Source organism: Sorghum bicolor, chromosome 7, assembly GCF_000003195.3.
Source record: "Sorghum bicolor cultivar BTx623 chromosome 7, Sorghum_bicolor_NCBIv3, whole genome shotgun sequence".
NCBI lineage: Eukaryota > Viridiplantae > Streptophyta > Magnoliopsida > Poales > Poaceae > Sorghum > Sorghum bicolor.
Genome location: NC_012876.2, coordinates 3,121,775 through 3,265,953, shown reverse-complemented (window position 1 = coordinate 3,265,953; position 144,179 = coordinate 3,121,775). Strand labels below are relative to the sequence as shown.

At 44.0% G+C, this 144,179-nt stretch overlaps 9 protein-coding genes, 3 long non-coding RNA genes and 1 pseudogene across 13 annotated transcripts; 8 read left to right on the top strand and 5 right to left on the bottom strand.

The window, feature by feature from the left end:
* LOC110436914 lies at positions 4,433–6,022 on the top strand. Its single transcript, XR_002454829.1, has 2 exons — positions 4,433–5,226; positions 5,359–6,022. It is a non-coding gene; the product is annotated as an uncharacterized LOC110436914 (long non-coding RNA).
* Positions 16,880–18,132, top strand: LOC110436748. Its single transcript, XM_021464192.1, has one exon. The coding sequence runs from the start codon at positions 17,452–17,454 to the stop codon at positions 17,986–17,988; it is 537 nt and encodes a 178-aa protein (XP_021319867.1). The 5' UTR covers positions 16,880–17,451; the 3' UTR covers positions 17,989–18,132.
* On the top strand, positions 19,907–20,487 carry LOC8076548. Its single transcript, XM_002444984.2, has one exon. It carries the CDS (start codon positions 19,933–19,935, stop codon positions 20,485–20,487), a length of 555 nt encoding a protein of 184 aa, XP_002445029.1. The 5' UTR covers positions 19,907–19,932.
* Positions 33,519–36,811, top strand: LOC8076547 (beta-sesquiphellandrene synthase-like). Its single transcript, XM_002444983.2, has 6 exons — positions 33,519–33,972; positions 34,810–35,182; positions 35,347–35,565; positions 35,690–35,828; positions 35,946–36,197; positions 36,326–36,811. Exons 1-6 carry the CDS (start codon positions 33,519–33,521, stop codon positions 36,608–36,610), a joined length of 1,722 nt encoding a protein of 573 aa, XP_002445028.1. The 3' UTR covers positions 36,611–36,811.
* Positions 43,325–48,951, top strand: LOC8067815 (external alternative NAD(P)H-ubiquinone oxidoreductase B2, mitochondrial). The gene is made up of 10 exons (XM_002444982.2): positions 43,325–43,737; positions 45,179–45,443; positions 46,077–46,283; positions 46,402–46,652; positions 46,829–47,045; positions 47,125–47,229; positions 47,666–47,938; positions 48,053–48,174; positions 48,328–48,447; positions 48,548–48,951. The coding sequence occupies exons 1-10, from the start codon at positions 43,640–43,642 to the stop codon at positions 48,633–48,635; spliced, it is 1,746 nt and encodes a 581-aa protein (XP_002445027.1). The 5' UTR covers positions 43,325–43,639; the 3' UTR covers positions 48,636–48,951.
* On the bottom strand, positions 50,118–52,633 carry LOC8067814 (vesicle-associated protein 4-1). The gene is made up of 7 exons (XM_002443792.2): positions 52,144–52,633; positions 51,611–51,681; positions 51,327–51,408; positions 51,122–51,237; positions 50,900–50,977; positions 50,670–50,789; positions 50,118–50,546 (listed from the first exon to the last, which is right to left on the bottom strand). The coding sequence occupies exons 1-7, from the start codon at positions 52,322–52,324 to the stop codon at positions 50,487–50,489; spliced, it is 708 nt and encodes a 235-aa protein (XP_002443837.1). The 5' UTR covers positions 52,325–52,633; the 3' UTR covers positions 50,118–50,486.
* Positions 63,568–68,531, bottom strand: LOC8076546 (probable gamma-aminobutyrate transaminase 4). Its single transcript, XM_021464920.1, is given in 9 exon segments — positions 63,568–63,642; positions 63,740–63,854; positions 64,507–64,586; positions 64,720–64,813; positions 66,040–66,118; positions 66,201–66,254; positions 66,257–66,284; positions 66,371–66,454; positions 68,412–68,531. Coding segments are annotated over 9 exon segments (729 nt in total).
* Positions 70,261–72,137, top strand: LOC8067813 (aromatic-L-amino-acid decarboxylase). Its single transcript, XM_002444981.2, has one exon. The coding sequence runs from the start codon at positions 70,465–70,467 to the stop codon at positions 72,022–72,024; it is 1,560 nt and encodes a 519-aa protein (XP_002445026.1). The 5' UTR covers positions 70,261–70,464; the 3' UTR covers positions 72,025–72,137.
* On the bottom strand, positions 84,654–85,886 carry LOC8076545 (annotated as a pseudogene).
* LOC8067812 (aromatic-L-amino-acid decarboxylase) lies at positions 90,641–92,206 on the top strand. The gene has a single exon (XM_002444980.1). The coding sequence runs from the start codon at positions 90,641–90,643 to the stop codon at positions 92,204–92,206; it is 1,566 nt and encodes a 521-aa protein (XP_002445025.1).
* Positions 95,283–98,330, top strand: LOC110436785. Its single transcript, XR_002454629.1, has 3 exons — positions 95,283–95,612; positions 96,036–96,177; positions 97,943–98,330. It is a non-coding gene; the product is annotated as an uncharacterized LOC110436785 (long non-coding RNA).
* LOC8067811 (cyclin-B1-1) lies at positions 99,188–100,011 on the bottom strand. Its single transcript, XM_021464293.1, has 3 exons — positions 99,754–100,011; positions 99,491–99,655; positions 99,188–99,383 (listed from the first exon to the last, which is right to left on the bottom strand). Exons 1-3 carry the CDS (start codon positions 99,946–99,948, stop codon positions 99,195–99,197), a joined length of 549 nt encoding a protein of 182 aa, XP_021319968.1. The 5' UTR covers positions 99,949–100,011; the 3' UTR covers positions 99,188–99,194.
* On the bottom strand, positions 104,114–106,616 carry LOC110437390. 2 transcript variants are annotated; one of them, XR_002455492.1, is made up of 3 exons: positions 106,465–106,616; positions 105,725–105,825; positions 104,114–104,343 (listed from the first exon to the last, which is right to left on the bottom strand). It is a non-coding gene; the product is annotated as an uncharacterized LOC110437390 (long non-coding RNA). The 2 variants fall into 2 exon arrangements; XR_002455491.1 differs by having other exon boundaries at positions 105,725–105,793; positions 106,465–106,610.

Sequence of the window (144,179 nt, the reverse complement as noted above, 5' to 3'; positions counted from 1 at the left end):
AGCCCTGCTAGATAGGTATGAAAACGAAATAGAGTTTCTGAGGGAAGACAATGTGAAAGGTCCCCTCGAAATGGATTCCCGAAGTGACTTCGCGTGACTGTTGGCCTCCAGAGCAGTTTCCAATAAACTGACCATAACTTTTTATTGGGAAGTCCAAATGATGAACCGTTTCTTGGGTGTGAAACTAGACTCAAAGGGCTTTCCAGTAATGTATGCCAACCAGCACGAAACTTTGTAGTTTGGTACAGTTTTACTTGGCAAATTGTACCAACATTCTGTCACGACAGACTGTTGACCTTCTGAGCAGTCTGTACTAATTCTGGTCTGCAGGCAATATGGAGTATCCAAACTGGTCGCCACTAGATTCATTGGAAAGTAGACTCGTCAAGCTTTCCAACAAATGCTCATGGACCTTCATAGCTTTTGTGAGCAAAAAGTTATGAAGATTCTTTGCACTGGTCCATTTTTGACTTCCACTGGTCCGTTTTTGACTTCTTCTGGAACTTGCACTGGTCCGTTCTTCATGGTCCGATTCTTTCTTCTCTTCTTCTATATACCTGAGTACAATCAAGGTACAACACTTAGGTAGTATATAATTATCATTAATGTTAAAATGAATCTCACAAAGTAGCGCGTGGACCTCTTGTTGTAGCTTCTTTGCACGACTACGTGTAATCGGTCCATCGATGACTTGAGCTGGTGTCGGTGTAGGTGAAACTTGAGTGGGTGTAGCTTGACTTAGAGCTTGTGACATCTTGCTTGGTGGCGTGGTCATATCATAGCAGACTCTCTAGTGTAGACAGCAACAGTGGCAGGTTTATGTTGCATTGCATTGCGGAACAATCTTGTGCTCATCAAAATAGATAATGAGTGGTTCATGATCGAATTTTGTCATTAATTCTCATGAGTTACAATATTATGTTATGTGAATATCGTTGCTCTTTTGTGAGGTATGAGTACGTATCTGTCGATCTGCTATATACCCATATCCATTTCTGTTTCTACCCGTACCTTTTTGTTTCTTTAGTTTCTGTAATAATATATGTTACGATATTACTACACCATCATCCAATTAACATGAACAAAGTAGAGTATAATGTGGATTTCTAGCTATTACAGCGAGCAATCGCTCAACACCGCCACCTCCGGCACAGCCGGCCTTCTCCTTCTACTCCGTTCTGCTTTTCCCCTTCGTCACGACACCGAGATAACATCTCTCAGTTGGTTGGCTTCGATGCGGGCCGCTTCTTCTGGGTCAATCATTCTGGGCCGTCATAGCGTATGTTGGGCTTCACCATCCTCTTGGGCCGAGTGCTCACACCTTCATCATCTTGCACATCTGGTGCCGTGACAATATACTCAAGGAATTCCCGTGCAAGAATGTTCTAAAAGTCCAATATTGTCGTGTGAGGGTTTAAGACTTGGCTGTGTATCTCAGAATTTAACCCTTGGGATTTGGTTTCGAGGATATGATTTTGTCCGGAGCAGAGATCAAACTCTCTCAGGACATTTCTCAGATTCATGATGCCTTCAGATGGTTGTGGAAAAGCTTTTCACCAGCATAAGCATTAAGTGTTCTTTTTGCTTCTTCTAAAAGATAGGCTAATTAAGTACAGTTAAGTAATATTCTAAGAAGAAAGGATATGCATCTTGAAAGTTACAACTGTGTTTTATGTCTTGATGATAATGAAGGGACGACACTACAACATATTTTTCTGGATTGTGATTTTGCTAAATTGTGTTTTGGACCGCTAAATTTGCAATACCCTAATAACTAGTGCAGTGTTTTAAAGGCTCTGGAAACAATAATCAAAGATCAATTTCAGTCCCTTTTCTTCATGAATGCAATAAACTTAATGGCCTGGTGTATGTGGACGGCAAGAAACAATTGGATCTTCAAAGACCTGCAACCAAACCTGGACAGTTGCCGCACTATTTTTATCCAAGAAATGGCTCTATTTTCTCATAGAGCAAAGAAGAAAAAACTCCATCTGTTTAACCTATGGAAATAATTTGTCATAGAACTTTTACTCTTCTTTTCTACCTCTCTCTTGTTTTCCTTAATTTGCCCGGCTTTTATGGCCTCCTTTGTAATTACTAGCGAATGTTTTTTACAGATAGTAGAGGGGTGCGTGCATGTCACACATGTTAAAAAAGTCTCATGTATTGTCTTTGATACGGTAAAAGAATTCTATGTTACATAGATTATATGGTAAGAAAAATGTATACACAATCACTTAATTGTAAATTTGAAACACTTTTGCAGAGGACTTTGGATTCATTCTTGTCAAACACCAGTCTCTTTTTGCTGCTTCCGCTCCATGTTCTATTCTCCGCTCTCATTCTCTATGGAGTGGAGTGGTCACAAACCTGCATAATTGAAAAATCTGATTAAAGAAAGGTTCATGAATAATCAATCCAAAGTTTAGAAGCAAAAAGCGTGAGAGTAAAGTCAATCAGTATTTTTTATGAAATTTAACATGATTAACTGGGAGGGTCCTCTGAACATATATTTTCTAATAAGTTACTGTGCTTTATATATAATCCACCCTCAATATTCGAAGGAGCTAACTGTGTGTTTGCTTTTCTAGACTAAAGTAAACCACACAATAATCAGCATGTGCATTCTTGATAAGAACTAGCTAGACAACCATTTACATTTAATTTGACAGTTATAATTTACATGCACTTATGAATTATGATTAGCTTCCGCATTAGGGGACAATATTCCATGATTTTGTAGAATGTTATTTATTGTAGGACAAATTTTGAACATCATTTACTATGGGACAGCGAGTACATATACAGGTTTCTAACATATAACCTCAGCAAAACTAAATCCAATGTTTGGTGGAGTACCCGTATAAATGTGGATGGTAAAAGATATACTTATAACGGCACTTATAATTAGGATCAAGCTAGGAAAGACATAAGCCCGGCCTAAAGGACGACATCATATTTGTTAATTGCAGAATTGGCACACAATGTTTACTTTCTTTAATAAATAGTACAAGGCAAGATAACTCTCCATATATATAGCTCCATTTTTTTGGAATCTTATCATGCATGCGAAATCACACCATGAGTAATTCGTTGCCTTCTAATCAAGAAGAGCCTGGAAGCAACACATATATTTATAGGTCCTACAGTGCTTAGTGTGTCAACACCAACCCAAAGCCTTGCAAAAGAAAAGATCGAATCGAAAGAAACAAGAAAGAGGAGCAGCCAAGAATAATCCAAGAATGGCCTACATCGCTGCAGCAGTGCTGGCAGTACTAGTGTCTCTCACCGCCTTGTTCGCCGGCGGCGAGGCCTGCAACAACGTCGCCTCCATGACATGGACGGCGGCGTGCCAGCAGACGGACAGGTGGGAGAAGCTGTGCCAGCAGACGCTCCAGGATACGGCGCCGGACACCGCCGAGGTGACCGTGTTCGCGCTCATCGCGACGAGGCTGGCCAAGCTCAGGTACGAGAACACCTTGTCGGAGGTGGACACGTTGCTGCGGCCCGGCAACGCCCCCGCCGAGTCGCGGGCGGCGCTTGACAACTGCAAGGTGAAGTACGGCTCGGCGCGGCGGCTCTTGGCCGGTGTCTCGGACCAGATGTTCGCCTGCGACTTCTCGCTCGCCAGGCAGGAGTACATCGACGCCGAGGTCGGCGTCCGTTCCTGCCAGGATGGACTGCTGCGGCTGCCGAACCAGTACCAGAGCTGGCCCTTGTTCCGCAAGGTCTCTGATGATCATGAGTTGACTGTAGTCGCGTATTTACTAGGCGCTATCTTTCTTGGCAGGTAGACTCTCTTGAGGAGACAGCAGCGGCATGGTTAATTAAGCTGCATTGTGCTGCGGACGATCTTTGTGCTTTTCAAAAAAGATAAATGAGTGGTTCATGATCCATTTCGTCATTGATTGTTGATGTGTCACTATATTATATGTGTTATGTGAACATTGTTGCTCTTCATAATTGGAGTATGCAAATCATAACATTTTCGGGATATATGAGTATCTGTTTATCAGCTATATACCCATATCCATTTCTGTTTCTACCCGTACATTTTCGTTTCCTTAGTTTCTATAATGTATGTAACAATCCACACAATATTATTTGGATAGTTTAAACTCACTATAACAGATTGTAGTAGCTAAGGTTTAAAACGATCGAATTCACGATAGATTCACTCAATTCTGTTACAAGCCAGGCGAGCGGAGAGCTCTCCTTGCTCCTATCTCCGGATGCAGCTGGCCTCCTCTCCATGGTTATACCATACCCCTACGAAACTCTTCCCTTCTCCTTTATCGCTTACTATGTAGCGTGCCCGTGCGTTGCTACGGAATAACTAACATTTTTTATTTAAAATTCACGGATCGCACAATAAGATAATAATATTATAATAAAACTTAAATACCAACTATAAACTTACATTTGACTTAAAGAAACAAAGTTCGTGAAATTAAACACGGTCATAGAGAGCACGACGTTATAGGCTCACAAATTCTACTTTATAGATCTTTCCGTGATACGGCTAAGATAATGTTTAATATCGACAGGAAGATATCTCCGATATCCATTTCTTTCGTGTGCTACTAAATTCACAAATAAATTCCGCCGCATCTCCGTACCATCCTGTCACACATTCAAGTATATATGTAAAAATTAGTATGTTGCATGGGTAATACTACATTTTGTTAAAAAAACTTTTACAAAAACTTAGACACGCAAGAATAAAAAGGAAAACTAATTGGTTTTTACACCACAAAAGAAAAAAAAACTTTTTCTTAGTCACGCGGGCCATCTGGGCCATAACCTGGTCCTGGGCTGGCCACTTCTCCCCCTCCGACGACGCTGAGGCCACTCGATGTCCTGGCCGTCGGTCGCATGGTCGGCCTTCAACGCACGGAGGAACACAAATCAGCACCGTGGCCATATCCCCAAAACCCTAGCCTTATTCTCACTTCTACCCCTGCTTTTGCGACACACACAGCAAGCAGCCGCCGCTGTTCTTGGAGTCAAAGCCTGTGTCGGACCTTGCGCCACGGAGAAGCTGGCGGCGCCGCTGCAATTTCCTCGCCGGTGTACACGCGCAGCGAGCACCCTTACGCGCGGAGCCGAGACGCACTAAGCAGATCACGCACGCAGGCGAGCGGACCTAGGGTGGCGCACTAAGCAGATCACGCACGCGGCGAGCAGACCCAGGGCGTTGGCGATCGTTACTTCTTCGGCAGTGAGGTATGCAACAAGCTTCTTAATTAATCTCGGCTGTTGGGGATCTAATGGGATTTGGGGATTTTTTTGACACGGTCTGCATTTGGGGAATTTCTTATGAAATGGTTTCGGATTTGGGATGTTCTTGAAAAACAGGAACTTAGAAATCGAAGCAGGGACGGAGTAGGGCGTCGGCGCAGAGGAGTCTGGGCTGCGGCGCCGTCGCAGAGTACCTTCTGTGGAGGCAGGAAATCAGCGGCTGGCTCGATTCGTGGAGGCTTGCGGCACTGGAATGGAGGAGGGTGGGTGGGTGGGTGGGAGCCGCTGATACGAATGCCGACGGAGAAGGCGGGTGACGCTGCTGCTGCTTGCTGCTCGGCCGGTTGAGGAGGAGGATGAAGTGGGGACGAGGTGGGCCGTGCTCGTCGCCGGCTCCTCCTCCTGCTGCTTGCTGCTCGGCCGGTTGAGGAGGAGGAGGATGAAGTGTACGAGAACTACCGGCACCAGGTGAGCCGAGCGGGGGTTTGAAGCTTTCCGGCTAGAGAAGGAACGCGGGCGGAGATTCGGCGAGCTAGAGAAGGAACGCTGGCGGACATTGAGTAACTTTCTATGTTTGCGAGATACACGGAGAAATTTTCTATCTTTGCGAGTTTGCGCGAGTGGAGGTGTTCTCTTACGCAAGTACCGGAGGCAGACGGAAGACTGAAAAAAAAATTTTCACCAAAAGTTGTCCACACTTTGGTCTTTTTAGTTGTAGGAGATTAGTGGTATACCATCTTTCTGACAATATACTCAGAGAATTTCCATATAATTTATACTGCATGCAAGTGTCACACCCATACTTTAAGAACAAAATAGGATGCATAAAAGACTCATATGTGCTCCAGGAATAGTCGCACACATAAGTAGACAAATTTCAAATGTACCATTGCAGTGTTTATTACATAGCGAAACATAATAAATCACATAGTCTCATACAAAAATGATAGCATAAAGTAAACCACGCTCTCGACGGAAGCTCCACACAGGGACACTGTTGACTGGTTGACTCCAAACCTAGTATTCATAACGATAATCCTTATTTCAGTCATCTTCATTATCATATCCTGAGGTGTTGGGAAATTGCAAGAGTGAGCACATATCGTACTCAACAAGTATAACCAGGGGTTCATGAGGCTCAAATAGCTGACACTGGTTTGACTGCATTTAGCTTTTAATGGTGGATAGCATATTCATAATTAATTAACAATTGTCAAGGTAGCATAAATAATCCATTAATCTCATGATCAAGTGTAAGGATAATTAATTCTTAGCATAAACGATAATCAAATGAACATAACAACTTAATAAGCTCATTGTCGGCGCAGCAAGAACCCCCAAGGCCGCTCATAACCGTGAGCACGGCTAGTATACTAGTTTTAACACTCTGCAGAGGTTGTACATCTTTACCCATGAGTCATGATTTACCCTTTCGCCCGAGGTAGCTAATCTCTTAACCCCCTTCCCAGGGAGGTCGGCACGGATCACTATGAAGCCTTTCACACTATACCCAAAACGGTTCAGCCCCTCCGCCCTTTCGGGTAAACCTCTAACCAGCTAGAAAAGGGCTTCATACTGAGCTAAAGCCAGAGCCATTATAGCCCTCATGGTTGCACTGTTGTCCCGGTGATCACTTACAGACAAGATCTCATATAGTTATTTGTCATCTTTTAACGTTCATTGCATAGCTATTAATCATCTTACAAGATCATGGATTATATCAAGCACTAGCACAACTACACCAAATGCATATCAAGTAGGTAGCAAGGAATCCAGGTAACAATCATCTATGATTTTGCTAAGGTCGACAAGGTGAAAGCATGCATATGATATATGTGTATTTATAAGTGAGTAGGTATCAAGGATGATCCCAAGTTATACTTGCCTTGATCAAAGCTCTCCTGAGCCCGCTGCTGGTCTTCAAAAGATTGACCTTGATCACCAACGTATCGCTCACCGTCTATAACCGATCATCAATCAACAACACGCAATCCAATGTAGACAATCATACACGAAGCAAACAAGATATAATTAGAACAATACACCAAACAGGGGTAAAACAAATATAAAAGTTTATCAAAATATTCTACGCAGCGCTACGATCACACAGACGTAAAGTTCACGAAAATCGGAATTAAAACGTGGAAGATATGAATTTTCTAAGATTTCCTATAGAGAAATAATTAACTAAATAATACTAGGAATTTAAAAGTTTCAAAATAGAGAATAAATAAATCTAACATGTAGAGCTCGGAAATACGAATCTAAGGAAATTTAGATGGACAAAAACGGAGTTATAATGAATATTTTATAAGCAATCTAAGTTCAGTGGCAATTCTGTAAATACTGGAAAAACGTATTTCCAACTTCAAAAACGGACAGTTTTATAAGGCGCCAAGGCTGCGGAGTAATTAATAAAAACATCCAGGGACTCTTAAAGAAAACGCGCAGCGAAGGGGTATCTTCTTTTGTACACCGTTGGATCGGGATCTGACGGTTCAGGATCGCTCCAAGGGAGTCCTTGGCGGTGACCGGTTCCCACCTCCGGTACGACGGCGCCATGGCCGGGACCGAAGCTCGCCGGCGTCGTCCGTCGACTTCTCGTTTCCGAGCACCGTTTCAAGAAATAAAAACTCCGGGATGACGAGCAGCTCACCGCGAAGTCGACTGCGTCCTCGGTTCGGTCCGAAAGCTAGCGTGGAGGTCGGGTCGCGGCGGCGGAACGCGTGCTGCTCCGACGAGATCTCCAACTCCAGGAGGGGACGGCTGGTGGGCTCAACTCGGGGACCTAGATGCGAAAGAGAGCTGCGGGGTGGAGGGGGAACGATTTATAGCGTTTGGTCACGTGGAAAAGGTAACCGAACGCAAATCCGGGATTCGATTCGGTGACGGAGAACTCGGTCGAGTCCACGCCGCTTACGGCGGGAGGAGGAAGACGGGCATCGCCAGGTGGGGTCCGCCTGTCAGCCAGAGGGAGAGAAGGGGCGCACCGCGGCCTGGCTGCGCGAGCTTGGCGGGCCGCAAATCGGCTTGCGCGGGAGAGGGGGAGAGGGAATGGGCCGAGGGGGAGTTGGGCTGGGCGCAGGGCTGGGGTTTTTTCCCTTTCTTTTTTTCAAATTCTTTTCTGTTTTCTTTTCAACACATTTTCTAAAAGAGCTTTTAAGCATAAAGTAAATAAAATAAAGATCAGCACAAAAGTTATTATGCTCCAGCATGAAATGCACAACCATGTTTTCTAAACTTATAATAAATTTTAATTTTGACCAAAACTATTTTATTCACGATTAAATGCTCACCAAAAAAATACTTGAATAAACCAAATTAAAACCTATTATTTAAAAATCAAATTTCGGGTGTTACAAACTCTACCCCCCTTAAAAGAATCTCGTCCTCGAGATTGCAAGGTGCATAAACAAACCACTGTGGATATGACATTCTCCAACCATTCTCTCTTTTTCAAGTTGCTTGTGTCTCTAAATACCAATTCCATTGTAATAGCAAATTCAATATCTCTAATCAAGTAACATACCTCGTAACTTATCTGAAAATTTATTCCCTACACGGTCCTGAAGATCAACACCATCATCCTCTAGATGATTCACTGTAGCCGTGGGTGGAGCTTGCACTGCTACATCCACACTGATTCTCTCTCCCTTGGGTGTTGTCACAACTACTACTTTCTCTTTGCACTTAATTTCCGTAGCATATTTCTTCATCCAATCCAAACCCAATATCACATCTATGCCTGAGGTTCTCATAACCATGGGACTAACCGGGAAATCTACCCCCCTTAAAGAAAGGCTTGCGGAGGGGCAACAATATGAAACTGGTATAGTCCCTCCCGGTGAGTTTACTAGCATATGGGTTTTCATGGCAACTAGTGGAATGCTATGAACTCTAACAAATGCTTGTGATATGAATGTATGCGAAGCTCCAGAATCAAATAAAACTGTAGCGCGAATATAGTTGATACTGAACGTACCCATCATGATTTCTAGTCCCTCCTGAACTGTTTCTGCAGCCACGTGGTTCACCTTTGCTCCATGAGAATTAGGCTTTTGATTTTTGTTCTGCGGGTTGAATCTCTCCGGGCAATCATATGACATATGACCTTCTTTCCCACAGCGAAAACACGTAGTAGGGGTATTGGGAGCACTTCTCTTCATAGAGGTGGCATTTGAATTTCCTGAGCGGTGAATCTGCTGACCACTCTGCTGTTGATTAGGATTACGCTGAGGTTGTTGGTTGCGATCCCATTGACCAACCGGTCCCTGGTACCTCTGTTGATCGCCCTGCCGAGAATTGAAACGTTGGCGGTTGTTGCCTCCAGAACCTTGGGCTAGCATCCTTCTCTTCTTGTCCTGACCTTTGCGCATGTTATCCAACACGATGGCACGGTTCACCAGAGCCTGGAAGGTAGGGTAGGTATTTCCAGCCAGTTGCAATCTAAGTTCATAGTAAAGACCTTTCATGAAGAGACGTTGTTTGTCAGCATCTTCTCTGACTTCGTTTAGAGCATAGCGAGCCAACTGCTCAAACATGTCATGATACTCAGCCACAGACATAGAACCCATCCTGAGAGATCTGAATTCCTCCTGCTTGAGCTCCATCATCCCTTCATTGATATGTCGTGCTTTAAAGTCTCTACAAAACTCCAACCAAGTAACCGAAGGAGCATTGTTGGGACGAGCAGCTTGATACGACTCCCACCATGTCTGAGCTGCACCTTGAAGTTGTCCAGAAGCATACAACACTTTCTCCATATCATTGCACTGGGCTATGTTCAGTTGTCTCTCTACAGCACGAAGCCAATCATCTGCCTCCATAGGATCGGCTGTGTGTGTAAACACCGGAGGTCTTCCCTTCATGAATTCCCCACGCTTATCTCTCACATGAACAGGTGGTGGGGGTGGTGGAGGTTGCTGTTGTAGGTGCTGCATGAAGACGTGCATCATCTCATTCTGAGTTTGCATAAGTTCCTCCCCAGTAATTGGGTCATTACCACCATTGCCACGGCCTCTGCCTCTGCCTCTTCCCCTTGCTGCCATCTGCATTCCAAGGTATATAAACACATCTTAGTAATGTCCAACATGACAATTACAAGAGTTAACGGAATCTGAAATTTTCTGGGTAACATCCAACATCAGCAGTTCAGAAAATCAGTCATATCTCGAGTTCCAGAATTCAAAAGGATACATGCTGTACACCGTTGGAAAGACAAAGAAATTTTCTACAACTTTTATTTAGATCATATTACCAGATTCCAACGTTAGGTTAATCAATAACTGGGTACAACCGAAACTGTTCCAGAATTCCAGACTGCACAGAGACCTCAACTTTGAACAGTCATATCTCCCAGCTCATAACCGATAATATTGTCATTCTTGAGGCATTGGAAAGATATGAGAGTCTACTTGTTCCCAGAAAAATTTGATGAACATTGCATGAACAGATTTTGAGATACACCAGAGTTATTGCAGACTGCTCCAGAAAACAGTAAGAGATAGAAACAGGATTTTAACCAAACCCAACTATTTAGTTCATTAATCCTTATGCCTTAGGCCTATAGACTAAATGAATTTGTAGAGAAAATCCACAAGATCATTACACTCATTACAAAGATCCAAATCAAGCATAGGCATAATAACAAACCAAACCAAGCATCAAAGGTTCACACTTCAAGCATTAACTCAACTTGCGGTACTAACGTTCTCTTCCTATTAAGGGTGAAGATCCTATAACTCCTATTTCAACGATGCCAGAAGGTGGTAAGAGAGGGTTCTAAAAGCATATTCAAAGCAAGGAGTGAGGATGAGAACAAGTCGTTAAAATAAGCAACAAGGTAAAGATGAATAGGATATAGTGTAGAAGAAAATATCAAGGTTTATAGAGCAAGGATTTTATAGCAATTTCAAAACCTTAAGACGGCCAATTTCTAACTAGGCTTGCGTCCGACAGTCAACAAAGCTTTGATACCAATTTGTCACACCCATACTTTAAGAACAAAATAGGATGCATAAAAGACTCATATGTGCCCCAGGAATAGTCGCACACATAAGTAGACAAATCTCAAATGTACCATTGCAGTGTTTATTACATAGCGAAACATAATAAATCACATAGTCTCATACAAAAATGATAGCATAAAGTAAACCACGCTCTCGACGGAAGCTCCACACAGGGACACTGTTGACTGGTTGACTCCAAACCTAGTATTCATAACGATAATCCTCATTCCAGTCATCTTCATTATCATATCCTGAGGTGTTGGGAAATTGCAAGAGTGAGCACATATCGTACTCAACAAGTATAACCAGGGGTTCATGAGGCTCAAATAGCTGACACTGGTTTGACTGCATTTAGCTTTTAATGGTGGATAGCATATTCATAATTAATTAACAATTGTCAAGGTAGCATAAATAATCCATTAATCCCATGATCAAGTGTAAGGATAATTAATTCTTAGCATAAACGATAATCAAATGAACATAACAACTTAATAAGCTCATTGTCGGCGCAGCAAGAACCCCCAAGGCCGCTCATAACCGTGAGCACGGCTAGTATACTAGTTTTAACACTCTGCAGAGGTTGTACATCTTTACCCATGAGTCATGATTTACCCTTTCGCCCGAGGTAGCTAATCTCTTAACCCCCTTCCTAGGGAGGTCGGCAGGGATCACTATGAAGCCTTTCAAAAGTTCGTCTAACAAGTTAGGGCCGCAAGGTTTCCTTTGCGCGCAGATATAGAGCCCCCCTTCCGATGGCACAATGACTCGCAGCCTATACTCATACAGACAGAGGCCACACTATACCCAAAACGGTTCAGCCCCTCCGCCTTTTCGGGTAACCTCTAACCAGCTAGAAAAGGGCTTCATACTGAGCTAAAGCCAGAGCCATTATAGCCCTCATGGTTGCACTGTTGTCCCGGTGATCACTTACAGACAAGATCTCATATAGTTATTTGTCATCTTTTAACGTTCATTGCATAGCTATTAATCATCTTACAAGATCATGGATTATATCAAGCACTAGCACAACTACACCAAATGCATATCAAGTAGGTAGCAAGGAATCCAGGTAACAATCATCTATGATTTTGCTAAGGTCGACAAGGTGAAAGCATGCATATGATATATGTGTATTTATAAGTGAGTAGGTATCAAGGATGATCCCAAGTTATACTTGCCTTGATCAAAGCTCTCCTGAGCCCGCTGCTGGTCTTCAAAAGATTGACCTTGATCACCAACGTATCGCTCACCGTCTATAACCGATCATCAATCAACAACACGCAATCCAATGTAGACAATCATACACGAAGCAAACAAGATATAATTAGAACAATACACCAAACAGGGGTAAAACAAATATAAAAGTTTATCAAAATATTCTACGCAGCGCTACGATCACACAGACATGAAGTTCACGAAAATCGGAATTAAAACGTGGAAGATATGAATTTTCTAAGATTTCCTATAGAGAAATAATTAACTAAATAATACTAGGAAATTAAAAGTTTCAAAACAGAGAATAAATAAATCTAACATGTAGATCTCGGAAATACGAATCTAAGGAAATTGGGATGGACAAAAACGGAGTTATAATGAATATTTTATAAGCAATCTAAGTTCAGTGGCAATTCTGTAAATACTGGAAAAACGTATTTGGAAGCTACCGACAGGAATACGCTTTCCAACTTGGAAAACGGACAGTTTCATAAGGCGCCAAGGACTGCGGAGTAATTAATAAAAATATCCAGGGACTCTTAAAGAAAACGCGCAACGAAGGGGTATCTTCTTTTGTAGACTGTTGGATCGGGATCTGACGGTTTCAGAATCGCTCCAAGGGAGTCCTTGACGGTGACCGGCTGGTTCCCAGCTCCGGTACGACGGCGCCATGGCCGGGACCGAAGCTCGCCGGCGTCGTCCGTCGACTTCTCGTTTCCGAGCACCGTTTCAAGAAAGAAAAACTCCGGGATGACGAGCAGCTCACCGCGAAGTCGACTGCGTCCTCGGTTCGGTCCGAAAGCTAGCGTGGAGGTCGGGTCGCGGCGGCGGAACGCGTGCTGCTCCGGCGAGATCTCCAACTCCAGGAGGGGACGGCTGGTGGGCTCAACTCGGGGACCTAGATGCGAAAGAGAGCTGCGGGGTGGAGGGGGAACAATTTATAGCGTTTGGTCACGTGGAAAAGGTAACCGAACGCAAATCCGGGATTCGATTCGGTGACGGAGAACTCGGTCGAGTCCACGCCGCTTACGGCGGGAGGAGGAAGACGGGCACCGCCAGGTGGGGTCCGCCTGTCAGCCAGAGGGAGAGAAGGGGCGCACCGCGGCTTGGCTGCGTGCGCTTGGCGGGCCGCAGATCGGCCTGCGCGGGAGAGGGGGAGAGGGAATGGGCCGAGGGGGAGTTGGGCTGGGCGCAGGGCTGGGGTTTTTTCCCTTTCTTTTTTTCAAATTCTTTTCTGTTTTCTTTTCAACACATTTTCTAAAAGAGCTTTTAAGCATAAAGTAAATAAAATAAAGATCAGCACAAAAATTATTATGCTCCAGCATGAAATGCACAACCATGTTTTCTAAACTTATAATAAATTTTAATTTTGACCAAAACTATTTTATTCACGATTAAATGCTTACCAAAAAAATTACTTGAATAAACCAAATTAAATCCTATTATTTAAAAATCAAATTTCGGGTGTTACAGCAAGGAGTTCCATAAGTTCATTATTGTTGAGTGAGGGTTAAGATTTGTTTGAGTAGCTCAGAATTTAGCTTGGGATTTGGTTTCAAGGATTTGGTCAGGAGCAAACTTATATTATTAGAGGGAGGCCTGGACTAGCAATGTGTGGAGTCTCTCTCAGGACATTGTTAGATTCATCATGCCTTCATATGGTTGTGGAAAAGCTTTCACCGGCCTAAGCATTAATTGTTCTTTTTGCTTCTTCTCAAAGATAGGCTAAGTACAAATACAAGTAATATTCTAAGAAGAAAGGATATGCATCTAGAAAGGGACAACAGTGTTTATGTCTCATAGATAATGAAGAGACTCAAGAAAACGTCTTTCAAGACTCCAGAACAACTGTGTTGCAGAAAAACTCAAAATCAATTCAAAATGAGCTCCAAAAGTTTTGAAACTTTCCACAAACCTTGACTAGGATGCAGGGATGAAATCGGTACGGATATTTTCTGACCGTATTCGAGATCGAATTTGTTTAAAGGGGAGATCTATCCATAACCGAATATTTAAATGTTATATTTATGATGTTGACATCCAAACGTATCTTATCCGATATGGTTGAAATTCTCCGTATTCAAATACGAATCCGACCAGAAATATGAAAACAAATATGATATTGATGATATCCGTCTAAATATTAGATGGCAGATTGAAAAACAAGCTCACTTTGGGGTTTTTGCGATATTACAGAGGACATGATGGTGCTTGTGGAAAATATGGTTAAGGCAAAGCCTTGACATATTCCCAAGACCTTATAGCGCCTACGAGTCACAACAAATCAATCTAAAAAGTGCAGCTTAAAAATCGCTAGCTAGCCGAAGGAAATAAACTAGGGATGGAAGAGATTGTATAGCCACTAGGGTGAAATGTTTCAATTTGGTTTCCAAGAATTGGATGGTTGTGGGCCCTTCATAAAGTCGTTTCGCCTCGAAGCAAGCCCTCCAATAATGCCACATGCCACCCCAAGATCGTCCCCCAGGTTTTGAGGCCCAAACTAGGCAAACCTACTGCCTGTGGTTTTGAGGACCAAACCTCTAAACCCACATGGAATCGGGTAGCCGATACATCTTCTCCATGATGTCAACATGTGTATGCTTGTATCGAGTGTACGATCCCAAATGCTTGGGCGCCCAACTTGACTTGGTCTGATGGTTGTCTTGACTTCAGTCAACACCACTCCATCACCATCCTCGCATATATGTGCTTGCTTTTCTATAGTCCATCCTTTGGCCTTTGGTCCCTCGGTCCAAGCCCTCGCGTCTACCCTTTACTACTCCCTGTCCATCCCGCGCTGACTCCTCGCTAGACCTTCTCCATTGCCATCGACCGTCTCATCCTCAACCCTGCACATCACAAAACCATGACAGATGTTGCGCACACAATTGATGGCAATGTTTGACTCATGCACACTTAACCAAAGCTCTAATCACCTCTTGACAATCACTAATCACTCAAACATGAGCATATATCAATCAAATCCTCCCTTGATGATGTTGTCAACATCGACACAAAGATATGAATCAAAAGCAAAAGAAAATTGTGAACTCATCCAATGACCAAATAAAAGCCAGTGAAAAGCAATGAACAAGGTCCCTTGAAATGAGAAAATTGGGTCCACAATGAAATGGTCAACGACTGACACAACCAAGAAGAAGCAAAGCTTGGTTCCCAAAATACATGGGCAAAGGCTCAACACAACCAAACAAGAGAGCCAGTCCTCAAGAAGAGGCTGAAAGGGCTCAACACCTATAGCATCAAGTCTTGTCCGTTATTTGCTAATAATTTTCTTCTAAAGCGTGCTCTTTTCCTTTGTTTGATAATCATCATTTATGTTGAAAAAAACTTGTAAGAGTTGGCTGTGTACCTTTGTTAAGGCTGGAATTATTCCTTTTTTCTAAAAGAAGGTCTTGTCCAATCATAGGTTTCTTAAGTAATCATAAGACATAACACTTTTTTTATTCTACGGGAACAAGACTTTATAAAACAAATTTTGTACAAAAATAATTAGCGCCGGCACAACATCAACGCTTCAATTTAATGAAAATTTTTTGTTTTCTTATAGCCAGATTAAACTGTGATGATGTCATTTCTTCTTTGATATATAGTTAGGGTCACTTGTGCAGAAGTTAAATCTCTAGCGCCTTTCACACTTTGTAGTTTGTACTATCACATATATAGTATCAACTAAAATATGAACGGAGATAGTATGACCCAATTCGAGGTTGATCATATGCCAATAGAAACTGTAGAACATCTGATGGGCAACAAGAATCGTGGGTTGTACTTGTATGTAATGTAGGCAATGCACCGGTTACATCGGTGGGAGCACAAAGGAAGAAAATGAAATGGTGTGTATGCTTCCCATTTCATGTATATCAGTTAATTCAATAAAACGATCTATTGCTTTGTCTGACACTTGTGCATTTTGATGTCATCTTGCTTAAAAGACAGTGCAAGAAACTTGGCCACCAAAAGCTGGTAAACTTCGAGATTATAGGTATATCTGACTACCAGCTTCTGAGCCGGCAGTAGCAAGCGCATCAACATTGTCAGTTGAGGCAAAGAGCCAGTAGTGCTCAAGGGTATATCATTGAACCGGCAGTGTTGCTCAAATCAACATTGACTGCTGGTGTAAAGAACAGATAGTGTTGCTCAAATTAACATTGTCGGTTTGTGGTGCAAATCAATAGTGAAGTTTGTTATTGCTGTCAGTTTTTCGAAACTGACGGCCGGTGATAGGAAAGGCACATTACTGCTGTTTTTCTTCCGCCGGTTTGAATTGTGGCAGTGATAGTGGGGTTTGAACCGGGAGTGAACGAAGGCTTACGTACTAGGCAGTGTAGTACAACATATAGCACCATTTATGGGCTAGCTAGAAAATACATTTTATTTTCATGATCACATTGCACATTATATATATATGAAATAATCATACATAATAAGTACTAACGAAGACATGCATGACTCCACTTGGAGGATGAATCTTATTTATATAGTAGGGGCATAGAGGGCCGTTGATGACTGACGAAATGGGATGGACGACGTACAGAGCCATAGACTCTTGTTTTGAGCACATATTGTTTTGAGTACATATACAATTACCTCTGAAAAACTAAATCCAATGTTTGGTCGAGTGCAATGATCATGTTTTTATTCTCTGTATGTAAATGTGGGTAGTAAAATATATACTTCTATAACGGTACATATAAATATATAATTAGGATCAAGCTAGGAAAGACATCATAATAAATCGTAGTACAAAGGCAAGATAATGTTTCCTTTCAAAATAAATTGTACTATAAGGCTAACTCTCCATATATACAGCAACATTTTCGGAATCATATCATGCATGCGAAATCACACAGTGAGCAGCACATATATTTATAGGTCCCTCAGTGCTTATTAGTTTCAACATCAAACTCAAAGCCTTGAGCAAATCAACAAAGATCAAAAGAAAGAGATCGATCGAAAAGCAGCCAAGATGGCCTACGTCGCTGCAGCAGTGTTGGCAGCAGTGTCTCTCACCGCCTTGTTGTTCGCCGGCGGCGAGGCCTGCGCCAATGTCCCGTCCATGACATCGACCGAGGCGTGCCAGCAGACGAACAAGTGGGAGCAGCTGTGCCAGCAGACGCTCCAGACGGCGCCGGACACCGCCGAGGTCACCGTGTTCGCGCTCGTCGCGACGAGGCTGGCCAAGAGCGCGTACGAGGACACCTTGTCGGCGCTGGACCAGATGCTCGGCCCCGGCAACCTCCCCGGCGCTGAGCGGTTGGCCATCGACAACTGCAAGGAGACGTACAGCACGGCGCTGAGCAAGATGGCCGGCGTCGTGGACCACATGTCCGCCTGCGACTTCTCGCTCGCCAGCAAGGAGTACATCGACGCCGAGGCCGGCGTCCGTTCATGCCTGGAAGGGCTGCAGCCGTACCAGTTCTTGCCGCTGTTCGGCAAGGTCTCTGCAGACCATGATTTGACCTTGGTCGCGTATTTGCTAGGCGCTATCATTGTTGGCAGGTAGACTCTCTCTAGAGTAGACAGCAGCAGCGGCAGGTTTAATTAGTTTGCGTTGCATTGCAGACGATCTTGTGCTTTTCAATAAAAAAGATAATGAGTGGTTCATGATCGACTTTTGTCATTAATTCTGATGAGTTAAATTTTGTTATGTGAACGTCGTTGCTTATAAAGTATGCGAATCATAACATTTTTGTGATACAGTATAAGTATCTGTCTATCTGCTACGTACCCATATCCAGTTCTGTTCTACTCGTACCTTTTTGTTTCTTTAGTTTCTAATAATATATATACTCAAGGAATTCCACGTAATTTTTACTCACCGTTAGAGAACAGACCTTCGGTTCAAAGTCCTGGATCCAAGTTTCTTTGGTACGGTGTCGGAGACCTTTGGTCCCAATTGGATAATACCAACCCAAACTAAAGGGTCTACATTACTGCCCATATGTACTCCAACTGATTAGTTCAAAAGAAAAGCAATTATGATTAAGGGCGGCAAAGGAAACATGAAGAGTCCTGTAAGTGAGATAAGTATATACATTTGTATGTATCAATAACTTTTTTAATGGTTTTTACATAATATGTCCGTATTCATAATGAAGAATCACAATATTATGATAAACAAAAATGGGTGAATTCATGCCTTTTTGTTGATTTTGGATCTTCTTTCTTATTGGCACTCTATATATAGGTACACTGACTTGAGTGTCAAGTAAGATACACCACACAGAAATCACCATTGATGACCTATAAAAATACAGATAATTTTGAGATCCTGGAAATCACAAACCACAATATTCATTGCTCTCTAGAGAGCTATTATAATACTCATACATATGACTAGAGGAGAGAGATGGGTGGGGAATTGACACTTTTGTCCTCCACTTCTCATTTCTTGAGTCAGAAATCCTCTTTCTTTCACATATAATTGATCCTATAATTATTGGAAGTGCTTATATTTAGTAAAGGATGTAATGACATCTTGGTTTACTTTTTTTAGAAAATGGAATAAGCATCCGGATTCTTGCATATCAACCAAGAAATCTTCTTTTTTTTTTTTGAATTCAAATTACTGGCCACAGGCAACGCCAAACTTTCCTATATTAATCAATCCCGTTAAAATTATATGTCATTTTAACTTTATCTCGGGTGAAGCTTGTCTAACTTGACCATTTTATAGAAAATACATTAATACCTGCAATATCAAATAAACATGCTATCAAAAAGAAAATCCATGTGTGTACCTAATAAAAAGTCTAGTTTGATGTTGTAGTTGTTTATATGCGCATTTTCCTATAAACTTTGACAAAACTAGAGGAGTTTGAATTAATTAGGGTAAAGCTAAACTTATGACCTAAAATTGCAATGGAGGGAATAAATTTTTTAATCGTAATACGGACACTATAAAACCCTCGTTAATAGTGCACAATAAAAAATGAGCAAATAAAGTGAAAGACATAAAGCACAGCTACTGTGATAATAAAACCAAATTTAGTTTAGTTTTGATCTTATTTCTTATTCGCACTCTATATATAGTTACACTACTGACATGCATGCATGGGTGTCAAGAATGATATAAACCACGGAGAAAGCACCCATGATGACCTACAAAAATACAAACATTTCTGAGATCCTGGAAATAATCACAAACTACTAATTGGCCTCTTTTTGTTGTATCCTGCAAGCAATAAACTTTTTTTTAGGTTATTGGAAGAAATAAATTTATTAATGCTTAGATCCACATTTTAATTGTCTATACTAATTGAAAATGTTGTCGCCCTATATATAGTGTAGTAGTGTCCTCGTATAACACAACCTAAGCTTCTTCACCGCGTCAGAAAATTCACCACTTGGTATATATTATATACCAAAGTAAAAAAAAAACAAGAAACAAAAGAAGAAATTCACCCACCAGTCCACGCGACCACACCAACTCACCAAGAGGAGAAACATGAAGACAACAGCCACCATCTTGGTCCTCACCGTCACCGCCTTCTTGTTCGTCGCCGGCGACGCCTGCGGCAACGTGCCCCAGATGCGATGGACGGACGCGTGCGTGAAGACGGGCGAGACGGCGGAGCTGTACCACGTCTGCCAGGAGACGCTGCAGCACGGGCCGGACGCGGCGGAGCTGACGGCGTACGTGATCCTGGCGGCGAGGCTGGCCAAGGGGTCGTACGACGACACGGTGGGCAGGGCGGCGCAGCTGATCGCCGACGGGTCGCTCCCGGGCGAGCAGCGGGCGTCGTACCAGCAGTGCATCGACAGCTACGCCACGGCGCGCGTCCAGATGGTGCGCGTGATGGGCGAGCTCACCCAGTGCGACTTCACGCACGCCGGGCAGGAGCTCCAGGCCGCCGTGGCCGCCATGGCCGCCTGCGGCAAAGGGCTGGCCGCCGGCACGCCGCTGGAAGCCCTGAACGCGGCGGACAAGGACCGGACCACGGTCGTGTATGATTTGGGCACCTTGATCTTTGGCAGAGCTCCTGGCTCCATGAACCCCTAGCTGCTACTGCTGAGCTAGCTGTTGGCCGTTTCGTTGAAGTTGCTACGCATGCATGCATGTTCAGTGGTAGTTATTGTTGTCTTTGTCTTATACAATTCTTGTTCTGACTGGATATGAAATGAAAACCTTTATAATATGAATGTGAACATGTGATTGAACAAATATTCCTGTCAGATTAGATCGGTTAGATGCTTAAAGGGGCCGGGGTGACGTGATATGATAAAATCTGAATAAAAAGGGTGCTGAAGGTCCGAGTGTTGGCTCTTTGTCCTATGATGAGAGATTTTTCTTTTTTTTCTGCGTCACAAAACAGAGGGCATACTTTCCGAACTTCACAATTTTCTAAGTAAATCATCGTCAAAGGGAGTTTGAATTAGATCAATTCAGAAACCCTTATATATTTTTAGGAACAAGAGATTTTCAGCTAGCATGAGTAGTGTGTGTACTGTTTTTTTTTTTTAATCTAACCATTCATTTTCAGCATGATTTCATCATTGCCACAAGCTTATTTGAGATCGAATTGATAACAATATTGTTCAGGTACAAGTGAATTTTCTATTTTCCCTGTAGGTTTAAGCTTTTCTATTAAGGTCCATCTACGCAGCCAAATATGAGGGTCAGAGGTCTTGAATTCAAATTCTGTCTTAGTCAAATAAAATAATTAGTACTTGCTCCTTTTTCATGTACGAGTCCATGACCATGAGTGAGCGTCGTTCCATGCATGCGACAAAGAGAGTATTAAAATATATGCACAATAAAATAAAATAAATTATCGTAACGAAATACTAATTTCATGTCTGCGAAGGGAAGTGATGACGGATGAATAAAGCAATGGAAAAGTTAGGATTTAGGAACAACACTCTCACAAGAGTGACTACTACCTCATCAGAGCAAAGCAAACCAAACAAGAGAGTGAAGAAGCTAAAGGTGCTGGGAATTCAGAGTCTAAGATAGGTCGAGGATGGGGCCAATACCACGTGAGCCTGAAGACCCAATCCTCGAATTACTGGGCCTGAACGGCGTTAAGCTGGGCCTTACCAAGCCGTGTAATTTTCTGTTTAAGAGAGTTGTGAGGATGAGATTTCTTTTTCGACTTATATAAATTAAAGAGTTAAATGTATTAGAAGTCCATTAACTTGTTGTGAGGAGATTTCATAGTTAGGTCCATCAACTACAAAAGTGGATTTTGGGGTCTATAAACTTTGTATGACATACCACTTAACTAGGTTCATATCCTTTCACATGGGCTTCTCACGCTGACGTGGCTTGTTGACTTGTCCGTCTGAAATACCGGCAATGCATTTCGTTATTGCCCATGTTTCTTTTCTGGTTGATGAGAATCAGTACACTATTGGCCTTGGAGATCTACATTTCCAATCTTTTTTGACACAAAAAAACTATGGCGGAGATCCCCACAATGTTAAGAACTTTTCATTAATTTAAAATAAAAGAAACAGGGGTTTATACAAACAGAATTAACTGAGCCATCCAGCCAAACACAAAAAGATGACCGCAAGTCATCTTTGAACCTAACTGATTGGAGAAGATATTGACTCTTAAAGTTTGATAACCAGAGCGTTCGGCTTGGATCACGCCTTTGAAAGACCTTGATATCATTTCACAGTTTCCATAACTCCTAGGCTGCTATGAGCGCTGCTTCAGTGAAGAACGGCACAATGTGTGTTGAGCGTGCTTGAGTTATCTGTCTAGAAGCTGTAGAGATTCATCCCAAGTGATGCCTTCGACTAGCATTCTTGTGCAAATGGGCAGTGCATGCATTTCCAATCTTTTGCTCCTTCTATCCTCTTCTTGATCCAGTTCTTGCTGGATAGCCCGAGAATTCTTACATTGTCTCCTGTGTATCATTGTGCCCTAAAATAAATCTGGACCAATTGTTTCTAGAACTTATGTAAAAAGAGGAAAACAAATCAAAAGTCGAAGAAGATGGTAAACATCATATCACATAACATGTGTTTTAGAACAGAATTTGAACCTTTGGATGTCAAGTTTCTTAGACGAAGATAGTCAAGAAAAAAATGACTTGATGGGGTTCAAAACATATGCCTGAATATTTTCCAACCACACGAAGTCGTGAAGGACTAGTTGGCATATATATGGATTATTCAAAGAAGAGTGTTTTTCCACGCTCCAACTTGGCCATTCCCAATAACAAGGACATGTCAAGGATCTGCAGGCGCCAAGAATCTCCTCCACACTAAGACATGTTTTGGACTTTGATCAGAAATAATCATGAGTTGAGCTCAGTCCGAAAAATTTGATGAGTGGTGACTAGGGTTTTCCAGCCACGTGAATGACTAGTTTAGTGCTGGAGAGAGTATTTTTCTAAGTCAATAAGACTGTTCACCAACGGTCAAAAGAACATCTGATTTCTTCGAAACTTTCGATCAACACTACAGATTCTCGGGCTTTGCCGAGCGCCCGAGCACTCGATAAAGGACCCTACCGCACACTCGGTAAAGTCTTTGCCGAACGCCCACTCAGCAAAGGCAGCTCGGCAAAGATTTAATCGGCAAAGGCGTTCTTTGCCGAGCGTCACGCGTCAGGCACTCGGCAAAGCCGTTGCCGAGCGCCACGTCAGCGCTCGGCAAAGGCTGATGGCCGGCCGACGGGGGACATCAACTGCCTATGCTTGCCACCTTTGCCGAGTGCAAAGCTGGGATTTTTTTTTCATTTTTGCTGTTTTTTACTCAATTCACCCTAGACAAATACGACAACATACATAACATGTATAACAGAAACCCGCATAACATATATAGTCACAAATCCATACATTCATCCATCCATAGTCACAAATCTACATACACAATAGTTCACATTCATCTAATCACAAATCCGCATACACAATAGTTTACAAATCCACATAACATGTCCACAACATCCATAACATGTCCATAACACAATAGTTCACTGGTCCGGCTGCGACCCGGCGTCCCCGTGTCCCTGAGAGTGTGAAGAGCCCTCACTTTGCCACCCCTGTTGCGCATAGTGCGGCGGTCAACCTGCAGGGTGCTGAGGCGCGCCACCTGACCACAGCGACCACCCGTGCATCTGAGGCGGAGGAGGAGTGCTAGCTGACCACGAAGACCACCCGTGCGTCTGAGGCGGAGGAGGAGCGCCACCTAGACACGTCTGCTGTGGACTCTACCCAACCGGCCACCCATGGCCTGGAGAAGCGCCGTCTCGAGGAGTGGGTTTGACCCGTGCGACTGTGCCTGCACAAAGTAGGAGCGATGTCATTAGTACCTGTATGATGTTCGTAGAAGACAAAGCAATGGGCAAACATAGATACTCAGTGGAGAAGGCACTACAGGGCCTAAAGGGCCAGGAAGAGGGAGTGGAGCGAATGACGAGGTAGGCAGCGGAGGCGCGACCACACTAGGGATATGAAGGGAGTGAAAGTAGTTAGCGAAGTCCTACATCTGACGTTGCTGGTGCTCCCGAAACGCCTTGAACTAGCGCGCTATCTCTTGCCAATGGGCCTCTTCCGCAGACTCCTGCCTGGCCCGCAACTCGGCCAGTTGGGACTACAATATCACACCCGCGATGGTTCAACAATGCAAAAGGTACATATGTAAAGTCCATGAACGACGCATATAAAACTATAGTTACCTGGACCGCCATCAGAGTCGGCTGTCGAGCTCATATGGGGACGTCGGAGGAGGTCCTCGCCTGTCGCATTGGCGAAGCGTGGGCACGGTGGTCGGGTCGATGGCGTTGTGGGCCATATAGTACCAGTCGTGCTGCTTCCCTCCTCCCGCCCTCATTAGGATCTCTGTGTCGAGGGGCTCAGTGGCGGGGTCGAAGTCATCCCCATGGCGCGCGCGAGCCGCCGTGGCGTAGTCGGCCATCTTCTCGTAGGCGTTCGGGTTGGTGTACGCCTCGGCCTCATCCGCGGTGCTGTAGACGTTGTTCGGATCATCCACTCGGCCCTTCTGTGCAAGGGCGTAACCCCATGTACTCGTTGATGACCAGGCCACCATGCAACTGGGACTGCAAGGAAAACACAAGGATGATTACACATAATGAGAATGAATAAATGAATGAATGAACAAATGAAATCAACAGAAGCGTACCCAGGTGTCCATGTACCCTGGGAGGGAGTGCCTCCCTTGGTGGTGGACCGGCCAAGGGGAAATGGTTAAATATAGCAAAAAAGGCAAAATGGTCCCAAACTTTAAAATATAGTTTCAAATAGTGTCACAAAGCATCACAAAAAACACAGTTTAAAAAATAAAAAAAATTCTTTGCCGAGTGCCATGCCAGACACTCGGGAAAGAACCTGCATTTGCCGAGTGCCAAACGGTGAGCGCTCGGCAAAGGGGACGGCGACCATCGGCGTTAGCTGGACTAGAACTTTGCCAAGCACGCGCCTTTGCCGAGTGCGCGGCGCTCGGCAAAGAGCCTCATTGCTGATTGACCGGGCTTGGCCCTCGGCAAAGAGATCTTTGCTGAGCGTCTGACGTGGCGCTCGGCAAAGGGCAGTCTTTACCGAGTGCCTTTTGCACGGCGCTCGGCAAAGACGTCGGCACTCGACAAAGTCTGAGTCTCCTGTAGTGCAACGAGCAGGGAAGACTAGCAATATTACTTCCTCCCATTTTTTGATGAAATTAAAAAAAGACTTCATAAGTTTAGTAAAAGTTGAACATAAATTCCACTATTCATATATAGATAAAACATCAACCTAAACTAAATTACATCACAAATTAAATTGTAAATGATAAATATCGATATCTGTAAAATTGATCAAGTTTTACACTTTTCAAGATGAAGATCGAGAGCACGTGAAATGGACTTCCTTTTTGACGTTTGCTGCTTTTTCCACAGAAGAAGCAAGCTTTAGGCCTCGTTTCAATCTACATGTGTTTCAAGTGGATTGAAGTCAAACTAAACTAAATTCTATTTCAATCCAACACATGTGGATTGTAATGAATATACATACATGCAAACAAAACAAGGACTAGTTGGTTTAGGCGACTAAGTCTCGGCTAAACACATTTTGTAAGACTTGCTGGAACTCCTCTTTATGATACACAAATAAAGTAATGAAATTCGGGGCTGTCTGTGTTCCAAGAAAAGAACCAAACAAGTTGAGCGACTTAGATGTCACCATATGTTTTTAGCTTATAAACAGATTTCTTCTCTCCCTCTACGACTTCCTTAAAGAGCAACTCCAACAGCTTGATTTTTTTTTGTGGAGGCTATTTTAGATTTTATAACCAGTAGATGTGTTATCTGAGTTTATAAAATAAAAAGTTAATTATCTTTTTATTTTTGGTGGTCGTATATAGCCAACTACGAGCACTCGTGACTTTGTAAAATAGCAAGGCTATTGGGAATCTCTTTTTTTAGGAGTTTTTTATTTTACAAAATAGCTAAACAATGGAGTGTAAAATAGCAAGGCTATTGGGAATCTCTTTTTTTAGGAGTTTTTTATTTTACAAAATAGCTAAACAATAGAATTTAGCTAATAATTTTACCCAACCTTTTAGAGTTGCTTTAAGGCGGCTTCTGGACACTGGATTATATGCTCCAAATTTTACCTAGCCAATTGGCAATTTAATTTCCATTATTTCAGTAATTGTTTTTTGATGGCGTTAATCTTCCTTTGTGACCACTTAATTATACCCGGTGGAACCTATATACAATATTAGTCTAATAAAGTTGAGCTTATTAGCTTAATTGGTTGGTTTTCTTTCAACCATTTGAATTAAATTTAATCTCTATATCTTTAAACACACCAACAATTTCTCTATATTCTGTGCGCGCTCTAGAGATCGAACTAGCTCTGTTGTCCATACGAGTATATTGCTCGTGCTAACGCTACGGTAACATTTAGAAAAAAAAATTACAAAACTAAAATAAATCATAAAACTAAAAAACAAACCTAACCCACTAACAAAAAAATCTATACGAAAATTACGGTACTTCATTTGGGAACGTATATTTGGTTTTAACAAATGCTTTATAGAAAAGTTGAGAAACACAACTGATCTACAAATGCCCATCATTTGTCTTTAACCTTAGTAACAAGTCCATACAAAATAAGATACTTGATTGTAGTTAGTGTAGGCGTATACCTGACTTACTGGACAAACAAGCAAGAAAAACAAAATTGTAGAGATCGATTAAAGGAATAATAAAACAAAAATGCCTGACAAAATAAGGCACCTATCTTCAGTCTATCACGCAATGCCAAGAAGACAAACAAACACTAAATTATACACAAATCTAAAGGGAAATTAAAATAGGCCTATTCAGAAGTTTCAGATGATCTAGATCATTGTACAAAACTGTTTCAGATAGAAGAACATACAGATAGAATTTATTTATTCTCCCATCACGAATTAAGGGTGTATATAAAGTTGGCATTCTAGTGTGTAACATTATATTCTCTCCATTTTTGGCTGGTGCTCACGCTGGTAGGACCATTTGCCAAGTTCATCAAAGTTCCAAGAAATTTTCAGTCTTGAATACTGAACCAGGAGCAAAACCACAAATTAAGGCCTGAATATTGAAGACTAAATTAGCATCAACTTTTATAATTCAGGAACATATTTACCATGTCAAAACTTAGCAATCACCTCATAGAATATTTTACTATAAGTCATTTGTATAATTGTATTGCACAAATACTCAAATTGAGACCATTCTAAGTCTTGATAAATTGATCTGACAATCTGGTGAATTAGACTGAAAAAAACTAATGAGCCCCACCTATTCTCACATCAAACTGGTTCTGTTATTCAAGTGAAATAACATACTGCGTGAAGAAACTCATGCAAATACTAAAGTCATTGACTGGACATTACTTCTTTACTAATCTGGAAGCAGGAACTATGGAAGATAAAATAGATGGAACAATCAAATGCAGCATGGAAAAAATTCAGGAATCTTCTCAAGTTGGTATGGGATCCACTTGCTATGCCACCATGGTCAAGAAAGCTGCAGCCACCCTCTTTACTCCTATGATATGAAAATTTATTTGGCAATCATTAGTTTTTAGCATGTCGCTATTTTATTTGGCAAGTCAAAAAAAAGATATCTCTCCAACAATTTAGTATTCTAACTTGGTAAAATCACCATAAGCGTGGTTTTTTTTTCTGGGGCTATTTGCAAAGTGAACGCAAAAATTCTCGTAATTAATCAAACCCAAATCAGAAAATTCTTCTCTCTAGCAGTTTTATAAAGTGAACATGGTAAAAAGTTTCTATTTGCATGGATGTCCTTCTCTCCATCTATGGCGACGGACGGACGGAGCATGGCGACGGTCTCACGGCTCTAACACCGAAGTCGGGCGTCGCGCTCGTGGTCGGCGGCACACCGGGCGGCGGGCGGTGGCCGAGCAACAGCGGCCGGGTGAGCTGCGGCCGCGCTCGCGGCGGGCGTCGTGCTCGCGACGGGAGGCGCGCCGGGCGGCGGGTGGCGGGCGATGGTCGGGCAGCGCGCTGCGAGGACGGGCGGGCGAGCGGACTGGTGCAGCTCCGACGGGCGCGGCGGGCCAGCATCGGGGCGGGCAGCAGCGGCCGAGCAGCGGCGGCCGGGTGAGCTGCGGCCGCGCTCGCGGCGAGAGGCGCGCCGGGCGGCGGGCGATGGTCGGGCAGCGCATTGCAAGGACAGGCGGGCGAGCGGACTGGCGCAGCTCTGGCGGGCGTGGCGGCGGCCAAGTAGCGGTGGCTGGGTGAGCTGCGGCCGCGCTCGCAGCGGATGTGATGTGTGATTGACGGGAGGCTGAGGGTGTGTAAGGTCGTGATCATACTTCTAATCTGGACCGTTAAATCTGTAGGATATGTGCTGTGAGTCGTTGATCTTGCAGGTGGAATTTGCCTAGAGAAGATTTTAATTATAGTAGAGACTAGCAAATATGCCTGTACGTTGCAACGGGAGAAAAACATCAAATAGATATAGAAAGTGATGACATAATGTTACATATCTATTTATAAAATTTAAAATACATAATTTATTTTATTGATAACCATGACATCTATGGTATTAGATAGCTAATATTTACAATAATATGTAGCTTGAAGTCATATTTATTTAACAATGATAAATAGAAATTAGTTAAACCTTATTTTACTCTAATATACTTTAGTATTATATTAAAACATGAGAAGTTTTTTTATTTAGATTAGGATTTCTATGAAATATGATATATTAGTTAAATCTATGTAGATTATATCAGTTAAATCTATGTAGATTTTGAATACATGAGTTTATAAAGTGTTCAAATGACATAACAACATATCGTGCAAAGGTAGTAAAAGTACCCTCAAGCATAAATTTAGGTAAATTAGTAAATTAGTAATATATGCAAAAATGGTGCTAAAACTTTTACCAGAAATCAAACATCACATTAAATAGGTTATCATAAAATTTTCATAATAATTAAAGCAAGATAACTACAATTTCAATTTTACACTAAAAAGCATAGGCAAGCATCTTCAGTAAAAAAAATATAATAAATATGTGATATTTTTTGTTTACTGCATGATCTAAATATGTGGGGCTGAACAAAATTTATATTGTAATTTTTAGATTCTTCTATGAATTACTATATATTTATCAGTTTTTAGTTGATTTAAAGAATAAAAGAAAAGTAAACTGAAGATTTTGCATTGAGAACCCTAGAAAAGTTTTTATTTTTTTTCCTTCTCCCCCAACATAACGATTCGGCAAGCAGGCGGACGGTGACAGTTTTGTACCTACACCTCTATGGTTTTCTTATTCTTAACATTTTATAAGAGATTTTGTATTGAGAACCTTAAAAAACTTCTATTTTTTCCTATTCCACCACGTACCAGGGGCGAATTCTAGGACCGACACGGACATGGCGGTACTGCGGACGGGCAGGCAGAAAATTTTGAAGGCAGACTGAAATTTTCATATTTTATTAGTAGCCTATAGATTTAACTAGCGAAAAATCAAAAATAAAAATTTGAGAATATTTGTAGATTTATTTGAAGAACTTGTGTGGAGGTCAATTTTTTTACCAAAATCTCTATCTTTATCGGTACAAAATGATATCATATAATGATACTCTTGGACTTGCTCTGAAACGTTAGGTTCTTTTTGACACGAGGTTGGAAACATGCATATATTTGTATGTCTTGACAAATTAATGCAGGAAGGTAGCACGGGTCAATCACAGGACACGTACGGTAACTGCATGCACGTACTGAATGCTGCAGGTGAATAGTACTATAGTATACAAGTTGAACTAATGTAATGGTCATATGTTATGAGAATCTGAGCACAGTGGCAAGATCAATTGTCATAAGCTAACTAAAATAATTTAAATCTCTCGAACAAAATTAGCACTAGAAAAAGATTTACCTTAATTTCATGAACTAGTGTTACCATAATATTGAATATTTATGAAAATTCTGATTACAACAATACTAATAATATTTACAAGAGTTTACCGTAATAATATTTATGAGAATTGTTATTATGATTTCTTCTCTAACATAACTAACATTGATATTTACCAAAAATGGGTAATATGAATATAAGTATTTACAAGAATTTTGGACTGTGGTTGACGATAAAAATTAATAAGAATGATCGAAATTACCATAACATCAGCATAAGTTACATCATATATTTACGATAATTGTGTTTAAGACAATGCTAACATTATTTACATGAATTTTCACAATTAATTTTTACGACAAGACTCTTGTTCATGCATATCGGCTCGTCCTGGGCTCGTGCTGCCGGCGTTCACCACTCCTGCTATTGCTGGACGACCCAGCGTCGGCCTCTAGGCCTATTATATTCCAGCTACGACGCACTATCCTTCCTTTGTTCATGGAGGATGCCGCCAGACGTTGGCGATGGTACGGCATGGGCACAACACTCAGAAACCGGCGGTGCGGCACTGACCGATGAGAGATTGTTTTGCAGGAGATGAACATCCACGGCCTCACCACGGCGAACCCGGCTCTGTGACGGTAGCTAGGAACTTGCTATCTCCAAAAGCATCTAATTAAGGGCTATCTCCAAAAGCATCTGATTAAGGGCTTGTTTGGCACAGCTCAACTTCACTAGTAAAGCTGTTTTTTTAGAAAATAGCTTTCATGAGTGACTTTCTAGATGAAGCTGAGCTGTTTTGGAGAAAGTGTTTGGCAAAATAGCTTCACCAACTACTTTATGCATAGTTGAAAGAGAGAAATGAGGGAGAAGCTGCAATAAGCTACTTTTTTCCAGCTTCATCCAACTTATGTCTTTGTGAGAGGAAGGAAAAAACCGCTTCACCCATGAAGCTGTTTTGGAAATAAGTGTTTGGCAAAAAAAACAGCTCACAACGGCTCATGAAGCTGCTGTGAGCTGTAGCAAACTGGCCTTAATACTATCAAATCTTCATCTCGATCTACTCAAAATATAAAAATCAGTAAATCACTAAGATAAAACAAGTTGCAATCAGAATCGAACACAGACAATTTGAATCGTGTGGAGGCGCGCACCTGGCCATCGTCGATTGAAGCAAGTGTGGGAGGGGATGGATCCGCCAGATGAAACCGCCGCCGCCGAGATGAGTGAAGGTGCCACCGACGAGACGGTGGAGGCAGTGTCCACTGTCGCCGCCTCTAGAGGTAGCTAGGAAGTATGTCCGATGCCGAACCACCTTAATTTGAGGAAGTGGCGTCGTGGATCCCATGGAGATGACGCATGACGCACATCGCCGGTCAGGGAGGGGTCAGATCGACATGCCGTCGTTGTGTCCCCTACGTGTGGTGGAATGTCTCTAGCACCAAGAAGCAAAATGTGTTGCGGCTGGATTCGATTCGATGGTGTTCAGGTGAAAGGAAAGAGAACAATTTTAGGGGAAATCAGTGCATGCATGCATGCATGCATATTAAAGTCAAAGCCAATTCCTGTTCTATAGCCAACGGACGTGATTTTATTTTTATTTTTAGCCCAAATTTGAAACATATTTCAAATTTGATCCGTTTTTGAAAGTATTTTCAAAACTAGGCCGTTTGGACCCGCCACCATGCATGGCGGGGCAAATGCACAGAACCCCGCCATGCATGGCGGCGGGGTACTACTGCTGACATGACATGGTTTAGGGGGACACCTGCTGACGTGGCTAATACGTGGCGAGGTACGTGGCAAATAGTACCCCGCCACGCATCATGTCGGGATGCAACCCCGCCGCGCATCATGGCGGGGTGCTCCCTGTCTGACAAAATGCCCACCCTCTGCTTTCTCTGTGTTCCCTGGTGGCACTTTCGTTCATTTGTGTTAATTATTGTCTGTAAATTGCACTAATTGTACAGTTTACCTGTAAATCACGAGATGAATTTTTTAAGCCTAGTTACTTTATAATTAGATATTTTTTATTAAATAAAAATAAAATTACTACAGTGTTAAAATTTAAAAAGTTTTTGAATCTAAACAAGACCGGCTATAGTGTGTATGCAGAGAGGGGTCAGGCTTGCCATCAAGCTGCGTGGGAGGCAAAGCGACAGTAGTCTGTGTTGGGCCTTGTTTAGTTCCCAAAAGATTTTGCAAAATTTTTCAGATTTCCAGTCACATTAAATCTTTAGACGTATATTTTTAACTTCAAATAAATTTATTCAAAAATTAGATTTAAATATCTATCTAATAATACTAATTTTATATTATAAATATTAATATTTTTAATAAATATTTAATCAAAATTATTTTCAGAAGAAAATAACAGACATTTAGGAACGAGAAAACTACAGTAACGGGTACAGTGCTGCTGCTGTACAATGCTGTACGTGCTGCTGCTGGCAGCACGCGCGCAGTGCTGTGCGCACGCACATTTCCAATTTTTCTTATGAAAAATAACTTTGATTAAATATTTATTAAAAATATTAATATTTATAATATAAAATTAGTATCATTAGATAGATATTGAAATTTAATTTTTGAATAAATTTATTTGTAATTAGAAATATACGTTTAAAGATTTGATGTGACGGGGAATCTAAAAATTTTTGTAAAACTTTTTGGGAACTAAACAAAGCCCAACACCCTAGACTACTGTCGCTTTGCCTCTCACATCAGCAGCTTTATGGGCAAGCCTGACCCCTCTCTCTCTCCAGGTATAACTAATCTTGTTTAGATCCAAAAACTTTTTAGATTTTAACACTATATCAATTTCGTTTTTATTTAATAAAAAATATCTAATTATAAAGTAACTAGGCTTAAAAAATTCGTCTCGTGATTTACAGGTAAACTGTACAATTAGTGCAATTTACAGACAATAATTAACACAAATGAACGAAAGTGCCACTAGAGAACACAGAGAAAGCAGAGGGTGGACATTTTGTCAGACAGGGAGCACCCCGCCATGATGCGGCGGCGGGGTTGCATCCCGCCATGATGCGTGGCGGGGTACTATTTGCCACGTACCCCGCCACGTGTTAGCCACGTCAGCAGGTGTCTCCCTAAACCATGCCACGTCAGCAGTAGTACCCCGCCGCCATGCATGGCGGGGTTCTGTGCATTTGCCCCGCCATGCATGGTGGCGGGTCCAAACGGCCTAGTTTTGAAAATACTTTAAAAAGCGGATCAAATTTGAAATATGTTTCAAATTTGAGCTAAAAATAAAAAAAAATTCACGGACGTGAGCTGGCCTCCGCTCGCTCGCTCGCTCGCGACTTGCCCTGGATCTTGGCCTCTTGGGTTCGCATGTTTGGTCCGGCTTATTCTGTAGCTACAGTTCTAATATATATATATATATATATATATATATATATATAGAGAGAGAGAGAGAGAGAGAGAGAGAGAGAGAGAGGGAGAGATTACTTCGTACTTCCCGGGGTAGTTACTGTATATGGTTGCAGGCTTCCAGCTACCTGCCTACCTTCGTCAAGACTAAGACGGATACCTGCATGCGGCAGTCAAGCATGTTCCATGGTGGCATATTCGGTGCGTGTGCTTGTGTGTATATAAAGGGCCGGGAGGGCATCGATCTTCCTCACAATCCAGCCACGCGTACACCTAAGCCCCGGGAGGGACCACCAGCCGTTTCTATGGCGTCCACTCTCACCACCATCTGCAGCCCCGGCGGCGGCGTCACATCGTCGTCGTCAGCCGCCGCAGCGGAGCAGGACTGTCGCCGGCAGTACGCCCCGAGCGTGTGGGGCGACTTCTTCATCGCCCACCAGCTGTGCACGCCGGAAGAGCTCCTGTCCACGCAGCAGAAGGCGTCGGCCAAGAAGGAGGAGGTGAGGCGGATCCTGTTGGCCGCCGACGCCGCCGCCGTCACCTCCGGCGACGACGACCTTGTTGCACGGAAGCTGGAGCTCGTCGACGCGCTGCAGCGGCTCGGAGTGGACTACCACTACAAGGAGGAGATCGATGCGCTGCTGCGTGCGGTTCACGAGGACCACCATGACCATGGAGCTTCAGCTTCGTCCCATGACCTCTATGTCACCTCGCTCAGGTTCTACCTGCTCAGGAAGCATGGGTACACCGTCTCCTCCGGTAAAGGACGACGTCTCATGCTTGTAATTGTAATTTCACTCGGTTTTTTGTATTCATGTATATGCGTGTTTTTACTAAAATTTTGTCTGTGCAACGTTCACTGCAATAGAAAGCTTTTTTTAGAGGCTGATTTTGGCCCTGTTTAGATCCGAATGTTTTTTTGATTTTGACACGGTAGCTCTTTCGTTTTTATTTGACAAATATTGTCCAATCATGGAGTAACTAGGCCTAAAAGATTCTCGTGATTTACAGACAAACTGTGCAATTAGTTTTTGTTTCCATCTATATTTAATACTCCATGCATGCATGTGCCGTAAGATTCGATATGACGTGGAATCTTGAAAAAATTTTGGTTTTTGGATTGAACTAAACAAGGCTTTTTTTTAGAAGTTTCATAGTCTCTATCAAATAGTCTTTGTCCATACTAAGGCTCTTTTTAGGTCCCCATCTAAAAACCTTTCACCTATTCCATCAAATCTTTGGAGTATTAAAAATAGACAAAAAAAAAACTAATTACACAGTTTGGTTGTAAATCACAAGACGAATCTTTTAAGCCTAATTAATCCATGATAGTCATAATTGCTACAGTAATCCATTTGTACTAATGCCAGATTAATTAGTCTTAATAAATTTGTCTCGTAGTTTCTAGACGAGCTATGTAATTTGTTTTTTTATTAAAACCCCTCTCGATATTTTTCTAACACATTTAATGTGACATCTAAAAATTTTTTTCTTTTCGCGAACTAAAATGGCCTAATTTACAGAGGTGGTGGTCTTAGGATGTCTCTCTCCATACAACAGAGGGGCTGCATCTAAAAATGTCTGCATCTGATGCAGATGTTTTTGCGAAGTTTAGAGATGAGCAAGGAAACATTTCGAGTGATGACGATATGACCACATTGATGATGTTGTACGACGCCGCACATATGAGGACTCGTGGAGAGGACATACTTGACAACATCATCGTTTTCAACAAGAGTCGCCTCGAGACCGTGGTGAAAAGTGAAAATCTGGAGCCGGATCTGGCAGAGGAGGTGACGATCACGCTGGAGACGACTCGTTTCAGGAGAGCAGAGAGAGTGGAGGCGAGGCGGTTCATCTCGGTGTACGAGAAGAAGGCGACACGCGATGACACCATACTGGAGTTTGCAAAGCTGGACTACAACATCGTGCAAGCTGTCTACTGTGACGAGTTGAAACAACTTTCAATGTACGTACGTACGTAAGGACCGATAGAGAAATCATTGAATTATTGTTATCTAAGAGTACAAGTTTGGATTGATTTACATTTTTGTTTTCTTTTTACACAACAGTTTGTGATGATTAATTTATTACACGTGTATATGTATGTAAGTATGATTTACACATGTACAGGTGGTGGAAGGATCTGAGGTCACAGGTGGACATGACGTTTTCAAGGGATAGATTGGTGGAGATGTATTTTTGGATGACGGTAATTGTTTATGAGCCGGATTACTCGTATTCACGGATAATGCTTACAAAGCTGGTCCTATACATTGCTTTGTTGGATGACATCTATGACAACTATAGCACCACAGATGAGAGCAACATCTTTACTACAGCCTTCAAAAGGTATATATCTCGCTCACTGAAGTTCAGATTTATTAATCACATCTACCACGGTGGATATAATATATATGTGTCCAATTTTTTTTTACAAATCCACTTTATTCGCTTTAAAAACGGCAATATATAGGTGGGATGACAAGGCAGTGGAGGAACAAATCCCTCAACATCTGAGGAATTTCTACAAGAGTGTAATCCGTACTGCAGATGAGATTGTGGCCGAGTTGAAAGTTCAGAATAACAAGAATTCGGAGGTGGTAAGAGAAGTGGTAAGTTGCATGCAGCAGCAGGCTCCAAATCAAAGATTTACCACGCCGACAAAAGACACACATAAAAAACACTTGCTTTCAAAGTCAAGTTTAACATCTAACTAAGTATATATTCAGATGTTTCACGTGGCCGAATCCTACCATGCTGAGGTCAAATGGCGTGATGAGCAGTACGTGCCTGCCGATGTAGATGAACATCTGCAAATTTCACTGGGAAGCATTATGGCTATGCAAGTCGTCGTCCTAACCTTTGTTTCCATGGGAGATGTGACTACTAGGGAGATCATTGATTGGGCTTTCACCTATCCAAGAATGATCAGAGCCGTTACTGCTATGGCTCGTATACTCAACGATATCATGTCATATGAGGTACACACATGCATCACTCAACGACGAGACTAATTCAAGATTGCATTCATCATTGTAAATATTTTTCTGACGATATCCGACCGATTCCTGTATGCCACGGCTTATACATCTATTATACTCTTTTGCAGCGAGAACAAGCTTCAGACCATATGGCATCCACGGTGCAAACTTGCATGAAACAGTACGGGGTCACAGTTGAGGAAGCCATTGAGAAGCTCAAGTTTATATGTGAGGAAGCATGGATGGACATCGTCCAAGGATGTCTTGACCAGAAATATCCCATGGCCATTCTGCACAAGGTGGTCAGCGTTGGACGATCACTAGATTTCATTTACAAGAGAGAAGATTCATACACCCTCCCATCCAACCTCAAGGACACTATAACTTCGTTGTACACAAAGCTCGTCGTCTGAGTTTAATTTTCTGATAATAAGGTCCAGCAGGCGCCAAGTACGTACGTGTATATATAGCTTCTCGGCATAAAACATCATCAGTGAATTAGTTAATCGAAGATCAGATGTCAAGGGTATATATATAGTTTACCTCCATGTACGATCCTAAATGATACACGATCGAGCTGTCTTATTGTGTACCGCCCTCACGAGTATATGTAATCTTGGTCGCTCTAATAAACATATATATACTTTCTCCATGTTCCTAAAGAAAGTCGTTTTGTGGTTGTCTTAAGTTAAACATTTTAGACTTTGCTACAAATAAGTTGAGTTTGAAAATATAAAAGTGATGTGGATAGATTCATCTCTCAAAATGTAATTTTATAAAAGTTTATAATGAGTATATTTTATAAAGGCCAAGATCATGTTGACCAAGAGTTAGCCTCTTATTATGCATTCCAATGCTCTTGCTTAAACTCACTCAAGATGAATGCCTTGTCCCCCGCCCCCAAATAGTATGGCCAAATGAAAAACAAATCCTTGATGCACACTATAGTGAATGTCCTCCAAGCACCAACCTTACATTAGCTCTGTTGTGGTCTTAGTCTTCAGGAATATCCTTTGTGACATACACCAATTAACAATCCAAGTCTTCAGGGACAAGACACCCTATGGACCTTCAACTTTTGACTAAATCCAATGTGAATACTACTTTAAATCACATGTTAGTCATAAGTCATAACACTTGTGTTCATCAATCACCGAAACACTAAATCACCAAACTGGAGCCTAGCTATGTTGAAGATGGACCATATTACTTATTTATTTGGTTGAACGGACTCGGAATAGATGGGATGGATGGCTATGTTTCCACCATTAGGGTCCATCATATTGCAAAACCATTTTAAACTGTACTCTCTTCATCCCAAATTATAAGACGTTTGACTTTTTCCATCTAAAGTTTGACCACTCGACTTATTCAAAAAATTTATACAAAATATCATAAAAAAGTTTGACCACTACGAGGCATAAGGCAGCCAGGACCAATAGTAAGACAAACTGAACTCTAAATCTTTTTTGTATGTATACCATAAAAAAGTGACAACCATAGAACCTTTTCTGGGCCTATTTTAGAGTGTGGGCATTTGCTAATCCGGCCTGTTGGGCCAAATAAGAAAAAAAAGAAGTCACGGGGAAATAGAGTTAGCTGACGCTGGGCATGATGCCCTGATCCCATGTTCGTAGAATGTGATTGTACAGTAACAACAGTGACGAGGAGAAAAGGTGAGACGTGGAAAGCCCAAATTGTTGGCGGCCCGGCCCGGTCGCAGAAAAGGGCTCCTTTTCCTTCCATTTCGTAGTCGTGAAGAAGCAAGCAGCGCCGCCGCCCGCCAACCCCTCCTCGTTGCTATTTAGTTGGTTGCACTAGTGACTGTAAGTATTTTTAAAGCCTATATTGCTAATTTTATTAAAAATATCAAAGAGCCAAAAAAAGGCCGAGCTAATTGCTTCAAGAATCTAGGCTTTCAGAAACACCTTCTCCTACAAATCAAAATGATGTCTGCTGGATCAAAAATTATTATCATTTCAAGCAAACCTGTAGACCTACCATACTTATGTCAGAGTTTTTCAAAATAAAATAGAATTGGTTCAGTTGTTAAATCAACTAAAATAGCACGTGTCTTAAGTTGACATAATACCAGAGTGATCTTACAATTTGGATATTCAAGTTCGCATCATTGACAAAAAAAGTTATATATATGTTGGACTATGTCAAAAGACAACATCTAGGCAGTTTCTGAAACACAAGACCAACATATATTAGGGAATTACAGAGAGAGTGATAACTACTTGTATCAGACAAGCAGTGATCTCTCTGTATCAGTTGTTATTCATGCACCACACCCAGGCAGGAGGCAGTACGTATGAGCAATGGCAAGAGAGATCACTGACATAGAAAGATGGGCAATAGAAAATTCCACACGGTTGATTCCTGACCAAGAGGAGTGTCGAGGATGTCAATAAAATATCCATATTATATAAAAAAACCAAATTCCCATCCAAGGAAAAAACCCAACGTGCAAACCATCTTGGGCCTGTCTAGGAGCAGGCCTCGACATCCTAGACAGGCGCACAACTACTCGATGTATCATAAGTACAACCAGCACGCCGATCGACATAAGCCTCGATGACGGAGAAAGGCTCGAGCGAACGCTAAGTCCTCAAAGCCCACGCACCCCTCGATCACGGAATCAGAGTCGAGCGAGTCACGCTGCCTCGAGCGCAGGACGCGTCTCGACTGCCTGCCGCCGGTACGGAATTTAGAGCAATTAATGCACCCGACAGGTTCCCACCTAACACCATGGCAGCCGCAGTTGTGATGATGGATCGTACCCCGTCGCATCTTGCCTTTTGCCAGCTTTGTCTTGGAAGTTGGAGAAAGGTACATAGCAGTTCTGTCACGCCCTGTGTGACATTCCGTCGGACGACCCCTCGAGGCGTAATTGTCAACGCTTTTCTCACACGGAACATGCCCATTCCGCCCGGCCCTCGAGGCCACCAGTCAGCGCTCCAACCACTCCCGACGCGATGCCAGAGAGTCTGTACACGCGTGCGCGTAAGTACGGATCCGTTACCAGGTGTTATATAGGAGCTCACGCGAAGAACGCACGCGCCATCATTGTTGGGTACACTGCAACAAGACACGTCGAGCCACGCCGATACAGAGGCCTCGAATTGACTTACGCCCTTACCCCTACCGTAACCCTACACTAGTCCATGCATCATGTAACCCTATGTCTCCCCTTAGCCTATAAAATGGGACGCCACGGGTTAAAATAGCGAGACACTTGACGTAGAAAAACCACGCTCGCATGCACTACACCGCCAACGCCAAGCAACGCATAGCTAGTTCTTGAGGACTTAGAACCTCTCACTTATTCATACTTTTATTCACCCCTGTACAAGCGCTTCGGTGAAAGATAATACAAGCTCTCCTCCTTCACTGGACGTAGGGCCTTCTTTTACCCGAACCAGGATATATCGTTGTGTTCTTCTTGCATCACCAGAAGAGGGAGTACACAAATTCACTCGTTGGTACCTCTAGGGTAAAACACAGACAAGGAGCATGCATGGTCATCGTCACTCTCTTCGTCCTTGCCGCCGGCAGCCATAACCCCACGACGGCTACCACCACCGGGAGCTGTGTTACAATGGAGAGGCCTTGTTTAGTTCCAAAAGAATTTGCAAAAAATTTCAGTCGTCACATCGAATTTTGCGGTACATGCGTGGAGTATTAAATATAGATAAAAAATAATAACTAATTATACAGTTTGCTTGTAATTTGTGATATGATTCTTTTGAGCCTAGTTAGTTCATGATTAAATAATATTTGTCAAATACAAACGAAAGTGCTATAGTGTCTATTTTGCAAAAAAAGTTGGAACTAAACAAGGCCGCATTTGCAGTGTTTTCAGCACACCATGATAATCCTGATAATAGTCTCTCTCTGTCCCTTAAAACTTCAATTCATATAGTTGTCTTAAATTAAACTTTTAAGCTTTGACCAAATTTTTTTTAAAAAAAATACTATGATTTATAGTACCAAATTAGTACCATTAAATTTATCATGGAATATATTAAAGCTTTAGAGATAGAGGAAGAACATGTGCGACATCATGACCGTTACCACAGTTAATGGGGAAAAAAGAAGAATCAAAACATGCATATTTCAAAAGTATATATACCATAACTAGTCATGTGGCTATTTGCAAAACCTATATAAGCATGCGAAATGTGCTTTACCAGAGCATTTTTTAGCTAGATATGCTTGTGGATACAAGCAAGGTTGGCATCTTTTTCTTTTTTTCTAGCACATCAGCGAAGCACAGATTACCATCACTGATTGAGGTAGAGCAAAAGATGCCAGCCCCGTGATTCTCATTATATTCAAAGCAGCACGAATGAATTGTATTTCCTCCCTTCTAAATTAAAAGATATTTATAATCTTTCTAGATATATTGATTTTGCTGCACGTCAAAAGTTAATTCGCAAGAGAAAAAAAAAAAGAGGCCGGGGATACCATCCTCTTTCTCATCTTATCTTATACACCGAGGTCTAGTTTAATTTTCCAATAAAATTTTAGATTCTCCGTCACATCGAATATTTAAACGTATGTATGGAACATTAAATATAGATAAAAATAAAAACTAATTTCACAGTTTATATGTAATTTACTAGATGAAATCTTTTGAGCCTAATTAGTATGTGATTGGACAATAATTACCAAATACAAACAAAAACAAAAGTGTTATTGTAGCTAAAGCCAAAAATTTATTTCCGTGAACTAGGCCCTGTTTGGTTCCTCCTACTAAATTTTAGCTAGCTAAACTTTAGTCACTTTGATAGCTAAAGTTCCAAACATATTGATTAAAAAGAGCTAAAATAGTTTAGTTTCATTAGTCACCCAAGAGTTTTAGACAGAACCCCTGAAACAAGACCCGAGAATCACACTAGTATAGGGTAGCTAGCATGATCGGCGGTCTAAACAAGACCCGAGAATCGCACTAGTATAGTATATAGGGTAGCTAGCATGATGGGCTGGGTGGTGGAGCGCCTCCACCCGCACGTCCTACACCGACGGCGGCATTTGCAATTGGAAGGTTCGTTTCTTTTCTTGCCGCGGACGTCAAAAGTCATCAACCGCACACGTGTACGTCCACACCTGCACGTACTGCAGTCATCTCTCTACGCGTGGGCACCGACACGAGCCTTGGCCGCACCAGATTCGCTCGCTGTCCTCGATCTCGTGCGCGCGCGGATCTGATGAGGAATATACATACTTGCCTTCTTCTTGGCCCACAAGTCACGCTCTCGCTACCGACTCACATCACATGCAGCAGCACAAACAAATACCCTACGGCTGGGATGGGGGGGGGGGCAATTAGGCCTTGTTTAGCTGTGAAATTTTTTTGGATTTTGGCACTGTAGCACTTTCGTTCGTTTGTGGCAAATATTGTCTAATCATGGACCAATTAGGATCAAAAGATTCGTCTCGCGATTTTACAGGCAAACTGTTTAATTAGTTTTTATTTTTTATCTATATTTAGTGCTTTATGCATGTGCCGTAAGATTCGATGTGACGGAGAATCTTGAAAACTTTTTGGTTTTTGGAGTGAACTAAACAAGGCCTTACACAGGGATAACATCGTCTGTTCAAACATGTCGTGGAATCAGACTCTGTACCACGTAGGCGTGCGCAAAGGCACACGTTTAGGTAGAGGAGGTAGGATGGGCAGTTGACCAGATTTAGTATGGATCGTACATGGACGATATATAGTTGGAGTCGATGGCTCTTTAGGCTTCCCTCGTCTGGGATCTTAATCGTATGAGCACCGGTCGTAAGTTCGGATCATATATGAGAGGGATAGAGAGGGATGTGATGACATTATGAGAAGCAATAAGTAAAGAAATGGTTGAAAGTATCTTTTTTCTCTTTAATATTACCTAGCAAATATATTTATGCTAATATTTTTACAAACCTACAAGTCAATTATAGAAAGTTTGGCCGATATGAATATTGTAACGACACTTTTTTGCAAGCATGGATGAGTAATATATATATATATGACAAAGCAGGAGGTCTTTCCTGGGCATGCCCTTCTTTTTGCACGATTATCGAGTGGAGTGCTCGTTGCAGCTTCAATTGTCTGTTTTAAAGCTTTGGTACTATTGTTCAAAAGCACACGGTTCTTAATTGTATGAGCACCGGTACGTCGTAAAGTTATATGAGAGAGATAGTGTGATGACATTACGGGAAGTGATAAGTAAAGAAATGATTGAAAAGTATCTTTTTGTTCTTTAATATTACCTAGCAAATATGTTCGTGCTAATATTTTTAACAAATCTGGTCACCTAAAGAAAGCTTGACCAGTCTTATTCGCTTGGTTCAAAAGTTATGGTTCAAACTACTATTTGTTAATTTGTTATGAGAAAAAAATATCGTTGAATGATTGTCTGAAATACTCAAACCATGGAAAGACTGTTTTGTCACTCTCTTTCTTTTGTAGCAACAACATTAACACAGGGACCGAAGGTATTAAGCAATTTTATTTTTACTCTAAATAGCGGTTAAAGTCAAAGACAACATTATACGTAGTTTGACTGAAGGTATCAAGTCAAAATATGTTTTGTATTTTATTATAAAAAATAAAGAGAGTACTACATGGAAAAAAAGGCGCCCAGAAATCTCCGCGATTCTAGGCCTTGTTTAGTTCTAAAAGATTTTGTAAAATAGACATTGTAGCAATTTTGTTTGTATTTAATAAATATTATCTAATTATAAATTAACTAGATTTAAAAATTTTGTTTGTATAATTAATTATTTCATTTATTTGTATTTAATATTTTATACATGTGTCGTAAGATTTGATGAGAATTTGAAAAATTTTGTAAAATTTTTTGGAAGTATAGAGAGCACCGCTGGCCACCGATTAGAAAAAGGGGAAAAAAGGCCGAAGCTGCCAACTCTCCCACATGTCGTGAGTCGTGACACAACGACGCAGGAGCGGAGCGGTTCGCTTTATAGCATGCCAACCACGTGTCCGTCCCTTGGGAGGAGAAGCGACTAGAGGTCCCAGCTTGCCGGACCCCGTCGGGGGCCCCACACGGCAGTCACCAACCAACCTCCCGCTTCGCCGCCAGCCACGAGCACGGAAAGAAAAAGAAAAAGGTTGGCGAGGTTGGACCAAGAATGGAAATCGCAGTCGGCGGACGGAGCTCGCAGCTCGTCGCTTCGTTGTAAGCTCCGACTCCGAGCCTCCGAGCAGTCGTTCGTTGAAGAAGCTAGCTGCTCCTTCCTCCTAGTATAAAGGAGCCTCCTTTTTTCCTTTGCCGTGCCGCGCCGTCCCGTCCATTCTGCTTCCGAGCCTTCCTTCTCCCCCCCTTTCGCCGCCGCCGCCGCGTGGTTGGGTGGGTGTGTGCTGTGCTGTTTGTTCCAACATCACCGGAGCGCAGCGCAGCGCAGCGAGCAGCCGAGGAGCGGAGCCGGAGATGAGGTGGGCGGCGTTCCTGTGGGAAGGCGCGTCCCGGGCGTCCGGCGGCCGCCGCCCGGGGGTCTCCAACCTCCTCCTCGTCGTCGCAGCTGCCAGGTACCGTCCTGATCGATTCATCCGCCCCTTCTTCCTCTCCTCCTCCTCCTCCTCCTCCGCCAATTTCTCTGTAGTACCCTGTAGCCGCGACTCTGTTTTGTACTACTACTAGTACTAGTAGTACTGCCATTCTTCTTCCGTGTCGCTCTGAAACCGGGTCATTCAATTGGCCGCCGCGGGCGGCGGCGGCGGCTTTGCGTCTTCCGCTCCCTGTCAGGATCTGCACTAGTTCTTCCTTCCTGCTACCTTGGCGTTTCGTTCCTCGCGGATCTTGGAAGGCAGTAGATGTTGTTCACTCTGTGCCTGCCTGGACTTCCCTCACTTTCCTAACCTCTGAAATCTCGCTCTCCCTGTTCGATTCTGCTTTCGCATAGGGAGCTTGGCCAGTCCCTCTCAAATGATGTTAGATGAGCGAGATGAAAAAAAAAAAAAAAAACTGTTTTGCCCCACATTGGCCTTGTTTAGTTCAAATTTTTTTTTGGAAAATCGATACGGTAGCACTTTTGTTTATATTTGATAAATATTGTCCAATCATAAACTAACTAGGCTCAAAAGATTCGTCTCATCAATTCCGACCAAACTGTGCAATTAGTTTTTATTTTCGTCTATATTTAATACTTCATGCGTCTAAAGAATTTTGTAAATTTTTTTGAACTAAACAAGGCCATAATGTAAAAATTGCCAAATCTGAGGCATCCCCACGTCGTCGTGGACCTTGCCCTCTGGCTGCATATTATGAATGAAATATTCCTTAGTGGTCCATGTGCCCAAGAACAAAAACCTTCCTTTGATTTCTCCACTACTACGTGTGAATTGTGATGTGAGTCCCCACCTCGTGGTGAGGTGAGACTCCAGCTCTGAATTTTCTACGCTGGATGACCCCCCATGAGACCAACAAGAAAACAAATTTGACTTCCATTTCTCAGGTCCGTAGCACCACGATTTTTAAGCATCTCTTCGCTGCAGTATTGTATGTTCTGCAATATTTTTAAATTAAAAATGCGAGAGTTCGTTATGGTACGGCCACAAACCAGAGTAGAAACAACTATATGTCAACAACTATTGTTTGGTGTGTACCGTGTCTTCGGAGCCATGTGCCGAACTAACGTGGAACATGCTGCTGTCTTTTATAAAGTACTAGGCTTTCCCTTTTTCTTCGGATTCTCTAATGTGACAACGAAAAGTAATCTGTATAATTTGCTTGTTGGGTATGAATGCAAAATGAAACATCAAAATGTATAGAAAATAAATCCCAAAAAAGAACTTCTAATTTTTATTTTTTTCCCTACCAAGGTCTCAATGTAGAACATAAACAGATTACATTCTCTAAGATGTCTGAACATTGCTGCAGCCTCATAAATCAGACTCATAAATTATGTCACGCAATATGTCCTGCTATCATACTTTCAGCTCCTTTGCTCATAAGTTACTGTATCTGCAGTAGCGGTGGCCTCGTTGCCTATGCCGACTCCGGATCAGATGCTGCTGTTGAGAAGCCGCAACTTCCTCCAAGGAAAAAAGTTGTGGTGCTTGGGACTGGTTGGGGCGGCACCACATTCCTGAGGAATCTCGATAGCAGGTTGTACGATGTGCAGGTTATATCTCCTCGGAACTACTTTGCGTTTACGCCACTGCTCCCGAGTGTCACTTCTGGAACAGTTGAGCCTAGGAGCATTGTTGAGCCAATCCGTAGGATCTTGGAGAAGGTATGCTGTTGTCCTGAATTTATGCAGGTTCTTTTTCACTGCAAATAGATTCTAACACTTACATTATTATCTGTGCTTCTGTCATCCTCGTTTTGAAAGAGCCATTGGTCAGTTTTGGATGCAGGATGCAGTTCTCTTCTACCTTAATCTAGGATTTATTTGTGAACCAGAGCAATAGAACAATAAGCAACTGACAATGTTCAGTATGCAGTAAAAGTACCACTGTATTAGTGCTGTATATCCCTACACCACGTAACTTGAATGTTTATGTACAGTGGTAGCTTGATTTTTGTTTCGTCTAGCAACAGCTTGAATTTTTTTTATTCTAAACTCATTGAATACTGTTTATTAGGGCTTTTTCTTTCCTATGATGTAAAACAATGAAGTTCGGCATCTTTCTGACCTCGCATCTTGCACCGAAGCAATTTGGGTCCCACACATACAATTAGTGAATGACTCATTTGATTTGGGAATGGCCATATTTCGTTCTTTTTTACCTTTTGTAAACAAGGAGCAAATGCTATTCATGTTTGAATCATTCCGATATGTTGAACACTAGTATACTACCTCAATTAGATGGTTACATTCGTTCCAATGAACTAATATTCGTTTTGTTGTCTCTTGTTCCTACAGAAAGGTGGAGAAATCAAATTTTGGGAAGCAGAGTGCTTCAAGATTGATCCACAAAGCAAGAAAATCCATTGTCGCTCGAATGTTGGGACAAATCTTGAGGGGAATGGCGAGTTCTCGGTTGACTATGACTATCTCGTGGTAGCAGTTGGAGCTAGGACAAATACATTCAATACTCCTGGCGTGGTAGAGAATTGCCACTTCTTGAAGGTAACTTGTCTAAGATAAAAATTTCACTTTTATCTAAAGATAATATTATACTTAATTCACATGGTTTTTTCACTTCAAGCCACATCGATTTACTCATTTTGTACTCCTTCAATTGCAGGAAGTAGAGGATGCTCAAAAGATCAGACGGAGTGTGATGGACTGCTTTGAGAGAGCAAGCCTCCCCTTCCTGAATGAAGAAGAGAGGAAGAAGAATCTTCATTTCGTGGTTGTGGGTGGTGGACCTACTGGAGTGGAATTTGCAGCATCTCTGCATGATTTTGTTACCGAAGATTTATCCAAGCTTTATCCCTCGGTTCAGCACCTTGTCAAGATATCACTGATCGAAGCTGCAGATCACATACTGACCATGTAAGGCATATGCGTATCTGTTTTTTTCCCATACTTTTGATGCTTTATATGGGGTTTCACCTTTTATTGTTTTGTTCCATGCCATGGTTAACTGTTGCCCCAATAATTTGTCAGCAAGTTTACATGGCGTAAGTTACATTAATTCCTAGACTAATGGTTGCTTGCATTTCCTAAAGGTTTGACAAGAGGATAACTAACTTTGCTGAGGATAAGTTTGGAAGGGACGGTATTGATGTGAAAACAGGATACAAAGTTGTGAAGGTTTCTAAGGATGATATTACCATGCAAAATCCTGCCACTGGGGATATTTCAGTTCCTTATGGCATGGCTGTCTGGTCAACTGGTATTGGAACTCGTCCATTCGTTGTGGAATTTATGAAACAAATTGGCCAGGTAGATATAAAATCCAAGTGTCCATTTAGTATTCTTCTGCAGTTAAGTAAACCATCTGAACATTTATCTGCATATACAGGCCAATCGGCGTGTCTTAGCTACTGATGAATGGCTAAGGGTCCGTGAATGTGATGGCGTCTATGCAATAGGTGACTGTGCTACAATAAACCAGAGGAAAGTAATGGTATGTAACAGAAGCTTATTACTTATCTGTTTGGGTTTTGCCTGAATTTTTATTATTCGCTGTCAGAAAAAAGGTTCTGCCATGTCGGCAATGCAATCTTTTGCACACAGACCTATATATGGAAATTTCAGTACTATATTCCTAAGTTTTGTCTATTGGTTCATAAATGAAATGCCATGAAAAAATATTCCCTCAAAAGAAATTCATAAGCCAATGTTTCTCAATAGGAGTTCCCATGAAAGCCACTGGTTCACTTGATGTATACTATCAGTATCAGATATGGTTGGTACTTCGTAGGAAACTTGAATGTATTGGCAATCCAGTGGTCCAGTGTTGACTATCTGTAACACGATTTAAGCTAACTAGTAGTAGATGTTTTGCTAAACTGTGTTATCTGCCTTCAGGTATTTATGATCTTGATGTTTAATGGTTGCAGGAGGACATTTCAGAAATATTCAGAGTTGCAGATAAGGATAAGTCTGGAACCTTGACTGTGAAAGAAATTCAAGATATCCTGGATGATATTTACGTGAGATACCCACAAGTACAGCTCTACCTTAAGAGCAAGCAGATGAACGGCATCGCTGATCTAGTAAGGAGTGCCAAAGGAGACGCTGAAAAGGAATCCATGGAACTGAACATCGAGGAATTCAAGAAGGCTCTTGCACTCGTGGATTCGCAAGTCAAATTCTTACCTGCAACTGCTCAGGTGGTGTTTTATTCTTCTTCAGAGTTTCAACAGGCTTAACAGCTTCAACAGAACTGAATTGAATTGAAGGATCACGCTCTTGCCCAATTTCTGACTTGCTTGTTCCTCTGACAGGTCGCATCCCAGCAGGGCCAATATCTTGCTAGGTGCTTTAACAAGATGAAGGATGCTGAAGAAAACCCTGAAGGTCCAATCCGCATCAGGGGAGAAGGCCGCCATCGCTTCCGCCCTTTCAGGTTCCTATTCTGCCACTCATTTGCTCAATGTTTCCATAGTTTGCTGATCATGACCTTCACTCTGATCCAAATGCTGTTTACCATGCTTTGTCCTCCAAAAGCATCCACTTTTTCTGTACAGCATCTAATGCTGTTACTTTCCTGACCCTACAGGTACCGGCATCTGGGCCAATTCGCCCCACTAGGAGGGGAGCAAACTGCTGCACAGCTTCCCGGGGACTGGATCTCCATTGGCCACAGCACCCAGTGGCTCTGGTACTCCGTGTATGCAACGTAAGTGTTTCCCTTTCCGTGATAATGCTACCACTCTTCTGCCCATATTTGTGATTCATCAGCAGTATGTCTGATGATGTTCTCTGTTCTATGGATTCAGCAAACAAATCAGTTGGCGCACGAGGATGCTGGTGGTATCTGACTGGACGCGCAGATTCATCTTCGGAAGAGACTCGAGTTGCATATAGTCAAGAGAAGGAAAAGATTTTGCTGTGACATATAATATATATATATTCAGATGAACGGGGCCAGTAGAGCCTCTTCCCACTTTTTTTTAGTCTGATTTCACATAAATGTTCTTTTTTTGTTAAGGGAAGAATGCGAGTTCCCTTGCACTTTGTATAGTGCACCACGAAGAAATTCCTTTGTACCTACCTTTTTCTGGAGAGAGTTGTACTGCACTTTTGCGGCCTGAGTAACTCAGATTCTTTTAATAGCTATTTTTTTACCACTAAGATGTGATATGCAAAAGGGTCAGTTCGGACCTGATTTTGTTGTGTTAAATCCCTGCTTTGGCTGCCCATGGTAATTAACTAGTGATTCAGTTGGTTGCATGAATTTTGTGGCGTTTGGTAAAATGTTGGTGCCAAAAGTTGGTAGTCAGTACTGACATTCTGGCAAGTTTATGGAGCAGCTAGGAGCTGAGCTGAGCTGATAATGTTTTACAAAATAACTGTCTCTGCGTTTGACACCACTGAACACTACGATCGTCAGTGGGGCAGACAGTTCCCTCAAACACAGGGCAAGATGCGCAATTTAAGACAGATGTACTAGGAAAACATATATTCCCGATGAACAGGGAGGTTGCAGCAAAACAGAGATTGGTCCAAATCTTTTAAGAAATGTTCTCTCTGATAAACTTCAACATCTCAGATGAAAATTCAAAGTCAAGCTGATCTTTCCATGTCTCTATTTGAAAGAGAAAGCCAAGTTTGAATCTGAATTTTTCAAACCATTCTAGAACGCGCACTACACGGAGCAATGCTATTGCAACTGCATCACTGCTTGGCGGCAAAATACCGGTCTTAAGGTGTTCAACGAATATAACCCTTCACTAAACAAGTGCCCATATTGGACAAAAGAATTATTCTCAAGCATGCATGTTTGTCTCTTTGAAAGTGAAATAATTAATTAATACTATATACAAGCGGCAACTTGCACATATTCAATCTCAAAAGTCAAGGATGTATGATCACATCTATCTGGCTATGAAACTGAAATAAGCATTTAAGAAATCACCCAATACTCGAATTCCATGAAAGCAACAGCTTGTCCAGGCCACAAAAAGGACTAAAAATAAAGTTCCATTATCATCCACCTCTTTGGTTGGTGGGTTAGGTATACTTGTACCTAATTCCTCCAGCTCAACAGCTGCATCAATACAGATCAGATGAACACAAAGGAACAAGAACAATTATATCAGCACAGCACAGATCACACACACACACATCAAAATTAAAGGAACATGAGCAGATTACAAGATGCTAAGCATAGCCCAGAATGTTTCATGGGACCAAAGCAACTGACAACTGATTGACATAAATCTCAGGGTGTCATGACATGTTTTTAATAGCAGCTCTGCAGAGAATATTCCATGGATGATTGCTACTAAGCTGACTTCTTAACATTATTTTCCTGCTGCAGTATGAGTTGTATAAGCAAGTTGGATGGAAGAATTACTGTAACATGATGGCAGAACTATCACTAAATAATCACCTTGGAGTGTGTCTTTTGATATTACAATTCTAATATTGACAGGACAACAGCTAGGGAATGTATCACATTCACATGTTGAGTCCCACATTCCACAACACTGAGTACATGGCTTAGAACAGGAGGTATTATTATCAAAAGAAGCGGCTGATTATCTACACACATCCAGACCCAAGACAGAAGTTCGTGAAGCTCAAATCCTAATTACACAAAGCCTCATTGTTGCTTGATTGCTCCGAACTTTCACATTAAGCTCCAAAACCATTTGACAACTGCCCATGAAATGGTATGTTCAATCTTGCATAGTTTACAGGGCTGCCTCGTGTCTACACTGAATCAACACCTTCGATCTGCTGGCGAGCAAGGTATCTCTCTCTTCGTTCCTTCTGGAATAATATAATCAAGAAATTAACGTTGGAGCACATGAGGCAGAGCTGCATCTCGAATACTTGAACACTATACTAAAAGACTAGGCACTGTCATTAATAACTACAGAGCCATAATCTTACCCATTCGTCAATCACAAGGCCTTCACCAACAATACGGGGACTATTGTCCTCTGGAGGTTTCTTGCGTGCCTCTAGCGCTGCTTCTGCTTCAGCAAGCTGGCGCTTGAGTTTGTCCATTTGCTACACGAAAAAATATTGCCAAAATGTGTAAGCCAAACTTGTAATTCTTCATTAATTGCATTGCATTAAGAAAAAATAAAAAGAAAAGAGGAAGTTTCGCTCAGACTTACTGGGCTTGGGCGCTCAGCATCCAAGAATACTACCCGCAAAATTTGCTCGACTGCAACCTGGTCTTTCTGCTCATCAAACTGCAACAGAAGGGTTAAAAACTTCAGTTTAGGCAACCATTGGGCCATTGAAATGGTGATGACAGATCAGTTAGTGAAGGTTTCCAACATTTAAAAATTGAACACTACACTGAGTCTACTAGGGCTGGTGGACAGAGGGTTTACCAATTCAGGGACATACTCCACCGGCCCTTTGACTTTGAGGCTGACAATCTTGAACTTAACCTTGCACTTGTCCAATGGCTTCTCATTGTTCTCCGGATGCTCCACAAACTTGAAAACTGCAGTGGATGTAAGGGAATGCACGGGTTAGGCCATTATAACTTGCGAGCACCACAGCTAGCGATGATATGGTCTCAAATTCAATTACCTGTTGCTATGATGCTTTCCCCTGGAGCAAGTACGCTGCCAGGAGGCCTCATGAAGCAACTCTTGGGTGCAGTCGTTTGGAACTGGAACAGCAAACAGGCTTAAAATTAGTGCTCTGCTCATGGGTACTGTGCAGCTGAGGGCTTAACAATTGTACTAGTTGCAGCAATTAGTGGTAAGCTGGTTAGGAACAGACTGGTTGCAAAATTTCCAAAAAAAAAAACATTTAAGAGAAAAGCATCTGGCTATAATAGCGTAACTGAATAAGAGACAGTTGTTAGTTACCTTGAAGGCTACATGGGACTTGCTGATGTTCTTGATCCTGACAGCACTCCGGACTTGCTTGCCGGGTTCATCTGTACAAGTCAAAATCAGAGACCAAAATTAGGCTAAGAAACCAGATGAACGGAAAATTTCTTTCCCACAGCTCCCATGGCCTTTTACTATCCATCGATTTTCACGAAAAGTGGTACAAAGTTGGTCTTTTTTATTCGTCTATGAAAAAGCCCCCTTTTCTCACGAATAAGAGTTGAGAAGGAACATAAGCTTTCACCGAACAAGCAGAGAGAGAGAGGAGAGTTGCAGAAGCAGAAAAATTGAGCAAACAACGCGAAAGGCGATGCCTTGACGAGACAGCGCAATCGAATCAAGAACTTCGAATAGCAGCGGGGAAACGAACGCAGCCGGAGTCAGAGCAGAGCATAAGCAGAGGCGGAAACGATTGAAAGGCATCGCCAGCAGTTGCTGGTCGAAAGCAGTAAACCACCACCAGGCCAAGAGGAGCAAGAGCAGTCGAGAGGGGGCAAGAAATTGCTTACATGGGAAGTAAAGCTTGGCGGGCGGGTCGAGGCGGAGGCGGCGCCGGGTGGGGAGCAGCGACCGGATCACCTTGACGCCGCCGCCGCCGCCGCCGCTGCCGCCGGCGGACCCGGATGGTGCGCGGGCGGCGTCGCCCTCGGCTGCCGGCGGCGCGGACGCGGCGGACCCCCAGAGCGGCATGTGGCACAGCCCCAAGCGACCGGCTTCCCGCTGTTGCTCGTCCTCCCGCTGGCCCCGGTGCCCCTGCTCCTCCTCCTCCGGCAGCGGAAGCAGCAGCAGCGGCTCGCCGTCCGCGTCGGGCGTCGGAAGACGTATGGTGCGGGGGGTGGAATAGCCGGGGAGGGAAGGTGGAGGGGGGAGGGGAACCGAAGAGGTCCCGAGTATGATTGCGACGGCGACGCACCGGTGTGCGTGCGTGGGGTGGGGAAGAAATGTAGAAGCGGTGTGGAATCGTCAACTCAACTGCGACGACGGACTCCGCGGAGCGAGTGAAGAATGGTGGGGGTCGTCGGGCTGTCTGTCTTATATGCCGTGTCAGAGCTATGAGTGGATGAATGGTGGGGCCCACCGCGGCAATAATCGTTTTTGCGTTGTGTCATTTGTGTAGTCATTGTGTATTAGTGATATGTTTTTTTCAAATAAATGTGTATTAGTCATGATGATTGTTAGCACTTAGCAGTAAAGTTCAATTCAAAAAAAAAATGTTAGCAGTAAAGTGTTGTTTGGCAAAGGGAACCTAAATGAAAAATTGAAAATCATTCCCACCCGGGCCTGTTGCTTGGAAGCGAGGGCAGTGGCTGCACTTTCTTTCTATTCCGCGAGACTTGACTGTTCCCGTACTTTTTTCTATCAGCCAGTAGCTTTTACAATAAATCAGCCAACAGTGATTTTAGATATGATTTTTTAGACCAGCGAACAGGCTCGTCCGTGGCTTGACCCGGTGGAGAGCAAATAGCGTTGGGGGATGAGGGGTGACCCTATTGAATGTGCTGTTTAAAGCGCTATCCGTTACAGGTTAGGTCAACCAAACACAAAACAATGTGATCTGGTGACGTTGCAAACTGTTTGCAGATCAAAGTCGTCGAACCAAATAGCATCTTTAAGTAGTAGCGGTTTCGTAGGTTGGCATGGCTTGGTGGTTGGGTCCTTCCACTTCGGCCTCTGTTGTGGTTTGATTACCTTCTATTGGCTTTGCCAACTAGAGTATTTCCATGCTAGCCTTATCTAAAATAAAAACTAGTTTCCATACTTAAGAGTGCCCAAGCAATAATTTTCTTGTGAAAAGAAAAACATAGACCATAGACATAGCAACATTTCCTAGCTCTTACAAGGCATGAGAGTGGGTGTAGCATTGGACCTACCAATAGAAAATCCTAACGAAAAGAAGACCCATATTCCTTAGATTTTTTTCTCTCGTGGATTAGCATACTGCATACACTAGTTAGTAGATTAGGTCAAGGTTACAAAACTCTTGTGGTTTAGTTAAGATGGACCACATAAGCAAAACTAAGGTGCACGTCATAAATACCTAAACATTTTGTGGGATGGACTGGACAAACAAAAATCATGGCAAATTTTGGCCCAAAAATTTGTGTCCAGTATCGTCTCACGGAATATATTGGGTTTTTTTATGCCCCGGGCTTGTGCAGGGCAACTCCTAATTTTTAGTAAAAAACAATTAAATTAAACACAACGGGTCATGATGTGGCGTTTTTTTTTGTTGCTCATGGTTATCTTTTTTTTTAGAACAATGCTCGTGGTTCGTTGTCCAGGTCTTGTCTGTTAAAAGCATGACTAGTTTCCTGTGTATAGCGCAGTCTGGGTTGTAGGATGTAGACATAGACTGATCGGTTGCCTGGTTAATGCGTTGGGCTAAGCTCGACTTGTGGCATGCAAAGAACTAGCAAAACCTAGCTTGGTCGGTCTTGGTCCTTTTATAAAATGGATAAGAAACATGCCTAATGAGAAGCCCTAAAAATAACCTGTAAATAAGAAGATCGTATTTTTATAGTATATTTTTATCAAAAACTAAGTCATTTTGTGTTAATCAAATAGATCAAATGATTGTGCTTGCTTTCATACAAACTTGAGGGTATAAGTTGTTATCTATTTACTGAAGCCAAGGATAAAAAGAATTCAGCAGAGCTTGTTGGTGGACATAAACAATGAATGTTTTGCCTAAGTAATAAAGCTAATTAATATGCAAACTTAGTGTAGCTCAGCAGGTTGGGTTCCTTATGGTGGAACCTGTCCACCTATTCAAGTTCCTAACTTAATACGAGTGCTCCGATTTCTTAGATTTATTCTAGGATTTAACAACGTTATTCTTTCGGTGGTAGGTGACGTACCCATAGATAGTGATATGTCGGTCCAACTCAGTTATCCAGAGGTGCTTATAAGGGTAGAGGGTGTATAGGTGCGTATGTTCATAGTAGTGAGTACGTGCTCATGTATGTGAGCGTAAAAAAAAGAATATAACGGAAAGTAGAGGGAAGTGGAACTAGGCATCTGTTGTTATTCTGTATCCATAGTTTAGTCTCTCTTCGTATCTCTGCAGAGACTGAGTTCCTGCTTGGATGGCAAAGGGGTCCATCGAGCTCTCGAAGTTTTGGTCAAAAAAACAAAGAGCTTTCAAGTTGAACCCAACGGGACCTCCTTGTGTTGTACTCATTCACTCTGGTCTAAAAAAATATAATTCTAGATTTAAACCAAGTTAAATTTTCTTTAAGTTATTAATTAAATTTATACAAAACAGTATCAATATTTATATCTTAAAATATATGTACTAAATAGTTCCTAAAAAACAATTGCTAAATGAATAAGTTTTTTTCAAGTGACAAAAGATTTGAGATCACATTTATTGTGTTACTCCTACCATTTTCAAAATCTTGCTTCTAAAAGCTAGAAGGCAATTTTGCATTAGGAATCTCATACTATTTTTAAATCATGACAAACATTTTTATATTTTCATTCTCTCTTATATATTTGCATCAAAAACTATTTTCTTACTCTTTACTCTTTCCCGCGTTCTTCCACCTCCAGATCGATTAACCGATTGTGATACAGACATATTATTCTGTGTGACTGGATCTTCCAAGACAAAACGATTGGGAGTTGTGATAAGGGGATGTTGGAGAACAGTTTTTTCAATCTTATCAAGAAAAAAAGATTGGAGTGGTTTTTCTTTAACCTTTGGAGATGCTCTTATTCTGTATCATATATATTATTACTTATTTATATAGATCAATAATTTTAAAATTATTTATCTTATTAAGAAGTACAAATTGTGTTCTTTTAGAGGGCTGGAGTGCTAGAAGAAAACCAAATGTAGATAATGATGCTCTTTGTATGAATCATGACGAAAATGTGCAAGCAGGCCTAATTCCACTTTCAGCGCGATACATATGATCTACGGCGATAGAGAAGGCTAGACCTAATCCATAGATCATGCCTGGCCCCACCTCCACTCTAGGCGCCAAAAAAAAATGTAAAAAAACCAATATAAAACTTTATGTACAACTGACGCAGTAGCATGGATGGATGGATGGATGGATTGACCTGAGCATGCGTTTTGTCACGGGCTTCTCCAGGGGGTGTGTGAGTTGACTCCATGGACCTGCAAAAACTAAAGCTGCCAAAATATAAAAAAAATCTTGTTGCAATCTTTTTCTTTTGGGTCCGGGGGCACGTACCTTTGCTCTGGGTGGATGTGGATGTGGTGCTATTTTAAAATTTGTCTTTTCTTTTTTGACTGAAGCTCGATAGGATAGAAATGATAGTGCGCATTACTGAACAATACCAATAGTCTATGGACATGTGGGCCATGTCTTCATTGCACTCGTGCTTATCCCCTGTTTCGAAAGTTTGAAAAAGGGACATGTAAAGTGTTCACGTAGATATGAAAATGACAATCGGCAAAGAATACAATTTTGTATTTTTTTTCTCTACTATAAATCGTTTCGATTTTCTAGATGTAACGATTTTATTATGTATTTAAATATATTTTATGTTACTATTGTATATCTAAAAAATCAAAATAGTTATAATTTAAAACTAATAAAGCTAAAATAAATTATTAGAGTAAATTACACTGACATGTACTAAACTATTACACGATTCTCATCTAGATTTTTAAAATGTGAAATTGTATATCGAGGTCTCTAAACTATTTAAGTATACCATTCTAGTCTAAAATAGCTGCTATGTCATAGTTCATTAGTCAGCCTGGGCACAAAATATCGAGAATCGAAAACCGAACTGAAAATACCGAGAACTAAATCAAAAGTACTGAAAACCAAATTTTTTTGGTACCGTGTTCGGTTCCTAATTTTTAGGAACTGAATTTACCGAGATAAATTCGGTACTTTACCTCGAAGAACCGAATTTACCGAAATGTGCTGAGTTTGAGTGTAGTTATATTATTAATAGCACTATTTTACTCTATTATATTTTATACATGTGGTACTCTACTCATATAATTTTGTGGACTTGTATATGTATGTATTTGACACTATTATTCTTTAAGAATTATTTTTCAAATTGTGTCAAAATTAGCTTTTGAACTTGCTATTATATGTTCATGTGATCAATTCGGTATTTTTTTGGTAAATACCGAAACCAAATTTTCTCGGTATAGATTTTTGGAAGGAACTGATCGGTACCTATTTTCCGAGGAACCGAATTTCCATGAGAACCGAACTACCGAATGCCCAGGGTGATTCATTAGGTGACCTAGCGCTCTAGCCTGCCTTGTTCGCTTGAGCTTATTAGTCGAAGCTGTCAGTCATTCAGCAGTATTTTTCTCTCACAATAAATCAGCCAATAGTACTTTTTGTCATAGCTTATCATCGTGGTTGGGCCGAAAGATGTACTAGCGGATATTGTCGTAAAGTATGTGATAAGTTTAAAAAATTCGAAGCACGTTAGCTCGCTCAACTTGTAGCTGAATCGGATCAGTTCGGCTCAGCTCGTTATTATAACGAATAACGAGTCGAGCAATCTCAAGATTTTAGCTCATTAGCTATAACGAGCCAAGTCGAGTTAGCTCGTGAGCCAAACGAGCTATGGTTTCAGAGAAAAGTCATCATAATTTATATTAGTTTTTTATTATTTCATGTCTTACACTATACAAATGGTTAATATGTTAGCTCTTATGAATATTTTGTTCAATTTAAGATTATTGGATATATTATTTTTATATTATTACTATTTGTATGTTTTAGATAAATACAAATATTATATTTTATGTATTTTTTATATCTGGTTTGTGAGCTTAACAAACTAGCTCGAGCTCGTAACAAAAAGCTGAGCTAGCTTTCTGGTTCATTAAAATAACGAGCTGAACCGAACTAGCTCGTTATCTTAACAAAGTCGGAACGAGCCGAGCCAAACTAGCTCATTATCCAGCCTTAGCTAAGACACGTCATTCACTCACATTGACATGGAATAGCTGGCCGGCGTACTCGCGAAGTTGTTGCTGGTCGGTTATTCCACGTCACCATGAGCGGGTAAGATATGTCTTAGCACACTTGACAAACAATGCTTGTCTCATGGTATCTCTTTTTTTTTTTTGAGAATTCAGAGCTTCATTATATCATGGAAGAATTACAATCTCCGGCAGCGCATCGTTCAGTGGCTGAGACCCTACGGGCACAAACATGAGCCACTGAATTCGCTTCTCTACGAACCCACTCCACCCGAAAATCAATAAAACTCTTCCCAAGCTCTGAAATGTCGAAACACAGCCCTCCAATGGAGGATCTCATCGCTGCAGGGTCCCTGATCAGTTTCATCGGGCCTTGGCAGTCCAGCTCCAGGATCACCCGCTGCAAGCCCAGTTCCACAGCCAATTCTAGGCCTTCTTTCGCGGCTAGCGCTTCAGCCGAGAGCACATCTTGCACTCCTTCAAACCACCTTGCTGCAGCTCCAATCACAGCCCCTGATTGATCACGAATGACCACCCCTGATCTCCCCGTGCCGTCCTCAGCATCAAAACCAGCGTCAGTATTGACCTTTGCCCAACCCTCTTCCGGGCACTTCCATTTTTGAGTTGGCAACGGTTGCTTAGGCCTTGCCGGCACTTTAAGGGAAGCAAGGTCTTCCATCAGCTTGGAAATATACCTCGCTGCATCTCCAGGATCCCAACTTTTGCGCCCATGGCGCCTGTTGTTCCTTCCTGACCACAGAGCCCATGCTCCACATATCACTGTTTCAGCTAATGCAGTTGAGCAAATGTCTGACTGCAAAACATCAGTCGCCCAAGAATATGGATGGAAGTTTATTGTACCTTTTCCAGTTAATTTCTTAACTTCATCCTAAAATCTTCTCGCTATCGGGCAAGCGAATAACACATGAAAAAGGGACTCCTCTTGGTCCGCGCACATCTCGCAATGGCATTCCTCAGCTACATGCCTTCTTTTCAGTTCATATTTCGAATGTAAAGAGCCATGCATCACTCGCCACCAAAACACACGTACCTTGGGAGGAACATTCAGTCTCCAGATACGTGACCAGAAGCTGGAATTATTTGAGGATGAGGTCTCACTCCCTTTGGCCATAGCAGACGCCATTTGGTCTTGCTTCAGTGCATGGTATGCTGATCTTACTGAATATACCCCATTCCTTTCATATGCCCAAGCCAACACATCGGTAGTAGAACAAGTGCTCGGCCGAATCTTGAGGACCTCGGCCGCCTCGAGAGTCATAAAAGAGTTGTACACTTTCTTCTCGTCCCAAACCCTCGTTCCAGAAATAAACAGCTCACTCACCTTCACTGCTGTTGCTTTTGGCATTCGCGCCAATGGCTTGAGGGACCTCAGCCCGGGAATCCAGTTGTCCTCCCAGACATTCACATCTCCTGGACTCTCTTGATCAGACCCCGCCTTAGTACATCACGCCCATGTAAAATTGATCTCCACGTTGCCGAACATCGCCTTTTTTTGGTTGCTGAAAGGAAGTCACACTGTGGGTAATATTTCCCCTTTAGCACCCGAGCGCATAGCGAATCCGGCCGTGTCAGCAGTCTCCATCCCTGCTTTCCTAACATTGCCTGATTGAAGAGAGGGAAGTCTCTGAACCCCAAGCCTCCCTCCTCTTTGGACCGAGTTAGTTTCTCCCATCTCAACCAATGAATCTTATGGTTATCTAGGGAACTGCCCCACCAGTTGTCTCTTGATCTAACCGTACTGGCAAATGGTGCCAAGACAGTACTACTTTGGATTCGGATTGTAGCACCTTAATACATTAGGGACCAAGATGAGTGATTTTATACTTGTAGGGCCTATATGAGAATCACATGACAGTTTAGGAACTACTATGAGCTACGAACCCACATATCGATTCCATGCTGGAGGGGCACGTTAGCCAATGGGCCGTGACATGCATGATTGTTTTGGGATAGTATACTTTAGGCCTTGTTTAATAAATGGGATAAAGTGTTATTACACACAAAGTACCTACGGCTACGGGGAAAGCCTACTGTAGTAGTAGCAGTATGGTAACAGGTATCCTGTGCCCGCTGGCAAGTCAATGCACGGGACGGGACGGGAGTCTGTGTCAGTCTGCAGTCGTCTGTTCGGCTGTAGCGGCAACGCACGTCGACTGACCTCGCATACACGGCTGGACGATAGCAACGTCCCTCCGGTTTGGATTTATCAGTTCAACAGTGTTGTTCTCTCATCGTCCGTGGTATGTAGGACGGGAGGTCTTGGAGGGCTCGGCTCGGTTCCAGCTAGCAAATCAGGTAGGACCTGCCCGGAGTGAGTGGGGCAACGGCAAATAAATGAAGGAGAAGACACTTGTAAACTTTATTAAAAAAAAAGGGAAGCTCGTAAGGTGTTTTTCTTTCAACAATGGAGTACATTCTCTAGGAATAGTATTATAGGATCTACTGTCTGTCTAAATATACAACGTGTTTTGTATGTACAACCTCCACACTGGAAGGAATACAATTGTACTATAGGCTGGGTCAAACAATAATATCTTGAGTTTGATGAAATTTAAATGAAAGAGCAACTTGGATTTATAGTGTAGTATATATTTTCATACTTACCTACCCTGCCTCCTTAGGGTTCGGTCTCCAGCAGCAATGGTGTGGAGGTTGCTCGAGGCCGGAGCGAAAGCTTGGACCTGCGGACACCATTTCCTCCTTGCATGCTTTCCTACCTCTCCACTTGCCGAACTATATGTTGCTGGTGAAAACCTTCCCTTAGAGCAACTCCAGCAGTGGCCCCCAAAACAGGGCCTCTATTTTTCATTTGAATGCTCCCCCTACTTTTGGGTGCCCAAAATTTTTGCTTTCACTCCAACAGTACCACCTAAATGAAGGCCCCCAAATCTAAATTGGCAGACAATGACATGTGGGACCTACTCGTCATTGGATCAAATATTTCGCTACCGCGTGGTCACAGGATGGGGAGGCTTGACGCTCACGACGACCATGGCTAGGGCTGCTCCCTCCGATCGAGGAGGGGCCGCTCTCACCGAAAGGGATGGAGGCGAGGCCCAACGGTGAAGGTCAGAGGTGGAGAGAGGGAGTGCGGTAGTAGAGATCGGCGCTGGAGGGAGGTGGGCGAAGCTGCGTCTGTACGGTGTGAGGAGGTAATGACCACACCACACAGGATGGGGGCTGGGTTGTTGGGCCAACAAGAATGGGGTCTGCAGGGAAGATTTGGGTGCCCACCCTAAATTGGGGGCTCTGTTGGAGTGCTGTTTTTAGTCTGGGCACCCATATTTAGCTATGATGGCTCAAGTAGGGGCCCTGCTGGAGTTGCTCTTAGAGGGCTACATTGTCCACGCTTTTAGTGCCATTTCCTCCTTCAGGGGCATTGTTAGGCGTTTTAGTTCTGCGGTAGCTCCTTGCCATCTAGCCATAGTGATGTCTCCAGCCGTGCTGTTTGGAGTCTCCCCGGCTGGTCGTCATGTTTTTGTTCAACTCTTGTTAGTTGCTAGTTGAGTTGTTAATTAGTTGGATCAATTTGACCAATTCAGATCAAGTAGTGGCGTGAGTAGGTGGTTTCTCAATTGAACCAATTCTAAGACTGTCATATACTAGAAACAATATAATGTACATAAGTTGGTTTTCAATGAAATTTATTCGTCACAAAAAGCTTTTTTGTCATCTCTTTTTTTTTCATTTGTATCATACCATGTCGATTAACTTTCGTTAAACTTCACTGAGACGCGGGCGTGTAAATAGAGTATGGTAGAAGACTTCATTGGTCAGGTCAGGTCAGGTCTCCGTGTTTTGGCTTGAGCGGAACGCACGGAAAAGTTGCAGGCCTGGTCTACGATGAGTAGCGGATGGACCAACGAGCCGAAGAGGGACCAGTCACGTTTCAACTTTGAACTACTCGTATCGTATGGAACGATATGAGACAGGCGACAGCAACCGCCGCTGCCTGCATGCAGTGTCTGCGGCGAGTCAATGGACAATGCGTACACATGTCTTTGTATGCACGCTGGCTGGCTCAACAAACAAAACAAGCCTTGCACAACAGGACATTGACCGCCTCCGATCCTGCACATAAAGATGGCAATGGCCCGATCCATGATCCACGATAGGGATTTCGTCCATTAGGGAGAATGAGGGTATGATTAGTTCACTCTAAAAACCAAAAACTTTTCAAGATTCTATGTTATATCGAATCTTGCGGCATATGCATAGAGCATTAAATATAGATGAAAACAAAAACTAATTGTACAGTTTGCCTGTAAATCGTGAGACGAATCTTTTAAGCCTAATTATTTTAGAATTAGACAATGTTTGTCAAATAAAAATAAAAGTGCTACCGTAAAAAAAATATAGATCTAAACAAGGCCTGAATTTGATCTCCACGGAAAGCTTAGCGAGCAAAAATAGATCTTTGTTGGATGAAGCGTGGACTGGAGCGTTTTAGTAGTCCCCGTCCTCATTACTCGTCGGAGACTCGATTACACAGGCCAAAAGAAGCCCAATGCGAAATGTTAGTCTAACCCAAATTAAATTGGAGATATAAATACCTTTTGTTCAAAGTATAAGCAAGAAAAAGAAAAAAAATAAAGGAAACGTTTCCTTTGCTTTGCTTCAGTTTAATATATATGTTCTCCTATCTGATTCAACAATCCTTTTTTTTTAAAAAAAACTGATTCAACAAACCTTGAGAGAGATAGGGAGACAAATGGCTCTATTCGTTTAAGCTTATTAGCTGAATCTATCAATTATTAAGTGGTATTTTTCGTTTTATAACAATTCAATAACAATATTTTCAGTCATAACTTTTCAATCAATGATCAGAAGAGGGTTTGCTTTGGCCTTGTTTAGTTACGAAAATTTTTGGAAAATCGACACTATAGCACTTTCGTTTGTATTTGATAAATATTGTCCAATCATAGACTAACTAGGCTCAAAAGATTTGTCTCGTCAATTCCGACCAAACTGTGCAATTAGTTTTTATTTTTATCTATATTTAATACTACATGCATGATTCTAAAGATTCGATATGACGGAGAATGTGAAAAATTTTGTAAAATTCTGTGGGAACTAAACAAGGCCTTTGTCTTTGTCTGGTTCTGGGTTCACTATGCACGCAGAGTAGTCGGCCTTCCACCCTTCGCGGCCCTTTTCTAGCCCATATTTATGACAACCTGGGCCACATAGTATTATATATAGCCCAAATTGTTAAAGAGTCAAACTAAGCCCAATACACTGTACTAGTAAGCCCACTATGATTAGCCGAAAGGGTCCACACAGCTAGGGCCCACAATCCATAACTTTCCATTTTCTTTTACATACTGATTTTTCATGTTGGTATAGGTTGGTAAAAAAGAATAGAGAATGTTAATAATCGTACACTTGATTTTTCTAGATATTTTTAAAGACAATCTATCTTGTTCGTCCATTAGTCATCCAAGGGTCAACAATCTTTAGTAAAAACTAAATTATTAGTGGGTTTTGAGATCCAAACCAAGAATAAAAATAAATGGTTTCAAATTTCTTAAAGAAATAAAAAGAGTTAATTACTTAAAGGCAACTTGCTTATTATGTTATTTTGCTAGTGCCGTGCAAGCTTTGGATAATTTAATCATGAAGTGTGATATCAACACACAAAAAATGCCCAGAGAAACTGAGAAAAGGAAGAGAATCTAAACATGAACGAGCCAAAAAAAAAGGCCCAAGCACCACTGGGCTGCGACGCATGAATAATCTCAGGAAGAAATCACCGTGACAGAGAAAAAAGGGGCATTTTTTTCACGATCATACAACAGTAAAAAATGTCGATAATTAATTATCCATACTACCTGACGAATGGTAGTGTTGTTTGCAATAAAATTGTCTTTTGGCCGAACAAGGTGCCTCAACACATTATTACAAGAATGAATAGCAAAGAATTTATTCCATGGTGGAACTAATATCATCGCCTTCGACCTTTCCGCCATCATCATAACTAATTTTTCTTGGATTTTAACTCTGCCACTTTTTCCTCTGTGGCCTTTAGTGCTTCTCCATATATCCCCACTAACTGAAAAGCAGTTTTGAGTACGTGCATGAGGTAACATCTACTCCAGTATTCGATAATGAGCCATCTTATTCATTTATGCTGTGAATTTTGTTCTTACCTCATCAATTTCTTCATGGGAAATTATCAGTGGCGGGGACATTACTATCACGTTTCCAAGAACCTTAACAATCATGCCACGTTTCTTACACTCTGCTCCAAATATTTCGCCAACCGGCACGTGACAATCCATAGACATGATATGAACATGTGCGGACACACCACAAGATAAATGTAAATGGAAGGAACAAATTAAAGTGAAAACATATGAGTTCACAAGTTCGGTGAAGCCTTTAATGAAAAACCCTTACATGTTTAAAAAACCAAACTATACTTGTGAAAATAAACTAAACAAAAGTGCAGTAATAATTGATAATTTAACTAAAATAATTCAAACTTCATTTGAACAATGCTTGGTATGGATGGTCCAGCTAACAAGGACACTAGATTTAGGATGAGGCAACATTAGTCCCTCTCTTTATCTCTATTATTATATTCCTTTCCATATAAAGAAAATGCAAGTTGAGCAGCTACCCTAGTTCAATATTTGCCTTCCACAATCAACGGCTTGCTCTATGTCTAAGAACATGTTATTAAGTTTTAATAACTTGTGATATGTCAACATAATAATATAAAACTTTAGTTTAAATATGTCACATGCATGAGGCAAAGGTCTATGGTAATACACACATCATATTTCGGAACCTAATTATGGATGGTCGTTCTTAGTTGTGGCCATGCTAATACAACTCCAAGCAACATTAATTATTGGGGAGAAGCTAATAATTTACTAAATCATTAAGAGCATGTGGTCACTAGTATTACTTACCCCACTCGAAAGGGAATGACTCATTTGGTGATTTGTTGTCAGTGAATTCAGTTGCTATCAGTAATCCTACACCACGTGTCTGCATATACAAGTGCACAACCAGATAAGCCATGTTATTTACTTGGTTAAAAAAATAAATCCATGCTTGTGTGGTACATGAGCACCATCACAAATTTGGATGTCTTTGAATATCTGAACATAGAAATGAATACCTCCCCAACAATTGGACTTCCAGTTGCAAAGGCCTTGATTCCATCCTGGGACCTTTGAGAAACACGTGCCACATGACCCGAAATATCTCTTTCCCTGGTAAATATATCAAAGATAAGACTTTAGGGAGCTGTGTTAAAAAACCAACAGACTCTCATTTTTGGAAAAGTTTAATGAATGTTAAAGACTCTTTCATGGACTTTGGCTCGTTTAAAGTGAGAGATGGGTCTCAAACTAGGTTACACTTGGTTAGGAAATAAACCCCTTAAGGATAAATTTCCTGCATTGTTTAATATAGTAAGGAGAAAACAAGATTCTATGGCACAAGTGATTAGCTCTTCACCACTAAATATTTCTTTTCGACGAAATTTAGTGGGGCAAACCTAACAAACTGGTACAAAATTGTTGCCTCTTTACAGAATATTAACTTACTAGAGGAAAAAGATGTCTTTGTGTGGAGCTTGAATGCATCTGGAAGCTTTACGGTCAAGTATATGTATGCTGTGTTTATTAACAATGGGGTTAGAGTGTCACAAGACTTATGGCAAATTAAAATACCTCTGAAAATAAAAACTTTCATGTGGTATCTAAAGAAAGGTGTGATCTTAACTAAGGATAAAACTGGAATGGGGATAGAAAATGTTGCTTCTGTCACTCTCCAGAATCCATACAACATCTTTTTTTTAGACTGTGTTTACTCCAAATTCTTATGGCGTGCTGTACATATACTTTTAGAATTTCACCCCCTAGGGACATAAATGACCTTTTTATTAGGTGGTCAAAAGTAGCAACCAAAAAGTATAATTCATTGTTATTAACTGCAGCATCTGCACTCTGTTGGGCAATTTGGATAACCAGGAACGAGGTGGTTTTTGACAAATGCAGACCAAAATCTTTTTTGCAGGTTCTTTTCAGGGGAACACATTGGCTTCAGCAATGGGCAAGATTGCAGCGGCATAATGATCTGCGGGATCAACTGATTATCGCAGGACAACACTTAGAGACATCAGCTCTGCAATTTTTTAGTTCTAATGGATGGTTATCAACAAGATATATTGGTCATGCTTAGTCTGAACCTTGTTTTGTTTCGGTTACCCGTTTGGTTGGTTGTAAACCTTGTTTGCAGCATGTGAGTTTGCCCTCGGGTGAAACTTTGTAATAATTGGTCCGATTCTATCTGCGGATAGATGAAGCCGGATACGAACTATCCATTATCTAAAAAAAACCAGTAATTTTGCAAAAACATTTATAAAAAAATATTAAAACCTATGCACCTAAAGTGGCATTGTATATATGTTTTGTGAATAGAAAAACGTGTGTACCAATAAATTTTTAGTGCTTCTAAAACCACAGCACAAGAAAAAGGATGGCCAGAGTATGTGAAGCCATGAGCAAATATACCTGTGCCAAATGGCAAGAGCTCACAATATCCTCATTTTGACTACAAACCACAGATGAGATCATATATATATAATGGCATTACCAAGCTTATTGATATGAGAATGAATCACATCTGCTATTTCCCGGCTAACAATTGTCCAATAGGGGCATATGCAGAAGAAAGAGCCTATCAAGGTGAATTAACAAGAGTCACATATATTAGATAAAAAAAATGTTTCAATGGTACTAGCAGTTTGGTACCAGAAAACTCACCTTGGCTAAGGATACAAGATCTGGTTTGATGTTATACATATCAGATCCAAACATAGTTCCCAACCTTCCGAATCCAGTAATTACCTAGTTTTAAATCGAACAAAATATTTATATGAGCTAACATATCAACCATCTAAAGTATAAGACATGAAGTAATACAAAATTAATATAAATTATGATGACTTTTTTCCTGAAATTGTAGTTCGTTTGGTTTGCGAGCAGCTCGCGAGCTGAATCGAGTTGGCTCGTTCCAGCTAATGAGCTACTCCCTCCGTCCCACAAATAAATGCATTTTTTTTACTAATACGATTCATGTTTGACTATTCGTCTTATTTTTTTACAAATAATAAAATAAATAAATTATTATAATAATATATCTAACAATAAAATAAGTCATAAATAAATAATATTTATTAAAATTTTTAAAATAAAACGAATGGTCAAACATGAATCATAGAAGTAAAAAAATACTTTTATTTGTGAGACGGTGAGAGAGTAAAATTTTAGCTCGGCTCGACTTGTTATAGTAATGAGACGAGCCAACCATGCGCCAAGCCAGAGCTTTGAGTTTTTCGTCCACCAGTATGAGTATGGAGAGTACATATTCAGCGTTGAATTAATACGATGAATCAGGAACACACGAAGACCGTTGTTACCAGCTGTGTTGGTACGTGATCAGTTACGGTACTGCCCGGGCGTCCAGCATGCAGTTAAATGTGCTGCCAAGCAGCCGGCTAATGTGGATTATATATTGCAGTTCGACGACTAGATTCTTAACTACACAGCTTTTGACTTGATTACTTGAATTAGTAGCTAGACTAGAGGACTAGCTGATGCGTAAAGTGGTCAGCATCAGCATCTAGCAAATTTTGGTGTTTTCTAACACTTTTGAGGACTGGTAAAAGTGAAGTTGGAAACGTAACAAAGTAATAAGATTCTGCTGGACGTATGGCTGCACAGCTTTGTATAACTAGTCTTATATATTTTCTTTATTTCTTTCTTTGTCTCTTAATTTTTTTTTGTTCTGGGAACAGTTTGTAAAGTTTTGTTTATTCAATAAAAATCCAGTAGGGGGTTACCCCTCCTGTTTAATAAAAAAAAAATTTAAAGTTTGGAAATATATAGCAAACAGATAAAAACGGTTTCCCCATACGGCCTACGAATACCGAGACTGGCTTTGGTGCACAGAGCGCGGGAGCAAACAGCAAAATGTTCATGCTAGATCATCCCAACAAACTAATAGAATTTCGAGCGTAAGCATGCACCTAACCTGTTGTCTGTTGAGACTTCGTTTTTGTTAGAAGTTGTGAGCGAGAGAAAAAAAATGGATTGACGCAAATGATTGTTGTTGCATTCTTTGAACAGTGAGGTGCATATATAGATATTGTTAGATGTTGTTGAAAATTTTAAGCAAATTCAGTACTAGTTTAATCAGCATGTTTGTGGCATCAGAAAAGTGCATGTATGATCTAGTCGCAAACAAGTTAAAGAATATGATATTAATTAAGGAACATATACCTAGCGGCACGAGAACCATCTCCACTAGTCGACATAATGAGAAATATAGCAGTGCTGATCACCACCACCAACAGAGCCATCGAAAAGTAGCAGGAGGAAGAAGTCGCTAAGTTGAGCAATCACATCTCCTAGAGGAAGACACTCCCCTAGCTAGCCTCTTGATGAGTCCACCAAGTTGCTAAAAACCATCTTTTAACCATCCATTGCATATAAACCATTAATCAAGATTACAGATCTTTTACATCATTGGTAGAGCAAGCTAAGAATTAATAAGCCTTAATGGTAAATCAATTTAGACATGCACATGAAAAAGATGAATTTAAAGTTATAGGTAACAAGAAATACTCATGTTATACTCCCCTCCCTTTTACACTTGCTTCCCACACACTGTGCAACTGTTTAGAGGAGTCTTTATCTTAATTAGTCTTTATATATCTTGTGTTCTTTAGAGCTTTCGGTCTTCAGTTCTCACAGACAATTAATATTATTTCTCGTGCGTTGCTGGCCCAGCGTCGCCGTGCACTCGATTCCTCTCGGCGATGGCTTGGCCACAAAATAATGCCGGCACCACGTGCTCCACATTCTTGTTCGTCGGTGGCACCGTTGTCGCTAGCCCGGCACGCCACTCATCCGCGTACTCCATTGTTTTTTCTTTCTTTCTGAGAGTGATCGAGAGGTATGGAAGGGAAATGATTTAATGACAAAATTAGGGACTCAAGCCGACGACCACGCGTGTTCTCCATAGTTTTCACGTGAGAATGTTATAATTCTTGGCTCCACGAGAATAGCATGACCGGTGAGGCACGCCCGTGATGTTAATGATTCATTTTTTTTCGTGGGCCGCAATTTTTCTTCTTTACTTACCAAATTATTTTAATTATTCCATTGTGTATTTTAAAAATCAAATTTAAGGCCTCAGATTTTTGAAAATTTACGTCTTAGGTAACCGGAGTATTGTAGCAAAGCACAATTAAAAGTCCCTTTAAAAGTACTGTGCTTTCTTATGGTTAGCAAAGGATTTTGTGGATATAGATAATGTATTCTAGTAACTAGTACATAAATGATTTGTTATATGTGCCTCCTGTTTGTTTACTTAGCACTTTAGCAGATTGTTTTAACTAGCTCTGAGAGCACTGTAGCTTATAAACCATCCTTGCAAATACATTTTTAGGGGAGGTTTTTATTAAGTATTTTGTCACTGAAAATATATCTATTTTCAAGGATAGTCGTTTTAAGAGAACTATTCTTGAAAATATAATTTTTGTAGTGCTCGACAAGATAGAAAAATTTGTAGTTCAAAGTTTTTTCATTTTAGATTGTAAATGAGTTAAATTATTGATTACAAGTAACTGTGTGGTTGTGTGGTGTGGTGGTAAGGGACCGAATACACACGGTGAGAGCTTGTGGGTTTGAATCTTAGCGGCTATACTAGTTCAGAATTAAATCTTAGGTGTGCAGGGTTTGTTCCATGGGCTTCTGACTACATTAATTTTTTCTTCTTATTTTTATAAATGTTTTTTTAAAAGGTGAAGAATTATTTTAGAGACGGTTGACTTAAGTCAACCAACCCTAAAAATCATTTTAAGTGGGGGTTCTCATAAAAAATAACCATATTTAAAAATCAATTTGTAGGGATAGTTTTAAAAGCGTCTTAGAAAGTAAATTATTTTTTATATAATCGATGGAATAATAACGGTTGCAAAACTCGCTCTAAAGATTGTTTTTGACCATTTATATATATATATATATATATATAAACACTCGTGTACTAGTGTATTACTATATGATAAAGTAAAGGAACTGTCTAATTATCTATTGACAAATTTTGCATGGTCAAATTTGTCAGATTTTTTTATAAATACTACCTAATAGGTATTGTAGCAGAAATTATAAAGCACAATTAAACGTATAGCAATATGATAGATTTAATACCAAAAAAATCTATCAACAGATAAATAACAAAAGTCTAAATTAAAAATTACAAGTGTACCAAGTTTTTATTGAAATATAAGTATATATTTTGAAACGGAATGTTTACATGAGCTGTGGACGTTAGTGAGGGCTGTGAGTACACACACTAACATGACTGCAGACGATGGGTCAATTCAGCAGCTTTCCGCAAAGATATTTAAATTATATCGTGTAGTTTTTTTCACATGCTTCATTCATGACTTGGATGCCAGGTCTTTTTTAGCCGTGTCCCCAGCATAAGACGACTGCGTTGATGCAAAGATGCCATGACCGCTTGAGCTTCACTCCCGCCTTCGTTCGCGCTGACGATTGACGAAATCCACTCGCTTCATGCATGCAGCTTCGTTTTCACCTACCTCCGACTCCGATATATCCACCGTCCACGTCCACGACCCAAGCAACGCCTGCTTCGCCACGCCGCTTCACGCTAATTCACTTCCCTCCCCTATATAGCCAAACCCTAGCTCTCCCCAGCTTCTCCTCACCAATGCAAGTAACAGCTCTCTCACTAGCTAACGACTTCTGAGCTCACCTGCCAGCTCCATCAGCTTCGAATTCTCCATTATTTCGTCCACTAACAGACCACTACTTGCTCAATAACAAGAATGGGCAGCTTGGACACCAACCCTACCGCCTTCTCTGCCTTCGGTGACGACGTCTCCTCCGGCTTCCAGCCGCTGAACCCCGACGACGTCCGCTCCTACCTCCACAAGGCCGTCGACTTCATCTCCGACTACTACAAGTCCGTCGAGTCACTCCCCGTGCTGCCCGACGTCAAGCCGGGGTACCTACGCGACCAGCTGCGGTCCGCGCCGCCCACGTCCTCCGCCCCGTTCGACGTCACCATGAAGGAGCTCACCGCCTCCGTCGTCCCCGGCATGACCCACTGGGCCAGCCCCAACTTCTTCGCCTTCTTCCCCGCCACCAACAGCGCTGCGGCCATCGCCGGCGACCTCATCGCGTCCGCCATGAACACCGTGGGGTTCACATGGCAGGCCGCGCCGGCAGCCACCGAGATGGAGGTCCTCGCGCTCGACTGGCTCGCGCAGCTCCTACGCCTGCCGTCCAGCTTCATGAACCGCACCGGCGCTGCAGGGCGCGGCACCGGTGGTGGCGTCATCCTCGGCACCACCAGCGAGGCCATGCTCGTCACGCTCGTCGCCGCGCGTGATGCCGCACTGCGCCGGAGTGGCTCCCACGGCGTGTCCGGGCTGCCGCGCTTGGCCGTGTACGCCGCCGACCAGACCCACTCCACCTTCTTCAAGGCCTGCCGCCTCGCCGGCTTCGACCCTGCCAACATCCGCTCCATCCCCACCGGCCCGGAGACGGACTACGCCCTCGACCCGGCGAGGCTGCTCGAGGTCATGCGTGCCGACGTCGAGGCTGGCCTCGTGCCGACCTACGTCTGCGCCACCGTCGGCACCACGTCGTCCAACGCCGTCGACTCTGTCGGAGCCATTGCCGATGTCGCCGCGGTGTTCAAAGCCTGGGTCCACATCGACGCAGCGTACGCCGGCAGCGCGTGCATCTGCCCGGAGTTCCGGCACCACCTCGACGGCGTGGAGCGCGTCGACTCCATCAGCATGAGCCCACACAAGTGGCTGCTCACATGCCTCGACTGCACGTGCCTGTGGGTGCGCGACACGCACCGGCTCACCGACTCGCTGGAGACGAACCCGGAGTACCTCAAGAACGACGCCAGCGAGTCCGGCAACGTCACCGACCTCAAGGACATGCAGGTCGGCGTCGGCCGCCGGTTCCGGGGGCTCAAGCTCTGGATGGTCATGCGCACCTATGGCGCCGCCAAGCTCCAGGAGCACATCCGGAGCGACGTCGCCATGGCCAAGATGTTCGAGGACGCCGTGCGCGGTGACGACCGGTTCGAGGTCGTCGTGCCGAGGAACTTCGCGCTTGTGTGCTTCAGGATCAAGCCCCATGGCGGCGGCATGACGGAGGAGGACGCCGACGAGGCCAACCATGAGCTCATGGAGCGCCTCAACAGGACCGGGAAGGCGTACCTGGCGCACACGGTGGTTGGCGACAGGTTTGTGCTGCGGTTCGCCGTGGGTTCGTCGCTGCAGGAGGAGAGGCACGTCCGGAGCGCGTGGGAGCTCATCAACAAGACCACCAGTGAGATCATGCAGGAACACATCGCTGTGGAGTAGCAATGTAATATATAGTTGTAGCATATTATATAGTATTTACTTATTTATACTTGTATTGAGAAATTTGATTCTTTGTTGTTTGCCCAAAGGAGGAATAATAAAGCCAATAAACATATTTCGTCCAAAGGAGGAACCATATATTATTTTCTCTATAATTTGAAAATGTGATGCATATGATAATTCAAAAAAGTTTCTAATGGCGCAGAGAAATACCAGAAAACTTAACAGGGGTCACTCGCTAATCAACTGGCCGACCACCGCCTCTATACATGCCATCTGGTACTAACACGATGGACCGGTCCGAGCGCGACACTAAAAAGCACAGCTCGGGCATTGTCCAACCCAGTTCACATAATGCTAGTGCTAGGCATAGCCCAGTTGTAATATCATGTTTGGGCTGACATTTCAACCCACAGTGCCGGGCCAGGCACGACATGGAAATTGGGTTGACACTTTGTGGCCCGATAATCCTCTGTCCTTGGATGATCTTAGATACATTACAGCCATTGGATACAATATATAAATAAAAAATCTTAACCCTAGCTCGCTCAGACGCACACTCGCCACCGTCCGCTTCCTTTCGCTTAGCTCCCGTCCATCCCCTTCTACTCTCTTCTTCCCTAACCACTCCACTTCAGTCCTCTTTTGTCTGGCTGTCCAGAGCTCCCTCTGCTCGGCATCCCAACGGTGGCGGCGCTTGGCTGCTAGCGGCATGGGGAGTACAGGCACACGTCCTCAGCTCCCGCGTGTTGTACTAGGATGTCGACGATACTCGGCTGGGGAGCATCCGCGCGCGATGGTGACAACGGGCGACTGTGAGCTTCGTCAGCAGGGCTCGCAGGCGGTGGTGGTGGTGTGTTCCTGAGCTTTTGTGCAACGATGACGACAACAGCACGACGAGTAGCTCCGGTTTGCTGTGCTGCGACGACGCGGCGCACGGCTTCGATCTGGCACGGAGGCACAGGGTGGCACGATGAGCTGCCGCGCTCATCGGCACGGCTAACCGACCATAGGGTCCTGCCTGGATCGAGAGTTCGGCATGGCGACACTATCAGGCACGGCACGACAGCGCCGCCGTGCCACACAGTGTCGTGCCCCGCCATGCCGGGTGGTCCGTTTGGGCAACTATACCCCCAAACAACTTGGAGGCTTAGGTATTCTAGAGGTTGAACGATTTGCAAAAGGCTCTATGCCACCGCTACACAAATGATTTTGTAAGACAGTATCCTTTTATTAACGGAGGCGGTTACAAAATTCAACAGTCTCGTTTAATGCCTACGATTAACAGAGGCGGACACTTTTTATTTACCGAGGCACTTATTTTTGCTTGTCTCAAAAAATTAATTTATGGAGACGGACACCTTAAAATAACCGCCTCTAAAAAATGACTTATTTTTGGAGGCGGGCATTATAAGGTGCCCACCTCCATAAAACTATTTTTGGAGGCGGACACCTTATCATGCCCATCTCCTAAAAAGGCCGAGGCCCAATCGATCCAGGCGAGGCCCGATAGCTCTTCATATATATACATCAACTTAGGGTTCGGTGGCTTTCTCCAGCCATTCAGTAGAGCAGCAGCCTCCCTCACTGATCTCTGTGGCCTAGGCGGCAGCCTTCCTCTCCCTCACTTGTCCTTCCTCACTCTAACTCTTCCATACAGATCCAACGTCCTCTCTCTCTCTCCCTCCCTCTCTCAACGACAGTGCAGGGCCCTCTCCTTCTTAGATCCGGTGGTGGCGTCCTCCCCCTCCAACGATGCGAGTCCCTTCCTCCTAGATCTGGTAGGTGGAAGCCGGCCTCCCCGTCCCTCCCGAGGCCGTCCTCTTCATCTCCTCTAGGCGGTAGCTGTGGCGTGCTGGGCACGAGGCGGCGGCGTGCCTCCAGCTCCCTCCTCCCTCTCCTTCATCACAGAAATGGTGACGCCTTCCTCGTCCTCCCACGCGACACTCGCGGGGCCTCGGGTCCCTCCTCCCGGCAGCCCCAGATTTGGTCCCAGCAGTGGCTCCCTAGATCCGACAACGGGCTACTCAATCTAGGTGGGCGAGCGATGGATGCGGCGAACAGGGCCTCCTTCCCCAGCCCGACAGTTCTCTCAGTGGCGGCTCCCTAGATCCGGCCATAGGTTGCTCCATCCGGTGACTCGAGGCCAGATCCCTACGGCGGGAGGCCACGTGCAGCTACAGCGACGGCGCCCGTGGATGGGCTTGGCGGGCCCTTGGATGGGCTTGGCAAGCCTATCCACGGGTTTCACTTTTTTTTTCATGTTTGATTTGCGGAGGCCTAGAGGCGGTTTCTTTGTCCGCCTCCAAAAATGAAAAGCAAATGCCTCCATTAAGTTTATTGTAGTAGTGAAGGCTTCTGTGACTATGGTTCAAATGGTGCAAAAAGAGAGACAGGGCTTGGACAAACACAGGAGGTGCCATGTGACAATGGTTGCTTACCAAGATATATGTTTAATGCCTCTACACGGAAGTTACTGTTGGGAAAACAATATTGTTCTGGACTTTCAAGCTGGAAATAAGCCGGCTAAAACATTGATCCCAATCTATACGCTAAGGCTATGAAAAAAAAAATCACGGATGAGAAAGCATTAAGAAATTAAGAATAAATGGGTTTACCACATCACATCGATCCACCCCCAAACTGAGATTCATGTGATTTTGTGAACTTACGGGAACATAAACGAGGTTGAACTAAATGTGGAGCACGAAGATTCCATAAAATGGAAATGTACAGCTGATGGTCAATACTATCAAATTCAGTTCAAGGAATTTTTGGAAGGTCAAAATTATGCAGTATGGAAAGCTAAGGTTGTGCGAAAATGCCTCATTTTTGCTTCGAAGCTTCTACACGGCAAATTCCTGACTGCAACAACCTATGAAAAAGAAGGGAATTTCTATCGTACAGGCGCTTGTTTTTTTCCAAAAATCAGGTAATAGTTACTGGCTAGTGGTCATCGGATTTCAGATTGCTTTCGTCAACTCAGCAGCAGAGCAACAGCCGGTGCTCTGAGCTCGTCGCCTGAGAGCTCAGGCAACTAAAAGTTGAGGAGACGCGGGAAGAAGAGCCCGAGACGCAAAAGGCTTCTAGCCTAGTGGTTAGAGCACCTGACTAGCACCAGTAGATATGGGTCGACTTCCTGTGAAATGAATTTAAATAGGTTTGTATTATTAAAAAAATAAAAAAATAGACTGGGTAATTTCACTTGCTGACTTCGGTCAAAAAAAAAAGAGCCCGAGACAACAGTTCACCTATGTAAAAAAAATGTAGTTTACCAAAGAAGTATGGTTCCACTATATGGTTCAGTCTACAAATATTGAAGGAATGGTCGAACCAAATTTCATAAAACTCGTAAGGCAATTGATTCTAATTTATGTCTGATAGAACATTTGGAAGTAAAGCAAGCAAAGAACTTTCCAACATAAGGATTTGCAACCATCTCTATCTTCATCAAAGATGACATGCAACAATTCAACTTTTTGCGACTCGACCAGAAGCTAGCTCTTGTTTTTTTGTGTGGTGGCTAGCTGTTTCTTTTTTTTTTGGTTTTCCTGGTTGGGCTACAGGCTATTTTACTTTGTTGGTTTTGTTCATTCGTAGTACTAGTCGGTGCCGTTTGACGATGGTGTTTCTTGTAATATTTTTTTTCTTTTTCTCGTTTAATAAAAATCACAACAATTCTATTGCCATCGTTTAAAACACAAAAAAGATAATTCAAAAAAGTTGTCACAAAATGTTAGGAGGAGAGGTGAGCTGTGTGGAGATCACGAAAAGAGAGAGACAGAGAGAGAGAGAGAGAGAGAGAGAGAGAGAGAGAGAGAGAGGAGGCTGGCCGCGTCCTGAGGAGAGTTGGCTGGGGACTCATTGCTGGATTGGTCTATATCCAGTCATCCTTAAAGAGTGCATTCGTGTTAAACTATCTATAACGATCGATATCGTGAGTTGAGAACAATCCGATCAGTGAGAATCGTGACACTAGCTCATGCATGTAAAACCCCTCCTTACCACCATATACAAATTATTTAATATCGACTTTTACAAATCTTTTATTGAATACCCCCCCCCCTCCCCACCTAAGAGGTGTCAAATGAAAAAAATCTACAAAATTTTATACTTGTTATTAAGCACTACAACCTTAAAATAGAGTGTGCCTCCGTCTAAGATCGTTTAAAACTAAAAAAATAATTTGACTATATATAAATTTGTGTTACGACGTATGTTTGGCCCCTCTATACATGTAAAATAACAAAATATCAATTACATAGTTTTATATCTTGTTGAGCTATAGAATGTTATTATAATATTTATTTCATCCAACTTTATTTGAAAAAATATGAATTTATTTGTGCAGCAATTATTTAGAGGTGACCCATAGAGAAGACATGTTTGGTAAAGTGTCTGGCACAAGAAATGGAGGCTGATTTCAGGTTTCATCAATGTTATACTGACCGTCATTAGAAATATATTTTTAGGGATGATTCGTTAGCTAAGTACATCAAATGACATTTCTATGGGCGGCCAAAATGATAATAAAGGCCTTGTTTAGTTCACCCTGAAAACCAAAAAGTTTTCAAGATTCCTCGTCACATCGAATCTTGTGGCACATGCATGAAACATTAAATATAGACGAAAACAAAAACTAATTACATAGTTTAGCTGTAAATCACGAGATGAATCTTTTGATCCTAGTTAATCTATAATTGAATAATATTTGTTATAAACAAACGAAAGTGCTACAGTACCGTAAACTTTTCACTTTTCAGAACTAAACAAGGCCAAAGATGTCACACCTCTAAAGCTCATTTTTTAGTAATATGATGGAAGTTTGTGACTTGCATTGGCAGCCGGTTCTGAACTTGCGAACTCAGCTAGTAAGGCTCGGTATGGTGGAATCTATCCGGATTTAAGTTCTCAACTTTTACATGGATGGTAGGTGACGTGCCCATCATATAGAGTGTGCATGTATTGCATATACATGAGTGTCTGTACCATGTGATTTGAAAATGAAAATCAGATTCTGAACTCTCAATAGTGGTAGCTAGTTTGTACCCAATCCATCTCAAATTATAAGACGTTTGACTTTTTTGTCACCAACTTTAATTTGACAATTTGTCTTATTCAAAAATTTACGAAAAATATCACTTCTTTTCACAATCAGATTTTTCAATTTCTCCTAGTGATGTGGGGTACGTTCTCCTAGTATTTTAGCATTCAGAATTTAGTATAAACTTTCCCTAGTAAATGTCTCCTAGTTAGGATTCCCTAGTGTTTTGACTAGTGGTAGTGTTTTATTACTAACTAAAAACACTAGGAGAACTCCACCATTTTGGTTGTGTTTATCGTGGATTGGTTTATTAATAAAAGTTCTTCAAAAATAACTTAAATTTGATTATATGTGCATAAATTTTTTAAATAAGACAAGTGGTAAAACTTGAGGTCAAAAGTCAAACGTCTTATAATTTAGGATGAAAGGGAGTACTATTTTTTTTTTTCTGATGTTGGGAACATGACGTCTCGTGTAATTTTCGTCAAGGATAGGATTACAGTGCTCCTACAATTTTCACCATGAATAAAGGATAGCAAGAAGAATAGAGCGAGAATAATAGAAAACATTTAGTAGAGAAGTGGAAGCATTGCGTCCGGTCATGTGTCAGTCAAAAACTCAAAATTATCACGTTTTATCTGATCACTGTTGCTCACATATATGCATGCATCATCCGTTGATATGATGTCTAGATCGCCAGCGAAATTTTTACTGACTCGCCAATTTGATTGTTACACGGTTCGTTCTCTCCAAGTCAAGAAGGCCGGCTAGTTAGGTTGGACAATTTCATTGTCCGTTGCTCTTGGCTGACAGTCAGCGTTTGCACCCTGATGAACCATTGCATGCTACATGGGTAAATACTAAATACTGTCGTCAACGAGTGAGGTTAACACACTTGACTTGAATTAGCTATATATAGGGTTAAACTATACCACTTCTGGCCGATGTAGAAAGTACGTAACATTTTTCTTCAGATGACTGCGTGCTGGAGTGATGGTAAAATAATATTAGAGTGAAGGCATAGAAAGTAACCATTTTTAGAAGCGCCTCCGCTACTTTAATCAAGAAACATCACCATCAAGAATTGCCTCTAAAAATAATTCTAAATTGGCATGTGTCTATAAACCGATTTTTAAAGGTGGCTGGAAAAGCCCAGATGTTTATAGAATCCTATTTTTAGAGGCGGTTAGAAACTATCTGCATGTAGAAATGAATTTCTGGTCGGCAATTTGGCCACCTCTCTAAAATATATACCACACAAGAAAATCACATATTACGAATTTGGTCTTTAATTTTTTTTTGAGTTCAAGAGCCTTACGCCCCGGACTTTCAATTAATATCAAAAGATTTGGTCTTTAATTTATACAGGCAGCTAGGAATTTAACCTCCTCTACGCTAAAAGGGTACGTGGTTAGCTAAAAATCAATTCTGTACTAGTCAACAGTAGTTAAAGTTATATATTTACAGGAAATGTTTACGTGCCTAAAACTTAACTTGCACGTGACTGTGTAGGTAGAGGGAGACATCGATCTAACTGGCATGCGCGAGGAGACACATTACATGATACATGAATATGGCCATGCATATATGGGAGCAGTGCATGAAGTCGCTCTCATCATATCGGATCAACGCATAATCTGAGTAAAACCAGCACGTATGCAGTCGTCGCGATTGCAGAGGTCGAACGCAACCAACGTACACGTACGCGTGCAGCATATTTTATTTTACTTGCCGAAAGGAGCCGGCACCATCAGCGACAAATAAAGCCACTGCTAGTTGACCAATATACATATAAAAAAAAACCGTACGTGCGTGTGCGAGCCTACAACTCAGTCGTTCAAACATCAGAATATGCGTATTCTGCTCTAGAGAGACCGGAGACAGCAATAATTTAGCCAAATGTTTATATCTAGGGTTTTGGACAATAGCAACACATGTGATGATATATTTAGTCAAATTTAATTTAATTAATATAATAAAATATAATGGTCAAGTTCGATTGAAATCTAATATGTGAAAAACTTTCAACCATGCATTGCATAGTTGTTGTAAAAAAACATGCACGCATAATCCTTCCTCCGCTCCTGAATTGAACAACAAAAAGGCTGGCCTGCTCGACTTCATGTTTTGCAGCACCGCTAACAGCGCGATGCATGTATCTGGAATTTCACTTTGACCACGGCGGTGCATGACATTATTATGGGTCAATTCATCAACTGAGATCGAGATCTGGTTTTTTGTATGGAAGAATTCGAGGCTACCACATACAGTAGGTTTTGACGTTAAAGAAATTTGACGCAAGAAATCAGTTGGCCCAAGAACTTGACTATACTAGCTACTTCGATCATGTACCGCCTCCGTTCACGAAATAATGTATAATCAGCTTTAGTTTGACCAAATTTATAGTAAATAATATTAGCACTTATCTCTCTAAATAAATTTATTATTAACTATGTTATATAACTAATATAATACTATATTACTTATTTTGTATAAAAAGTTTTAGTACTTTTTATGTAAATTTAATCAAAGTTTAAAATATTTGACTTTTCAAAAAAAGAAATATATATATATTTTTAGAACGGAGAGATTTTTATATATATACCCACCTGGGCGTGCGGCGTGATGAATTTCCTATCTGTTATTAGAAACATAGTTTATACTCCTTCCAGCCGAGAATAATTACGCATCTCTAAAGAGTCGATCAACAAGTTTAATTATATTTATAGAAAATAGTATCAACACTTGTATCTCAAAATAGGTTTAGTATAAAAATATGTCATCATCAATCTAATGATGCTTATTTGGTATCTAAACATTACTAGTTTTATATATATTTGATCAAATTTAATATTATTTAACTTTTCAAAGTGTGAGAGTGGCGGAGCTCCAACAAAAATTTAGGTGGGGCGCATCGCATACATAACTTCTAATGACATCACAAGGACACATATCAATAACTAATCTATGGCAACTTTAAACATGAATTGATAAATGATACCTCTCATTTGAAAATAGTAGTCCATTAATTCAACAAAGACCTATCGAACAATATTAGGGGTGTGGGCCACTTTCATTTAGGCTGGCTAGGATTATTAGGCCTATTTTTATTCCCTACTCAATTTTTCTTGTGCCTGGCTGCTGCTCACATCGCCACAGATGCTGAACGCTGCCACTCTATTGCTAGTCACTTGGCCAGAGGGGAGGATGACAAAGGAGGTACTAAGAGCAACTCCAACAACTTGGCTATTCTTATTGTGAGGTAATTTTAGAATTTGTATAGCAAAAAGTAGACTTCAATAGATGTGCTATCTGGTTTTGGAAAATACAAAGTTGGCTATACTTCATTTTCAGTGGCCATATATAGCCAACCATTGACACTGGCTATTAGATTTTATAAAACAGCAAGACTATTGTGGATCTCTTCTTTCTTAATTTTTTTTTTATTTTATAAAATAGCTAAACAATAAAATTTGGCTATTAATTTTAGTCAAACTCTTAGAGTTGCTCTAATGGTGCTACTCTAGTAGGTGGGGCAACTGCCCCACCGTGCCTAATGGGGAGCTCCGCCTATGGTGTGAGATGACAACTATAATATTAAATTTCTCCTAGTAAGGTAGGATTATTTTAGTGTTTTGACATTCAAAATTTAGTATAAATTTTCCCTACTAAATGACTCTTAGTGAGATTTCCATGTGTCATGACTAGTGATAGTGTTTTATTAGTACTTAAAAACACTAGAAGAAATCCACCATTTCAATAGTGGATGTGCACTTTGAAACAGAGGGAGCACTTTATTTAAAGTTATTTTCAAGGAATTAAGTTTTATGAAATGCACAAACAGAACGGATGTTCACACAGCTCTATGAATCAAGATTTCAGCTTAGCTTTGAGTCCTTAACTAAAGGAAGGCGGTGCCACCTACCGTTTGAGTCCGTTCTCAATTAACTTGATGCAAAAGCCATCAGAAGCTAGAAGTTTCAACAAAAAATCGGTGGAACAAAGGATTCATCTCTCCATCCATGCATGTTTAATTTATTTATAGCTTCACACAGCTGATGAAGCCGGTGGATAAGCTGTGCCAAATAGAATCTATGCATTTTAGCTCTAACAATGGGTCAATTCATCAACTGGGATTGAGATTGTTGGGTGTATCGTTTTTCTTCAATAGCCGTGCACACCGGGTCAATTCATCAAGTTGCCGTATAGTTTTCCTTCAGTAGCCGTGGAGACAATGGGTCAATTCATCAACTGAGATCGAGATCTGTTTTTTTAATATCTGTGAAGAATCCAGTGGAAGTGACGGAAAAAATTATGAACCAGCAATTCGGGGTTGCGACAAATGGTAGGTTGACTTTATACCTGAGCAAATTTAGCTCGGCCTGAAGGGTTTTAGCCTGCCCATGAATCTTACCAGACAGGGCCCGCATAGATCTTGCTGCATGGAAATTTTTTTCTTGGTCAGAACCCGGTCTGAAATACTATTTTTAGCTATTTTACACTATAAAATGCATGGGTAGCCCGCCCAGGTCCAAGCATAATCTAAAAAATGAGGTCCGACTTGCCTAGTGGGATAGTGATGGTGGAATTTTTTCGGCCCCAAATAACCAACCTTTTTTTGTTTCGGCCCAAACCAGACCAGTTGACTTGAAGAAGATCGAAGCACGCACATAGACCAGAAGTTGTCCCAGAGTTGGCCCAAGAAGTACACTACTTCCTGTAATACTCAATGGCTGGCATGAAGAATTATTATCCATCTTTTATTAGATATCTCATACCACAATTACAAAAACAATTTATAGCAACGCCACTTTTTTTTATAGGGTATATGGTTTTCAAACGAGTCGCTCCTAACAGCTCTGGTTATCAGCCGCTGCTACAAATGGCCTTATTTGTAGGGCGGGTCATATCCAGTCACCATGTAAATCCAATTTGTAGAGGAGCTTTATATTGAGCCGCCTTTATAAATAGACACCGAATATTAGAAATTAAGTTCTGAAATTCAAAATTTTCAAAATGACCTAAGATGATGAAATGACCAAAATAAAAGTTGTAGATCTCAAAAATCTATAGAATTTTGTTGTTTACAACTTTTCATTTGATGCCTCAAAATGTTGTTTGAAATTTAATTTTAAATTGTTGAAGGACTATTTATCTTTTTAATCTCGGGCAAAAACTTGTAACATATTTGTCCCTCATACTAACTTCAAATTACTTGATTTTTTTTTTCTAAAATTTTCTAAAATCTTGCTCTGTCAGTCTATTGTATTCTTAAAGCTATTATTTTTTCATCTTTTAATGTGACTGTGTTTTATCTATTTGAATTTTGAATATCAAAAAATAGCAACTTCCAATGTCATTTTGAAATATTAGATGATTTCAGATGCAAAAGTCATAAACATAAAAGTTATAAAGGTTATCAAGATCTACGACTTTTATTTTGATTATTTCTTCATTTGACGAAGTCATAATAACATTATTTACAAAATTTACATCTCTCTCATATCTCTCTTATGGGTTCAAAAACTATAAGGGGGATTTGTAAAATTAATGAACCATGTTACTGCCACTTTATTGGATGAACAAATAATCAAAATAAAAGTTATACATCTTGAAAAGTTATAAAAGTTTGTAGTTGACAACTTTTTTATTTGAATTCAATTTGTCGATGTTAATTATGTTTGAATTTGTCAAATTTGAAGTATGGATTTTCCATATAACCTCACATGGAGAAACAACAAAAATAAAAGTTGTAGATCTCAAAACGCTGAAACTTTGTAGCCGACAACTTTTTTATTTGAAATTATCTTGTTAGGGAAAACTATGTTTAAATTTCCAAAAATTGAAAATTTGAATTTTTAAAGGACCTCGGATAGACAAACAACAAAAATAAAAGTTATAGATCCTGAAAAGTTATGAAACACTATAGTTGATAAATGTTTTATTTAAAATCATCTTACCATGAAAAACTACGTTTGAATTTCTAAATTTGAAATTCAAATTTTGTAAATGACCTCGAATGGAGAACTACCAAAATGAAAATTATAGATCTTAAAAAGTTATAAAACTTTATAGTTAATAACTTTTTTATTTAAATTATTTAGGGTTTCAAACAATTAATTTATACTTCGCTTAGCATAATATGTGGGGAAAGAAATAAATGCAATATAGTCAGAATTAAAGGTGAGGTGTAGTGGTGGAAAAACACGTGATGGAAGGTCATGAGTTCGAATCCTGGTGGACCCAAAGTCTCCAAAAATTGTGCAAAAAATCTGCAGCTAGCCCAATGGAGGTGGCTAACTAGTGGGGGCCTCCTCAGATTAAATTTCTTTTTTGCTATTTTTGACATTTTTTATGATTTCTAAAAATTGATCTGTAGAGGCAGCTCAATATCCAGCTACCCCTACAATTTTTTTTTGCTATTTTTAAATATTTTTTGTGATTTATGGAAATTGATTTCTAGGAGCAGCTCAATATCCAACTGTCCTTACAAATTGGCATTTGTAGTCGTGGTTGCTTAGGGGTGGCTGGTAAAGCCGCGGTTACAAATGCCCATGAGCTGCCCCTACAAATCACTACTGACGTAGTGTATTCCATCTGTCCTAAAATAAGTAAACATCTTGTATTTTAATGACTCAACAAATATCAAGGTTAATTAGTTTTTTTTTGAAAAAGTAGTATAGACATTTGTATCTGAAAAATGGATTTACTATAAAAATAATGGTCTAGTTAATCTAGCTAATGATGCATGCTTATTGGTATCATAAACATAGTATGGTGTTGTATATATATGGTCAAGTAAGATTAATTAACTCTTCGGAGTGCCAGATATACATTTTATTTTAGGATTGATGGAATACTTTAATTAAACTTCTTTTCTAAGGAAAAAAAAGCTTATGAAATCTATACCTAATATATAATTGTCAAAATTTCAGTTCATCATAAATTTTGTCCACCAACTATATCCTCGGTAGAGACTTGATTCGGTAATAAGGATGGAGATCGGACGCAAGACAAAAAGAAAGAAAAGAATCTTCTCCCAAATCAGACTTCTCCAAATTAAACTCTATCAAAAACTGCGTCCGTCTTTCTCCATGAGATGGAACGTTTTCCGGAAAAAAGAAAAATCGCGTCCGTGAGATATGGAAACGTTTACCGTAAAAAACGTTCCTACTCAATTTTTCGGTAATAAGGATGGCTTGCTTCGTGAATGTGCTGCTTGTCAGTCTTTCTACACAACACGAAATGACTCCATGGTCATCGTCATGGATGCTTGTGATCGTGGCTTGTTCTAATCTATCCTACACGTTTACAGTACCCAATTTTTTAAAATTTGGCCTTTTTTTTGAAAATTTTTTTCTTTTGGACCCCTAGAAAACTTAATCTCAGTTTTGGACCCAGGAGGTCGACGTCATGCTTCATGGCGTCGAGGTTACACGTCTCGACGCCATGGATCACGGCGTCGAGGTCCCTGGCTGTGCCAGCGTGGCTTCTGACGTGGCAGAGACCTCGACGCCGTAGATCACGGCGTCGAGCTCGACGCCATAGATCACGGCGTCGAGCTCTGAACTACATAGCAGAGAGTTCATCCAGTTCTACATGCCGTGATGAGCAGTGTCGACGCCAGCGACGGCCGCGCGCGTCGCCTCGAAGTAGTCCACCGCGGACCGCATGTAGACGTCCGTCACGGCCGCCGCGGCGCCGCGCACCAGCCGCACGGCGCGCGGCAGCGACGACGCCAGCTCCCCCGCGGGGCACGCTGCGCTGGTCAGCACGATGGCGTTGCCGAAGTACCCCGCGGGGAGCGGCGGCGAGAACCTCGGCCGCCCGTCCACCGCGAACAGCAGCTTGCTCCGGCGCGACGGGCGCATCCCCAGCGCCCGCGTGCGCGCGCTCCACACGAACCCGGCCAGCGCCTCGAACGTGGTGCACGCGCGGCGGCCCTCCTCCAGCGCCCCCACCGCCGCCTTGAGGCGCGCGATGGACGCCGGCGTGAACCGGAACGAGCGGTGCAGGAGCGGGGACTCCGAGTCCTCCTCGTCCTCCCCGTCGTCGGCGTCGTCGTCGGTGATCTGCGTGAACTCGTGGTGCGGGAAGTCGACCTGCGGCGGGTTGCGCGCACGGAGGACGGCGCGGTCGAGGGCCGGCGGGAGCGACAGCGGGAGGCCGCGCGCCGTCTCGCCCCACGAGTTGACGAACTGCATGGCGCCGACGCCGTCGAACATGCAGTGGTTGATGGCCAGCCCCAGCACGAAGCCGCCACACTTGAACTTGGTCACCTTGCATGTCCATGGATCGATCGATCGCCCACTGTTATTAACTCTGTCCATCGATCCAGAAGATGAGCAGCAAATAGTACCTGGGCTGCAAGCAGCGGCATCTCGAGTATGTTCTTGGCGCCGGGGACGCTGTACACGAGCCTGCCGAGGACGGAGGGGTCGGGGTCGGTGACGTCGCCGATGTCCGCCATGGCGCAGTCCGCCTCGGCCTCCACGAACACGGCGCCGTCGCCCGTGCAGTCCACGACCAGCTTCCCATCGTCTGAGTTCGCCAGCCGCCCAGCGAGCGGGTAGTAGTGGACGAGCACCTTCGCCAGCGACTCCCTCAGCACGTCGCAGGCGCTGCTTCTGCCGGCGCCGCCGTCGTCAGCCGCCCTGAAGCAGTACACGGTCTGCACAATGACGGCAATGTTCTGGTCCAGGTTGGAGAGAGCTCGACGCCGTGATCTATGGCGTCGAGCTCGACGCCATGATCTACGGCGTCGAGGTCTCTGCCACGTCAGAAGCCACGGCGTCGAGACGTGTAACCTCGACGCCATGAAGCATGGCGTCGACCCCCTGGGTCCAAAACTGAGATTAAGCTTTCTAGGGGTCCAAATGAGAATTTTTTTCAAAAAAAAGGCCAAATTTTAAAAAATTAGGTTTACAGTACAACCAATTCAGACCAATGGAACCAATATATCAGACACTAGATCTAGACCAACTCATTTTGTTGTCACAGCTTGCCTTATTGGGTAGTCTATCACTAACAAGCATATCAGTGTATTGCAAGAGGATCTACAACTTATTGTGTGGCCACACCTAGACAACTTTTTTAATTAGTTCGTGGCATGGTGTCGCCTGTCGGTGAGCTGCCGCTTCGCCTCTGTTGATGATGCTGGAGAGACCGAGCACACGGGAGAGATATCCACCGGTAACGGTGTTCTCTACGTGCACAGCACGTTCTCGAAAAAAAGTGCGGTTCTTGGTACCAAATTAATTATTAGGTTCTCAAATCACGGTGCCACAGGCTCCATCTCCATAAAATGAAGCACCTGGAAACAAAATGTATGTATACCGCGACGGGTGTTGTTGGGCATGTCCGCGTGCAGCTTGCTCCCAAAATCCCACAAAATTTATTTTACTACATCATTGAATAGTTACTCGTTATAGTTATTAGCTCGTCAGCGATAATGACTGTTTAGGTGTAGTAATTTGTACTCGACCGCCAAACTGTCCAGATCTAAGCAGTAATATTAAAGGCACTCACAATGCAAGACTTTATCACAGAGTCTAAGACAATTAATTACATATTATTTATAGTATTTTGCTGATGTGGCAGCATATTTATTGAAGAAAGAGGTAGAAAAAAATAAGACTCCAAGTCTTATTTAGACTCTAAGTCCACATTGTTCGAGGTAATAAATAACTTTAGACTCTATGATAGAGTCTGCACTGTGAGTGCCCTAAGAGGCCATTTGGATAGGGGAATCATTTTGGATTCTTGCGTGGAACCCAAAAATAGTTTTTGGGAACTAAACAAGACCTAAAAATGTTCCTGCTTCTTTGCCTAGGAACTGGAATTGGCTATATGCTGGTTTTGTAGTGATTCTAGTACTCCTTCTCTTCTAAAAATTATGTATTTTATTTGATTATAATTTTTTTAGTGTAATAAACTAAAATCATTTGCATTTATGTTGTTCTTTGCCCTTCAAAAAATTAAGATTTTTTCTAAAGCATACTTTTATTTATACTATTTCTAAGAAAAATATATTACTGTAAATTAGAATCCAGTCTACCATCAAAACAATCTCACGAAGTAATTCTAATTCATTATTTAAAATATTTCTTGAGAGAATCTAAAACTGAAACGTTACTACAAGAATCTGAATCTCTATCATACACACATTTAAGTCGAGTACTAACAGTGTTTGATTGTATCTGGAAAAGTTTAACTTCCGTCACATCGAATATTTGAATACATGCATGAAGTACTACATATATGTAGACTATTTATGAAACTAAAAACACAGCTAAACAATAATTTGGGAGACGAATCTTTTAGACGTAATTATTGGACATAAATTGTTAAATAAGATGAAAATACTACAATACCTATTAAACTTTAACACCTCAACCAAACACCCTCTAAATTTAGGATGGTCTGCACTATGTGAATGCCATGGACTGAACCGGCGGAGCAGTAGGACTGAATGTATGCACGACGATAATGTAGACAATGGAATTAATTACATCTACCGTGCCCCACAGCTACCATGCTGGCATCTAAATGTACAGGATTTCTGATCCATACAAGTGAACAATGTTAATGCATTTCGGTCTATAGTATTCACACATATCATATCATCCTCATTTTTGTTTCGATCGGTTTAGTTCCCAAACTTTTTGTTTTACTTGCAAAAGGCATTATACTCCTACTAGTACCTAGCATGTCCTTTGTCGAACTATTTACTCAAGTTTTCACAGTTTTTGTAACGGAACTCCACAGACAGAGCTTGTTGAGGTTTTTGGGCTTGGCCCAACCATATTTAGGCCGATAAGAGCATCTCCAACCATTATGCATTTGAAGTTATGCATTTTAGGCAAATTGCAAACCCCCAAATAAAAATGGCAAGACTAAAATCGGGTGATCTCCAACCGTTATGCAAAATGTCAAGTCCATCATCTTTTTTTTTTCCTGGAAATTTTGTTTCGCGGCACTCCTTCCCGCGCGGCCAATCGATCCCGCGCCAAACAGCCCGCCGTGTCTCCCGTTCACCAATTCCCGCGCCAAACAGCCGCGTAGTACCGATAGTGAGCTGCGCTGTTCGTCGTACCGATGGCAGTACCGATCTCCCGTTCAGTCGTTCACCGTACCAGTTCGTCGTTTGTTGGTCATCAGTTCGTCGTCGTATAGGTTCGCCCCTTGGCTCCAGTAACGATCTCCATCAGGTCCAGAAACGCGCGCGTGAAGCTGGCGAAGGAGGACGCGCGATGCATCTCCTATCGCGTGAAGTGGTGGCGGCGTGAAGGGAAACCGCGCGAAGGGAAGAAAAAAGCCCGCGAGGTGGAACCGAGAATCCCGTGATCTCTATTTGCATAGCGGGACTCCTTTGGCATATATGCCAAGTTTCCCCCTCCAAATGCATAGCTATGTAAAATGCATAGTCCAAATGCATAACGATTGGAGGGGTTTTTTTTGGAGTTTTATGCATTTTGGTAAATGCCAAGTCCATTTGCATAATGGTTGGAGTTGCTCTAACGTAGTATTAAGAAACTGTAGCTCTAGAACCATTGATGTATACTCACAAAAAAAGAACCATTAATTGATGTATAACCGTGGTTTTAAAAAAAATGAGGTCTGGAGTGAAGTTTTTAATACTCCAAAAAGACTGCAGTCTCAGCAATAACATGCATGGTATTCAAAACCATAAAGTTTGTTTCACCTAAACACACTTTATGGCACTTCGAAACTAAAGTATTTCAGAAAACCATGATATTTTTTTAAATCTCCAAAAATATTTTATATCCGCACATGACGTATTTGCGTGGTCAGCTGAATCCGACCGTGTAAATGATAATGAGCAAGTTATCTTTGTTGGAATTAATTGGGAAAGCAACTAGGCATCCGGGACATTAGGATCGAATGGAATGGAAAATTGCACTGTACAAATCAACCAACTGAAAAGACAAAATTAGATGACGGACATATACCCATAGATGGTCTTTACTAGTGCATAGTGGGTTTTCTTTTTCGGCAAGATTTCGCAGAAATTTTCAAAATTTTGCATTTTTCGCTGAGGTCTAATTTTTTTTTGTATCAATCAAATTTTTCGGTTAAATTTATGTTTTGCTTTAAAATTACTCCAAACCATATTAAAATGACCCACCATATCTCCTAGTCTTATCAAATCCTAAATTTCTTCAAATTTATTTAATTTTCTCACTCACGTAATCTATGGCACTAGCATATGTACCTCCCCCACCGTTAGCTCGCTGTACTGCGCAATGATATATTGTGTTTATTCATTGATATCATATAAATTTGTGATGAGTCATAGATTAGAAAGTTTTTCTAGTCAAATGTTACCAATTTTTTTAAAAAAACCAATTTGAATTTATTAAAATTTAGTCCAAAATTTCTGAAATTTTCAAAATATCTTATTTATCGGTAGGCGATGAAAATTTTTTCCTACCGAAAAAAACGTTTTGCATACTCCCTACATACCTATAAAGAAAGTTACTAGATAAGTTTTTGATCAAACATTAAGAATATAAAATTATAAATGATGAATAAGTTTTAAGTTGTTGAGTTTGAAAATATGAAAATCTTTGTTTTTAAAAATACTTTCATAAAAACGTCGACGCGCGCCGCGACGGCGACGACGAAGGCGTACGACACCGCCGAGCGTGTGCGTGCTGCTAGCTACGTACTTCTACCCAAGGTTTTTTTTTTGGTAGAAAATTTTTTCCGGCACCTGCCGATAAATAAGAAATTTTGAAAAATTCGGATGAAATTTAAATAAATTCAAATTGACTTTTAAAAAATGTTAACATCATTTTACTAGAAAAATTTTCTAATCTATCATTCATCACAAATTTATATAATATCAACGAAATAACACAATATATCATTGTGGTACTACAACGGGCTGACGGTGGGCGAGTTGCATATGCTGCTAGTGTCACGGAATATGTGAGTGAGAAAATTAAATAATTTGAAGAAATTTAGGTCTTTGATAAGACTAAAAGATATGGTGGATCATTTTATTATTGTATGAAGTAATTTTGAAGCGAAACATGAATTTAACCGAAAGATTTAACCAATTTTCGGATCTCACCGAAAAATACGAAATTCTGGAAATTTCAACGAAATTTCGGAAATTTCGTTCGTCGAAAAAGAAAACCTTACTTCTACCACGGACACGAGCAGCCCTACTTTACCTACCCCGGCCACGTGTCTTTCCGGCCTCCCCCCGTTATTGGCCCTGCCACTGGAAGGGCTAGCTAGCTTTACCCGTTAAACGCCCATCTCGCCACGCCGCTTCCCATGCCGGCCTGGTCGTCGTCGTCCTCCTCCTCCTCCTCTTCTGGCTCCGCCGTCCTCCAACGTCCCACCCTGCATGCTGCCTATATAAACCACCCACGCCCCACCACACCACCACACCACACACCTTCCATCTTCCAAGCGATCGAGCTCGATCGTCCTCCTCCTCTCCTCGCCATTGGAGCAACCTCAGCTAGCTGCTTCTTCATTCTTGCTCCCAATTAAGACACAACACTAGTTCACTACTCAATCCATTGACCGATCGACATGGGCAGCCTTGACACCACCCCTACCGCCACCGCCACCTTCGCCGACATCAACGGCAGCGGCGGTTTCCAGCCACTCAACGCCGACGACGTGCGCTCCTACCTCCACAAGTCCGTCGACTTCATCTACGACTACTACAAGTCCGTCGAGTCACTCCCCGTGCTCCCAGGCGTGGAGCCAGGCTACCTACGGCGACTGCTGCAGTCAGTACCACCCACCTCCTCCGCGCCCTTCGACATTGCCCTAAAAGAGGTCCGCGACGCCGTCGTCCCGGGGATGACCCACTGGGCCAGCCCAAACTTCTTCGCCTTCTTCCCGGCCACCAACAGCGCCGCCGCGATCGCGGGCGAGCTCGTCGCCTCCGCCATGAACACCGTCGGCTTCACCTGGCAGGCCAACCCCGCCGCCACCGAGATGGAGGTCCTCGCGCTCGACTGGCTCGCCCAGCTCCTCCGCCTCCCGTCCACCTTCATGAACCGCACCGCTGCCGCGGGACGTGGGTCTGGTGGTGGCGTCATCCTCGGCACCACCAGCGAGGCCATGCTCGTCACGCTCGTCGCCGCGCGTGACGCCGCCCTGCGCCGGAGTGGATCCGTTGGCGTCGCTGGCATCACTAGCCTCGCCGTCTACGCCGCTGACCAGACCCACTCCACCTTCTTCAAGGCGTGCCGCCTCGCCGGCTTTGATCCGGCCAACATCCGCTCCATTGCCACCGGACCGGAGACCGACTACGCCCTTGATCCGGCGAAGCTGCTCGAGATCATGCTGGCCGACGTCGACGCCGGGCTCGTGCCGACATACATCTGCGCCACGGTCGGCACCACGTCGTCGAACGCCGTGGACCCTGTCGGAGCCATCGCCGATGTCGCCGCCATGTTCGACGCGTGGGTGCACATCGACGCGGCCTACGCCGGCAGCGCGTGCATCTGCCCGGAGTTCCGGCACCACCTCGCCGGCGTCGAGCGGGTGGATTCCATCAGCATGAGCCCGCACAAGTGGCTCATGACATGCCTGGACTGCACGTGCCTGTGGGTGCGCGACGCGCACCGGCTCACCGACTCGCTGGAGACCAACCCGGAGTACCTCAAGAACGACGCCAGCGAGTCCGGCAATGTCACCGACCTCAAGGACATGCAGGTCGGCGTCGGCCGCCGCTTCCGGGGGCTCAAGCTCTGGATGGTCATGCGCACCTATGGCGCCGCCAAGCTCCAGGAGCACATCCGGAGCGACGTCGCCATGGCCAAGATGTTCGAGGAAGCCGTGCGCGCCGACGACCGGTTCGAGGTCGTGGTGCCGAGGAACTTCGCGCTCGTGTGTTTCAGGATCAGGCCGGAAGGCGCCATGACGGAGGAGGACGCCGAGGAGGTCAACCGTGAGCTCATGGAGCGGCTGAACAGGACCGGGAAGGCGTACCTGGCGCACACGGTGGTCGGCGGCAAGTTTGTGCTGAGGTTCGCGGTGGGGTCGTCGCTGCAGGAGGAGAGGCACGTGCGAAGTGCGTGGGAGCTCATCAAGAAGACGACCACCGAGATCATGGAGGAAGCTAGAGATGTAGTAGAGAATTAATGTTACAATTGATTATTATTCTTATTTATTTTTGTTGGATTAATAAATATTTGTGATGCCAATCGAAAGGTGGTGGTGTCGAATAAAGCCTTTCGTTATGCATGTATGTGCAAGAAATATATGTATGTTATATAACTGCCAATCTGCCATGTATTTTATTTATGGGATATATAATATATGAAGCTTGCTTTTAAATTTCTTTGTCCTACGTCTAGGTTTGATACCATGAATTAGTGTCCACACTTGCTTGAAGAACACCTAGGGTGACTTGAACTTTTCTATCCGATAATCCAAAGGTTCCATATGGTCTTCTTTCCTAAGCGTGGTAGCGAGGAAGCTCAGGGGGTAGGGTGTGAATAAGATAAGATGGCAGGGACAAAAAAGCACATTCGTGAATTTTAGAACAAAGCCATGGTGGATGGCAATAGGGGTCCCACCAAAGCCAGGTGGGGAGGTGCCCGAGATGGTGGGGGCTAGTGGCATGCTTAGTGTCGAGGTCAGGGTTAGGCTGATGTAGTTGAAGGAAGAAAGGAAGACAGAGAAAATAAAACTTGTAACTTCTATATATGGGCTATAATCTCTACCTAATATTAAAGTGGCAAAATTTCTAGACACTGCAAATTTCCGTGCAGCCTAATCCGATCCTATAATCAGATTTGGAGTAGCACTCCTGCTCATGTCGCGTCCGTGGTGGGTGTCCATATATAGTTCTTTTCATCAACGGCTCAATGCCCTCTACTGTTTCTATCTAATAAAATGTCATCTCTCTCCTCCAAGTTCCTCTCACATCGTTTCTTGCTAGTTCTCTCGCTCCCACTGCGCCTAATCCGGTAGTTCTTAATCCATCACCGCTCCTCTCTCTCTCTACAGATCTCAACCTAGGCTTTTGATTCGACTACCTCCTCCGTACGTCCAGCATGTAGGGAGGCGATCGAGCCCCTGCCAGGCCCCGCGCATATATACCTCGACGATGTTGGCAAGAGGACATCCCCACGCGCTCACGAAACCACGGTTCGACACCCTCAACATAGGTAAACAATGCTTAAACAAGCAGGTAGGACATAAGCACAGCACACAGGTAGTCTATGACAGTAGGCAGGACCATAGGGAGTGCAATCTGTCGTAAATCATCCAGCGATGACTAGCGGCCTCTAATTTGAGAAATCTAAAATGAATCTGACGACCAACTACTCTGTAAACAAAGATAATCACAAACCAGACCATGACAACAATCGCATCAGCTTGTTAAATTAGCACTGAAAATCACCCTAATGACCAATAGGGACACAAGCGAGGAGAGGAGACAATGTCCGCATCACACAGGAGGCATACCGTTAAAGTACTTACCTGGAACTATGGCGACGCAAAGAGCGCCTGAGGAGGGACTGACGAGGGGAAGATGTAGAGCCCAAAAGTGGTGTGAACCAAGACCCCCACACCGGAGTGACAACGGTAGCCCCCCACACCCCACCCCCCGCGAGCGGTAGAGGAGCAGCGGATCACCACCAACGAAGGTGACCGCCGAGGTGGCCGACGCCGGGATCGAGTCACAACTGTGACCACTAACTGGAGAAGCTATGGCTTTTAGAAACCAGAGGCCAAAAGAAACCCAATAAGGATCCTGCAAGGAAACAATGGAGGAAGAGCAAGCACGGAGGGGCAAGCAGCTATTGGCCAACAGTGAGGACCAGGGCAGAGGAAGAATATGAGAACAAAGAAGGGGAAGCGTCAGGAGGAAAAGAAGAAGCTGGGGACCTAGAGTTGGAGCCCCAAATATATCTGGCAAGGCTGATTCGAGGGGGAAGCCAGGAGAAGCTCAAAGTGAGGCACAAACAAACACAAATCACAAGAGCAGCCGCTTCCGGTAGAATCCGTTGGAGGCAATAGAATCTGCTCCAGCAATGACAGCCATAGGATGGAAGATCGAACGATCATCGTTTTTTTGGCGACGTGGCACCTGCTTCTGCTCTTGGAAGCTGCCGGGTCATTTAGGGTGAAATTATGATATGCATATTAGTGAGACAGATCATCTACTAGTTAATAACATGCATTTAATTAGTTGTGCACATTAATTAGGGTGCAACACCATCCACTAACATTTATTTACAATTGTTTATCTCTTCATATATATATGACCTTGTTTAGATTCAAAAAGTTTTTGGATTTTGACACTATAGCACTTTCGTTTTTATTTGACAAACATCGTCCTATCATGTATGGACTAACTAGGCTTAAAAGATTCGTCTCACGATTTGCACTATGCAATTAGTTTTTGTTTTCATCTATATTTAATGCTCCATACATGTGCCGTAAGATTTGATGTGACGGGAAATCTTTAAAAGTTTTTGGTTTTGGGGTGAACTGAACAAGGCCTAAACATAAGTTGATAAGTAGTTTGATTTCAGCTAATATCGTTCGAAATTTGTGCAGTAGTTTCTTTTAAAATCATCCTGAGATCCACTCTTTTCTAAAAAAAAATCCTGAGATCCACTCTTGCATGAAGAGCAGAAGATTCAGGAAAAAAAATCCTCACATTTCATTGGGTCTTTAAAACTTTGGGATTTTCTTCTTCAGTTTGATGAACATCGTCTGATTGCATTATTATTATTTAAAAAAATAATAACTCGATCTCTTCTAATCATGGGATCGTCGATCTTGGACGTGGAACATTCGTGATAATGGCAAAAGAATTAAAAAAAAAAGGCAACTGTGGGCCCTTAAATATTGACAGCAGCATCAGCCCTCAAGCCCTTGGAAACCCCGGCCGGGGAGCTCTCCATCTCCTCCTCCGAAAGGGTTGGCCACCAACGGAACTCGATCCAGGAGAGGAGCTGCGCTGCGTGTCCACGGAACGAGTCCAACAGATAGAGATCATGAGCCCGGGTCTTCAGCACTCGTCCACCGGCCGTGCCATGCATGCGCACGTACTCTCTCCACGCCAACGGCCCCCGGCCCGGAGGACGCGCTCGCGAGCGGTCACCGCTGCATCTAGATCCGCTTAGTGCGTCCGCTAGCTCTCGCATATATATGTAACACATGAGATCAACACAAGTGTCCAGTTGAATCTATACTCTCTTCTACACCACCGCAACCCCATCGCGCGGCTGCAGCGCCACTGCACATCGATCTCGCGGCGGCGGAAATGGCGCCGATCACCGTCACGCGGCTGCAGCGCCACGTCGATCTCATCATCCGCAGCAAAGCCTCCGGTGGCCACTTGTACACCTCCGTACGTCGTCGTCTCCTTCAATCTCGCCGCGCTGACGGCGGCGGCGGAAACGGCGAATCCCCTCGCACGGCTGCAGCGCCACATCTACCGATGTCGCGCGCGCAGCAACTACCAATGCCGCCGGCGATCACTTCGACACCTCCTTCGATTTGACGGCGCCATCGCCCTGATCGACAAGTGAGTTTCCCGATATCATTTGCATCTTGGTGGACGGGACAGACTACTCGATCTATTCATTTGCGTGTTCCCAGCTTTCCTGTGGACGGACAGTATATCCTCATTTATTTATTTGCAAAGTAGTAATCATTATCAGTGCTCAGATTTACGCCATGAGTTTCTTTCAAAGTCGTGAATGTCGGTAAAACGTGCTACATCTTCTATGTATTTATCCGACTCGATCGATCGATCTTGTTTAATTTTCAGTATTATGGCGATATTCTTTCGAGTAAACAAACGAAGCTTTATTTAGTAACAAGCTTTCACGGCCATAATGATAAAATGAATAGTATGAAATTATATATATAGAGACACTAAAAAGCCTACATATATAAAGTCTTTTGCGCTTTCATGTCATTATTAATCTTAATCTTAAACATACAGGCATCTAGCTAGTTTGGACGATGCTCATACGGAATTGGATGAATAACTTGGAAGCGATCTCTAAACAACACTGGATCTGGTGAAACAGTTGGATGCTGATGCTGAATCAAAGCACCTTAACCAAGCTCCTGGGACGAGGACGGTAATTTTCTATATATGTCAAATACACTGTTTTGGTTCTAATGTCTACTGTGAGCATCGTATTGGCATGGACTGATGTAGTATTGGTTTATATGTTTTTCTTTTTGGAAGTATTTTTTGTCTGTATACAATCTTTATACTACAAAAATTACCTCTATAAAAGTATCTGGAATATACATGTATCTCTCTAGCCTATACCTTAATCTAGTTAGTGCCTTTTTTGGTGTAGATAGTATATCAGTAAACACATTTCTTTGGGGTATTGCAACTTAACCCCTGTGGATTTAGTTAAAGTGTAGAATCATGTACCTCAATTAGTCATTAAAATATAATTAACTAATGTAAATCTGACAAAACATGAATACCGCAATATCATCCTCGTAAATATAATTAATGTACAATGGAAGAAGAGTAGTGAGGATATTAGTTGTAAAAAAGTATCAGGGGAATACTGAAATAAGTAGCTATTTTTCAATAGATTAAATATGTCATTCGAAAATAAAAAAATAAAAGGAAAAATGTGGAGACCAACAATGGTTATGATGCAACGTGTAGCCAATGTTTCATAAAGTTAAATGCCATCTATTTTGACATGTATAGACATGACATGATATGTCATATGATGAAAGCAATTTGTTCACAAAGACAACAAATGAAACAAAGGAAATGAGGCACTTATATCACAAGATGATGTAGAAAGATATCTATACATGTACATTTTTGACATTAATATTGACGAGTGCCTTTCTACTTTTGAAATCAGGAAGTAGAATATAAATACGCTTTTCCAGCCTTCGCCTCAGTAAAATCAAGAGTCAACATAATACACAATCACGAACAGTAGTAACATATTTCCTGCATTGCAAATTATAGGTTATTTTTGTTTTGTTCTAAGTCAAACTTCTATAACTTTGAATTTTTTAAATGTTTAAATTTTTTGCATTATTAAGACATATTTGAGCGAGGATTTAATGAAACCAATTTGATATTATAGATGCTGACACATTTTTTTACAGTCAAAGTTAAATAAATTTGAATGAGGGCAAATCTTAAGTGAACTATAAATGTGTCAACATCTATAATATCAGTTTAGTTTCATTCAATTATCCATCAACTTGTGTCTTAATAGTGCATTTATTTGACCAAGTAGTTGTTAATATATATTTCAAAAAACTTGTGCAAAGTTAGAGAAGTTTGACTTAAAACAAAGCAAAAATGAACTATAGTTTGAAATGCAGTAAGTTCACATGAATGTGTTAAGTTGACTCTTGATTTTACTTAGGCGGACTAGAGAAGCGTATTTATATTCCACATCTTGAATTCAAAAGTAGAGATACACTTATCAATACTGATAAAAAATCTACAGGTATAGATAGCTTTCTACATAATCTTATGATATATTTAACTGTCCTGTTTCCTTTGATTCATTTGCTGTCTTTGTGAACAAATTGCTTTGATTATACGACATACCATGTTGTGCCTGCACATGTCTAAATTTTATTATTTTTTTTTGAAACCATTAGCTATATGCTGCATCATATATAACCATTCTTAGCCTACCATTTTTTTCATTTTAAATTTCTTATTTTGCATTAATATGTAAGTCCTTAAAAATAGTTACTCATCTTATCACTTCCCTGGTACTTTTTTTAAGCTAACATACTCAGTACTCTTGTTCCATACATTAATTAGATTCAAAAATAAAGTTTCATGCATGGTATATTTTGATTATCAATAACTACAACGCCATATATCTTTGATTCCAGTGGCCACTTGTACACCTCCGTCGTCTCCTTCAATCTCGCGGCGGCGGCGGCAGAAGCAGCGAATGCCCTCGCGCGGCTGCAGCGCTACATCTATCGATCTTGCGCGGGCAGCAACCAGCAATTAATACCGCCGGCGATCACTTTGACACCTCCATCACACCACTGCCCTGATCGACAAGTGAGTTTCCCGATATCATTTGCATCTTGGTGGACGGACAGATTACTCGATCTATTCATTTGCGTTCCCAGATTTACTGTGGATAGACGACAGTATCCTCATTTATTTGTTTGCAAAGTAATCATTATTAGTGCTCAGATTATACTAGTATAGATATATAATACGCCATGAGTTTCTTTCGAAGTCGTCGTCGTCGTGAGTGTCGGTAAAACGTGCTACATATTCTATGTAGTTTTATCCGACTCGATCGATCTTGTTTAATTTTCAGTATTATGGCGATATTGTTTCAAGTAAATAAAGGAAATTATATATATATATATATATATATATATATATATATATACTATTCTACACCCTAGGTGCAGAATACTATTCTACACCGAAGTGTTATACTGAACAGAATTCAGTATCGTTCAGTATTTGCGTTTCAGTATTTTGTGGTCCTGAGTGTACTACTAGATAATACTGAACATTGTTCAGTACTACTCAGTATTTTTTCAGCTCAGTTTTGACTTGCGGTGTAGAATAGTATTCTACACCTAGGGTGTAGAATAGCGCTACCGTATATAGCGTTGTCTGAGCTAGACTCGCTTGAGCGTTACTTTGGACAGAGCGTTTTAAATATGGAAGAAATTGCCGCCATTCTTGGATGCCAAACATTTGAAAAAGCTGAGGTAGTTGATCAATGGAGGGTAAGATATGAACCGGGCAGGAGTCTATTCGACCCTCAGCGTTTACATGAGCTCGGCACACAAATGTTTGCAATAAACAAATGGTGCATTGAGGCGTCTAAAAGGGGAGAGAATTGGATTTCTGTTCGTATTAGACAACATCACTACTTCCGTGGAGATGACCTCATATACGTGCAGAGATGACCTCATATACGTGCAGTTCGAAGAATTGCACCAATTATGTCACCTCGACGCTCTCGACAAATCTCTTGTCAGCTGCTTTTGTCTGTAAACCATCACAGATCACAAAAGTCAGATGTGTACGAATTATACATGGATATGTTAAAAAAAAGAAATTATACATGGATTTAGTCAGAGAAAGGATGGGATTGACAATGGAATCTTACATTAGCTCTGCCTCTGACTCTCTGAAGCCTGTGTGATGCTTGAGGGTTTCGGTCCAAAGTGGAGCCTTGTTGAGAGTGAGCCTGGCTGCATAGACAGCAGAAGCTGCAACCAGGGAAGGCATGCGCGTCACCAAGTCATATTGCAGCAGCGCCAATTCAGCGAAGAAGAAGGCCATATTCTCCATCTGCATTTCACATTTTCACCAGACCAGAGAAATTGTATGCTCACAAAAGCACAAGATTGGTGAATTTCTGATTGGCTACAACAACCGTAGAAGACGAATTTATTTACCTCTTTCTCAGCTTTGTTACCCAAGGTTGCCGCCTTCAGAAAACGGAGAAGGAACTTGTATACTGTAGGGACAGTCAAGTTCCACTCCAGCCTATTCAGAATCGCCTTCTCCATAGAAAGAATCTGTTCCCTTGGATAGCCTGATATAAAGATGAGTTCACTCACCTAAAAAGCACACATGAATGCATTTAGAAAAAAAACTTGAAAAGTAGCACTGGGAACGAACATAGGACAGACAGAGAGATGAAAAGCTTTCTGTGCACCTCTGGGGCCCAAGTCTCCTCGTACTTGCAGACGATCAGCATAGCTGAAACACCAACAAGCTGCAGCTCCCATTGCAGGATTGGTTGCAGCGAGATGTACAGATCCATGATGTATATGGTCAAGTAGAGAGTGTCTGGCGTCAATTTGAACCTGTCGTGTGCATCAAGTATCCTATCAACCAGGACAGCCCTCATGTTAGCGTCGATCTCGACTTGGTCTTCAAGGTAGTCACATGGCCGTCTCTCGTGCTGCAACAAAGCCAGAAAGAAACACTTTCAGAGACAGTTGCTAACAGATCACACAATTCACACCACAATGATTCATAGATCTGTTGCAGTTACCTGAGCAATCTTGTAGAACGTGTAGATTTCCTCAGTGTATTCCACGACTGCGAGTTCATTGTTGACGTCCAACTTGTCGTGTGATGTTCGATGGCTCGCAGCGGCGAGTTACAGTGGGCGTTGCGGAGGCGTGGGTGGCACGAGGAAACACATCAATGTGGTGCGGCGTTGGTCAGGTAAGTGGCGAGGACCAGCATCGTCCCAGCGGGCAAGCTGTCTAACCGTGTTGCGAGCCTAACGACTGCGGCGCTCACCCAGTTCTGGATCGATGAACTTTGGTGAAAGCTGAAAGCCGAATCGATCAAACCAAAACTGAACTACTCAGTTTCTCTGTTTTCATTGTACCATGTTGGCGCCGGCTGCCGGAATAGCTGCGCGGACGGCGATCTCTCAACGCTCGGTGACCGCGATCACCGTGTCGCCTGAACTCTCTCGCGCTCGCTCTGAAAGTAACTGAACACGAAAGGAAATGGCGCTGCCAAGCGTTGCCGCTTTTCTCGTGTTCTCTCTGTTATTTATTCGTGGTGATTACACGGTCTGTGACCAACGATCCCCCGCCATGCGCGCCTCACGCTGCGTCGTGCCCGCCTTGTGCGCAGGAACGTTTCATACACGCATGGCGGTGACCACTCATAGCCGCACCAAGAACGCAGCTTGGTTCTGGCTCTCTCTCCACCACTCAACTCACATGCAGCTAGCTAACTTTTAGGAACGTAAACGTGCAAGTAAATGCAACTGCCTAAATTACATGATGATGATAACTATGCACGAGATTATGACAACATACCAATCGGTTTCCAGTTTTCCTCAAACCAATGTTTTATTGCACCGAACAATCGAACCGAAGTATCAGTTTAAACCGATTGCCCAGCCTGAAATACACTCATTCTAATTTCTACTGTGAGCATCGTATTTGCATGGGCAAACAATCTGACTCTAACTGATGTACTATTGGTTTATATGTTTTTTGGAAGTATATTGTCTGTATATGATCTTTATATACTACAAAAATTACCTCTATAAAAGTATCTAGAATATACACATGTGTGTCTCTCTAGTCTGTACCTTTTAATCTAGCTAGTGCTTTTTTGGTGTAGATTAAACTGTTGGACATTAGGATCATTATAGCAGTGGACTAGAGGGGGCACAACCTTTCTATTTTGTGATATACAAGATCTGAGAGCGAGGGGGAGGGAGGTGCACCGACAGTCATTGGAGGGGAGTGTCGGTGCAGTGGTGTTGGATCTGAAGGCATGTCTTCGGCGGTGATCCTCTGTGCTAGGGTAGTGATAGTTGGGGAAGAGAGTGATGCAATGGTGACTGGCAGTGAAGAAGATGGTGCAGTGCAACCGTGGCGGCTGGGGCTTTCCGTCACTGGCTGTGCCCTACGAGATCAGACTTAGGGTTTGTATATAAGGAGTGGCAGCTTTGCGGTAAACCTCGTGCTTTGTTTAGCATCCTTTTTTAATTTTCTTTGTGTACTTTCCTTTAATGCATTCTTGACATTGTTCTAAATCCGAGAACTATAATGGAGGAAGAATATCATTCTTAACTAGTCTCTCTATTCCACCCTCAAAATATGGCTTAAATGATAGTGCCATAATTTTGACGATGCATCTTGAGTTCTCTTTCTTTTTCTATTTGCATCCGCAGACATGGGTACATTATTATTCACATCACATACAAAATTAACATTTCCACAAAGTGATAAAAAATAAAGATCTTTCTTTTGAAAGGCAAGACCAACACTTTCATTATTACAAATTATTTCACACTTGCCATTTCCAAAATGGCAGCCAAATCCAACATTATCCAAACGAGATACACTAATCAAGTTTCTTTGTAATGAAGGAACATAAAGAACATCTTTTACCAAAAGAATGAAACTATTAGCTTTGACGTCCGCCTAGACTCCATTTGCAACTTTAACGCGTCTTTCATTTCTTTGTGTAGTCCTTGTAGAATGGAATCTGTGTAAAGAATTTGCAACATAAATAGTTGCCGCTAAGTCAATCCACCAAGTAGAATTTAAATATTGTACATATAGAGATTCATTTACAAAAGTAATAATGTTCTCACCATTCTTTGCCATGATCATCTTTAAGAAATCATGACAGTTTTTCTTGTAATGCCCATCCTTGCAGTGGAGACACTAATTCTTATTCACTGGGAGCTGTTTTTGCTGAGGCTGTTGTTGCATTGGAGCCTTGCCCTTTGCCTTTGAGGGAGAACTGACATTGGTACTGGCATTTTTTTTTCTTGTTGTCTCTAACATAGTTGAGAGTGCCACAATTGACGTCCTTTATTCTCTCTTCCTCTTGAGTGCACATAGCCATACAATGCTCCAGATCCCATTTGTCGGGCTACATATTGTAGTTGACAACAAAAGTGTCAAACTCCTTTGGTAACGAAGCAAAAATTATATAGACAAGGAACTCTTCCTTAAGGCCCAAGTCCATTGGTTAAGCTTATTATTTAAGTACTTCATCTTTGTTATGTGCTCTCTTATGCTAGCGTCATTGTCGGGTCCAGAGTACTTTTCTGTCAACAACTGCTTGATCAGCTGAGTGGCATATGTCATTGAGGAGCCATGGAACTGACTCTTTATTATTTCAAGCTACTCTGTAACAGTATCACACCCTTGGATTGAGCCCACTATTGTAGACTCAATCATGTTCTTTACCACTGCCAAACATTTCTTATTGGCATTAGTTCACTGTTTCTTTTCAAGATAAAAGGATATTCTTTGATTAGCATAGTCCCTTTCTTTTGTCTGCCATGCAGCATCAACCCTATCAGTTCTCCTAATTGGTTCCACTGGCTTAGTGGGAAACAATGTGGAGACAACCTAGTCGACCTCAGTCAAAACAAAGGTTAGCTCAATATTTTTCTTCCACTCTGTATAGTTGTCTCCTTTGAGGGTGGAATATCTCTGATAAACCCCATCATGGAGAAATCGCTTGAAAGCACAATTCAAATAAAGTGAGAACATAATTACAGTGATTGCATGCTTTAGTTCCAACATTGGTTAAAACTAAAACATACAATTAATCCTTTTTATACTAATTCTACATCACCATTAGACAGAAATAAAATTAATGCATGACAAATAACCATAATAATGTCATAATATTGCTATTAATCAACGTTGTCTAGAATAATAACAATATTATAATACTATATAATTTTATCTATTTTTGAAAATTAAATTTTCCCGTTGGTTCGAATTTAAGAATGAAATAAATAACTGTAAGTAGCCTTGCGGGAAAACACAATATAACACTTTTAATTTAATTTTCTAGAAACTCTTTAAATACTTTACTATTCTCTGAGTCAATTTGTCATTGGACAAAATTTGTACAGAGATTTGCATCAAGAAACTATTCAAATTCATTCAAAAATGAATCAAAAAGAGCTTCTAGAAAAAAAGAAAAACAATAAATATAAAATTTTCTATGTAAGCTGTCATTTCGGCCTAGCGGCCCAATTGCGCACGTGCCTAGCGGCTGCAGCAGCCCAAGCACACAACACTCCCTCACTCAGGCCACGGCCCAGGGATTCCTTTTTTATTTCTGTTTGCTTTTGGCCCAGTGACAAAAATGGCCTGAGGTCGAGCCGAGGCTTGCGCTCCCCCGTGCCTAGGACGCAACCTAGGCCTGGGCAGGAAACCCTGCACTTATCTGGGCTGAAACTGGCCCAATTTGTTTTGACCGTCGGATCGAATCCGACGGCGAGCCGTGCATCTCAGCCATATAAAAGCCAATGGTTGGCGCCTTGGTCCCAAACCCTAGGTCATTTTCTTCCTTCCCCTTTCTCTCTTTAGCCGATGGCGGTGACTAACTAGCAATGGAGGTGCTGGTGCTGGTCTCCATGAAGACGGCGTTGATGGTCCCCTGTTGCATGGCTCCCACGACCAGCCCCTTCCCAAACCCTAGGCCCATTCTTTCCCTCCCACCTCTAGAGCACCGATTGAAACGACCTGATTTTCCACGAAGGGAAAATCCACATAGTCGAAGTGTAAAATGACCATTTAAATCAAATTACCCAATTCCAGTTGATAATCATCATCCATACATCGTACAAAAGCATTAAGAATAGAGAGTATTACATTATTACATTGCCACATGGCAGAAACAAAATCTAAATTGTCAACCGGAACAGCTCGATAGATGCGGAAGGTAGAAACTCCATCGACTTGAGCAAAGGCACGAATCCCCTAGTCGCTATATCCCTCGGAATCATAAGAACCTGTATGCCAAAGTATCAGTACGATTTGAACTGGCCACTCCCACCCTATGCGCTAGCTTTGTGGAATTGGATGCAATAAAGGTAAATTCAAGAGGCCTATAATGAGCTCTGGTTTTCCTATGCATAAAGTAGTCAAATTTTATAATAATAATAATAAACCAACTATTTATTCCATACCCTTACCCCACATCTCCGTCCATACCAAACCATATCCAACCACCCCATATCCACCTCCATCACATTCACCAACATAACCCACACTCAGGTCGACATGCCAACTCCCACTCGGCCTGTCTCAGCGGCCCGCAGTCCTCATCCTATGGCTCACGGCCGGAAGTATCTCTCGGGGAAGGTAGAACACTCCTCTCTCTAGTCTAGTGAAAACAGAACACAGGAAAGGTCCATAGCCGAAAGGACGACATATGTATCGATCGATCAACCATACACTCTGTAGAGGTTTCACTATTCCACAAGATAGCCGTCATCGATGCTTGCAATCATCTAGGCAGATTCCGGGCGCCTGCCGGCCTAGGACAATGCCACTCTACCTCTCAACCCTAGAACACCCCACCTAGAGTGGCTGAAACTGTGAAGTCATGTCCCCTGTCAAGAATAGGGAGCCATGATCGTCTCGGGAGGGTGTGAGACCAACCCTGCCCGTACCTCCCTAACACATCCTCGCCTAGTAGTAGTGGCATCACCCTACCCGGTGGTTCGGCCGTCTCCCCCCCATGGGAAGCGAGTGGAAAGCAAGGATTCCTATGATCCGGTTACTAGCACTGTCAGTCCTTAGGTGTGACCAAACTGAAATATCTTCACTAGGGTTTCCATTTATCGTGCCACCACAGCACCTCCTCCCCGAAGCTCCTCCCGTCGGAGACTTACACCGGGTTCACCTCGCATACACCTCTACCACATATTTACCCGCCACAGGTATAACCAACAGGAATGTCCAGTTCATTCCACGGCATGACTCGCCCCACAAGCTTGTCGTAGATCCAAGCCTGGTCGACTCAACTCTCACCCTCCACACACCCAAGACACACGCCAAGATCACCACATATCCTCACCATAAACCCCAGATCCAACACGATCACCCGGTTCGACTTCCCAAGCCAAACCATCCCCTTAGGTTCACCATCAGCGTCACATCATCGATATAAAGCCGAAGAATATATATAAAGTAGAAAATATAAATAAAGCGCGTCTAATCTATCAGCGGGTGAGCAGGGTGATAGGTAACACAAGGCAGGGTACAAGTATAGTAATTCTACTATGCAACCCTATAGTAGCAGTTATATTCAACAGAAATATAAAGCACTAGCAATTCTAATATTTGCTATGCGTAATGGGATCTACGAAAATCGGTGGGATGTGGCACCTTCGGAGTAGTCGTCGCCTAACTCCTCCCGATATTCCCGATCCTCGTCAGTCCGATCCTCCTCCGACTCTGCACGTAGATTATTGTCGCGGAAACGACCCCTATAGATGAGCACAAAGAACGAACAACAGCGAAAAGATCCAAATGCACACAAAAAGTATACCATCAGGTAGAAATTTATTTTATATAAATTTCGATATTTATTGTGTGATTTTTGGAGTTCGTATGAACGAGATATGATTTTTCTATGATTTTTAGCAATTATTTAATATATTAAATAGGACCTCATAAATTAATTAATGGTAAACTAGTAATCTATAGCTCCACTGTGTAGATCCTGTCGAGACGAACCCAAGGCAATTTGAATCGCTCGAATCGGATTTAAAATGGAGAGGTTATAAATTTTCAAAGTTAATCTACTTATTTAAAAGAAAAGGAATTTTCTTTGCTGTTTTGCGCGTGAGCCGAAATGAGGGGCAAGGCCTGCTTGGCCACTTCCACTCTCGGGCTGGCCGTGGACGAGCACCGACTGGGCCGAATGCAGGGGGTCAGGCCCATGCGGCCTTCCCTCTTCCTCAGGCGTGAGCTGGGCCGCGGAGCCGGCCCACTCGACCTCATCGCGGCCTGCGGCGCGGGGCTGAGCGGCGGCGGTGTTCGGGGCGCGGCGTGCGGAGGCGCGGCGCGCGGAGGAACGACGCGGCGGTCCGGGCGAAGAAAGAAGGGGCGACTGGGGTGCTCACCTTGGAATGAAGTGGGTGTGGAGCGGGTACGGCTCGTCGTCGCGGCGTGGGAAGAAGACGATGGCGGCGGCGTCCGGTGCGCGCGGTGTGGCGCGGCGACGTTCGGTGCGCGCGGTGTGGCGTGGCAATGCGCGGCGGAATGGCGTGGGGGCAGGTGCTGTGCGAGGGCGGGGTGTACCGGCGGCCTGTGCGCGAACGGCACGATGGCGGTGCGGTGGTTGCGTCGTCGGGCAGGAGGGGGAGGTGAGGCCGCGGGGGCCACTTATGGTGGGTTGCAGCGGCTGCGCGTGGAGTGCGGGGAGGGCAGGGGCGGTGCATGCGCGTTGCGGGGAGCATGTGGACGCATGGCGTGGTGCGGTCGTGCGGAGGCGCGGAGCTCGTGGCCGTGCGCTGGGTCACGCAGGAGAGCGCTGTGCGCGGGCGGTGATGCGCGATGCATGCGGGAGCGCGGTGCGCGCGCGTGCGCGCGGTGGCGAAGGCGGGGTCGCGGCTGGATGACCACGGCCTCATCTCTATGCATGATCAATGCTCACCATCCGAGAGAGCGGAGGGAGAGGAGGGTTGCGCGGTGCCTCGGTCAGAAATAGAAAGGAGAGGAGAGGACATATGGCTATTGTCGAGGGTATCGGTAAGGGGTACCCTCAGCGATGCGCATTATGAGATTGCCCGTACGAAGGTTGGGACCCTCAATTCGACGCTTTAATCTTACGTACGCGCCGCCATCGACGGTCGCAGCTTCGAAGACGGAAATAGCGTCGAGCGAATCGGTCAGGGCTCGAGCGACGATTACCGTCGAAGACGGGAGCGAGCCCGAGCGAACCGAGAGACGTCGAGCGTCAGGACACTGTCCGCCGCCTGACGCGCGCACGCGGGCGGGAGCATTAAATGCATCTGACGTTTCCCACCTAACACACGGGTCACGGAAAGCGTGATAGGGAACAAGCTTCTGTCCCATCGTTCTTTTTGCAGCCTTCCCACCGAACGACCCAGGGTATGTCAGGACGCAGGAAACGAGGATGGAACGTCTAATCGGGACCCCCTCGAGACACCCAAGGTCAGCGCTCCAGATACCAGCGTACTACACGGCATCCGACCCTCGACCGAACAGAGCCCCTACCCAGGAACGAGTTGGGCGTCGACTAAACATCATCACAGCTACGCCGACGGGTCCGGCACCATACCATACAAGCATGCGACCTCAGGACTGGCACAAGGCGGCTGGCAGGGCAGAACGCAGAAGCACGCGTGATCATCACCAAGCTATCAAGATGGGACGGCTCGAGGCCACGCCGTACGGAAGCCTCGAGTAGGTCAGCGCTCCATGCGGCTATCGATCCCTACCCTAACATCTATGAATGTACCCTGTGTCTCTCCTTGGAGCTATAAAAGGAGAGACTCAGGAACACAACACAAGACCACACTCATACGTAGAAGAGCTCCACATTTCACTCCACGCTTGTATTCGCCCCTGTACAAGCACTTAGGTGCAAGATAATACAAACTCTCTCCCCCCGCTGGACGTAGGGCTTTCTCTTGCCCGAACCAGGATAAATCTCTGTGTCTTCTTGCATCACCATCCGGAAAGGGGAGCACGCATACAAATTTACTCGTTGGTGTGACCCCCCCCGGGGGAAAAACACCGACAGTTGGCGCGCCAGGTAGGGGCCCTGCGTGTTTTCCACCGATTTCCCACCACTTTCCGGATGGCTACTCCTGCCTCGCCGCTTCCGCACTCCACGGTGATTTGGTTTGGGAGTCTCGAGTTCATGTCCACGGGCTTCGGCTACGACATGATCTTGCTCTCGGTCAAAGGACCAGGAGGAGTCCGTGTTACGCCAGCACGGTTGAAGGCTCCAAGACGCCCTCACCACCACGCCTCCCCGCCTAAGAAGAGGCGCGGGCAGCACCACCGCGGCCCCCTTGTTTCGGCACGACCAACAACTCGTGCAAGGCAGGATGCGGGCCACGGGTCAGCAACACCGTCTGACCGAGCAACAAGCACGAGGGCTCAGCACCACGCGACGACGGGGGGAGACGCGTCTCGCTCACCCTCTCCCACCGCAGCTAAGCTACCCCCGCGCGGGTTGTTCTCTCCAAGGACGGCACTGCCGTTCGGATTGGACAACGCCGCGGCATCGCTCGCCAAGACGATATGCCCGAACGCTCAGACGTACGTGGAAAGACCAATGGTCATCCCACGTAGTTTCGAAGAGCGACGGCCGACATCCGAACGGCCGGATCTTTCCCAAGTACGAGGCCTCCGCCGCCTAGGCCCCGGGCGATACTCGATTACCTCCCTCGAGCAACGATGGTCGGAGGAAGGACGCGGACGTTCCCACACTGCCGAACCAGACTCCGACTCCGAGACAGACAGCTACGACCCTACGAGGGAATGCTATCACCTCGACGGAGTAGCAGAAACCACTGACGAGATACGGGACGTCGTTGCGGGTGGACAAGCCCCCGCGGCGCAAGAAGACCCCAGGACGCCTGGGAACGGCGGAAGGTTCGATCCTCTTCCTCAGGAAGATAGAACTGCGCAGCTCGCGCAACTACGGGAGCTCAAGATGAAGCTCGACGAAGATCGCGAGCGCCTCGACCTGCTCGAGCAAATCCTCGAACAAGACCTGCCCTACCTGCCAGGCGGAAGTGTCCGCAGACGCGCTCGAGAGGTACATCGACAGATCGTCGGTGACGCGGAGGCGGAGCAACCTGTCGGCCGCTTCCCTCGAGCAGGCCAGAATGTGGTAGCAGCGACAATGCTGCTGCGTAACATGCCAGAACCATCGAATTCCCAGGCCCGACGAATTCGAGACGAAGTTCAGACGTTGCTCCAGGTGGCAGCGGTCCAACAAGCCGAAAGTTCAGCATCTCGACGGCGAGGGGCTGCCACAGAGAAACGCAACGAACAGCCTCTAATCGAAGAGGAGGTGTCTGTCCAGCAACAACCTCCCCCTCGAGGCAGAAAAACCGCTCTCATCCTCCCTGCCGACAATCAACGTCAATACGACGCGCGACACGACGTCAAAGAAAGTAGACGCCGACGGCACGGAGACGCGGAAGAACGTGGTTATAGCGCGCACCGCGGTGGGAGGTACGACAGCGACGAGGACAGGGTGGCCCCCGAGCCACCAGGCCCGCGGGTGTTCAGCAGAGCGATTCGCAGCACGCCCCTGCCTAGTCCGTTCCGACCCCCAACCAGCATCGCGAAGTACAATGGAGAAACCAAGCCAGAGCTCTGGCTGGCCGACTTCAGGTTGGCCTGTCAGCTAGGTGGCGCTCGGGGGGATGATCGAGCCATCATCAGACAGCTACCCCTTTTCCTCTCCGACACCGCCCGTCGATGGCTCGAGGAGCTCCCAGCCAATCAGATTCACAACTGGGTCGACCTGGTCAGAGTCTTCGAGGGTAACTTCAAGGGGACCTATATACGGCCAGGGAACTCGTGGGACCTCAGCAAATGCAAGCAGAAGTCGGGAGAGACTCTTCGGGAGTACGCTCGACGCTTCTCGAAGCAGCGCACTGAGTTGCCACACATTCCCGACCACGACGTCATCTTGGCATTCGTCTCGGGTACCACCAGTCGGGACTTGGTGCGGGAATTAGGCCGCAATCGACCTCAGACCGTCGACGAGCTGATGGACGTAGTAGCAAACTACGCGGCAGGGGAGGAGGCAGTCGGCGCTTTCTTCAGCTCAGAAGGAAGAAAAGGCAAGCAGCCCATCGATGAAGAAAGGACTTCCGGTCGAGGCCTCAAGAAAAATAAAAAGAAGCAGAAAGTACGGCAATTCCACCAGGGAGATTCGGAGGACGACCTCGTCGCCACGGTGGATCGGAAGAAGCCGCGAGGCCCTCCGGAAGGAGGCATCTTCGACAAGATGCTGGAGGAGCCGTGCCCTTACCATAAGGGGGGTGCTAACCACAAACTCAAGGATTGTCGCATGCTGAGAAAGCATTTCGACGGTCAGGGGCTCAAAAAAGATGCGCGTGATGACTCCAAGAAGGAGAAGGCAGGCGGCAAGGAGGACAACAAAGATGACGACGGTTTCCCCGCCGTCCACGACTGCTACATGATCTATGGCGGGCCTTCGACTCAGTTGACCACGAGGCAGCGCAAGAGGGAGCGTCGCGAAGTCTTCGCGGCAAGGATGGCGGTGCCCCAGTACCTCAGCTGGTCAAGCACTCCCATCACCTTCGACCGAGAAGATCACCCTGACAAGGTGGTTGCCCCAGGCGTCTACCCGCTCGTCGTCGACCCCATCATCATCAACACCCGACTCTCGAAAGTGCTGATGGATGGTGGCAGCAGCCTCAACATCATCTACCTCGAAACCCTCGACCTCCTCGGCATCGACAGAGGGCGCCTCCAGCCGAGCGCCGGCGGTTTCCATGGCGTCGTACCAGGGAAAAAGGCACTACCGGTAGGTCGGATCGACCTACCGGTCTGCTTCGGCACGGCGGCCAACTTCAGGAAAGAAACCCTCACCTTTGAGGTGGTCGGGTTCCGAGGCACGTACCACGCCATCATCGGGCGCCCGGGCTACGCCAAGTTCATGGCTATACCCAACTACACGTACTTGAAGCTCAAGATGCCTGGCCCCAAAGGCGTCATCACCGTCAGCTCCTCCTTCGAGCACGCATACGAGTGCGACGTCGAGTGCGTCGAGTACGGGGAGGCGGTCGAGAGCTCCACCGAGCTCGTTGCAAAGCTCGAAGCCATGGCCGCTGAGGCTCCAGAACCTAAACGTCATGCGGGCAGCTTCGAGGCGGCGGAAGGAACTAAGAAGATCCCGCTCGACCCCAACAACTCCGACGGCAAGGTGCTGACGATCAGCACCGACCTCGACCCCAAATAGGAAGCCGTGCTCGTCGACTTTCTCCGTGCGAATGCTGATATGTTTGCATGGAGTCCCTCGGATATGCCGGGCATACCAAGGGAAGTCGCCGAGCACTCCTTGGAGATTCGAGCCGGTTCCAAGCCAGTGAAGCAGCGGTTGCGCCGATTCGACGAGGAAAAGCGCAAGATCATTGGCGAGGAAATCCACAAGCTTTTGACGGCCGGATTCATCAAGGAGGTTCATCATCCTGACTGGTTAGCGAACCCTGTATTAGTTAAGAAAAAGAATGGGAAAATGAGGATGTGTGTCGATTATACTAGTTTGAATAAAGCATGTCCGAAAGTTCCTTTTCCATTACCACGCATTGATCAGATTGTCGATTCTACCGCGGGATGTGAGACCCTTTCTTTCCTTGATGCTTATTCCGGTTACCATCAAATAAAAATGAAGGAGTCCGACCAGCTCGCGACCTCTTTCATCACGCCTTTTGGGATGTATTGTTACGTGACCATGCCATTCGGGCTTCGAAACGCCGGAGCCACGTATCAACGTTGCATGCTCCACGTTTTCGGCAAACACATAGGGTCAACGGTCGAGGCCTACGTCGACGACATTGTCGTCAAGTCGAAGCGACGAGGAGACCTGATCCAGGACCTCGAGGTCGCCTTTAGCTGCTTACGCGCCAGCCGGATCAAGCTCAATCCCGAGAAGTGCGTTTTCGGCGTGCCTCGAGGCATGCTCTTAGGATACATTGTTTCACAGCGCGGTATCGAGGCCAACCCCGAGAAAGTCTCGGCCATCATGAAAATGGGGCCAATCCGAGACATCAAGGGTGTCCAGAGAGTCACGGGGTGCCTGGCGGCTCTGAGCCGTTTCATCTCGAGACTAGGAGAAAAGGCATTACCATTGTATCGACTCCTGAAGAAGGTCGACCACTTTTCTTGGACCCCCGAGGCCGAGGAAGCACTCGAAAAATTAAAGAAGACGCTGACCTCGGCGCCAGTCCTGGTTCCACCTCAACCTGCGGAGCCTCTACTCCTCTACGTCGCGTCGACGGCCCAGGTCGTCAGCGCGGCGGTGGTGGTCGAAAGGCCAGAGGAGGGTCACGCGCTGCCGGTCCAAAGGCCAGTCTATTTCGTCAGCGAGGTGCTTTCGGAGACCAAGGCGCGATACCCCCAAATCCAGAAGTTAATCTACGCCGTAATCCTTGCCCGCCGCAAATTACAACATTACTTCCTGGGTCATCCTATAACGGTGGTCTCTTCTTTCCCTTTGGGCGAGATAATCCAGAGCAGGGAGGCCACGGGAAGGATAGCGAAGTGGTCGGTCGAGCTCATGAGCGAGACTCTCACTTACGCGCCTCGAAAGGCCATCAAATCGCAAGCCCTGGTAGACTTCGTCGCGGAATGGACGGACTCCCAGCTTCCCCCGACTCAGGTCCAGGCGGAGCTGTGGACAATGTATTTCGACGGGTCACTCATGAAAACGGGGGCAGGGGCCGGCCTACTATTCATCTCTCCCTTGGGTGTCCACATGAGGTACATAATCAGGATTCACTTCGCCGCATCTAACAATGTCGCAGAGTACGAGGCCCTCGTCAACGGTCTCAAGATCGCTATCGAGTTAGGAGTCCGACGCCTCGACGTCCGAGGCGACTCCCGACTCGTCATCGACCAGGTAATGAAAGCCTCGAGTTGCCATGACCCAAAAATGGAAGCATACTGCAAGGAGGTGCGACGACTCGAAGACAAATTCCACGGCCTCGAGCTTGTCCATGTCGCTCGACGCTACAACGAGGCAGCCGATGAACTCGCCAAGATAGCATCTACCAGAGGCACAGTGCCGCCTGATGCGTTCTCAAAAGATCTACACGAGCCATCCGTCGACCTAGGCACGGGGGCTGGCGTCGACGCCACCATCGCCGAACCAACCAACGCTGTCGATGCGCTCTTGATGGAGGAAGAGGTGATGGAAATAGAACGACGGCCGGGTCGACCATTCGATTGGCGCACACCGTTTCTCGACTACCTTATCCACGGTGAGTTGCCAGAAGACAGGACAGAAGCTCGTCGTATCGCTCGACGGGCCAAATCATACGTGATCTACGGTGAGGACAACGAGCTATATCGACGGAGCCCGACAGGGGTCTTACAGCGTTGCATCACCATAGAGGAAGGCCGAAAACTCCTCGATGACCTACACTCGGGGGCTTGTGGCCATCACGCCGCCCCACGGACCCTTGTAGGAAACGCTTTTCGGCAAGGTTTTTATTGGCCAACGGCCGTGGCGGATGCCATCGAGCTAGTACGCTCGTGTCATGGGTGCCAATTCTACGCCAAACAGACGCACCAACCCGCCCACGCTCTTCAGATGATCCCCATCACCTGGCCGTTTGCGGTGTGGGGGCTCGATTTAGTAGGACCTCTACAAAAGGCAAAAGGAGGGTATACCCATTTGCTGGTGGCTATTGACAAGTTCTCCAAATGGATCGAGGCTCGACCAATCACTAACATCCGCTCCGAGCAAGCCGTCCTTTTCTTCTCCGACATCATCCATCGATTTGGGATCCCCAATGTCATCATCACCGACAACGGCACCCAGTTCACCGGCAGAAAGTTCTTGGATTTCTGCGATCAGCATCACATCCGTGTGAACTGGTCCGCAGTAGCCCACCCTCGAACTAACGGCCAGGTCGAGCGTGCCAACGGCATGATTTTGCAAGGACTCAAGCCAAGGATCTACAATCGATTGAAGAAATTCGGCAAGAGATGGGTCGAGGAGCTTTCCTCGGTCCTATGGAGCCTAAGGACAACGCCGAGCAGGGCCACCAAATACACCCCGTTCTTCATGGTCTACGGCTCTGAGGCTGTCCTCCCCACAGACCTCGAGTATGGGTCACCTCGACTCAAGGCTTACAATGAGCAATCGAACAAAGAAGCTCGAGAAAACGCGGTCGACCAACTCGAGGAGGCTCGAGACATGGCCCTCCTCAACTCTGCTAGATATCAGCAGAGACTCCGACGCTACCACGACAAGCACGTGCGCAAGAGGGACCTCAACGTAGGCGACCTTGTCCTACGACGCCGGCAAAGCAACCAAGGACGCCACAAGCTAACCCCACCTTGGGAAGGCCCGTATGTGGTGGCCGAGGTCCTTAAGCCAGGAACGTACAAATTGGCGGACGAAAAGGGGGCAGTCTTCACCAACGCATGGAACATCGAACAGCTACGTCGATTCTACCCCTAGAAGTCCTCGATTTACGATCTTACTTTTTGTACGAAGACTTTGTAAATGAACGCATGAATAAATAAAGTCTCCCCCTCGAGCAGTTTCTTTCTGTACCAAAAATAGTTACGAATCATAGTCTCGACGTTAAAAGGGGATGCCGACCATGACCCATCATGGTCCGCACCCCCTCGGGGGCTACCAGAGGGACGACCCCTCCCCAAGCGTCGAAAAAGCCAAAAAGTTTCTCTCTTTCCTACTTAGTAAACCTTGAACGATCGAGTAGTCGAGGCGCCTCGAGACCCTCGAGGACCGAAGGATAGCGAGCCTGAGAACACCTACGCCCCCGGGCTATGGAAACTCTACTCACTCCCTCACCCTCGAGGCGATCGAAGCTGTGTTTTACGAAAAATCGAACAAGGAACACATGTGTAGGCACAAATGAAATAAAAGAACCTCGAGTGGAAGGACAAACAAACATTTAACAACCACAAAAATACTGTATCGCTTAGAAACAGGATTAACTAAGTTTTATACAAGGGGCCCCAGGCACCCCGAGCAGGCTCGCAGGCCTCAGTCCATGGTACGGTCCTCGCCACCCTCACCTCCGCCCGAGCTAGCCTCAGGAGGGAGCACCTCTGGCTCGAAGAGTTTGGCCAACCTTTCTCCAGGAGCCTCCGCGTCGTCGATCAAGGCATGGAGCCTCTCTTCGTTCTCCGCGTCGGTCTTGGAGATGTCGGTGACGAAGCCATGAGACACCACCTCCATGTCGTAGGAGAAGCCCGAGCAGACGACCGCCATCGCCCGCTTTACCCCGACATGGAGGGCATCCCGCACCCGATCTCGCAGTGCTGCGCCTATGTAGCACAACTGGTCGATCAGGGCGTCGCCTCGGGCGTCCTCCCTCGACTCATCCATAGGCTCGACCTCCCAAGAGGTCGAGAGATCGCTTATCGCCGTCCGCACTCGACGGTTCAAAGCAACCTCAGCCTCGAGTTGAGCCTTGGCGTTGCGAGCCTCGGCTTGGGCGGCCAGGAGTTCATCCTTGAGCCCTATAAACGCCAATACGGAGAAGGTTTAGAAAAAACTCAAACACACCTCGAAGTGGAAATTTGACAAAGGAAACATACCTTTGATGCTCTCCTCTAGAGCCGTGTTCTCGCCAACCAATCTGGTATTGGCGCGCTCGATCTCTCTGTTGGAGCGCGCCAGCTCAGTATTGGCGACGCGGAGATCTTCAATCACCTTGCCGGCCTGGGCGACGGCTCCGCTCTTCTCCAGCAGTTCTCCTTTCAGACGCTCGACGTCGTCGGAGAGACTGCGGGATCGAGCTCGCTCTATCTCGAGGTCTTCGAGGGCTTTCTTCTTCGCGTCCTCGGCGGCACCTCTGGCGACCTCATTTTCCACGCAAGCCACCTTCATCTTCTGGAAGGTATCGCGGAGGGAGTCCAGGTCGGTTTGGAGAAGGCCCTTTTCCTTGTCCAGATCCGCGATGACGTTCTTGTGGGACAGGACCTCCTCACGGGCTCTGGACGCGGCCTCCTCGACTGTAAGAGTCCGCTCTCGTAGCCGCACCGCCTCCTCCTCCGCCTTCTTCGAGACCTCTCGGGCCTCGGCCAAAGCAGCCTCCCTCACCTTCTTCTCCTCCTCGAGTGCTATAAGATCTTTGTAAGCTTTAAGTAGCTTTTCCTGCGACTCGAGGAGTTGATCCTTAAGGAGGGGAAGCTGCTCCCATCCGCCCCTCGTGGCGTGAATGAAGCTAGATTTGATGCGAGAGGTCTCTTTCATATCCTGCGAATCAGGGGTCAGGGGGATTAGAACATAGAAACCCAAAAACACCACCAAGATTGGAGCTCGAGAAACGCTTACAAAATAGGCTGGGCCGAGCCCGTTGTTGATGACGTCCGATAGGAGCCCCACCACATGTTTCATCCAAAGGCGGAGCTCCTCGACGTGCTCCCACTTCTCGACTTCCTTCTTGTCGTCGAGGAAGATATTGGGCTCGGACGGGTCGCTGGAAGCTCGGATACGAATCCGATCGGGACACCAGTTCTCCATCTCCCGATCGGCCCGCACCTTGACACCGCGGAGAAAGTTCTCGACGGTCTCAAGAGAACCCCCGTGGCGCAAGAACAGGTCGGCGAGGCAAGGGAACCGCCCGTCGTCATCCACCGTCTTCCACGTACCGTCCTTGCTCCCAAACGACCCGATCTCGTCTTCCTCAGAAGGAAAACGGTCCTCCCACGCTCGACGCTCCCGGAGAAACCCTGGGGCGATCCCGTCCATGCCATAGAGCGTCCCCTTGATCTCGGACTCGGGGTCGGTGGGGGTGCGCATCATGCAGGCAAGCGCCACCACTCCGTCCGCTCGACCCGACTCTGCCCGGATTGCGGCGGGCGCCCCCGGGAGAAGCCACGCTGGGGTGGGAGGCCCGTACACCGGCAAATCTCCCTCTTGATCGCCGGGCTCTTGCGACGCCTGCGGCACCGATCCGGCCAAAATTCGAGGCGGGGATTCGAGTGGCTTGCCCTCTTGGCCCCCCAGCTGCTGCTGCTGCTCGTCCTGCTGATGCAGCGGTTGCTCCTCCGGCTGGGGTTGCTGCTGCTGCTGCTCTAGTGACGGCTGCGCCGCCTCGCGCTCCCGCGCCTCCTCCTCCACCATCTCCCTTTGCGCCTCGAGGGCTCGAAGGCCTACGGGCCAGGGAGTCTGTCCTGCGACGGTGGGAGTCGACGCCTCTTCCTCCATGGGTCGGACGCCCCCAGACGCTTCGTTACCATCAGACGTGTCGCTGATGGTGATGGGTTCCCCCTCGACCCCCAATCGAGGGAGCTCGGGGGCTCCCTCTGACACTCGCGTCTGAGGGGTCGCATCATGAGTTGTTGGCAACGTAATAGGCGCGGGACGAGGCGACGCCGCCTCGACGCCGGCTGAAGGTTGGGTGCTGGACGGGCCTGCGAAACAAAGGGCAAGGATCAGACGCCATGATAACCGATGTAGTAATATCGCGACACCCAGTAATTAACTACGAACCTTGTTCCGTGGGGGCGGCACCCGTTCTGAGCCTCTTGGCCATCGATGGTTGGGCCTGCTCGAGGGCCCGTTTCAGCCTGAGAAAAAGTAAGCATGTGAGGAAAGGTGAAAGAATGAGGGGACAAATACCGCAACAGCAAAAAGGCTTACCCCACGGGCAGAACGGCTCGCCTTCCGCTACCCCGACCAGCGGGCCTCGAGCCACCCCGCGTCTGGGCGCTAGGCCCCTCGAGGGCAGAGACTGGCCTAGGCACGTCGGGTCCCGCTTGGCGGGTGCCGGGACTTGCGCTCCTACGGCCGGCGTCCCCTTTCTCAGAAGCCGCAGCGCGACCGCGGGTCAGCGGCCTCGACGCCTGGGATCTTGCCGGACCACTCTCCTTGGGCGCCAGGGGAGGGCGCGGTGCGTCCCGGCCCGCCTTGAGCGCGGAAGGAGCGTCGGGCCGGGGACGACGAGACCCGCTCGGACCCTCATCCGGCACCTCCGTCTGGGGGGTATCGACGTCGTCTCGAGGGGGGCCCTCGAGGAGCCGATCGAGACGCGACGCCATCCCCTCGGAGTCGTCGCTACTCTCGTCGTCGTCGTCGTCATCGTTGGGGGATTCTTCCTCAGGCTCCCCCCTCTGCCTGGATTTGGCTCGACGCGCCTCCAATGCTTGGCGATCGAGATTCTTCTTCTTCTCCCCCTTTTTCGCGGAGTCCTTGGCAGACTTCGACTTCTCGGCGGATTGGCGTCGTTTGTCGCGATCGACCTCGTCCTCCTTTACTGGAGGCCTCGAGGACCGGACGTCAATCCGGCCCTGCCAAAACTAAGGTAGACTTAGAAAAAAGAGAGGGGAGGGGGCAAAACCTAGAATCGAGGATGCGCGTAAGAAGAAAGCGTACCAGATCGATCGAGCCCGCGTCGGGTCGCATGGGGAAGCCGTTGACGTGTTCCGGCTTGAAATCACCAGCGATTGCGGCCCTGACTCGGGCCGCGACTTCATCATCCGTCGGAGGCTCGCTGGACATCCGACATGCCTCGAGGTCCCGAGACGAGACGCCAGGGCCCATCTCGTCCATCCTCAGCGGTCGCGACATCAGAGGAAGAACTCTCCGATGATGGACCGCCGAGAGGACGAGGGCGGCGGTCAAACCTTCCTGGCGAAGCTTCTTCAGGGCGTCGAGGAGAGGGTCGAGCCGATGCTGATGAGCTTGGACGACGCCGTACGTCCAGTCCGCTGGGCGCTCCAAGATCAGACGGCCCGAGTAGGGAGGTAGGAGGTTGTCGTCGTTGCGAAGGTAGAACCATTGAGAATCCCAACCGGCATGGTTGGTCGACAACCCTACCGGGATGTACTCCCGCGGCCGGTCCGTCTTCCCCGTCTTCTGCACCAGGTTGAGGCAACCCGCTCGCACGGGTTTCCTCACGCCTGTGGTTCCGGTGGAGGCGTGGAACAGCTCGCCCCTGTAGAGGTGGAGCCACAGCTCCCAGTGCGGCATCATCCTTAGGAAGCCCTCACACACGGCGGCGAAGACCGCCGCCACGGTGATGGCGTTCGGGGAGAAGTGCTGCAGCTCCACCCCGTAATGGGAGCAAAGGGCCCGCATGAAGCGGCTTGGAGGCGCGCCCAGACCGTGGCGGTGGAACTTGGCGAACGACACCACGTAGCCTTCGGGTGGCTGAGGCGCCCTGTGGCTCGCTGGCGGCGCGATCCACTCTGGCGACGACGACGAGGTGCGGCGGCGCAGCAGTCCCTCCTTCTCAAGCTCTAACAGCCGGCGCTCCGTCATCGACGACGGGCGCCAGTCATCGGCGGCGACGAGTCTTACAGGCATCTTGACTAACGGGATGGTGGGTTCGCCTGCGGCTCGAGGGGGCGTGTGCGCGTGAGATGGCAAGAAGGCAAAGGCAGCGAAGGAACAAGAGCAAGAAGGCGGAAGAGAGAGGAACGGCGGTGCCGCGACGACGTATTTATAGGCAGCCGTCCGCCAACGGACAGATCCGAGAAGTAAGGTAACCTCCCCATAAATGCGCCGCCTGACAGTTCTCTCTCTCTCCTCACAGGCCGGACTCTCCGAATTCCTCGCCGATACGGTGTTGTAACGTCATCCGCCTAAAAAGACGCGCCCAACGGGCAGAAAGGCGAACCGCCACGGCCGTTTCCTTCCCTCGTAAGCCAAGAGACATAACCGCAAAAGTCTCGAGAGGTCGATGGCTGGCCCGCCGAAAGGGTTCGACAGCCGATCTCGAGCGCCAGAGTCAGGGATCCCCAGCGAGCGGTCGAAGATCGAGGCCCGCCTCGAGGACTTGCTGGCGATGTTCAAGGTAGGGTCGAGACAGTCGAGAGGAATCCCCCCGAAGGGAGGCATCGAGCCGCTGGACTCTATCGAATGAGACCGGTATCCCCGACCACGTCGACCCTGCTTTATGAGGACGCCTCCGGGCTACAGCTGACCCCCTCGAAAGGGGCATAGGTTCTCACTTGGACTACCCGCTAGGAACTCAATTTGGGGTGGAAGACGCTCGCTCTATCGAGAGTACGTCAAAGCCCCCGGGCAAAAACGGGCTAGACAGAACCTTCCACCACTGGTGTCGAAAGCGCTTCTGCGAATTAGATAACATAACCCTCGAAGGAGTTAAAAACTCCTCCGAGGGCTCGAGGGCTACCCCGCGGGGTCGCTCGCGCGCCCCCACGAAATTTCAACCGTAAATCAAAAACCTCCATTCGAGCGCTAGCGCTCAAATGGAGGCTCGGGGGCTACTGTCGAGGGTATCGGTAAGGGGTACCCTCAGCGATGCGCATTATGAGATTGCCCGTACGAAGGTTGGGACCCTCAATTCGACGCTTTAATCTTACGTACGCGCCGCCATCGACGGTCGCAGCTTCGAAGACGGAAATAGCGTCGAGCGAATCGGTCAGGGCTCGAGCGACGATTACCGTCGAAGACGGGAGCGAGCCCGAGCGAACCGAGAGACGTCGAGCGTCAGGACACTGTCCGCCGCCTGACGCGCGCACGCGGGCGGGAGCATTAAATGCATCTGACGTTTCCCACCTAACACACGGGTCACGGAAAGCGTGATAGGGAACAAGCTTCTGTCCCATCGTTCTTTTTGCAGCCTTCCCACCGAACGACCCAGGGTATGTCAGGACGCAGGAAACGAGGATGGAACGTCTAATCGGGACCCCCTCGAGACACCCAAGGTCAGCGCTCCAGATACCAGCGTACTACACGGCATCCGACCCTCGACCGAACAGAGCCCCTACCCAGGAACGAGTTGGGCGTCGACTAAACATCATCACAGCTACGCCGACGGGTCCGGCACCATACCATACAAGCATGCGACCTCAGGACTGGCACAAGGCGGCTGGCAGGGCAGAACGCAGAAGCACGCGTGATCATCACCAAGCTATCAAGATGGGACGGCTCGAGGCCACGCCGTACGGAAGCCTCGAGTAGGTCAGCGCTCCATGCGGCTATCGATCCCTACCCTAACATCTATGAATGTACCCTGTGTCTCTCCTTGGAGCTATAAAAGGAGAGACTCAGGAACACAACACAAGACCACACTCATACGTAGAAGAGCTCCACATTTCACTCCACGCTTGTATTCGCCCCTGTACAAGCACTTAGGTGCAAGATAATACAAACTCTCTCCCCCCGCTGGACGTAGGGCTTTCTCTTGCCCGAACCAGGATAAATCTCTGTGTCTTCTTGCATCACCATCCGGAAAGGGGAGCACGCATACAAATTTACTCGTTGGTGTGACCCCCCCCGGGGGAAAAACACCGACAGCTATTGTTTCTTGCATGAAAGAGACTTGTCCATCGCCCATCTGAAAGTGAAAGGAGGGAATTGTGGGCAGCCATGAGAATAATGTTGCCTCCTTTTATTTGTAATTAATATTGGGTAGGCTATATATAGCTTATTACTACTTCCAGAGATTGCTGTGATGCTCCATATGTGCATGGTTTGGCCAAATTAAAGTTAGGAGTGTGGATTGTTACGTGAATGAGAAGTATATATTTATTCTTTTTGTTATGTGAGTGTGGATTGTTTTGCCAAGGACCGGTACACCCTTATATGGCATTAGTTTAACATAGTAATTTAATAGAGTAAATATTTATTTATCACTTAAATAATTATTTAGAAAATTGAACTACAATACAAAAGTCCAAATAAAATTCCAAATCACCATCATGAGTTATAATGCAATAAGAGTATATGCGTTTGCAATAAAATCCTAGGGTGACAATATAATAAAAATAAATGCAATGTGGTGAGGCTTGCTACATGCCACTCATCAATCATGCGATATTTTCATAAAAATTTTTTTTGTAGTTGCTATTTTTGTATTTGGTAATTTTTAGGGTTGTTACACCGATGGGAGTCAGAGACAAGGAGACGACCATGCAGCCAGATCGAAGTGGCGGTGCCGCCGTTGCCCCTTCATAGGTGCGCGCGTCCACCCAAAAGTGAGCGCGCCACCGTCGAAGGGCTACATGGTGGTGCCCTTAGTGCTTGTCCCAAGACGGTGGCCATGCAATAGTGAGACCAACCAGCCCGATGATGAAGCTTCTTTCATCTCTTGCGGTGACAAAACATCGATGGTAAGAAGTGGCCTGGTTAGGACCCTCCCTTTTTGTGACTTTCTAGGGTTAGGGTTAGATCTAGTTGGATTGGGTCCCTCTTACTCTTTTCTATTCATTTGGGTTTTGGATGTGAACTTTTCTTTTCGTTTCTTTCTCGAATTAGATTTGGTTGATATCTCTCTTTCTTTTCTGATCTAGATTTACTTAGTAGACCAAGCGACTGATACCACTATTAGACTTTAGGATTGTTCTAGCAGTGGACTAGAGGGGGTACAACCTTTCTATTTTGTGATATACAAGATCTAGAGAGAGATTGAGGGAGAGGGAGGTGCACAGACCGTTGTTGGAGGGGAGTGTCGGTGCAATGGTGTTGCATTCGGAGGCGGCCATTCGGTGGTGATCTCTATGCTAGGGCAGTGATGGTCGAGAAGAGAGTGATGTAGTGGTGACTGGTGGTGAAGAAGATGATGAAATGCAGTGGTGGCGGGTGGGGCTTCCCGTCATCCCTACGAGATTTGACTTAGGGTTTCTCGGCGGGGAGTGGTGGTGTTGCGGTAAATCTCATACTAAGAGCTACCAGTCCCCACCTCTTTTTATAGCGTATGGTGATAGGGGCCCTCTAGCCATAGATAGGCTAGGCACCCTCGATCATGGTGCAAGTCAAGGCTCGATTAGGCCATTGGGCCTAATCAATGGGAGATCAATCTAACATAAACACATTTCTTTGGGGTATTGCAGCTTAACCCCTGTGCTTCTAGAAGGTGGATTTAGTTAAAATGTAAAATCATGTACCTCAATAGTCATAAGATAATTAACTAATGTAAATATGTCAAAAGATGAATACTGCAATATCATCCTCATCATCTAGCCCTTGCATACATGTTTACACATGTCTGTATAGGGACTCCCAAGTCTACAGTCCTGATTATCCGGCTGCCTTGGTAGCGACCCCACACCCGACCAGATGTCAAGGTGCTGTGGACTATCGTGGCTACCTAGGTCAGAGCACTCCAACAATCAAATCTAGAAGATGGGATATCCATTCAATCAAATAATTACATCTTAAGCCAACATAGGTGTCTTATCTATGTTGATACGCCTATCTCATAGGTGTCCACATCGAATGGCTTGGTAGTGACTCTACACCCAACTAGATATCTAGGCGTTGTGGACTGTGGTGGCTTCTTGGGTCAGAGCACTCTAACAACCAAATCTAGAGAGAAATTGGCTATTATAGGACTCTAAACAAGTGTTTCTCTATAATAGGATTCCTAACATTGGTTTCTCCAAAATAGGACTCCAAACATTTAGACTAAGCTATAATAACATTTTGTGTCTTTTTAATCTCTTTTGTCATCTAAAAATAGTTAAGAAGGTGAAAATTGTTTGACCAATAGTTAGCAGCATATGAAAGCTGAGAAAAGTAAAGAGAGATCACCTTCTATGATTTTGTTTCATTCCCTTCATGTGTATCATTCTTGAGGATTTCAACCAACTTCTTAGCTTCTGGCGACCATTTCAATGTTCTAAAAACATATTCATTATGTTTTTTATAACAATTACCTTCTCTATCTTTGGCTTTGAGTCCACGGTTTCATAAGTGAAATAAGTGCTCTAGTTATCTTACATCCGTACCTTTTGAAAAGTAATAGCCATGTCTGGATATGATCATGTAGGGAAGAATATAGCACACACATAAAGAGAGAGGGGGGAGGATGCGACACTCTCTAGCGCCAGATCCCATCAGAGGGTTGGTCGAGGTAGAGGCCAAGGGCTATCGCATGTTGTTGTAGGTTGACCTATGTGTCCTCCACACTGGTGGCTAACATGAAGATGTCCAATCGACACAGGATCCAAGTGTCCCTTTGCTAGATCTGCATAAGTAATTTGCTTCAGCTGAAGGAGGGATGCATCATTTGCTTGTAACCTTCGATTCTTTTGAGCCATTTTGCCAATTACAGTTAGATTACAGGGATGGACTCCATCTCCTACCATATCCATGGTGTTGATTCTAGTCGATGAATTACTGGGCTGGTCTCCAACTATAGCCGTACCCATTGTCGCTAGAGAAACCAAGAAAGGAAGCAAGAATGTAGAGAAATCAAGAAAGGTTGCTGCGTGGTTTCTACAATCCTATAAATCTAGAAAGAGCAACCAAATAAGTTCTGTAAGATCCTATAATTATGGAGCAAAATGCTCGCTATTAGAACCAATCTTCGGCGAGGAGCTCGGCACAACACGACATCGGCGAGTGGTGATCGCAGTGACTAAAACCCTACTGGCGGCGCGAGGGCACAACACACGAGACAAAAAATGCAGCTAATCAGTTTCTAATAGGGACATGGCATACGTCGTTGGAAAGGTTAAGAAATTTTCTACAAATTTTATTCAGCCCTCATTTTACTAATTCCAACAGTAACATGATGAAAAATGCAGCTAATCAGTTTCTATTCTGATTCTCAGTCTGCGCAGGTACAACAGATCAAAAGAGGCATAACTCACAGACCCGAATAGATAATAAAGTGATTCCAGTTGGAAATGAAAGATATGTCAATCTAGTTTCTCCCATATAAATTTCATAATTTTTGGCTGAACCAGTTTTTGAGATATGGTATAAACAACACAGGCTGCTCCAAAATCAGCATGGCTGAGACAGTGATAAATGTTAGTCACAACCTCGGCGATGTACACAACACACACAAACGCAAACTCTTGGAACACGGAAGATTTTGGTGCTGTGAACAACTGAGAAGCGTTTTCTGTTCTTTCTATTCTCCTTTTATTGTGTGCAATACAAAAATAGTGGCAGGCAACAACTAGCTACGAACCGCACTAGGAGCACGTCCATCCCCATGCCCATGGTGTCTCTAGAATGCCGCTTAGCCCAGGAACATGCGAGCTATTCTCGCCATGCCCTCCTACGCGCACGGCAGCCACAGGTTGGTGCTCGTGCGCATGCAATGCCTTAGAATAGGAAACATGCTAACTCAAACTAAAGCATCCTATGAAGAAGACTTACTAACATATCTCCTCCTAAGCCTTGTTCACGGTCTGTACATCAATGACGCCGATCTTGGAGCGCAGCTCACAGAACTGTTGGGGCCCCAATGCCTTCGTCAGTATGTCTGCAAGTTCTTCAGCTGTCCTGACAGACTGCAACTTCAACCTGTTTTCTTCGACACACTCCCGTATAAGATGATATCTCACATCTATGTGTTTACAATGGTCATGAAACACTGGGTTTTTGCTTAGCTGAATTGCAGACTCGCTGTCCATCTTCAGTGTGATGCTCCTGACCCTCTCACCCTTGAGTTCAGCGAGCAACCGAGCCAGCCAGATACCTTGGCAAGCAGCTGTAGTGGCGGCGATGTATTCAGCTTCACATGAGGATAAGGCCACCACTCTTTGCTTCTGAGATTGCCAGGTAATGAGACTGGAACCTAGGAAGAAAAAAACGCCAGTAGTACTCTTTCTTGTATCAAGATCACTGGCCAGGTCACTATCACTGAAACCAGTGAGCGGTGCTTCCTTCTCCCTCTGATAATAGCAGCCATAATGCAAGGTCCATGCAATGTACCTCAACACAACTTTTATTCAGATCACTTTTACAGATTCTGAAATTATGTTAATCAAAAACAGAGGTCAACCGAATCTGTTCTGTGTTTTAGTCTAGGAAACAGTTTCAAATTGTAACAAGGATATCTCGCAGACCTCAGCTGGTATTGACATGGTTCCAGTTGAAAATGAGAGATATATCAGTATAGTTTCCTCCACAAAAATTTCAGAATTTTTGGATGTACCACTTCAGAGATATGAGTCAAACATCACAGGCTGCTCCAGAAAAACAGCACGACAACAGCAGATTATACCAACCCAACTAAGCATTCAATAAATTAAACTTAAGATAACAGAAGTTTGTGAAAAAATCCACAACCTTTCGATAGTCATTACAAAGATTCAAATCATGCAAGGACATAAACAAGATCAACAGACACATCAAGTGTTCACAAACACACCAAACATGACTGACACAACGGTACTACGAAATAGAACAAATATGGCATCCTAGACCTATGGTGCATCGCCGGAGATGCTAGGAGGTGGGGTCTTCTTCTTGTAGAGTGGTGGCAAGCCAAGCTACGCTCTAAGGCTGTCTACCATCTCCTGGAAGCGATCCAAGGAGTCCTGCTTGTCATGTAGCTCCTCTTGTAGATCATCATTGACCATCTGCAAGACATGCATATGCCTAACAGTGGCATCCAAGGGTGTGTCAACCTCCTGCGGGTTCTCGATGGACCAGGTACCAATAGTGGAGTCATGACGAGGGAGGAACTTGTACTGGTCTGCTCTCGTGGCCTCATAGCGAAGGCCATGGTAGTGAGTGTAAGCCATCTGAGCAGCGTCCTCCATGCTGTCCTGTGCCTCAGCACGCCTAGCAATGTGACCATGAATGGTCTCTATCCTATGGCTGTCGTGTGTGTCATTCCACACTGTGATGGTAAGATGTGACCTCCAGTAAGTGGCCTCATAGGGGTCTGTGTACTCTGTACAGTAGTACTTGATGCCAATCTCCTTATCTGCATAGTAGGTATCCAACATCTCCCTAAGCAGGTTGTGGAAGTAAGCTGTCTGTGAAGCATACTTGTAGTGAATAGTGGTAGTCCATCCTGGGTCTTCTTCCTTAGGGCCATCTAGAGACACCACCTCTGGCACAGCAGGGGCAGCAGGTGCAGCTGGTGAAGCTGGTGGTGTAGGTGCAATAGGTGCCACTGGAACAGCTAGTGGAGCAGGTGCAGCTAGTGCAGGAGAGTCCATTCAGTTCTCATCATCCTCATCAACCTCTGTCACTATCACTTCTGGATCTTCCTCATCCATGGGGACAGTCTCATTGTCAGAGATGTCCACCACCGGCTGGGACGATTGGCGCACGAACTGGGGAGAGGTAACCCCTAGTGATGGTGTGGCGAGACCTCGTGACAGGCGGCATCTATAAATTTTATTTTGAGATTAGATTAGAATCAACATTTTGATAATAGAATAAGTGACATAAGCATAATTAATTTTATAAAATAACAAAAGTAAGGTAGAAAGCATTAAAGAAATAAAACAAATATACTAAATCGACCATTGCTACCTAGGCTTGCGTACTACAGTCAACACATCTTTGATACCAATTTGTCACACCCAATTTCAAGGAAGAAATTGAATGTATAAACTTAAGTGTGCTCAGGGATCAATCACGCACATATATCGCAAATTACATATCATCATTGCAATGTTTACAATAAACATAGTCATAACAACACATAGTTTGGTACAACAGTGGAACTTAAATGTGATAACTCTCTTGGACCTCACACAGGAAAGGTTGACTGGTGAAGCACAAGCCTAGAAGTCCTCCGAGTAGTCCTCATAGCTACCATCATCTGTTACCATTTGTGATTTTTGTCCAAAAAGAAATGTAAACGAGCGTGAGTACATCCTGTACTCCACAAGCATAGCATGAGGATTCATGAAGCTTAAAAGGCTAGACTAGGTTTACTATATTAGCAATTTAGTAGGTAAATGTTTTAATATTAATCAATATTAAGTTATGCTGAAGCCCCCAAATAACCCATAAGATCAGTAGTTAGAACCATAGCGAATCATTAAGTCACATTATAACATAATTATAATTCATTAGGTACAATATCATTTTCAGTAACAATTATTCTGTGAGTTTTTTGGGCTGCTCGTGACCGTGAGTCGTGTTGCCCGTATACCCAAGGTTCGTTGACTCTCAAACGCTACCAAGGTGAGTAGGCAAGGTACACTACGAAGCCTTCCATAGGCCTATTCTAACTAGTTAGGGCCGCGAGGTTTCCTTGGCAGGCACATGTAGAAAACCCCCCCTTTTCAATGGCACAAATCCATCACTGCTATACTCATAAAAATAGGGGCAGCACTGCACCCAAAGTGGCAAGCCCCTCTTGCGTCCTTTTGGGTAACCTCTAACAAGTAAGAAAAGATCCTATTACTCACCTAAAGTTAGATCCATCCGACTCTGGGTTATACTGTAAATCCTAGTTTGCCGACAGATAAGTCCTTACGGAGGGTCTAGGACAACATGACCAACAGTCATTTGTACCATAACCCTAAGTTCCATTTATCATAATCGTGTTTAATAAATTAATCCATGGTTCCATAACTAAGTATAGTTCATTTATATGTAGAGTTAGAGCGCTAGCATTTCTACCCATATGCAATAAAACCCTTAGGTATCAAGGTATTAGGTCATCAACAACTAGGATGTCCTAATAGTTGACAAAATTAGACACATGTAGTATGAAATGTTTAAAGTGAGTAGGACATCAAGGTAAGCCCATGCTATATGGTTCACACAATCCTGCTGGTCTTCGTAGAACTTCAGATTCCCGTAGAACTCCTCACCGTCTAGACTCGATCAACACATCACAATCAACACTCGTTCCAAAGACATACATGCAAGATAAACATTCCTAAAGTTAGAAAAATTTATCAGCAGTAAATAAATGTAATAGAAGGTTTTCCATAATCATCTACTCGCTACAACAATCACGTCAACGCAAAATTCACAGAAAACAGAGTTACAACGTGAAAACTACGCATTAAACTAGACTCAAAGTGGTACCAACACGAAGCTTATGAAATTATGAAACTAAAGCAAGTTGAATGAGATGATTCAGAGCTAAAACGACAATTTTACAAGTGAAACAGTGCAGTGGCAGTTTTGTAAATACTGCAAAGAATAAACAAATTTAAATAAATCAGAAATTTCTAGAAATCTACCTGGCCGAGGACTACGCGCGTAAAATGAAAGGAATTCAGGGTCTCTTTAGAAAAACTACCCATGAAGGGGTATCTGTCACACCCAAATTTAAGGATAAATTTGAGTACAAAAAACCTCATGTGCGCCCTAGGAATAGTCGCGCACACAAGTCGACAAATTACAAAAGTATCATCACAAGTGTCTTACATAACGTTTATTATAACACGAACATCAAAGTTTGCAACGAGCGGAAATATAACTCATAAGTAGCTAAAGCTTGGTAGTTCCAACACAGGCACGACCGACTGGGGAATCACCAACCTAGAAGTCCTCCGAGAATTCCTCGTAGAAGCTGTCATGTGTTACCCATCCGGGATTTTGTCCAGAAAGAAATATAGAGACAAGCGTGAGTACATCTCGTACTCCGCAAGCATAACATAGGATTTTATGCGGCTCAAAAGGTCAGACACTGGCTACTGCAGTTAGTATTTTAATTGGTCAATGTTTTAATCCTATTTAATCATAAATTATGCTTAAGCTCCCGATTAGCCCACATGAGTACATGATAATAACACCGTTAACCTTCACGGCTAACACCATCACCATCACGGTTAAACCACATTAATCTTCACGATCAATGCGTCATATTTCCATAAGTCATTTCCCCATAACCATCCACACCCAGCTATTCCGTAAGGGTCCAAGGCCGCTCATGTCCGAGAGCACGGCTAGTATACCAGTTTGATCAAACTCTACGCAGAGGTGTGCACATTTCCCATAAGTCGTGTTACCCATATGCTCGGGGTTTGCAAGACCCACTAACACTGCCAAGGTGAGCGGGCAAGGAACACTATAAAGCCTTCCATAGGCCTCGTCTAACTAGTTAGGGCTGCGAGGTTTCCTCGGCAGGCAGATATAGAGGACCCCCCTTTCCTATGGCACATTTCCATCACGGCTATACACATAGGAACAGAAGCAGTTCTATACCCAAAGTTGCAAGCCCCTCTTGCGCCCTTTCGGGTAACCTCTAACCAGCTAGATGAGATCCAACTACTGAGCTAAAGTTAGAGCCATATAACCATCACGGTTGCACTGTATGTCCCGGATAGTCGCTTACAGAGAAGTCCTTACGGAGGGTCTATGTCAACCAGACCGAAGTCTGCACTATAGCCCTTTTCCCAACATTTGTCATCATATTTATTAAAGTCAGAGTGGTAGTAAAGTCTCAATTAATTAGAGCACTAGCAAAGCTACCCACATGCAATCTACCCATAGGTGTCATAAATATATAGTCAGGTAGCTAGGATGTCCTTAGGGTTATCAAAATTAGACACATGCAGATGCGTAATTAATTAAGTGAGTAGGTGTACAAGGAAAACCCATGTTATACTTGCCTTCGGTGAAGGGAAGGTCCTGCTGTTCCTCGGAATAAAACTGATCGCCCACGGACACGTCACCGTCTGCGCTCGATCGGCACCACAAAACAACACGCATCCAGGTTTAATCATACAAGCAAACAATCCTTTAATTAGAATAGTACACCAACATATCAAAACAAAATAAAATATTTAAAAACAGAACCTACGTTTCGCTACGAACACATAGATGCGAATATCACGAAAATCGGAGCTAAAACGACCTAGTTACGAATTTGCAGCGATTTTCTATAGCCATTTAATTAATTAAACCTAACCCTAAAAATAAAAAGTTGCAAACTACAGTAACAGTGGTACTAACATGTATATAATTTAATTATGAATCTAACGCAATTTGAACAGGTCAAATCGGAGCTAAAACGAATATTTTATGGCCTAAACAAACTCAGTGGCAATTCTGTGATTATTTCAAAGTTTAAACGATTTAAATTAATTTGGAAAACCCTAGAATTCTCCCTGGCCGAGGACTGCGGTGCAAAAAGAGGGAAAATGGGGGTCTCTTTAACAAAATCACCCCCGAAGGGGTATCGGGAGCTCTCGGCCGTCCGATAAGAAATCAACGGCCAGGATTAGAAGAGGGGAAGGGGAAGGAGGAGGCCGGCGGCCGGAACAGGGGAGACGCGGCGGCGCCCCATGGCCGGCGGCGAGCTGCTCGCTGGAGAAGGTCGCCCGGGCGCTACGGGCCACGGTTTCCCGATCCGCGAGCACCCAGAGAAAGAGGAGGACGAGGGGAACTCGATTCCACCCTTTGCGCGGCCGGGAGGGGCTCACGCACCACGGCCCGCGGCGGCGCCATTGCCGACCCGCCGGAGCACACGGTTACGGTGCTAAGACGCATCAAAACGCGAGGGGAGAATTGCGGGAGAGAGCGGGGGCGCTTGCGAGCTCACCGGAGAGGAAGAAGGGGACGGGGACGGCCCAGTTTCACGGGGACGCCGCGCAGCGGTTCACGGCGGCTTCGGCGGTTGTTCTCAACGCTCGCAGCAGTGGAAACGGAGGCGAGGAGAGGGGGAAATGGGGAGGGGGAGGTGCTCGGGCGCGTGGCTCTGCCCACTTCTATCCGAGCGCGAGGGAGAGGAGAGAAGATCGTGGGGGAGCGGGGCGCCCTACGGTTCAAAACTGAGAGAGAGAGAGAGGTGGAATCGGGGGCGGGCGGTTGGGGAAGGCGAAGCTGACAGGCGGGCCCAGCCTATCAGCGGGGGAGAGAGAGGGGAAGGGGGAGTGGCTGGCTGACTGGGCATGGCCCAAGAAGAAGGGGAGAGAGCGCGCGGGGGGGGGGGGAAGCTGGGCCGAACAGGCCGAAAAGAAGGGAGGGGGAAAAAGATTTCCAGATTCTTCTTTTTTTATACCAAATTTCCAATTGAAATTTTGAGCAGGAAAAAAAAGATAAATAAAACATTTTTCAAACAATCCTCACAAAAGAAATGCTCCAGCATGTATGCAACAAAAATATTATTCTAAACTTATATTTAATTTTAAATTTCCCCAAATTTATTTATTTTTTCTATATTGAAATACTCAAAAAATAATTCATTTAAATTCAATTCATCTATTTTAAAGAAATAAAATTTTTGGGTGTTACAGTATCTAGTGTTTCTCGCCGTTGGATTTGAAATCAACGGCTAGGATCTGATCGAGGGAGAGAGGGCGGCGCCGGCCGGCCGGGGTTGAGGGAGGAAGCGGTGGCGCTCCATGGTCAGCGCAATGGAGCTCGTCGGAGTTACTCGTCCTGCCGCTACGGTGCACCATTTTCCAATCCGAAAGAACCGAGAGAAAGAGGAGGGTAAGATGAGTTCATTCCCGCCCTAAGAACCGAGGAAGGACTCACACCGTGCGCGCCATGGCCGACGGTGATGGAGCTCCATAGGTGCATTTGGAGAAGGCACTAGGAAGCACCAAATCACAAGGGGAAAGGTCAGGGAGAGAGCGGAAGCGACTGCGAGCTCACCCAAGCGAATGAAAACAACGGCGAATTTGTGGAGCGTGGCTTCCGAAGCTCAATGGATCTAGCGGCTCCGGTGATCTTGACAACAGTTTTTTGCGAGCGCATGATGAGGACAACCATCCGTGTGAACTGGGAAAGGCACCAGGTGCAAGAACTTCTTGATTACACAAACATACTCCACTGTTTCACCAAGGGTTTTGAGGTTGTCGACAAGGTTGTTTATCCTTATGGCGAATTCCTCGATTGACTCCCCATCTTTGAATGTGATGTTCTCAAACTCCCTCAAGAGCCTCTAGGCATTCACCTCCTTGACTCGATCTAAGCCGATCTGCACGTGCGCACTATCTCCCACGCCTCTTTAATGGTTGTCTTCCTTGCCAATGATTGCCACATCTCTTGCGAGACCGAGCGCAGGAGTGCGCTCATCGCCTACCGATCTTGTGAATGCTTGACGCTGGTGCCTAGGTCGATCACCCCCTAGATATCGAGCGCCTCATAGTTGCACTCATCAGCAATGCCCGTTTCGTGTAGTTGTTAGTGGTCAGCATTGGCCATTGGAGCGAGCTCTCCATGGCACCACTACTGGAGCCCGTGTCGCCCATGGTGGATGGTGGTGGCGTTCAACGTGGGATGATGAACTTCTTTCTTGATGGTTCTGTCAGAGGGCTCTTGGATCTCTCACATTGCATAAACATGGCTCTGATACTAGAATATTGGAACCGATCTCGGGCAAGGATCTCGGCACGGCGCGAGACTAAGGAGTGGTGATCGTTGTAACACCCGATTTTAAGAACAAAATCAGATATGCACCATATGTGAGTTTTAGAAGACAAGCCTCACATATAGCTACAAATAAGGGGTAATATCAAAGGACAATGCATAAATTACATAGCTTACATAGAAAATCAGAAACAACCTTAGGCAGCAAACCATGGAATATAACTCTAAACTTCAGGTGTTAACTTCACTCTACAGGATCCAACTGACTGGTTGATCACAAGCCCAATACTTCTCCTGAGGTGTGGGGGAGATAGCAAGAGTGAGTCCAAGACGAACTCCGCAAGTATAACAACTAGATTGTATAGATTCCACAATCTCATGATCAATGTGACATAAATAATATAGAGCATTAAACAATAATCATGAGCATATTTACACAAGAAGATTCATCACCATTAATGTAAGAGTCCCCAAGTCCGCTCGTGACCGTGAGCACGGCTAGTATACCAGTTTTTAACACTCTGCAGAGGTTGTACATCTTTACCCATGAGTCATGATTTACCCTTTCGCCTGAGGTGATCAGCCTCGTAACCCACTGCAGGGATCACTATGAAGTCTTTCAAAGGTTCGTCTAACAGGTTAGGGCCGCTTGGTTTCGGTAGTCTGTCCGTGTGATTCTACCCCGCAGGGGATCCACAGTCTGCTATCCCCCATTTGCGCCACACGGGTAACCTCTAACAAGCTAGAAAAATTACTCATACTTGACTAAAGCCAGAGCCATTATAGCCCTCATGGTTGCACTTTCATCCCGGTTATCACTTACGAATAAATCATCAAGTTGCTAAAAAGTCATTATTATCATTTGTTGCTTTATATTAATCTAGTCACAAGATCATAGTCATAGAATTAAAACCCAAATGCTATACTTGCCTTGATCCAATTGCTCCTGCTGGTCTTGCTGATCTTACTTGCTTCCAAGACTCTGATCTTGATCACCGAAGTAATGCCCACTGTCTAATCTCGATCATCGATTATCAACACACAAACAATCGGAGACAGACATACATGAAGCAAACAAGATTATAAATAGAACAGTACACCAGCAGTAAATAAATGTAAATAAAAGTTTTCCAAAATCATCTACACGCTGCTACGATCACGTCAACGGGAAATTCACGGAAAACGAAGTTACGACGCGAAACCTACACATTAAACGGGACTACAAAGGCTATCTACGGACTTGTATTTATCTAGAAAACCTAATAGTGGTGAACCTAGACAACAAAGGTACCAACGCGAAGCTTATGAAATTATGAAACTAACACAACTTGAACGGATCGAATCGGAGCTAAAACGGAGAAGATATGAATTTTCTAAGATTTTCCTATAGAAAAGTAATTAATTAAATAGGGTCATGAAATTAAAAAGGTTTCAAACTGTTAAACCAAGTTTACTAACATAAAGTTCATGTGATTACGATTCTAAAGCAATTTGAATGGGTCAAATCGGAGTTAAAACAAATATTTTATAAGCTAAACAATGCAGTGGCAGAACTGTAAATACTGGAAAGTATAAGCAAATTAAAATAAATACAGAAAACTCAGGAAATCCACCGGCCAGGGACTGCGGGCATGATTAACTGAAAGCCGCGGGTCTCTTTAGCAAAAAGACCCGCGAAGGGGTATGAATTGATTCTGGCCATCGATCCCGCGATGGACGGCCAGGATTAGATCAGGGGGAAGAGGGGGAGGCGCCGCTGGCCGGAACAGGGCTCTCACGGCGGCGCGCCATGGTCGGCGTTGAAGAGCTCGCCGGCGTTTGGCGATATGGCGCTGTGGTGCTTGGTTTTCAAAACCGAGAGGACCGGGAGAGAGAGAATGGCAAGGCGAACACGCCAGGACCCTAAGCACGGCCGGGGAAGGCAATCTCCGCGGCGGTTCGCGACGGTGCCAAGACCCGCTCGCCGGAGCTTGAAGAAACGGACCTATGATGCACCATAAGGCTCGGGAAGTGGACGGGGAGAGAGCGGAGATGAAGGCGAGCTCACCGCGGCGAAGAACGTGGGCGGAGGCGGCTCGAATCGACGGTGAGGTGCGCGGTGAATCTCGGCGGCTTCGGTGGTGTTCTCCGTGCGCTTGAGCGAGAACAAAGGCAGGGGGAGAGAGCAGAATGGGCGCGGCAGGGGCGGCTCAGGCTCGCGCACGACCAAAAGAGCATGGCGCGGGGGGAGGAAGGGGGTCGTGGGGGAAGTGGGAGCGGGAGGGGGGGGTTCGGCCGGTTGTTGTCCAGGGAAGCGGTTGGAGATGTGGGGGATGAAGCTGACGCGTAGGCCCCACGCGTCAGAGGGAGAAGGGAGGAAGGGAGGGGGCAGCCGGATGGGCCACGGCCCAAGAGGAGAAAAGGGGGAGGTGCGGGGTGGGCTGGGCCAGCAGGCCGAGAAGGAGGGGAACATGATTTCTTTTCTTTTTTTTGAACCAATTTTCAAATGCTTTTATAAATTGAATTTTGAACAAATTCACACATCATAAAAATAAGTGCTGCAGCATGAATGCATCAACATGTTTCTAAACTTATATTAAATTTTATTATCCAAAAATTTATTTATTTTTTTCTATATTATAATGCTCACAAAAATTATTTAATTAATTCAAATTCATCTATTTTAAAAGCAAGCAAATTTTAGGGTGTTACAATTCTACCCCCCTTAAAATGAATCTCGTCCTCGAGATTCGGAAGAGGCTCACATCCTCTGAGAGAAACAGGAAAAAAATATCTTGATAATCCTTTCAGCTTCACAACTTGCATACCAAACTTAAACACTTGTCTCAAGGTCACACCTCATGAACAACATTTCCATTGAATGAGTATTATTCATAGTTGACCGAAGTCCATCTTGACTACTAATCCTCTTAGCTTACAACTCCAAGAGACATAGAAACTTAATATGCATTTGTCTCCTCAGGTAGCAGTTAAAAGCATTTTGTACTGGGTACCGTGGATCACTCCTTTGTGTGCACACAACCATCCATTACCAAGGACCAAGGGGATACCAAGTGACTCTAGCACAATGAGGTTTACAGTGAAGTTTTCCTTGTTTATGATGAGATTGATATTTGAGCACACCTGATCTGCTTGTATTTCTCCCACTGGGGTTTGAACTAGTAAAGGCTTCTTCGTTGGACACTTTACCCTCTCGATTGTCTTTACGAGGTCGGTGGAAATGAAAGAATGTGAAGCACTCAGGTCAAAGAGAGCAAAAACTTGCACTGAGTCTACTTGAATATAGCCACCAACCACTTTGGTAGCTCCATGAATGTTATGCCTATCCACATTGCTCAGTCTTCCATTGATATAGTCTCGTTGCACCTTACTTCCATGAGCAGGCTTCTTACGGCTTTTCCTTTTTCTCTTTCGCCGTTGTGGATTCTGATTTGACTCACCTCCAACTTGCTCTTCAGTATAATTATCTTGATCATACTCAGTTTCATCATACTCATAACATCCTTCAAAGGCAGGATCATCATTCTCTTCCCACTTATCAGTAAGAGGCATCATATAGGGCTCCTGATCCATATGATACTACACTCCCTGTCATCAAGTGACCAACATCAATAACACGAGAAGGAGAGATGATCATATCCATAGAATATCTCAAGAGACAACTCTCACTTCAGGATAAGTTGAAAATGCATCAACCCGTGATATCAAGGTACTACCCCCCCTTAAGAAAGGTCGGCTAGGAGGCACAAGGAAGGTAGCTTGCACTTTTTCTTGACAAGTTATTTTGCACTGAGACCTTTTGACATCCCAAGGAACTTATGTGCAAGGAAGAATTAAATATCCTGAAATTTCCTCGCGATAAGAACATCACCAGCACAGTAAAATGGACATAACTCTTGTTCTGTTAATCCAATATAGGATTATAGCTTATACCGTTAGAAAGCTTGGCAACTTATCTAAAACTTTGCTGTAGAACACCTTTCCAAAATCTATAGTTGTATTTGTCCCAAACAGTAAGCAACCAAAACTGGTCCAGGTTCTCGACAGCACAATTGTATCATCTTGTGATTTTCATAACTCCAATACCAAAACAGCTATGGGGGTGATTCTTGAGGTCAGAGAAAAATCTTGAAGTCCACTATCATCCAGAATTTTCTCATGATTTTTGGTCATCCCGGATCAAAGATATGAACTGATAAAGAAGTGATACTCCAGAAAGGCAGGATAAGATAACAAGAGAAAAACCAAAACCCAACTATTTATGTCATTAATCCTTATGCCTTAGTCATATAAACTAAATGAAATTGTGAAGAAACTCACAAGATCATTACACTCATTACAAAGATCCAAATCAAGCATAAACATAAAGACAATTCAACCATGCAGTAAAGGTTCACAAGGCACACAAACTCAACTTTCGCTTCTAGCGTTTTTATTACACAAGGGCACAAACTCCTATATCTTATAACTCAGTGTGGCTACTTTCATGATGCATCTATTGATTCCTCTGTGGACAAGAGTTTACATAGTGTCCTTCTTGTTGGCAGTGATAACACTTTTTCTTAGCTGGATCCTTGGTGATATCATTTTCCACTGTGGTGTTGCTCGGTGTGTTATCAGCTCGCTGACTCTGAAGGTTTGTCTTTGGCTGGCTAGCTTTCTTCCTAACTTGGTTGATCCTTCGAGGTTGAAACTCTTTATAAGTGATGGTCCATCCATCTATGCATACCTCATGAGCAGTGGGGTTAGCTTGAGAAGTTCTTCCATCTCCAAAGTTTGGATTTTCATGGCTAGAGTTCAAAGCTAAATGTGACAACTTAGGATTTGAATGTTGTTCACTCCCCAATGCTGGCTCTAGTAATTTTGACTTCCTCTTCTTATCCTCATTAGTCACACAATTTGGTTTTACCTTAACTTCCTTTTCAGATGACCTATTTCGACGACAAGGAAGACCATAATGCCTACAACAATGGCATTGATCCAGATATCCCGATGTATTACTATCAACACCTCCATGGGTTCTCATATTTTTCCAAGCTTCTGCTACTTGTCTCTTCACTGGACCTGAGATGCACTGCTGAGAGTTTCCATTCTGAGCCATTCCTTCCACTACTTGCTTTTGCATGGCTAGAAGCTTCTCCTTATCGAATGCTTTTACGAGTGGCATCTCTAAGTCCTTTTGTTCATTCATGCCAAAGGTCTCCTTGTTATGAGCCATCTAAATAGACAAGGTGGGAGGATTTAGAATAGAGACAAAGTTTTATAATAGAATAGGGTAGAGGTAAGCATAAATTTTAGCAATTATTCAAGGTTAAGGTGAAAGCAAGAAGTAAGCACAGATAGAGCATCCTTAGACGTCTGGTTCTAACTAGGCTTGCGTCCTACAGTCAGCATTGCTTTGATACCACTTTGTAACACCCGATTTTAAGAACAAAATCAGATATGCACCATATGTGAGTTTTAGAAGACAACCCTCACATATAGCTACAAATAAGGGGTAATATCAAAGGACAATGCATAAATTACATAGCGTACATAGAAAATCAAAAACAACCTTAGGCAGCAAACCACGGAATATAACTCCAAACTTCGGGTGTTAACTTCACTCTACAGGATCCAACTGACTGGTTGATCACAAGCCCAATACTTCTCCTGAGGTGTGGGGGAGATAGCAAGAGTGAGTCCAAGACGAACTCTGCAAGTATAACAACTAGATTGTATAGATTCCACAATCTCATGATCAATGTGACATAAATAATATAGAGCATTAAACAATAATCATGAGCATATTTACACAAGAAGATTCATCACCCTTAATGTAAGAGTCCCCAAGGCCGCTCGTGACCGTGAGCACGGCTAGTATACCAGTTTTTAACACTCTGCAGAGGTTGTACATCTTTACCCATGAGTCATGATTTACCCTTTCGCCTGAGGTGATCAGCCTCGTAACCCACTGCAGGGATCACTATGAAGTCTTTCAAAGGTTTGTCTAACAGGTTAGGGCCGCTTGGTTTCGGTAGTCAGTCCGTGTGATTCTACCCCGCAGGGGATCCACGGTCTGCTATCCCCCATTTGCGCCACACGGGTAACCTCAAACAAGCTAGAAAAATTACTCATACTTGACTAAAGCCAGAGCCATTATAGCCCTCATGGTTGCACTTTCATTCCGGTTATCACTTACGAATAAATCATCAAGTTGCTAAAAAGTCATTATTATCATTTGTTGCTTTATATTAATCTAGTCACAAGATCATAGTCATAGAATTAAAACCCAAATGCTATACTTGCCTTGATCCAATTGCTCCTGCTGGTCTTGCTGATCTTACTTGCTTCCAAGACTCTGATCTTGATCACCGAAGTAATGCTCACTGTCTAATCTCGATCATCGATTATCAACACACAAACAATCGGAGACAGACATACACGAAGCAAACAAGATTATAAATAGAACAGTACACCAGCAGTAAATAAATGTAAATAAAAGTTTTCCAAAATCATCTACACGCTGCTACGATCACGTCAACGGGAAATTCACGGAAAACGAAGTTACGACGCGAAACCTACACATTAAACGGGACTACAAAGGCTATCTACGGACTTGTATTTATCTAGAAAACCTAACAGTGGTGAACCTAGACAACAAAGATACCAACGCGAAGCTTATGAAATTATGAAACTAACGCAACTTGAACGGATCGAATCGGAGCTAAAACGGAGAAGATATGAATTTTCTAAGATTTTCCTATAGAAAAGTAATTAATTAAATAGGGTCATGAAATTAAAAAGGTTTCAAACTGTTAAACCAAGTTTACTAACATAAAGTTCATGTGATTACGATTCTAAAGCAATTTGAATGGGTCAAATCGGAGTTAAAACAAATATTTTATAAGCTAAACAATGCAGTGGCAGAACTGTAAATACTGGAAAGTATAAGCAAATTAAAATAAATATAGAAAACTCAGGAAATCCACCGGCCAGGGACTGCGGGCATGATTAACTGAAAGCCGCGGGTCTCTTTAGCAAAAAGACCCGCGAAGGGGTATGAATTGATTCTGGCCATCGATCCCGCGATGGACGGCCAGGATTAGATCAGGGGGGAAGAGGGGGAGGCGCCGCTGGCAGGAACAGGGCTCTCACGGCGGTGCGCCATGGTCGGCGTTGAAGAGCTCGCCGGCGTTTGGCGATATGGCGATGTGGTGCTTGGTTTTCAAATCCGAGAGGACCGGGAGAGAGAGAATGGCAAGGCGAACACGCCAGGACCCTAAGCACGGCCGGGGAAGGCAATCTCCGCGGCGGTTCGCGATGGTGCCAAGACCCGCTCGCCGGAGCTTGAAGAAACGGACCTACGATGCACCATAAGGCTCGGGAAGTGGACGGGGAGAGAGCGGAGATGAAGGCGAGCTCACCGCAGCAAAGAACGTGAGCGGAGGCGGCTCGAATCGACGGTGAGGTGCGCGGTGAATCTCGGCGGCTTCGGTGGTGTTCTCTGTGCGCTTGAGCGAGAACAAAGGCAGGGGGAGAGAGCAGAATGGGCGCGGCAGGGGCGGCTCGGGCTCACGCACGACCAAAAGAGCATGGCGCGGGGGGAGGAAGGGGGTCGTGGGGGAAGTGGGAGCGGGGGGGTTTCGGCCGGTTGTTGTCCAGGGAAGCGGTTGGAGAGGTGGGGGATGAAGCTGACGCGTAGGCCCCACGCGTCAGAGGGAGAAGGGAGGAAGGGAGGGGGCAGCCGGATGGGCCACGGCCCAAGAGGAGAAAAGGGGGAGGTGCGGGGTGGGCTGGGCCAGCAGGCCGAGAAGGAGGGGAACAGAATTTCTTTTCTTTTTTTTGAACCAATTTTCAAATGCTTTTATAAATTGAATTTTGAACAAATTTCTTTGCACAAATTCACACATCATAAAAATAAGTGCTGCAGCATGAATGCATCAACATGTTTCTAAACTTATATTAAATTTTATTATCCCAAAATTTATTTATTTTTTCTATATTATAATGCTCACAAAAATTATTTAATTAATTCAAATTCATCTATTTTAAAAGCAAGCAAATTTTAGGGTGTTACAATCGTGGTGACTAAAACCCTACCGGCAACGCGAGAGCACAACACATGAGAGAGAGAGAGAGAGAGTTTTACTGCATAACAGCGTAGTGTCTTTGATGCATTCAACTTAGCCTTTGTAGGCTCAGATCCGCTACCCCCACGACGGTTGAGATGACAACTCTAGCTTCTTCACACGGTTGGTTGCAATCACCATGACACCCAAGATTCTACGCTAGAATACAAACATGTTTAAACCAAAAATGAACTAAAATAATGCACCTAACATGGATACAAAGTGTGACACGATTACAAGGATCTTCATCAACACCGATGTCATGTCATCTCAATGTGCTTTATGTTGAATTTAGGTTGGGGGCTAACCTCATGCACAAGAGTTTTTCAATCATTTTTCTATATCTCCATTTTTGGGGGGAAAGAACCATGTTTGGTAGTAGTTCTTTTTATAGACACTATCTTTAACTAGTTCAATAAATTCTTGCCAATACCTGGGCTAGTGCCTCTCATCAGTAGCTTGAGGATGATGAATTCAAAGCCACCAAAACTAGATAGATTTCTCCTTCTACTTCTTCCTCCCTTCTCATGTTGTGGTGTGTGTTTTCTATTGTCTCTTCTCTCACATATGGTAGCAATAACTAAATCAAAGAGGCTAGGACTTTTATTTTTATCCTTTTTGAGGATCGATCAACATCATCGATTCTAATCGAAATCAATGACTTACAAGCATTGGGCTATTGTTGTTTCACTGCTAGATTATACATAATGATCCTATAGTTATTATAATTTTCACTGTCACCTCTAATTGGCACTATGGCCTTCCATCTTCAAACCAGCATTGGAACTTCTTGTCACCATTGGCTTCTAATTGCATCATTCCACTAAACGGTAGTGCTAAGTGTTTTCACCACTGGTTCGGTGTATGATACGATGGCGGAGATATGCACTAGTTTCACCACAAGATCATACATCAAATCGAAGGTGAAAAGGTTTAGCACTGTTGGTATGTCATCCTTCTATGCCCCTCTTCCTATATATGCTCTCGCGGTGAATTACATCAAATCCGATTACTGGCGATGAAAGTCCTACTAGTGATCACTTTTTTTGTAGTAGTGTTTTAAGATTTGAAATTATCTTCAACTTTTTAATTCCTAACTAAAATGAAAATCATCGAAAGTGTACAGTATGTGCCTCTAGTCTATGCTACAAGACCATCATCAGATAACAATCTATATCGTTAATTCATTTTTGCTACCAAATATTGTGTCTTGGACAACTAATGAAGATCTTAAGGAGATTTCAAAACGGGCAAACAAGCTCACAAGGGGACCTAAAGTCAGCATCCATTTCTCATGCATTTTATGTCTTCCTGCACCTCTCCTAGAGCCTCCACAAAGTCAAATCTAGTTAGTGGGTCATTGGCTAGTTTGTTGACCATGTTCATCACCTCGTCATGAGTCTTGCTGCTAACTTGCACCACATTGTTCATTGAAGCATCATTGTAAACATTTGTCAACTCATCTCTGCTACAACCTTTTGTCTCCCAAGCAACATCATAGATGTTAACATCTGCATTGATCTGTCCATATAAAAGGAGTTGAAGTACAACAATAAGCCACTGGAATGGAATATATAATTATTAATAATCCAAATATACCATGCATCAAATTTTTTTAATCTAATTAAAGTACAATGGAAGAAGAGTGGTGAGGATATTAGTTGTCAAAAAGTATCAGGGGGAGTGCTGAAATAAGTAGCTATTTTTCAATAGATTACATATGTCATTAGAAAATAAAAAAATAAAAGGAAAATGGGCAGGCCAACAATGGTTATGATGCAACATGTTGCCAATGTTTCATAAAATTAAATCCCATTAATTTTGACATGTATAGACAGGACATGATATGTCGTATGATGACAGCAATTTGTTCACAAAGACAAAATGAAACAAAGGAAATGAGTCAAATATCACAAGATATCTATACATGTACATTTCTGACATTAATATTGATAAGTGCCTTTCTACTTTTCAAATCAGGAAGTAGAATATAAATATGCTTCTCAAGCCTTCACCTAAGTAAAATCAAGAGTCAACACAATACACAATCACATGAACAGTAGTAACATATTTTCTGCATTCCAAATTATAGGTCATTTTTGTTTTGTTCTAAGTCGGACTTCTATAACTTTAACTTTTTATAAAATGTTTAAATAAATACAATATTAAGAAATTTGATTGATGATTTAATGAAACCAATTTGATATTATAGATCGTGACACATTTTTCTATAAACTTAGTCAAAGTTAAATAAATTTGAAAGAGAGCAAATATAAAGTGAACTATAAATGTGTCAACATCTATAATATCAGTTTAGTCTCATTAAATTATCCATCAAATGTGTCTTAATAGCGCATTTATTTGAACAAGTAGATGTTAATATATATTTCAAAAAACTTGTTCAAGGTTAGAGAAATTGGACTTAAAACAAAGCAAAAATGAACTATAGTTTGAAATTCTGTAAGTTCACATGAATGTGTTAAGTTGACTCTTGATTTTACTTAGGCGAACATTGGAGAAGCATATTTATATTCCACATCTTGAATTCAAAAGTAGAGATACACTTATCAATATTGATATAAAAAATCTACAGGAATAGATAGCTTCCTATGATACATTTGCTATCCTTGTGAACAAATTGCTTTGATCATACAACATACCATGTTGTGCCTGCACATGTCTAAATTTTATCATTGATCTTTTTTGAAACCATTGGCTATATGCTGCATCATAGCCATTGTTAGGCTGCAATTTTTCCATTTTAAATTTCTTATTTTGCAATGACATATGTAAGCCCTTAAAAATAGCTACTCATCTTATCACCCCCTTGGTACTTTTTTTGAAGCTAATATGCTCAGTACTCTTGTTCCATACATTAATTCGATTAAAAAATAAAGTTTCATGCATTCTATTTTGATTATCAGTAACTATAACGCCATATATATTTGATTCCAGTGGCTTAATGTTGTACTTTAATTTCTTTTACATAATCAGACCACCGTAGATGTTAAGACCAATAGGGTTGCTTGTTAGATGGAAGGCTGTATAGATG

Coding starts and splice junctions, on each gene's coding strand:
- LOC110436748 (XM_021464192.1), top strand. CDS start 17,452: ATGGCCTACGTCGCTGCAGCAGTGTTGGCAGCAGTGTCTCTCACCGCC.
- LOC8076548 (XM_002444984.2), top strand. CDS start 19,933: ATGAAGACAACAGCCACCATCTTGGTCCTCACCGTCACCGCCTTCTTG.
- LOC8076547 (XM_002444983.2), top strand. CDS start 33,519: ATGGCGTCCACTCTCACCACCATCTGCAGCCCCGGCGGCGGCGTCACA. Junction 35,183..35,346: donor GAGTTGAAACAACTTTCAAT/GTACGTACGTAC, acceptor ACACATGTACAG/GTGGTGGAAGGATCTGAGGT. Junction 35,566..35,689: donor TTTACTACAGCCTTCAAAAG/GTATATATCTCG, acceptor GGCAATATATAG/GTGGGATGACAAGGCAGTGG.
- LOC8067815 (XM_002444982.2), top strand. CDS start 43,640: ATGAGGTGGGCGGCGTTCCTGTGGGAAGGCGCGTCCCGGGCGTCCGGC. Junction 45,444..46,076: donor TCCGTAGGATCTTGGAGAAG/GTATGCTGTTGT, acceptor TTGTTCCTACAG/AAAGGTGGAGAAATCAAATT. Junction 47,046..47,124: donor TTATGAAACAAATTGGCCAG/GTAGATATAAAA, acceptor CTGCATATACAG/GCCAATCGGCGTGTCTTAGC.
- LOC8067814 (XM_002443792.2), bottom strand. CDS start 52,324: ATGCCGCTCTGGGGGTCCGCCGCGTCCGCGCCGCCGGCAGCCGAGGGC. Junction 51,238..51,326: donor GGAAAGCATCATAGCAACAG/GTAATTGAATTT, acceptor CATCCACTGCAG/TTTTCAAGTTTGTGGAGCAT. Junction 50,790..50,899: donor ATGCTGAGCGCCCAAGCCCA/GTAAGTCTGAGC, acceptor TTTTTCGTGTAG/CAAATGGACAAACTCAAGCG.
- LOC8067813 (XM_002444981.2), top strand. CDS start 70,465: ATGGGCAGCTTGGACACCAACCCTACCGCCTTCTCTGCCTTCGGTGAC.
- LOC8067812 (XM_002444980.1), top strand. CDS start 90,641: ATGGGCAGCCTTGACACCACCCCTACCGCCACCGCCACCTTCGCCGAC.
- LOC8067811 (XM_021464293.1), bottom strand. CDS start 99,948: ATGAGGGCTGTCCTGGTTGATAGGATACTTGATGCACACGACAGGTTC. Junction 99,656..99,753: donor AGGAGACTTGGGCCCCAGAG/GTGCACAGAAAG, acceptor TGTGCTTTTTAG/GTGAGTGAACTCATCTTTAT. Junction 99,384..99,490: donor GTAACAAAGCTGAGAAAGAG/GTAAATAAATTC, acceptor TGTGAAATGCAG/ATGGAGAATATGGCCTTCTT.